The sequence below is a fragment of the Medicago truncatula genome, chromosome 1 (assembly GCF_003473485.1).
Source record: "Medicago truncatula cultivar Jemalong A17 chromosome 1, MtrunA17r5.0-ANR, whole genome shotgun sequence".
In the NCBI taxonomy this organism is placed as follows: domain Eukaryota; kingdom Viridiplantae; phylum Streptophyta; class Magnoliopsida; order Fabales; family Fabaceae; genus Medicago; species Medicago truncatula.
The window spans coordinates 43,136,021-43,251,281 of NC_053042.1; the positions used below are offsets into that span (position 1 = coordinate 43,136,021).

At 33.2% G+C, this 115,261-nt stretch overlaps 13 protein-coding genes and 3 long non-coding RNA genes across 18 annotated transcripts; 8 read left to right on the plus strand and 8 right to left on the minus strand.

The window, feature by feature from the left end:
• Nucleotides 1–7,753: 7,753 nt before the first annotated feature.
• LOC11408780 (kinesin-like protein KIN-14I) lies at nucleotides 7,754–14,086 on the plus strand. The gene is made up of 20 exons (XM_024783654.2): nucleotides 7,754–7,947; nucleotides 8,196–8,313; nucleotides 8,418–8,584; nucleotides 8,670–8,813; nucleotides 8,987–9,223; nucleotides 9,325–9,396; nucleotides 9,827–9,895; nucleotides 10,046–10,120; nucleotides 10,207–10,338; nucleotides 10,429–10,510; nucleotides 10,622–10,717; nucleotides 10,821–10,994; nucleotides 11,078–11,184; nucleotides 11,347–11,525; nucleotides 11,660–11,821; nucleotides 11,921–12,174; nucleotides 12,291–12,454; nucleotides 12,550–12,738; nucleotides 12,883–13,370; nucleotides 13,629–14,086. Exons 2-20 carry the CDS (start codon nucleotides 8,205–8,207, stop codon nucleotides 13,756–13,758), a joined length of 3,030 nt encoding a protein of 1,009 aa, XP_024639422.1. The 5' UTR covers nucleotides 7,754–7,947; nucleotides 8,196–8,204; the 3' UTR covers nucleotides 13,759–14,086.
• A 1,660-nt stretch (nucleotides 14,087–15,746) lies between these two features.
• On the minus strand, nucleotides 15,747–16,268 carry LOC120577905 (uncharacterized). Its single transcript, XR_005643839.1, has 2 exons — nucleotides 16,052–16,268; nucleotides 15,747–15,959 (listed from the first exon to the last, which is right to left on the minus strand). It is a non-coding gene; the product is annotated as an uncharacterized lncRNA (long non-coding RNA).
• A 578-nt stretch (nucleotides 16,269–16,846) lies between these two features.
• Nucleotides 16,847–23,550, plus strand: LOC11428376 (fumarate hydratase 1, mitochondrial). Its single transcript, XM_003591424.4, has 16 exons — nucleotides 16,847–17,212; nucleotides 17,283–17,432; nucleotides 18,620–18,730; nucleotides 18,858–18,941; nucleotides 19,828–19,926; nucleotides 20,053–20,103; nucleotides 20,190–20,239; nucleotides 20,642–20,723; nucleotides 20,872–20,966; nucleotides 21,073–21,139; nucleotides 21,269–21,319; nucleotides 21,882–21,977; nucleotides 22,599–22,697; nucleotides 22,800–22,829; nucleotides 22,909–22,974; nucleotides 23,245–23,550. Exons 1-16 carry the CDS (start codon nucleotides 16,955–16,957, stop codon nucleotides 23,329–23,331), a joined length of 1,476 nt encoding a protein of 491 aa, XP_003591472.1. The 5' UTR covers nucleotides 16,847–16,954; the 3' UTR covers nucleotides 23,332–23,550.
• A 1,881-nt stretch (nucleotides 23,551–25,431) lies between these two features.
• Nucleotides 25,432–27,651, minus strand: LOC11420015 (60S ribosomal protein L19-3). The gene is made up of 5 exons (XM_003591425.4): nucleotides 27,493–27,651; nucleotides 26,658–26,780; nucleotides 25,904–26,217; nucleotides 25,717–25,784; nucleotides 25,432–25,638 (listed from the first exon to the last, which is right to left on the minus strand). Exons 1-5 carry the CDS (start codon nucleotides 27,602–27,604, stop codon nucleotides 25,614–25,616), a joined length of 642 nt encoding a protein of 213 aa, XP_003591473.1. The 5' UTR covers nucleotides 27,605–27,651; the 3' UTR covers nucleotides 25,432–25,613.
• Nucleotides 27,652–29,411: 1,760 nt separating this feature from the next.
• LOC11420016 (ethylene-responsive transcription factor RAP2-12) lies at nucleotides 29,412–30,919 on the plus strand. Its single transcript, XM_003591426.4, has 2 exons — nucleotides 29,412–29,794; nucleotides 29,930–30,919. Exons 1-2 carry the CDS (start codon nucleotides 29,614–29,616, stop codon nucleotides 30,664–30,666), a joined length of 918 nt encoding a protein of 305 aa, XP_003591474.1. The 5' UTR covers nucleotides 29,412–29,613; the 3' UTR covers nucleotides 30,667–30,919.
• A 4,813-nt stretch (nucleotides 30,920–35,732) lies between these two features.
• On the minus strand, nucleotides 35,733–36,658 carry LOC120577906 (uncharacterized). Of its 2 annotated transcripts, none has more exons than XR_005643841.1 (2): nucleotides 36,344–36,658; nucleotides 35,733–36,208 (listed from the first exon to the last, which is right to left on the minus strand). It is a non-coding gene; the product is annotated as an uncharacterized lncRNA (long non-coding RNA). The 2 variants fall into 2 exon arrangements; XR_005643840.1 differs by having other exon boundaries at nucleotides 36,305–36,658.
• Nucleotides 36,659–39,069: 2,411 nt separating this feature from the next.
• Nucleotides 39,070–41,553, minus strand: LOC112417104 (uncharacterized). The gene is made up of 2 exons (XR_003007615.1): nucleotides 41,468–41,553; nucleotides 39,070–39,840 (listed from the first exon to the last, which is right to left on the minus strand). It is a non-coding gene; the product is annotated as an uncharacterized lncRNA (long non-coding RNA).
• On the plus strand, nucleotides 39,850–41,727 carry LOC25484750 (proline-rich protein 3). Of its 2 annotated transcripts, none has more exons than XM_039829819.1 (2): nucleotides 39,850–41,117; nucleotides 41,286–41,727. In XM_039829819.1, exons 1-2 carry the CDS (start codon nucleotides 40,124–40,126, stop codon nucleotides 41,651–41,653), a joined length of 1,362 nt encoding a protein of 453 aa, XP_039685753.1. In that variant the 5' UTR covers nucleotides 39,850–40,123; the 3' UTR covers nucleotides 41,654–41,727. The 2 variants fall into 2 exon arrangements, with proteins under 2 accessions (XP_039685753.1, XP_039685754.1); XM_039829820.1 differs by having other exon boundaries at nucleotides 39,851–41,117; nucleotides 41,304–41,727.
• Nucleotides 41,728–44,205: 2,478 nt separating this feature from the next.
• LOC11413892 (extensin-2) lies at nucleotides 44,206–46,416 on the plus strand. Its single transcript, XM_003591438.4, has 2 exons — nucleotides 44,206–45,698; nucleotides 45,890–46,416. The coding sequence occupies exons 1-2, from the start codon at nucleotides 44,282–44,284 to the stop codon at nucleotides 46,219–46,221; spliced, it is 1,749 nt and encodes a 582-aa protein (XP_003591486.3). The 5' UTR covers nucleotides 44,206–44,281; the 3' UTR covers nucleotides 46,222–46,416.
• On the minus strand, nucleotides 46,309–49,751 carry LOC11414454 (F-box/kelch-repeat protein At3g23880). Its single transcript, XM_003591439.4, has 2 exons — nucleotides 48,444–49,751; nucleotides 46,309–46,898 (listed from the first exon to the last, which is right to left on the minus strand). The coding sequence occupies exon 1, from the start codon at nucleotides 49,689–49,691 to the stop codon at nucleotides 48,453–48,455; it is 1,239 nt and encodes a 412-aa protein (XP_003591487.2). The 5' UTR covers nucleotides 49,692–49,751; the 3' UTR covers nucleotides 46,309–46,898; nucleotides 48,444–48,452.
• Nucleotides 49,752–52,214: 2,463 nt separating this feature from the next.
• On the plus strand, nucleotides 52,215–53,710 carry LOC11414455 (protein SEED AND ROOT HAIR PROTECTIVE PROTEIN). The gene is made up of 2 exons (XM_024783671.2): nucleotides 52,215–52,435; nucleotides 53,172–53,710. Exons 1-2 carry the CDS (start codon nucleotides 52,231–52,233, stop codon nucleotides 53,507–53,509), a joined length of 543 nt encoding a protein of 180 aa, XP_024639439.1. The 5' UTR covers nucleotides 52,215–52,230; the 3' UTR covers nucleotides 53,510–53,710.
• Nucleotides 53,711–58,270: 4,560 nt separating this feature from the next.
• Nucleotides 58,271–59,804, plus strand: LOC11420018 (uncharacterized). The gene is made up of 3 exons (XM_003591442.4): nucleotides 58,271–58,715; nucleotides 58,932–58,977; nucleotides 59,084–59,804. Exons 1-3 carry the CDS (start codon nucleotides 58,360–58,362, stop codon nucleotides 59,585–59,587), a joined length of 906 nt encoding a protein of 301 aa, XP_003591490.1. The 5' UTR covers nucleotides 58,271–58,359; the 3' UTR covers nucleotides 59,588–59,804.
• A 317-nt stretch (nucleotides 59,805–60,121) lies between these two features.
• On the minus strand, nucleotides 60,122–61,931 carry LOC11422040 (exopolygalacturonase clone GBGE184). The gene is made up of 4 exons (XM_039829894.1): nucleotides 61,634–61,931; nucleotides 61,226–61,546; nucleotides 60,553–61,059; nucleotides 60,122–60,450 (listed from the first exon to the last, which is right to left on the minus strand). Exons 1-4 carry the CDS (start codon nucleotides 61,787–61,789, stop codon nucleotides 60,211–60,213), a joined length of 1,224 nt encoding a protein of 407 aa, XP_039685828.1. The 5' UTR covers nucleotides 61,790–61,931; the 3' UTR covers nucleotides 60,122–60,210.
• Nucleotides 61,932–65,146: 3,215 nt separating this feature from the next.
• LOC11414896 (sucrose synthase 2) lies at nucleotides 65,147–72,029 on the plus strand. The gene is made up of 16 exons (XM_039829821.1): nucleotides 65,147–65,427; nucleotides 66,637–66,769; nucleotides 67,164–67,315; nucleotides 67,430–67,622; nucleotides 67,760–67,878; nucleotides 67,997–68,213; nucleotides 68,381–68,476; nucleotides 68,586–68,759; nucleotides 68,928–69,044; nucleotides 69,149–69,315; nucleotides 69,766–69,990; nucleotides 70,304–70,625; nucleotides 70,704–70,948; nucleotides 71,018–71,156; nucleotides 71,464–71,614; nucleotides 71,744–72,029. Exons 1-15 carry the CDS (start codon nucleotides 65,327–65,329, stop codon nucleotides 71,500–71,502), a joined length of 2,439 nt encoding a protein of 812 aa, XP_039685755.1. The 5' UTR covers nucleotides 65,147–65,326; the 3' UTR covers nucleotides 71,503–71,614; nucleotides 71,744–72,029.
• Nucleotides 72,030–72,126: 97 nt separating this feature from the next.
• On the minus strand, nucleotides 72,127–79,354 carry LOC11413893 (serine/arginine-rich-splicing factor SR34). The gene is made up of 6 exons (XM_024783678.2): nucleotides 79,214–79,354; nucleotides 77,630–79,080; nucleotides 77,186–77,270; nucleotides 76,591–76,674; nucleotides 73,571–73,850; nucleotides 72,127–72,513 (listed from the first exon to the last, which is right to left on the minus strand). The coding sequence occupies exons 2-6, from the start codon at nucleotides 78,508–78,510 to the stop codon at nucleotides 72,497–72,499; spliced, it is 1,347 nt and encodes a 448-aa protein (XP_024639446.1). The 5' UTR covers nucleotides 78,511–79,080; nucleotides 79,214–79,354; the 3' UTR covers nucleotides 72,127–72,496.
• A 7,850-nt stretch (nucleotides 79,355–87,204) lies between these two features.
• Nucleotides 87,205–89,720, minus strand: LOC11410209 (endoglucanase 17). Its single transcript, XM_024783688.2, has 8 exons — nucleotides 89,376–89,720; nucleotides 89,080–89,286; nucleotides 88,784–88,984; nucleotides 88,603–88,695; nucleotides 88,334–88,495; nucleotides 88,134–88,245; nucleotides 87,878–88,041; nucleotides 87,205–87,801 (listed from the first exon to the last, which is right to left on the minus strand). Exons 1-8 carry the CDS (start codon nucleotides 89,613–89,615, stop codon nucleotides 87,469–87,471), a joined length of 1,512 nt encoding a protein of 503 aa, XP_024639456.2. The 5' UTR covers nucleotides 89,616–89,720; the 3' UTR covers nucleotides 87,205–87,468.
• Nucleotides 89,721–115,261: the final 25,541 nt, after the last annotated feature.

The following is a 115,261-nucleotide window of genomic DNA, read 5'->3' on the forward strand; positions in this document are numbered from 1 at the left end:
AAAAGATCAATTTTTAACTTGATATAAAAACACTAAATATGTACTTGACAAAAAAAAAAAAACTACTTATGCTTACACTTTAGGCCTGCCAAATGTATTGTCTCATAACGCATTATGCCCCGATGAGTTCAAAGTACATTGAAGATGTTGCTACTTGACTGACTCGAAGCCAACCAGGTTCGCCTGAGGGCTGTTCATGGGTTGGATCAATCCAAAAAACCCGTCAAACCCACCCAAAAAAATGGGTTGGGTGATTGGGTGGACATGGTTTTAAAAAATGATAAACCCATAAAAAATAACTGGTTTTGGGTAAAACCAGACCCAAACACATTAAACCCACTTACCCAATAATTTTCATATTTTTATTTTCATTTTCATTTTCATAGGGAGGAAGGAGAATAACAAAGGTTTTGGTTATAATTTTTCTTTTAAAAAAAAAATGGTTGTAAATCAAGTCTAATTTTAAAAATTGACGCAACAAATCCTTTACATTGAAAATCAAAGTTTAATTTCTAAAATTGACACAACACATCCTCTATATTGAAAATCAAAACATGTTACAGCTACAAATTATGTTGTTGCACTTTTTAGTTATTTTGATGTTAATGAAATTTTTCGTCATCCAACTTTAGTTTGTTGCAAGTATTTTATGATGAAATTTGTTATTTAATATTATAACTTATTATTTTATAACGCTAAAATATAGCAAAATAAGATACACAATTTTTTTTTTAAGAAAATTAAAAGTTTGAGTAATTTTTATGAGAAAAAAATACGAGGACGCGTCATTTAATATTAACAAAAATAAAATAAAATTTGGGTAACCCATAACCCAACCCAAACCAAACCGAAAACTAGTGGGTTTGTCCAAACCCAACCATTAATATAACGGATGGACGTTTTACCTCACCCAAACCAGAGTATCATATATAGTTCAGATCTTGGGTTTGACAAAACCCAGTCCAAACCCACCCACGAACACCCCTACGCCTGATCTACAAAGTTTCTATTTAGACTAATGGGATTGGGGCAATAAGATCTACTAGAAAACCAAATGTGCATAGAGATTATTTCTTGCACAAGGTAAAAAAAGGGTGAGTACTCAGGGTTCAACACACTCTACTGTAAAATTTCTTGCTAAACATGGTCACCCAACTGTTCCTAAAGGAACACATCCATCTATCCCTCACGATGTTACATCACCCACAACCAATCATTGCATAGACTTGACATTGCAGGGAGCTACTTTCACTCATTTTGTGCAACCAAGTTCCAAGAGGAAAAATGTTTCAGTTTCATTCAATATGCCAGAACTGAATAGTGACTTGAATTGTGTTAGTAACCATCAAGTTAAAGATAAAGCTGTTCTGCATTCTACCAATTTGGTTCACACTGAAGTCATAGCTAATATGCTAAAACACAGCTTTGTCACTCAAACCCGGAAGGTGGATGTTGGCATCCATTCTGAGGTTGCTCCTTCATCACAAGCTCAAATCACATCTCATTGTGATACCATTAGAGTTAATCAATCCAATGAAGACATTGCAGCTATTGCACAGGATTGCAGAGAAAATTTGAGCCTACAAAATTCATTTGCTTCTTTGGATGTTGTGAACCTTATGGATTTGGGGGAGGCTTTGTCTGAGGGACCGGAGAACATAGATGCTTCATCTGACATGCAAAAGGCAGTCCATGATGCACCTATTGTCACTCCTCTTGAGAATGTTGGTTTTGCCCCCGTTCCTATGTCGCAACCTATAACCACCAGATTTGCTAGCTTATCTAGTGACAAGCTCCCTTCAAGCCAAACCTTGATCCCTGCTTCCAAACCCCTTTCTGCTGCAGCCTTAAAGAGTGTGCAGATTCTTTCCAAATTTTGTGGGGATGAGGTAGAATATGGTGATGTAGAAGAGGACAACGAGGAAGCCGTGATTTCAGACTTTGAGCAGCACTATCCAAGCCTATCGAAGAGCACTAGATCAGAAGAAAGAAAAAAAAAAGAATCAATTGCGCAAAGTGAAGCCTGCTTGCTTTAACTCAGCCGAAATGAGGACCCGTGCCCAAAAGGGTACCTTCAAAAATGACTTGGCAGCTACAGAATAATTGGTTTTATTGCAATAGAATAGCTAGAAATGTCATTTATTTGGTATATTTTTTCATAGGAGGGTAGTCTTGTAGCAGTTGGTATGGTAATATGGTCATAAACTGCCTAGTTTTTTAGGATCTTTCCTATCTAGAGATAGATCTGGATTTTCTTTTCATAAGTTATCCACTATATGACTCTGTTGTATTGATTCAGGCATCTCCTGTCTTTTATATTTTAGTGCTTTGCTAAAAAAAAAGTGCGTAGAGATTATTTGTATTTAATATACCTCGTCAATTGGAGGAGAGTCTAGTAATTTACTTATAGTTACTTAATTACAAGGTGATTTGATCATTTATACATACAAATTTTTTGTAAACCAAATGTATTATTTGCCCATAGTTATAGAGATTAATCTATTTGAAATAACTAAAATATATTTAAGAGATTGAACTATCTCAACAAAAATTGTTTCATACACATCGATTAAATATTAAACCTTAAATCAAATGGTTAAAGGATCCAAATATTTAATATCACTAGACTATCGACCCGTGCTCCGCACGGGTCCTACCACGTAAAAGTTAATCGAATCAATCGCAATAATGTACAATAGATTTAGTTGATAGAAGTTTTATAGCAATTTAAAAATATGTTCCCTTCTAAGACAACAATAGCAGCAAAATGAAATGGTAGCATACATAACAAAAGTTATTTCGATTAGCAAAAGGTTGTAATTCCCCTTGTTGAATCCTACCAGGATATTCTCAAGCTTTTATGTTCCTCCTTCTTCAACCATATTTTGCATCGTTGGCACCAAGAATTTACGAACAGTAGCATGGATCCGTCCTCGTTAAACAAAAATAACATGTCATTAACATAAATCAGAATAAACCTAATCGCAGTGGCACTCTAAATTATTGTTTGTGGTAAGACATTAGGTTTATATAAAATACTTTCTCATCAACCAATATCATGTTCATGAAGATGATGTCATCTGGATTTTCGTTATCACGGATGAGCCAGATATGGGCCACACGCACAAGAAACTTCAAATCCTTCTTCCCACCTGTCACGACTGAAATGGGGATGAAAATGTTGGCCATCTTTGCAGTCGAAAAAAACAGTTATTTTCGCTTAAAGAACAGAATAGATGTATTCTCACAACTAAGTGGTATTTAAATAGGTAATTGACAAGTTGAATTTGAAAGTTTTAAATGTCGATGACCATAGTCTTCTATTGGTACTAATTATTATTCATTGCAGCCATAAAATCAATTATTGCAAATTAATTTGTAATGCTCTGCGACCTGAAATTTCGATTAGCAATAATGAGCAATGAATTTCGATTTTTATAATGATAGAATAATGCATAATGATTGACACATGTATGTCTTTATGAGGTAACTGTGATGAAAACATGCTAGCTAATCAAAACAGGCTCATCAATTCCCTCTATGTCATTTAAGTTTGTGCGCATGGCATGCCTTAAAATGGACTGCCAATAATGATCGAGTGAACATATAAAAGGCAAGTCAACCTGTATGCATTTAAGGAAAACTAACCAATAATGCACTTTAATTATCCTTTGTCTGCAATTGATAGTGTTTAATCATATGATCGATTATTAGTTAGGATTCAACTGATATGCGAATAGTACGAATATGGTAATATAATCATTGTAGTCATGAATGCTTTCAATATAATCATTAATTGCTAATCGTATTTTTCTAATAAAGTTTTTTGTTAATATAATCATTGTAGTCATGAATGCTTTCAATAGGTAGTAATTCAAAAGGAGAGCACATTAAACTGGAAAGACAATAACATAAATTTTATTAAAAAGAAAAGATAATTTGAAAACATCAAAATGGATCCAACTACATAAACCCTAAAAACTGAACTCCATCAAATCAAAATGGATCCAACTACATAAACCGTAAAAATTGAACTCCATCAATTGGCCTGCAGACATCAAACTCACAGTAGTTGGGCGCTTGACTTGAATGTATATGGTGTCATTCATGCCAGCATGTGAAAACCCAACTTTAACCATGACACCTTCATCAAGTCTGCGCGCCTGTACCATTCTTTTCCATCCTCCACCAAGTTTGATGTGGTGATGTGGACTGGATCCAAATATAGTGATACAATTCCACTTGTTTCCACAGTCATCAATCATTGTCAATGAAGTGGTCTTTTTCCCGATAGTTAAATCACACAGGCCCTTGTAAATAAGCATCTGCATAAAAATTACAATCTGTATAACTAAATTTTTAAATGAGGTGATAGAAATGTTCCTAAAAAAGCAATGTAATGCAAAATCAAAATACCATAAATCCAGAAGTGACATCAAAACCAGTTAAATTCTTCTCCCACGAGATTTGAAAATTTCTCTCATCATGATGGAATGTGAGGATTTCACATGTGACCGGAACACCTTCATATGCAAAGGCTGGCACGATAGTTTTCTCAATCTCAAATTTCATAGAAGGAATAAAAAGAGGAGGATCCACAACACACCCTGATCGATCAATCACATTAATCCCAAACTGTCCAGCACTGGTAAACACCATCATAATAGTTCCACCCAAACGAACATCATAAAAGTCGCGTATGGCATTGAACCCAGTAGTTAAAAACACACTACCACATATCCTTTCAACCATAACCTCAAACTGGTTGTTGTTAGGGTCGATAAAAGTGACGTAATCACCTAGTGATGCACCAAAATCAGAGACAAAGGGTTTTGGCAACATAAGTGCACCTTGTTAAACATATACAACCGAAATTAGTAAGTGAAAATGCTAATCAAATGAACTTTTTATTTGAATTGTCGCATCTATAAAAAGACAATATTAGTAATCCTGCACTCACATCTGTTACACGTAACTCAAGTCGAAGAGTTCTATATTGAACTCGCAATCTGTTAACAAACTTGTCCAAATCAGTTATAGGATTTGGATCTAATGGAGCTGAAAAAGATCAAAGATTCAAATAAATTAGTGCAAGTTGAAAAATATAAACGAAACAAAAAATAAGAGATCAAGAAAGAAGATGAAACATGGTTAGATTTTTTTGTTTATTTGTACCCTTCAAGCAGTGCAATGCTAAGAGAGTTAATGACTCACTTTCCATCGGTAAGTCTAAACTGTCTTGATCTAAAAATGATGTTAGGAGAGGATAATGAGAATACAATCGTTAAAAGTTTTTGTACATAAAAATGATGGTAGGAGATGATAATGGTAGGATATGGTAATCGTTAAGAGTTATGGTGATTTGATTAGCATTAACTACGTTTTCAATGACCATTATGATGTATCTATATGAGAGAGGAAATGAGTAGTTTGAAAATAGAGTTTGAATCAACGACTGAGATTAGATACATGCTTAGGAGGGAAAAAAGCTAGTGATTAGGGCAAACATGCTAGCTAATCAACTCTAGCTTTTATAATAAAGGATGTTACGTTTTTTTTTTTAGTGAAGGGTCATGTTACGTTGGTATTCATATATACAGATGGTTACAAGGTACAATATCATTGATTTCTATTAGACTCCACTCAAAATATTTGATAGAAGCTTGCTTGGGTATCTTTCAACACAGATGGACTTCAAGCCTCCCTAGGTTAGGTTAGGTCCTACACTAGGGGGCAAAATCTGCAATGAAAACTTATATGTCTTGGATGAGAAGGCCACGGTTGATTAATTAGTTGCATTCCATAATGCATATTGCACTGCAATAGCATTTGATTTTAATTTAATTTATGATCATTTAAACTAGCTAGAAGCCCCACACATTTACCATTTGTGAAGCAGTGGCAACTGTTTTCCATCAACCACTTCACTAACCGACAGAGACATTCTGTCTACCTTATGTTTTGGTGCCATACCCCAATTCATTTTGAAGTTACTATCACAATGATTTGTTATTTATTTATTAAAGACATTGTAAAATTGTGAATGCTATCTTTGACGTTTTCAACCTTTTTAACTAAGATAGCTTAAGCCAACATTAATTGAATATGTTGCTATTTATCTGAAAGTCTATTCGTAACCAACTTTCGTGACTTCAAAACTTGTTAACCACCTTCCGTCCATGATACATGCAGATTTCTTATGTACATCATGGCTTAATTAATAACTTCTTAGGGAAAGAATGTCACATGCTTTGCATCTAAATTGACGTGACACATTCTTAGTATAAACACTATGGTTAAGTGAGTAACAAAAACACTATGGTTAATTGGCTTTGCTTAATTATTCTACTAAAAGTCAATTAGCCTAAACAATGACGGGCATTTTGTCGTATTAGTCTTTGTCATAAAACCAAAATTAGGATAATGAAAGTGTTATAAAACTCATCATACTCTTATTCTTAAAAGTCTAGTAGAACCATGATTAATTTGAAATTCCATCCATAAAAGAGGGTCCCACTAAATTCTTACAATTTGAATTAATGAACAAACTAAAATAATGTTTTTTTTTAATACAAAGTTGATTGGCCAAACGTGGTGTTTTGTGGATGAGCATTAACGTGTAGACAAACCCAACCACCTCCAACCTTCTCAATAAGATTTTTTAAAGTAGTAAAATATTTAAATGTTAATTTGAATTCTGAAGGAGGGATTTTATTCTAAGTTAAGTTAGGAAGGACGTTGTACTTAACTTTTCCTAGGCTTCCATTATGTTATTATTTTTTCCTGAGTAGCAGCATATTATATTTTATTTATTTATTTCTGTAATACAATATAATATAACAATAAGGAGGGTCGTCTCAGTGGTGTTAAGTGACTGTAATCATTTCATGACTCCTAAACTATACACTTATTAGGTGTGCAATTTTCATGAAATATATGGGTGAATAATGATATGTTTGAGTTTCATGATATAGTAAAAAGTAAAAACAGGTCCATACATAATTTGGCTGCTTAACAATGACAAAGGCAGAAAGTATCAACATATAAATATATTTAAATTTGTTACATACATGGCATGCTGCGTAAAGTAATTTAAATTTAATTTTATAAAATTAAAGTTACTATAATTGATCAAACAAAATCATTGTGATCTACATCAATCAAGTTCATATTAAATAATTATTCAGTTTCCTTCTCAGATTTGTCCATGGTTTAATATTTTTCTTCCGAGTTCCATCACAAGTAGTACTAGTTTGGACAAAATAACCTGAAAAAAAAACGTGGCAATCATTCATTGCAGGTTAAAAGGTTAATCAGGAGTATAATAAAAAAAATAAAATAAGATAGATCAAACTTCAAAGTAGCTTATAGAAAAGGATAGATGAAAGTATTAGCTCACATAAAAAATTCCAATTTGAAAAAAATAATATCCAACGTAAGTTGGGAGGGTGAAGTGCACGCGCCTTGAAGCAAGGTGAAAGAGGACATTATACTAGACTAGACACATGTTCAAATCCTCTTGACGAAAATGTGGAAATTGTTAAGTCGGATATCGTGACTAAGATTTAAACAAAATAAATAATTTGTAACCAATTGTTGTCTACAATAATAAGTAAGTAGCTCGTGTTATTTGAATCTTGAGAGATGTCTAACTACTATTCGGGTTTGAATTTGCAATTCTCCACTATACTTAACATGAGTTTTGTCTTCGTAGTGTAGAAGAAGAAAAAACATAAGAATTTATTATTATTATTTTTGTTGAAATTAATTAATATTAAAAATCTATGAAAGAGGATGATATTTGGAACATAGTGGGGTTCGGAACCGAAGCATGTGGGAAGGAGTTAGAGATAACCGAAGCAACAAAGAGAGGAGTATAGTATAAAGCAGATACAAAAAGAAAAAGGAAGAGGTATTTGTGTGTTGTGTACAGAGCAAAAGCCAAAGGTAACATAACATAACATAACAACATAGAATAGAATCTATTATGCTTCTATGTTTGTATTGATAACACATCACCAACTATAAGATCATAGAGAGAGAAGAGAGACTTGATCAGCTTTATGTTCTGTGATTATTTCTCTTTATTTCTTCTTCTTTGGTGATGACAACGTTGATCACTTAAACTTTGTCTTTAGTTGAAGGATTAAGAAGAATTTAAGAGGTTACATTGTTGTTTTGTTTTGTTTTGTTAGTTTTTTGTTATGGCAGCATTGTCATTTTCAGTGGCATCTGTTGTTGAGGATGTTCTTCAACAGCATGGCACTCGTCTTAAAGATCTTGATTTGGAATCTAGAAAATCAGAAGAAGCTGGTAATTATTATCATTTTCTCTCTGATATTGGTTTTGATGAATTTTCATGTGAAATGAAAAAGGTGTGTGAATTTTGAAAGAAAAAATAATGTTTGAAATTTCAGCATTAAGAAGATATGAAGCAGCAGGGTGGTTGAGAAAAATGGTTGGAGTTGTTGCAGCTAAAGATTTACCAGCAGAGCCTTCTGAGGAAGAGTTTAGGCTTGGTTTGAGAAGTGGGATCATTCTTTGTAATGTTCTTAACAAGGTTCATCCTGGTTCTGTATCCAAGGTGACCATAGTCCTGATTTGATTTACTATCAATGATTTTTTCGTTATTGTTTGTTTACTAATGTAAATTCTGTATTTTCTTTAAGGTTGTGGAGAGTCCTGTTGATTCTGCACTAATCCCCGATGGAGCGCCGTTATCAGCTTTTCAGTATTTTGAAAATGTTAGGAACTTTCTGGTGGCTATCCAGGAAATTGGAATTCCTACCTTTGAGGCATCTGATCTAGAACAAGTATGTAAAGGATCAAATTTTTATTATTGTTTCAAAATATTTGAGTAAAAAATGGTATCATGGTGAATTGAATTGTCAATAATACAACATCAGATAATTGGGCGTTGTTTACTATGAAAGTTCAATAAAATTTGACTTTGGTTTTCTGCTATGTAATTGATTTATGTTTTTAGGGAGGAAAATCATCAAGGATTGTGAGTAGTGTATTAGCACTTAAATCCTATAGTGAATGGAAACAAACTGGGGCTAATGGTGTATGGAAATTTGGTGGAACTATCAAACCAGCAATCACTGCAAAATCTTTTGTGAGAAAAAACTCTGAGCCATTTACCAATTCCTTATCAAGGACCTCTTCCATCAATGAAAAATCTATGACTTCTTTTACCTCTGATGTCGAGTCTAATAAAATGGTTGGTAAGCTATATTTTTTACATTTTATATGTGCTATGATTTTGTCTAGGTGAGAAGGCAGAATAACTGAATGAAACTTTCTTTTTTTTTATGCTTGCAGTCTAGTTCTCATTCTTTAGGTATGCTTGTTCGTGCAATACTATTCGATAAGAAGCCAGAAGAAGTTCCGATGGTAAGGACTAAAGGGATACGTTCTTTTGTGTCTCACATAGGAATTATTTATACAAATACAAAGGAAGTACAAGGCCCTATTTGGATAAACCTTTTAATTAAACTTTTAACCATAAGTGCTTATGTATAAGCTATTTCTATAACATTACAAGTGTTTTGGATCTACTACATTATTGTGCATCTAAAAATTGGACAGGTATCTAAAACAGTCATTAAGGGGTCTCTTCCTTTTTGTTTCTGTGGCCATTTCATTTTCTTGAAACGCTGAAAAATGCGCCCTAAATGCAGAATTGGTTATTGACAGTCCCATCTAGTAGTACTGCACTAGTCTCTTGCTGCTGCATTTCAATCTTGTCACTGAATAATCATGATACTCAGAGCGCATTTGAGATTACTTTCTTAAAGTAATATTGTTCTTCTGCATGGAACAGTTGGTTGAATCTGTTTTGGCAAAAGTCGTAGAGGAGTTTGAGCATCGCATTACAAGCCAAGATGAACAGGTATGATACTTTTCACCTTTAAGTAGTGCCATTAGCTATTAAGTGTCATTTTATGCCATTGTTTTACTCAATTCTTAGGAAAATAATTATTGTAGAAGTTGATTTTTATGACAAGTTATGTTCTTTGTTATTTATTATCGCATAACACAGACAAAAACAACTTCAAGAAGTGAAATGTCGCAAAGAGATGGAGCTGTAGCAAAGTTTTCTATGGCACGTAAAAAGGTAATAGTACTTGCTTCACACTCAACTTATTCATATCATCATATGTAAAATGCTTGATTCTTATACTGTGGTTTCCGATTGATTAGGTGGATAACAAGATTCCTATGGTAACAAAGAAAGAGGAATTCATCTATAAAAACCATGTTGCTGACGAGGAGTCGCAGAGGCAACTTCAGAAGCAGCAAATGCTCTTTGATCAACGGCAGAGAGATATTCAAGTAGGGAGCTGCAAAGATATTGTTAATCATTTTAAATTTGCAATTTTTCAATTTATTAGTAAAATATTGCCATCTTTGTGTTTTTTGTAGGAATTAAAGCATACAGTTCAAACTACCAAAGCTGGTATGCAGTTCATGCAAATGAAATTTCACGAGGAGTTCTCTAATTTAGGTAATACTTCGCTAATATATGTGATTAATATTGTTCAATTCTTTTTTATTTTGTCTTATAATTGTTGAACTAGACGCCTCATCATAGTTTAGTTTTCACCTCTCTTTATAGGCATGCACATTCACGGCTTAGCTCATGCTGCTTCTGGATATCATAGAGTTCTCGAAGAAAATCGCAAACTATACAATGAAGTCCAGGATCTTAAGGGTAATTAGATTACTGGTTGGCTGGCTGCTTTAAATTTCTATTCGTGATTTTTTACGGATTTTATGCCAATATAATATTAAGGTGGTTAACTTTGTTTTATCAGGAAGTATTAGGGTGTACTGTCGAGTAAGACCTTTCTTACCTGGACAACCAAATCATTCGAGTACTGTGGAGAACATAGAAGATGGAGTTATCACAATTAATGTTCCCTCAAAGAATGGGAAAGGGCGTAGATCCTTCAACTTCAACAAAGTCTTTGGACCATCTGCAGCCCAAGGTTGGTTTCCTTTTCAGTTATCTATTATCTGCAAGATTACTATATTTTAGTATATGATAGAATTTTTTCTCTATTGTGTTCAGGGGAGGTCTTCGCTGATATGCAGCCACTTGTTAGGTCTGTGCTCGATGGTTTTAATGTTTGCATATTTGCTTATGGCCAAACAGGATCAGGAAAAACTTTCACCATGGTAAGATACAGTTGAGGTTATCATCTGAATCTTTTTGAAAATTTCCCTGTTAATTTTGTTGAAATGCAGAATGGACTTAAAAAATAATCGTAATATACAGTTGAAATTGTGACCTTGAATATTTTGATGATGTTTTTCGTATTTTTTGTATTTGAAATGTAGACTGGACCAAAAGAGATCACAGAAAAAAGCCAAGGTGTAAATTACAGGGCTCTAAGTGATCTGTTTTATACAGCGAATCAAAGAAAGGACACTTTTCGCTATGATGTTTCTGTTCAGATGATTGAAATATATAATGAGCAAGTCAGAGATCTATTGGTTACTGATGGAACAAACAAAAGATATCCTTTTAGTTGTTACATTAAAATTGTAGAATATATAACCAATTTCTTCTTTGATTTTTGTTTTTAAATACCAGTTATTCTAACAATGAAATAAGCCTTTATTGGTGGTGCTTTCCCTTAACCATTCATACATTAGAAATTCGTAGTAACTCTCAAAGAGGGCTAAGTGTACCAGATGCAAGCCTTGTTCAAGTATCATCAACAAATGATGTTATTGAACTGATGAACCTGGGTCATAAGAACCGCGCAGTCGGAGCAACAGCCCTTAATGACCGTAGCAGCCGATCTCACAGGTGTATATCCTATTTATTGTCTTGTTTTCCACAACTGTTTTTGTGACATTTTTGTTATACATTACTTGACTATTGACTTCTTTAATATATATTTGGCAGTTGCTTGACTGTACATGTTCAAGGAAGAGACTTGACATCTGGAGCTGTCTTACGCGGATGCATGCATCTGGTTGACTTGGCAGGAAGTGAGAGGGTCGACAAATCTGAGGCGACGGGTGATAGATTGAAAGAGGCACAGCATATTAACAAATCTCTTTCAGCTTTGGGTGATGTCATTGCTTCTCTTGCTCAGAAAAACCAACATGTCCCTTACAGAAATAGCAAACTCACACAATTACTCCAAGATTCACTTGGTAAGTTTTAAGAAGTTGGTTTGCTACATTTTCGACTGCTGTATTCTTTTCTAGTCCTCAGTTATACAATTCTATTAAGTTTGTGTTTTTCATTATGTTGTTTGGGCAAACTTCAGGAGGACAGGCCAAGACACTAATGTTTGTTCACATTAGTCCCGAGGCCAATGCTGTTGGAGAAACAATTAGCACATTAAAATTTGCAGAAAGAGTTGCTACAGTTGAACTTGGTGCTGCCCGAGTCAACAAGGATGGGGCAGATGTCAAAGAGCTCAAAGAACAGGTTTTTTTTCCGAAATTTGACCTCCTAGTTCTTCATAATAGTCTTATGAAGCCTTACCTCGTCAGTTAAGTTAAAAAAATTCAATCCTGTTTCAGATTGCCAGCCTTAAGGCGGCATTGGCAAGAAAGGAAGGAAATTTAGAACATTCTATATCTGGAAGCTCTGGAAAATGTAGGACAGCAGCTAGTGAACGGTCACCTTATCATGCAAGCCAGCGGGCTGCAGATATCATGGATGATCCCTTTGGATGCCGGCAACCAGTGATTGATGTTGGCAACTTAGAGGTATGTATATTTTTTGTTGTTGATAAAAAAATTATTTCCCTGATTTTACAAAATGATATCTTATGGAAATTTATTTGGGTGATCCCTTTGGATGCCGGCTATTCCTTATTGATATCTTATGGATATTTTAAACTGGTTATGCAGCTTCTGAGCAATACCATATCGAGACAAAGAACTCAAAGCTTTGATTTTGATGAGACATTAACAAATTCACCACCCTGGCCCCCAGTGAATAGTCTTGTTCAAAATTGTGTGGAAGACGATAAAGAAACCGGTACAGGAGAGTGGGTTGATAAGGTTATGGTAAACAAGTTAGATGTGAACAAGACCGGCAACATGTTAGGGTGTTGGGAAGCAGATAATGGGAACTTATCTGAGGAATTTTATCAGAAATATCTTCAAGATTCTTCCAAAGTATACTCGGAACGATCCTATAATATGTTCATGAGAGGCAACCAGTTTAACATTGCTGGTTCGGATGACACTGATGATGTCGATGCTGCAACCAGTGATTCCTCAGAACATGACTTGCTTTGGCAATTTAATCATTCGAAAGTTACAAGCGTAGCCAACGGAAATGAATCAAAGGGTAGGAGATTTGTCACAAAGTCAGCTAAAAGCACAGAATTGAGGTAATGCAATATGCTCCTCTTTAATAATGCTCATAGGGTTCACTTAGATATGTTACTATGAGTTTAATATTTATACACCGTCAGTGTTTACATATGTCAACTAATTTAATGAGTTTAAAAACACATAGTTTTTCATTCTCGAGAAATAATGTATAAACTTATCATTGAACACATGTAAAATATTAGCAGTGTTGCCTGTGCATACAATTTTGAACATGTTATTATTCATATTAATGATTTTTTTTGCAATTTTTGCAGCAAGAATAGCATTCATTCTTCTACTGCTCCTTCACCTTCAAGGAAACAAACAAATGGTGTCGCACATCGAACACCAACAAGGCAACCAGCTCCAGTTGACATGAAACGTAAAACTGGGACTAGAAAGTGAACATGTCATTTCTTGTTAAGCATTTTAAAAGGGTGATTTTTTTTTTTTTCCTTTTATTATTTGTTTGTTCCTTCACAATTTTTTAGTTCGAGGGGAGAGCTTTCACACAAAAGAAAAAAAAATCATATATATTTTTTTTGCTGGGTTTATGCTTGTAATAGTTTTGTAATTTGTTGTATTTACACAGATAATGGAGCAATAATGCCCGTTGCTTGTACATGGCATGACATTCTTTTATTTAACATTAGAGCTTTCAGGTTTTGTAAAAATTGCAACAATTGTCTGATTTGATTTGCTACTTCCAGTCAAATTTATCTCTTATCTCCTCTTGGTTTTCCCCCTTTCTCTTAAATTGCTGTACTTTATATTAAATTTTCTCACTTTTATTACGTTGATATTCTCGTTTGAATTTTGGCTACGCGGTGAGTGTCAAACAAGCAACAACAAATGGCATATGAATTAATTTGTAAGATATTCTCAAAATTAACCTAGTATTATGTATGATTCTATAATGCCTACACAATGCTAAACGGCGGCTTGACTATGGTTTTCCCTAGTAGACGGTGTTTGACGAGTAAATCAGTTGTCCTTCCACGTAATCTGTAAAGCTTACGCTGCGAATGCTTCACTTTCCTCAATAGCTCGTGAAGAGCAGTAGATATCAGAGTTCCCTTGGATAGTTGGATCTGAATGCATCCCCTTGGAACCTCATGGTTGTTTATTGTTAAATTTGTTTCGTGCTCAATATCTTACTGACCTGATGTGCTACTGTATCCACAGTCCAGACGACAGTGGTATAGGCATACGAACCTTGACCATATATCTCGTATCATAGCCTAGAAACCCAACCATATCATATCATGCTACTTAGTATGTCATTCATATCATGTTCAAATCAGTGTTTGATCATATTCGACATCACAAGTCTAAACTCTCCTTCAAGTCAACAAGGGATTGAGCACTTGCTAAACCACCAAACCAATGTTCATCACTTTCACCCCAAACCCATATGGATGTGATTAACTAGTATTTCCACCCGTGCAACGCACGGGCAAACAATCATTTTTCGTGGCTTTAACATATTATTACTCTAAACATACCACCTAAATACAAATTTATAAGGGGGCGTTTGTTTCCCTTCTGAAAAAAATATTCCCAGGATTCTTACGTTGGAACTAAACATGTCTTTGTTTGGTAGATAAGAACAAAAAAATAAGCCCAGGAATAAATAATTCCTAGGAACAAAAAAACGCCCATGTTTACCCACGTTCTCCTCAATTTTATTCCCATGAGATGGGGTTGGGAAAACTTTATTCCCGGTAACCATAAACCCATGAGATGAAATGAAAATCCATTATTACCCTTTTATTTCACCATCGTAACAAACTGAAATGATGAGGATCCCTTATATTGTTGAATTAATGTTAGTTAATGAGTCAATAAAGTGATTGAAAACTCTCTAATACTAAATGCAATTGCATCACCAGTGTATAAATAATAGAGTACGTATAAGTTCTTGACCCAAAAAAAAAAAAAATTACGTATAAGTTGCTTTATTGTCTACATGGACTAGACTCCATTTTCGTAAAGCATATGCATAAAAATAACAATGCAGAAAGGATCGGATTGACATCATTTACATGTGGTTACTTGCTGATTGATTTCCTTGAATGCTTCTTTGTAGAATTTTCTTTTTCCAGTTCATGTTTAATTAGTTGGTTTTCTATTTCTTATTAAACGGGTAAAATTGGAATTACATCATTCATTTTCAGGAACAAATTTTGCAATACAAACACATTTCAATTATTCTCAGTTTCTTTTTTAATAAAATTCCCAGGAACAAAACTATTTAACCAAACACTTTTTTCATATTTTCCTAGGAATAAAAATCACACCTTTATATTCCAGAAAAAGATAATTCCTGGGAATAAATTGTGTATCCATGAAACAAACGCACCCTAATGTGTGGTTAGAGAAAACAGATTATGTTGTCATCATAAAATTCAATATGTCATTGATTAAAATTTACTTTGATGCTATTAAAAGCAATTACATATCCTTGATAAATAACAATGAATACTCGTTTTGCCCTCTAAATAACAAAAAAAAAAGTAGTCAATACTTTCAATAGCAATTAATCCAAAAAAAAAAAAAATCTTGTGGAAGATAGATGCATCATCTCTATTTAGCTCCAAAGTTATCTACAACAATAACCAAAGGTTTTTGCACCATATAAATCTAAATTCAATAATTCAAATTGACAATTGAGCTTAGAATATAGACAAATTCATACCTGATAAGATAATTTCTACAACCAATACCCTTTGTGCAACCAATACCTTCTTTGTGCAACCAATACCCTTTTATTTGATTGTCAGATAGCTTCTCGAGATGATCCTTGACCATTACTCAATCCTTTATATTAAGGAGCTTTGATAACACCCCGACAATATTTTCTAAGAAAATGAAAGAGAAAAACATGATCTCAATGTGAAAATGAGAGAAATGAACACCGTATTTATAGATCAACCTCACGCTACAAGAAATGTCTTTTTTTTTTAGAGAACAAGAAATGTTGTATGTGGCGCAAAGGATCTCACATCTTTTCGTGCTCCGCAAGTAACTCTCGTGACACGAAATTATTCTTTATTATATTTTTTAATATTTATAAATTTGTTAAAATGACATATAATTTGAGACGGAGAGAATGAATTTTACATATTTTTACGAAACTTATACTAAGGAGATAAAAAAAACTATATTCTAAATTATTATATATACATTTTTTTTTTGGGTGAAAATTTATTATATTTTTTTTTTGTCAAATAGCCTAGTGGCTAGAACTCACACAATTTAATTGTGGAGAAGTGGAGTGTCCGGGGTTCGAACCCCGGCTCCTGCATATAAAATGCAATATACTACCAACTAAGCTAAGCTCACGGGGATAATTTATTATATTTTTTAAAAGACCAAAATATTATGTTTTAATTTTCTTAATGGTGGCAATTTAGATAAACTTGTTTAGTTTTTTTTTTAAAAAATTAATAATTTGAGATGGAGAAAGCATTAAATAAAGTGCAAGTTGGAAGAAGGCTGCGGCGTCGCGTACCCTGATTGGTGATTTACCCATCATTTTCACTGTTGCACTAATCAGACTATTCCATTTCTCTCCATCACCACCATCCAAACTCTTTCAATGGCGCTCTACGTTCTATCACGCCGTTTATCAACCAAATCAACCTCACCAACACTCTTCACCTTTCGTTACTTCTCATCAACCACTACCTTCAGAGAAGAACGCGACACATTCGGACCCATTCAAGTTCCCTCCGATAAACTATGGGGAGCACAGACTCAACGATCTTTGCAGAATTTCGATATCGGTGGTCCCCGTGAACGTATGCCTGAACCTATCATTCGCTCTTTCGGCATCTTGAAAAAATGCGCTGCTAAGGTTATTTTTCGTTTTTTATTTTTTGAAAATTGTGTTATTGTATGGATTTGATTGATGAAATGTGATTTAGGTTAATATGGAGTATGGTCTTGATCCTACTATTGGAAAAGCGATTATGAAGGCCGCGCAAGAAGTTGCTGATGGAAAGCATAATGATCATTTTCCTCTTGTTGTTTGGCAAACTGGAAGTGGTACTCAAAGTAACATGAATGCTAACGAGGTTTGTATCATCCTACGTTTGGATTTATTTATGAAAATTTGATTTTGGCTTATTTGTTGACAATGACCACTTGTTTTGGAGAGATTATGAAAATAGCTTTTGGTTATGTTTGGTTGGCTTACTTGAGCTTATATGGCATAAACAGACTAAGTGATTGGACTCAAGAGCTTATATAGAAACAGCCAATGGCATGTCCATAAGTTGTTTTCAGCTTATTTCCATAAGCTTTGCAGGATAGTTTATGAAAACAACTTATAGCTTGTATGAGAATGGTTGGACTTTATTTTATCTTTTGTTGCAGAATTAGTTTATACATAAGAACTTATATAATAACTGTTCTTAGAAATCGTGGTTGGGTCTAACACAACCCCACAGAACCGGCTGGTAAGTTGAGGATTGCCTCCACTTATAAACACATTGTCAGGCTATCTCCTATCCGATGTGGGACTCTTCACACCCCGTCACGACCAGCACTATTGGGCTTGGTTCGTGGACATAAATGGTGGGTGGTCCGATAGTGGAAACCTGATAGCAGGTGGCCCAATGGACCTTGGAGGAGGCTCTGATACCATCTTAGAAATCGTGTTGGGCCTAACACAACCCCACAAAACCGGTTTGTGAGGTGAGGATTGCCCCCACTTATAAACACGTTGTCAAGCCATCTCCTATCTGATGTGTTACTCTTTAACAACTGTCTACTATAAGCGTTTAATTAAGTTGCTTATCCAAACAGGACCCATGTCATGTTTATGTGCTGTCTTTGTTGATTTTAATAAGCTCTTCACGATAGCGTGTGAAAACAGTCTGCAACTTATATGAAAACAATTTAACTAATTTTTCTTCTTCTTTAGTTATGAACTTATATGATAAGTGTTTAATTAAACTATTTATCCAGATGTACTCTCATGACTATTGTGTGGCTGTGCCGAACTTGAAGGTCTTGTTATTGAAATTATTATACCCCATGTTTAAGGATCTTAGATTACTGAACTTATGACAGTAAAATAAATATTAATCTGTATTGTATATCATAGATGGTTGTGCTAAAGACTTGAGAATCTATTTAGTTTTTCCCAGTTTCTGTTTATTTTGGACAGTGAGGATAATTTGACTTACATAACCTTTCCATTTGATCACTGCAGTGGCCTATTATGAAATAAGAAAGTTTGTGGTTGAATCCTTTTCAGGTTATTGCAAACAGAGCCTCAGAGATTCTTGGCCATAAGCGCGGTGAGAAGTTTGTGCACCCAAATGACCATGTCAATATGTCACAATCTTCTAATGATACATTTCCAACTGTAAGTCGTTTGTACATCTTATGCAATTTCATCTTCAAAAATTTCTTGTTAATCACTTTTTGTGGAGTGCAATTCCTTGTAAACTGTTTCTTATTTCTTTAATATATGTATGTTTCTCTCTTTCCAGGTGATGCACATTGCCGCTGGAACTGAAATAAACTCAAGACTAATCCCCAGCTTGAAGACATTACATGCTACACTTGACGCAAAGGTTTGAATTGTATATGTTTAGACAAGTTATAATACATTTAGAAAACTGAAACAAATTTTTGCTAATCTTTCATTGCCTGTGATCCTTTGTATGGAAATTACAATTTAGCAATTTTGTGTGGTTGCCTGAGGGTATAAGACTTCTGACATGGCAGGGAGGGGCTCTATGAATGTCTAATGTCTATATCTGGTTTAAAAACTGCAGTTAGCTGAACTGTTTCTGTACCGCGATTGACCAAACCATTTCAAACTAAGAAAACCGGATTAAATATAAGCGGAATTTAGTGGTCAGGTTTACTTCAGTGTATTTAAATTCAGTTTATTAGTTTAGCACAGTTCTGTTTTTTTTTTTGCCCACCTCTACTGTTAACTCATGTGCCATCCTGGTAAGGCGGGAACTTTGAGTTGTTTACATTAGACCTGACATGCTTCCTTCATGCTATGTACTATGTAAAACTCTATCATATAAATGTGAAAATCATGCCAGGTTAACATGTTATTCACCTAACCTGTTCTTATGGCTCTGGTCATTTTACAGATCCAATTCTGATATTATCAGTACATGTCTCCCTTTGTTGAATCCTTGCAACTTGCATGATTAATTATTTTCTGGTCTTGTGGTTTTGGCTGGCTCTTTCTTGCAATGTTCCTTTTGGTCTATCATATATGCAATTTTCATTTGCAAACAATATATTGTGACAGGAAACATTTTAGTAACCTCGTAACTTTCATAAAAATTTTCTTTATCTTAGTCTCTAAGATGGAATTTTATAAACTAGAGACACTTGTGTTGCAATTGTTTCTCCTTAGATCCCATTTATCAGTGTGTTGACTATATCAGTATTAACTTACTTTGTGCTTTTATTTAAAAAATTTTTTTTTACCAGTCGATTGAATTTAAAGATATAGTCAAGATTGGGCGCACTCATACTCAAGATGCTACACCTTTGACTCTCGGACAGGAGTTTAGTGGGTATACTACACAAGTAAGCTTACTTTCATTTGGTTTTTGATGTTGTGTATTTTGTTTATCATTGCCTCATTAGTATGCTTTGTAAAATCATGACAGTTTGTGGGGAGGGGTTTCTCACAACTTTTTCCTTTATTGACAGCTGAAGTATAGTCTTGATCGTGTGATTACCATTTTGCCGCGTATGTATCAGGTTTGAAACTCAAGCACAAACTTTAAATTCTTGTTCTTCACCTGTATGATTCTGGAGTTCTGACTTAGTAGTTGTTACTTGAGCAGCTTGCCCAGGGTGGTACCGCTGTAGGGACTGGATTGAATACAAAGAAGGGGTATGCATGCTTCCTGATCGCTAAGCACTTGTTTTTCTCATATTTGACAGCTACCAAAATGAAAGTTATAGCGTCTTTCTTTTCACTCCTTTTGGCATATTTTATTTGATATGAGCTTTTTGTCCGGCAATTGTTTCCTACTATCATCAAATACCTAAAAGTATGGACTCTACCGGAATAGTAGTGCATGTGCATTTTTCATGTTTGGCTTTAAATTATAATGGATGTAATTGTTGAAAATTAGACAACATTTTCTCTGAAGATCTTATGGATATGATATGGGTTCGTTTTATCATAAAAATTGATGTGCTAGGGCAGCCTGTTTAAGCTGAAAAAAACATGTGGTTTAACTTAAAGGAAGTAAATTTGGTTAAACAGTGATAATTTGCTGGATGATTTCAGGTTTGATGTTAAGGTGTCACTAGCAGTAGCTACGGAAACAAATCTGCCCTTTGTAACAGCAGAAAATAAGTTTGAGGCTTTGGTTTGTCGCTAAAACTTTTTATTTTCCTTGTCTTTAATCTGTCTGGTGCTCTTTTTCATCACGCTAGTTTTTTCCGCATATCTTGGTATCTTGCATCATATGCAGAAAAATATTGACTTGCAGTGCGTTCTTATTCCTCCATTTTCAGGCTGCCCACGATTCTTTTGTTGAAACTAGTGGAGCCCTCAACACAATTTCGGCTTCTTTAATGAAGATAGCTAATGATATACGGTTATTAGGAAGGTAGAATGCTAGAAATCTAACTGACAAATTGCTTTTATATGACTGTGCATGTGTTTGTGTAGAAAACAATTCTTTAATGGGTGTTATGGATTCTATCTTATTGTAGTGGTCCCCGTTGCGGTCTTGGTGAACTCATTCTTCCTGAAAACGAACCGGGAAGCAGTATTATGCCTGTAAGAACCTCATGCTTAGTTAATATACATTTGTGGCAAGAGTTTTTTTAATTGTTACTACTATAGCTTATTATTTTGTTAGCCTTAGAATTGGGATTTGATTCATGCCACAACCTTATTCTGTTTCAGGGGAAGGTTAACCCTACCCAGTGTGAGGCTTTGACTATGGTCTGTGCACAGGTAATTATCAATTCACTCTTCATTTTATTTAAAATACTCGTGTTGTGAATTTTGACTTGCAAAAAGCTTGTACGACTTGTAATACAGTTACGCAATTTGAATTATATGGTTGCTAATAGGGTCCATGGTAGGGGGTAGGGGTGATACATAAAATATTGACAGTTTACAGTTACACTAACAAAGAGAAACAGAACAAGATGGCAAGCTGGTGTGAGGGAGGGAGCTAGTTATGTTAGTGAGGTGGTTGAAGTTTGTTAGAGGAAAGAGTGTGTCCGTTGGTAGTATTAGGAGGAAAGTGCTGAGCTGAAGAGAAGGACAAGATTAAGAGAAGGACAAGATTTTTTAGCATAAGGCTGGGTATGCAAGGGGAATAGTCTCTCTGTTGGAGCTTTGAGCTCGGGGAATCACTGTTGAATTTCCTTGAATATTGAATAATACAGTTATTCGTGCTCTTTTTTATAAATTTCCTTGCAATTATATCCTTCATTTTAGTTTTGGTTGGCTATTTAGTTCCTTAACAGTGACTAAATTTCTGAATAGATGTTATGATCATGTGCTTCAGGTCATGGGAAACCATGTTGCAATCACTGTGGGAGGATCAAATGGTCATTTTGAGCTCAATGTATTCAAGCCAGTGATTGCCAGTAATCTCCTGCAAGTATGTTTCATATCCTTTATTTTGTTATGTATGTTATTTCTAACTTATAAATCATGCAAACGAGGAACTTCTACCTAGGTTTTAACTTGGTTCAAATATGTTACCTTACCTGATTCTAGGTTGATGTAAACTTGATAATGTGTATATATATTAGTATAATATTATCTAAAAGCAGCTGAATCATTTTCTATTTAGTTGTACTTGAACTTTTTGAACTGGTCTAAGCTTGGTGCATAAAAAGAAGTTCTGTGCATTGGAGCAAAGATTAAATTAAATACTATATTTCCTTTCTGTCAGTTTGGCAACGTATATTTCTCTGATGAAAGTCAGATGGACTTGGCTAGAATGTTGCACAAACTCTTTGCTATGTTGGCAAAGTAGAAAATGGGAAGGAAAGATACTTCAGATATGTTGTGTTTATTTAGGCTGCTTGTATGTTTTTGTGATGACATGGTAATAGTATATATATATATATATGGTAGTGTCCAAAAAAAGAAGATAAATCCAGGCCGTGTGAATGAACGGGCACCTGTTGGCTTTTGTTTTGATTCCAAATTTATGCAATATGGAATACCTTAAAGATGTACTTAAATGCTCACGATATTTATTTTGATTCTGTAGTCGGTGAGACTGCTTGGAGATTCATGTGCTTCCTTTGAAAAGAATTGTGTAAGAGGTATTCAAGCTAATAGAGAAAGAATTTCAAAGCTATTGCATGAGGTGAGTTGACTACTTGTTTGCATTTTGAAACAAAATGTGTATCAAATCTCCAAACCCTTATCTAATGCATGTTGTTGTTTCACTTTTCATTCACCCTTCCAGTCACTCATGCTGGTCACATCCTTGAACCCGGTAAGTTTCCTCCTGTCTTCTCCTGTAGCTCACTAAATTTCACATGCGTTTGAAACTGAGTTTAATTTGTCTGTTCCAGAAAATTGGTTATGACAAGGCAGCTGCAGTTGCCAAGAAAGCCCACAAAGAGGGGTCTACACTTAAGGTGATGATGTTGCCTAGTTATTCTTGTTTTTTCTGTTTCTCTTCAGCAATTTGACCCCTCTCTATGAATATTTAAAAGAAAATGACATTAATTCTTAACAAATTCTATGTTAGAAGCATATACCTCTAAAAGTACCATTTCGACTCTTATATTGGTTTGAGTATCATTGACACTAGTATAGTTTGTATGGATGAATTTATTCCTATTACATGATTTCTACATACTGGTTCAACAAATTTTCTGAAGTATTGAAATTGAAATGATGATCAGGAAGCTGCATTAAAGCTTGGAGTGCTGACTTCTGAAGAGTTTGACAGTCTTGTGGTTCCCGAGAAAATGCTTGGCCCAAGTGATTGATTAGCATATGATGATGTATTGTTTTAATAATTATTGGCTCCTCATCAGCTACGTTGGATTAATATTTTTGAAGCGTACCCATTGAATGAATTGGGAAATAGAAATCCAAATAACCAATGATTTTGACTTTCTTAGCAGACATTCTTGAGGAAAAAGATTCTCCAAATTTGTAACGAGGCAACAAATAAAGGAAAAGTTTTGCTCACTGTCTTTGATTTATATTTTCGTTTTGATTTTCTAGTCCCTCGATTTAAGCATGAGAAGTATTAATAAATCACTCTTTAAGATACTTCTCTTTGATTGTTTAAATTTCACACGAGTCTCACCAAATCTTGTTAGTTGTGGTAAGAGTGAAATCCGAGAGTAAGGATCCTAACTTGAAATCCGTGGCATGAAAAGGGCATGTAATTAAGAGTGGAGAACATAATTTCTAATGTTTGAGTCTGATGTCAACAAAACATCTAAAATCGAAAACTGAAAGTTTTTGGATAATCTTATATTTTTGGCAGAAAACAATGATAGTGTAAATTGGGCTGATAAAGCTATTAGATATTCCTTTCAGAAAAAGAAAAGGAAAAAAAACTACTCCCTCCGTCCCTTAATAAATGACCTAGTTGACAGTATGCATTATTGACTTGATATATTTTGACCATACTTTTCTACTAATTCACAAAGATAAATAATATCATGTAAGATGTTGTTGGATTCGTCTCGATGAGTATTTTTAAAATATTAAATTTTTATAATTTTTTTTAGTAGAGAATTGAAGATATCAAAGATAAAACATATGCATTGGTATGTGTGTCAGAGTCAACTAGGTCATTTATTTAGGGACGTAGGGAGTATTAGATATTATTATTAAAGAAAGCTATTAGACATTGAGACGTTCTGATTTGGATTTCTTGTGAATGTGGAAAGTCGCGAATTCTCAAAACGAATGCACATGGTATTTTTATTTGAGCAATATAATGATAGAACTTTCTTTATTTCTTTAACATGATGATTAATTTGGCATGGAGTATCATGTAAATAATTAGATGACGGATTGAAAAAGGGTAATTTATGTCGTGCGGGAAAATTAAATTTCTTTTCTTCAAGTGAAGCAATTTTGTCTGATTTTACTTAGTTACATTTTCGGTTGAATCCCTGATTAACAAGACCTTCCCCACACCAACAAAACAAAATGAAAGAAAAAGGCACGATGTGATTTCAACATGGTAAATTACATGTTGATTCGAGAAAACCACCTGAAGGGCACTGTTAAGTATGAACAAAACAAATGTTCTTCCAAATTTTAAAAAATTTCTTTTGCGAGCGTGTAGTATAGCATTCTGACCATAGTAACCAAGTCTTTACTGCGTGCATTGTTTGCATATGGCTGCTTTGAGAGGAGTATGTGATGCTGCAGTAAGGTTCAACTTTGGAACTTTATTGAACAATAGCGTATTCCTTTCGCAACCGGTTTGAACTTTATTCAATACATGATCAACAAGAATGAAAAGTAGAAATCAAATGGTTTGAAATGCAGCTAATTTTTGCTTTGACAATGTCATACTTGAATGAAAAGATTGTTTAGTGTTTGTCATGAGATTAATATTTCTGGGTATAAAGATTCGTATACATGAAATAACTTTGACATTATCAAGAAAAATGACGATTCCCATGATAAGGAAATGAACTAGTATGTATTTTCAAGCTTCATTAATACACTTGGTGATACAAAATATTGACAAACGTTTTCCACAAGTGCACAAACAGAATTTCTAAAATTATCTTATTGACGAAAGCAGAGTTTCTATAAACATTTTTGAGAAGTTATTCATAAAAACAATTAACAACATAAAACAAAAGCGTCTCTAAGACGTAGTTTCATAGATTCAATCAACACTTCGTATAGTGGAGACTGAATTGATTAATAGAGAGAAACATGGCTTCATCAATTATATCCTGTAAATATGCAAGAGCAAAAGTGTGGGCACACGCATGTGTTTGGTTTAGTGGTGGCAACTGCAGCAGAGTTTAGGCCTTATGCACAGCCATGATTTTGGTGTTTTTCAAACACTCAAGTAAAGATCTGGATATGTAGTATGTCTAGCTTAATTTAGAAGCAAGGAATTTCATAATTGGAATATAAAATAACAATAGTATTTCTCAACAAAGTGCATTTCCATACCAAAATGGCAGCAAAATATAAACCCAATACAAAATTGTACTTGTACAGCTGAAATTTAGGATAAAACTTATGCTATAAAATTAAAATACTCGACCTCTGGATACTTGATTTACTTCTTGGATTTCTTTGATGGTCTGCACCAAAAACACACATTTAGACCACAAAATAACACAAAAAACTAAACCAAGTAACAAAAGTGTTTAGATGCTTACTGGGCCTGGGTTGCTGTTGCAGCTGATGCGGCTGGTGCTGCAGCTGCAGGAACCTTCTCTCCTGGACCCTACACATTTTAAAAGGCAGGGTGATATGGTCAATTTTAGAGTGACAAATTTAGTCTAAATGCAGTGATAAAATAATACCAATTCACTTCATATATTATCAAGACATTATGGAACTCACTTGAGCAAAGCGCTCTTCTCTCCGGGCATGCTTCCTTTCCCTGCTAGCCTTATTCTTCGCCCTCTTGGCCTCAAACTGATCAGATAATGTCTTCTCCCTAGCCTTCTCAGCCTTGGATTTGTGAATACTCTCCATAAGGACTCTCTTGTTCTTGAAGACATTTCCCTTCACCTTCATGTACATATCATGATACATATGTTTGTCAATCTTCTTTGCCTCTCGGTACTTGCGAAGCAAACGCCTGAGGACACGCATTCTCCTCATCCAAAGGATTTTGGTGGGGAGCCTAGCCTCTCTTGTACCCTTTCTCTTTCCTGGTCATCATCAATAAGCGGAAATTATAATCAGAGAATAACAATGATGCCTATCCTGCTAATGCGGGTACTATAGAAATACTTGTGTGATGGTACAAACAGTAATAGATCACATGCATATGCAGAATGTATATAACTTGCTTAACATTCTGCACAACTGATTAACTAATCTTGCAAACTATATAGTGCTAGTAACCATAGTAATACTCGTGTGATGGTGCAAACTGCAAACAGCAATATGTTACATACATTTTCAGAATGCATATAACTTTCATATCCTAGAATACTCTGCACAACTAATTAACTAATTCTATTCTATAATGTTTAAATGACGATGACTTCACAAGCAGACAAGCACTACCTAACAAACTAACAGAGATTTGTCAACATCTTTATCCTTCAATTCATTAAAACTATCAAGGTTTAAAATAGTTAACTACCATATCCAGAATGACGTCCCTTCCTCTTGGCCTCCTTCATGCGCCTAGCACGGGAGCGGGAGTGAATCTTAGTTGGCTTCCTGATAATGAAGCCATCCTTAACCAACTTCCTGATGTTTTGGCCTGCAAAGAGAAACCAGTCAGACCATTTAAATAAATTGAACAAATAACATACAGTATCACAGACTCCCACCACATATGATAAAAAAAATATACATCAGATGCATACCAATCAGCAATTAACACAATAAAAATCTCAACAATGAAAATTTCATTACAAAAATGAGTTAAGGGAATAGTTTTCACCGACAACAAAAATGAGAACCCACAAGTAAATTGGGCATTTTGATCTCCACTAAGTTCATATTAGGATACAATAAAAAACAACAATGAAATCCAATAAAAGCCCCAATTTTTTCATTTAAAAAGCTGAATTGAGCATCCCAAATCATAAAGGCAGATAAATAAGAGAATGAAACACAAACTATATATCTATATCCTTAAAAACTAGCTTCTGAAATTAAATATTTTATAAGTTAAAATCCAAAGCAACTAAATCCATATCCACTCTTAAATCTTAAAGAAGTCACAATATTTCAATGTTTTTTTGAGGGATTTTTTCTACCCTAGTTTTTCTTTTTCCTACAAGTTCTGCTATTGAACACCGCAACACAAGACACCTTACATTTCCGAACAAAAAAACATAGTACAAAAATAAAATAAAAATAAAACATTTCATGACCAACACAAACAGTTCAAAACATGTTCAAAACTGATTAACATAAATCAAATCAAAACCCAGAAACATTAGAGAGAGAGAGAGAGAGAGAGTTACGTGAATTAGCCATGGAGATTTCATTGCACTCATTAGGGTCAAGCCAGACCTTGCCACGACCACACTTGAGTACGCTGGCGGCGAGCCGCTTCTGAAGTTTGAGCGACACCATCTCTCTCTCTCCCTCAAACTCTCTCTGGTTTGATAACCTGGCGGTGGAAGGAGGCTATATATATCTCCTATCTCTCACTAACCCTAGGTTTTGCACCAGTTTTTTTTTTTTTTTTTGTGCGTATTGGGCAAGTAAATTTGACTTTCTCTGAGCCTGTTTTGGGTCAAATTACTCATGGGCCTTTTTTGTCAACAAACTCTTGGGCCTCATTCTGTCAGATTTGTTTCGTTTATTTTGAAAATTACTCTTCTCACTTCCAAAATGTCTTTCGGAAACATAAGAGAAACAGACTGAACCATAAGAGAAACGTTAATTACACAAATATCACTTAGTCCAATACTCATAGAAATTCGATGAACGTTTGTAGAATGACATCATTTTTCTCTTTGTTAAGTTTCTTTTTTGCTTTTTATTTAACATAGATTCTACCACCGTAAAATTCCTCCTATTTTGGTCCTTCAACAACTCGCTCATACTGCCGTGGTAGAGAATCTTGTCATGTTGATCTTTTTATAACGTGAGAATTTTTTTTGTTAACTTTAATTAAAGAGCTGAAGTAGATAAAAAATATGGTTTTTTCATGTAGTCATAAAGTCAAGAAAAATGATCTAGAAGTTAAATTTCTTTTTTATAATTTTTTGCAAACATAATTAGAACTTTCCAACCATGGACGTGGTAATTATGAATTTTTAAAGTGTCAAAAATCAAAACAAAAAAATAATGAGCTGATTTTTTTTTTAAGAGAATTCTTCAAAAACACATAAAAATGATTTGTAAAGTTTTATAACATTACTAATACGCCTCAATTTATTTTAATTTTTCAACCAACATGTGAAAAATCACAATTTTGTTTCGAGTTAGCATAAAATCACGGGTCAAATCTGGTTCCCCTATTTTGTAGGCATGTTCACTAGAACCCCCACCACAAAATTTTGAACTTTATTTTAAACATACCTGCAAAATTGGGGAACTAAATATCCGGTGAGTATATACTTACTTTTAACAAAATTGTAAAAAATCAAAATATATTGAGGTGTCTCGAAAAGGCTATAAAACTATGTAGAACATTTCTACGTACTTTTATTGTGGGACACTTTTTTTTAATGTCTTAAATTTTTTTTGCAACAAAATCATTAAAAAATTCAATCTCTAATCATTTTTCTTAACTCTATGTCTATTACGAAAAAAGTTTCACTTTTTTATTTCATTCTTAATTAATGTTAGTAAAAAAAATAAAGCAAAACAACTCTGATGTCATAAAAAAAGAAGTAAGATTTCCTAACACATTAGTGTGTGTTATTTTTTACAAGAATCATTTTCATGAAGAATGTTTGAACCACACATTTTCAACACACTTTATTTAATTGATTAAAATTCATTTGATCCCACCAAATAACGTGGATCTCATGTATATTTGAACAAATAAAAAAAGTGTATTGAAAAATACATGTTGAAATGTTTGTTGTCCGTCTTTCTCTTATTATTTTCATACTTTGTGCATATTACGGACACTATTTCAAGTTTCAACAATTAGCTTAAAAATGTGTTCTAATGTGTATTGGTTGGGGTAAATTACCCACAATTATTCCATAGATATCCTGATTGTGAAGCATTATTATTTGCTAACCAACAACGCAAGCTAAGACTTCTAGAGTTTAGTCAGCAAAGCAAAAGTAAAAGGCAATGCAAACTATATTTTTGGCGGCGTAGGGGTAAATCCAGGAAGGTTCATGTCACTGCTGTCACGCATTCTCCTTTAAACCCTCCCATTTTTTTACAACTACAAATACCCTCCAAATCTATCCACATCTTTGTGTCATTCTCACTCAAACACAAGAAAAACAAAATTCACAACACAACAATTTTTCTTCCTCAATAATAACCCACTCAACCTCTCATATCAATCATAATACTCTATTCTTTCATTGCCTTTTCATAACACCATTTCACCCTCCAAAACCTCTCCTTGGCTAGCTGATACATCAAGCAATACTCATCATCATCAAAGAATGTGTGGTGGTGCTATCATCGCTGACTTCATTCCTCGCCGTGACGGCCGCCGTCTCACCGCCTCGGAGCTCTGGCCTAACTCATTTGGCCAACAGATTGACTCCTCAAACTTCGGTTTTTCTCATACTGCTGCTGATCAACAACCACCCAGCACTCTCAAAAGATCACAGCCTCCCAAAGGTGAGTTACTATTTTCTTTTTCTAGTCCTAATACCCTTTTCATTTTTCTTAACTCATATCTAGTTCAAGCACCGACTAGTAAGTTGTTTTGTATTTGTTAGAGATTTTTCTTATTTGGGTTTTTCATTTGAACAGTTAATGAACGAGTTGAGAAGCCACTGAAAAAACAGAGGAAGAATCTCTATAGAGGAATTCGACAGCGTCCATGGGGAAAATGGGCTGCAGAGATTCGTGATCCAAGAAAAGGAGTTCGTGTTTGGCTTGGTACATTCAACACTGCTGAAGAAGCTGCTAGAGCTTACGACAAAGAAGCTCGAAAAATCCGTGGCAAAAAAGCTAAGGTTAATTTTCCTAACGAAGATGATGAATATACCATTCATGCTACTCGTCGCTACAATAATAATCCTCCACCGATTCGACCACAGAAGCTTCCTCTATATCATCAACAACACTATCAGAAGAATCTGAACTTGGAATTTGGTTATGATCTGAACCAAACTGACACAATTCATGCTATCAATACTGGTTCTGGTGGTGATGAGAATTCTTTATTTGGGTCTGGTTCAGTTTCAGAGGTTGGTTTTTCTGTGATGGAGTTCAATGGTGGTTCCAATCAGAATGAATTCGGTTATTTTGGTGGTGTTGTGAATGAACATGAAAAAGAGAAAGAGAAAGTGGTAGAACAAGAAACACATGTTGTTGAACAAGCTGAAGCTGAATTAGCAAAAAATGAGGTACAAGAATTGTCTGATGAATTGTTGGCATACGAGGATTACATGAAGTTTTATCAGATTTACTATGATGGACAATCAGTGATGCCACCTAATAATGTTCAGGAACATGTGGTTGGAGATTTATGGAGCTTTGATTGATGGTAACAATAACTGTTTTTCATGCTTCGGTTTCTTCTGTGAAGCTTCTGTGAAGACAGAATTTTTCCCATTCTTATTATTCGGTTATCTCTATTTTGCATTTAGTATGGATGGAATTGTAAATTTGGCTACTTTGAATTTCGATTCTCTAGTTTATCTATTTTTGAGTTAATTAGTAGGGTTATGTCAAGTTTTGTTCAATTGTAATTTTTTGGTGTTTAACCAAATGAAATTAACAATGTTTCAATTCCAATACAAATTTTGTTGATTATGTTTTCGTTTCAACATCGGATTATGGCTGCGTTTAACATCGGATTTTAACTCATCAACTGAGAATACTTTTTTAATTTTAATTTTTTTTTTTTTTTTTATCAATTACTTTTAAACTAAATTAAAGTGTAATCAAACTGCGTTCTATCTTCCTTTTTTTTGAAGACAGAGACTGTGTTGGTGTTTTTTATTTTATGCGTGTTGGTATTTCAATTTTCAACCATTTAGCATAAGGAACTAGCCTCTCACATTTAGCAACTGATACTCCTCAAATAGGAGTTTAGCATAAGAGATTAGTCTCACATATTAGGTACCTGCAGACAATATTTACGTAGGATTGCCTTCAAACTTCAAAATATGAACTATAAAACCAAATTATGCTTAGCAAGAACCCCTTGTTGCATATCTTGAAAAATGAATGAAATTTGTGTTTTTTATTATTTATCAAGTCAAATTCTTTTTTCTTTTTTTCATAAATCGTTTTGCATAGTGTTCTTGTCAAATAAGTTTTTCTTAAGTTTGTCTAAAACAAATTCTTAGGTGTGATGAAACAGGGTAAGGGCATAATTTTTTTCTTATTAAATTGTCTAATAATTAAAAATTCACTTGTTAAGTGAAAAATTTTAGAGTTCAAAGCCAACCCCGATATAGTACAATGTTTCTGATAATTGAGTTATGAATTCTATTATTTTTTCATATTACACTTGCGCGACATGATATCATATGACATTAGACAATTTAAGTGTAACACGTTACAATACCATTATTTTAAACATAAAAATATGTGAAATAAGGAGAAAGAAAATAATTAAATTGATTTATGTGTTAATGTTAATGACATTCTCGTGAAGCATTTTCTTCTATGTATTAGTTAAAAAGAAGGTTTTTCCCTGAAAATAATAATTATTATCATTGGCTATAAAGTGGTTAACGTAACTGCCATTGAATGGGGAAATGATAGATAGGGATGTGATGCAAAATGGGAATATGGTTAAAAAAGAAGTAATAATAATTGAAAAAGGCAAAGGAAGAATCCAATCCAGTGGCGCACGCAGCTGGTTTTGTGTTATAAAGTTGGCGGATTTGAAGTTTCTCTTTCTTAGGAAAACAACCGACGCCGTACTCAGTGGGCGCCTACGGGTTCAAAATACTTGTTCTAACTCACGGACCAGATGATAGTTAGGCACTGTCTCATCCTACCACCAACTCACGGACCACGTGACACATTCAACAAAATTAATTAATTAAATAAGTTCATGCAAAAACAAATTTGAGAAAATAACCTTTCAAAAACATAAATTTAGAATATTTAGGACACATATTAAGGGTTACATTAAGAGTAAATATTTATCAAACCAAATTAATCTTTAATCTTTTTTAAAATAATTGACACATTTTCAATGTCTAATTTCTATTTTTAGCACTATAACATATGTTTAAAGATAGATGTTAATATTTCTCTTTTTTATTAATTAAAGGGATATTAGTGACGCTTGTAATTGTCTCCTAATGAATTTGAATTTAAAGGGTCATTATTTTAAACAAAGAACTACATTTTTTATTTATTCAATTAATGATGTATATGATCTTTATTATAGACCACATACTTCATTTAATAAATGAATCTAAAATATTGATTTTTGTTTATACTCCCTCCGTCCCTAATTATAAGACCCTTTTGCTAAAATCACGGGAATTAAGAAAGCGGATATTTGTATTAAAGTTGTTTGTAATCACTATTGTTTTTACAATTTTATCCTTAAGAGAGAGAGTTAGTTTATGTTTTTCATATGTTACTTATTGCTGATTGAAGAAAAAGATGTATAATAAATAGGGGCGTGTATGTAAAGAAATAATTAATGTAGTTGGAAATAACAAAGGGATCTTATAAAAAGGGACAAAAAAAATTCTCAAAAGGGTCTTATAATTAGGGACGGAGGGAGTAATAGTGATCAGATGGTGTACATATTTTGAACAGATATAATGTAGTTAATGTCTTAAATTCGTGTCTAAATTTTACTAAATTGTTGTTCTTTATTTATATGTGTATTTAATTTGGTTTTCTATATTCTAATATAAATTAATAGTATTAATTAGAGATACATATATACGGAAAAAATAATAAATGCAAATAATAATTTATATACGGATTTATATTTAAAGACTGTACTTTTTTTTAAATGAGATTTATAATTAAGGACGGAGTGGATACGACTTACCATACTTGGCCATTCTTCCTAAACCAACAAAAATAATAAAATCTTTCTAGAGTTTAGAATAAGTAAAATAAGTAGTGTGATCCTTTAATTATTTTTTTTTTAGGAAATGTGATTCTTTAAATTATTGTTTTGTAATAAATTATTCCTTTAATTTTATTATGCAACAAATTAACTTTTTCGTATAATCACTTTTTAAGTGACTTAGATGGAAAGAGGGTCAAGGTGACAATATTTTATGAATAAACATCAATTTGCAGAAGGAAAAAAACTATCTTGTTACAAAAACACTTGTTTTTTTAATACCGTTTTTAAAATAGTGTCTAAAATGAGAAAATTACACTTTTAGTCATTTAATTTAATTTCAGATAACAATTTAATCCTTTATATTTTAGGTCCATTTTCATATAAATTTTTAAGCCTCAAATCTAATATTCTTATGCAAACATAGATGAAAACCATAGATTAGAATATTGAAAAGCCATAAAAAAATGAACCCAGTAATTTGAAGTATGAAAATTCATATGTAAATGGTCCAAAAAGACAAAATTAAAATAAAAAAGATAAAAGATCAAATCGTTAATTAAAATTAAATTAAATTATTAAAAATTCAATTTTACCAATCTAGAATTGAAGGAAATTAATGTAGAGACTAACGAACTTAATAAGTCATAATTTTATAAAAACTCAACATATTTAATTATTAAAAAAACAACTTGTTATTTTTGTAATAACTTAGTCAATATTGACATGTCACGATTAATTGGTGTGTCACCAACAGTAAAACTCAAGAATAATATATATATTTTTGTTGAGAAATCTCAAGAAAAATATGTAATTTGTTAATTAGGCAAGTTGATGGGTTGACCCAAAAAAATTAATATATAAATTAGAAAGAAAAAAACTAATAATATTAAGGGTTAAATAATGTTTATACTCGGTTATTTGAACGATTTTTTGTTTATCCTCTTGTAAAATCTTATTTTTAGATTCTCCCTTATCATATAAAAATTCTTTAATTTTAGCCCCTCGTGGCATCTAACTAGGCAAAAACGCAAAACTAACACGTTTGACTATGTAATTGATTTTAGTTTTTAAAATTTATTTTTGGTTAAGTTTTTTTTAATAATTAAATAAAATGTCATTATTTTTAAAAGAAATTTAAAGATTAAAAATAATCTTCATCTTCATAACTTAAAAGTATCTTCATCATCAAATTCAACCAACCCCAAAACAAATCATCATCTACACTCTCATCATCCACTCTCTCTATAAAAAAAAATAAAAAAAATCAACAAACAAGGCTTCAACCAACATCATGTATTCATATTAGAGTAAATAGTCGATTATCCTCCTGAAATTGTAAGTTTCATCAATTACCCCTCAGAAATTAACAAAACTTCAATTACCCCCCTGAAATTGCACAACGTTGACCAATTTACCCCCTCCGTCAAATTTTTATGTTAGTTAACATGACGTTTTGCAAATACCCCCCTGAAGTTTTGTACTTATGTGCAAAATGCCTCATGAACTTGAAAATTTATATATTTTTTTTCTTATCCTTAAAAGTGACTGCATTATCACTGAATTGTGGAGCATATTAGCTAAGTTTTGACGGTATACAACCATATATGTTCCTTTAAACGATCAAACATTAACCATGTATTAGAGTCCAACGATATGAAAGTCAGCATAGTAAAGTACAACCACACTTGTCAGATGGAAAACTAATACATGTCATACATAATGAAGCACATAAATAATACATGATTGACATAATTAAGAATTACCAAGATGTCATAGTATATGGCTTTGCTATTACTAATTTTAACCACACCAAAAATTTCCACTTCCTTTATAATGAAATTTCAACACACTTCTCTCACTTTCAAGAAAAAATATATAAACTTCTTACTTCTCTCACTTGATTCTGATTTCAACAAGTTATACCTCAAAAAACATAAAAAGAAAGACCGTTTGGAGAAATAAATTCTTCAACTAATTCCAAATGGAGACTTCATGCTAGTACCTTAGGGAGAAGACATTGTGAAGAACGTCAAAACAGAAACTAGCATGCCTGATTTGGTGAAGGTACAACTAGTCACATGTTTGCATGGACTACAATAAACTTCACTAGAATCGACCTTTCTGCAAAAGTTGTAGGAAGAAATTTCTCAAGAAAGTGGAGGCTTTAGAAAAAAAACTGTAAAATCCCTTGGTTTTAATTTTTAATAGGACAAGGAATCAAAGAAAATTCGGACAAGCGCAAAGCATTCATGGAAAGCCCAACACCATACTCTAATAAATCAATTTAAACCCTTAATTAATGTGATGTTGACAACGCTCTAGCGATTTGTCTCATATTAGCTCAACACGCTTTGCCCTTATTTAAGTTACTAATTAAGAAAATAGGTTAAATTAGAATGGAAAGATGAATGTGAAGTTGCACTCACTCATCTCAAGAAAGCATTGTTCCAACCACCAACATTTTCTCAACCAGAGGAAGGGGAGATTTCATATTTGTATTTGTCTGTAGCTTTTGAATTCGTAAGTGTTGCTCTCATAAGAGAAACAAAAGAGGACAAAAAAACTAGTGTGTACTTCATGAGAAAAGCATTACAAAAGCTTGAAATACATTACCAGATTATTGAAAAGGTCGCCTCGTATTGGAGGCTAGGAGACTTCGAAGTAACTTCCTAGCACATACAATCATAGTGTGAATAGACCAACTGATAAGGAAAATCCTTTTTCGATGAGATGTGATAAGCCAAATGATGAAATAGTTCTTGAAGTTATTTGAGCTTTACATCAAGTTTGAAGCTAAGAAGGCACTAACAATGCATATGCTTATAGATTTCGTAGCACAAATGAACACTTCTCCCGAAGAGAAGACATACAAATTGATCATCTTAATCGATGGATCATACAACTCCAAAGGAAATGGCGTAGGGATAATTATAGAAAATGAGTAAAGACTCATCGTTGAAGTATTCTTAGGGTTGTTCTTTACCACGACCAATAATCAAGCTGATTAACACGAAGCTTTCATGGACAATCTAAATGAAGACAAGAAAGCAAAGGAAATAAAAATATGCATAAATTCCCAAGTCTAAAGAGAGTTTCAGGTAAGAGATAAACACCTATTAGAATACCTTGATGTAGTTAATGAAAAAATGAAAAAATTTGACTACCTCTAAGTGCAACATGTTCCCCACGAACACAATACACGAGCAAACATCCTTTCAAAGTTGCAAGTACCAAGACGAAAAGAGGAATCATATTTGTGAAAGCAAAGTTAATTAAAAATTCAAATGAGAAAAAAAAAATATTCACATTAAAAATGTCCTCTTTTACAACAATTTGAAACTGGAAACATAAAAAAACATAAGACAGAAAAAATATAAGCCCTCGAAAAAGAATAAAACTCATATTGAACACATAAATGAGAAAGAATGAGAGAAGTAAAAAATGTCAATAAAAATGGTAAGAACTAAGAAAATAAATAAATAAAAAACAAAAGGAAGTAGAAAAGAGAAGATATAAGTAAACCTTTATAATATCAGAGTTAGATGGTCAAACATGCCAATTGCCAACTATGTGGAAAAGACATATGGTAGGGGGTTAATGGTAAGGTGGCTCGCAATGAGTTTGTTTTTTGAGTTATTAATGTGTAGGAAGTCTTATGAGTGAGTGTTGTTATTGTTGAAAAAATGTTTAACATGATTCTTGTGTTGTCCTGTTCATCTCTACAAAGGTGTTTGATTTGATCATGCTTTTCCTTTTTGATTGGTTTCTATATTTGTTCACTATTTGAGTAGCTTGTATGTTATGTTGTGTGGTAATTGTGAATCTATATGATTTTTTTTTTTTGCTTAGGATATGGTAGGATTGATTTTATTCTCAGGGAATATAACAATATAAGAGGATGTCCTTCCTTTAATTCCTCTGTTCAGAAAGTAGCAACACTTAAATCAATAGGATTTTGTTGGCTGCTTCATCTTTAGTAAAGGAAAATTCTGCTCCATCTTATATCTCATTATTTCAGTGATTGTTGGATTTGGTACAATTATTTATACCTCAAATTTACTTTTATTTTGTTTTTGTTCTCACATTCCTTCTAAATACTTGTAGCTAGAAGACTTTTGTTGTTTCCAAGGAAGCTATGAAAAATGGTGTTGCAAGCCAAGCAGATTTTTGTTGCATTAGCTTTGCTTAGATCCCTCATGGCTAATGTTTTTTTTTATTTTATTTTAATTTTTGGTGGAAAAAGTGATTGTTACTAGGTTTAGTTAGGATATCTTATTTCATTGATCTAAATTTTGATCAAAATGTAGTATTTTGATTTGCTTGGATCATGTAAAAACACTTATGTAATCTCTAGATTCAATGTGGTGGATTGAGTAAAAAAACTCCTATAGATAATCCACTTTTTTCTAATCTATTTCAATTAGTAACATTTTTTTGATAGATTCACAATTTTTTAGTCTGGACAATTTTGCGACACTTTTTTACAACTTCTCAAAAATTAGGGTTAAATATGTTTTTGGTCCCTATAAATATACCAACTTTTCGTTTAGTCCTTCTAAAATTTTCCTTCAACTTTTAGTCCCTATAAAATTTTCAATCACTACTTTTGGTCCCTAATTTTAAGTTAATTTTTGTATTTTTTTAATGAAAATGTGTAGAATATTATAAAATAAATTGCCAAAAAAATAATTTTTTTAATAAAACACAAATTAAATATGAATTTTTAACTGTCAAAAATATAAAAATCCATATTAAATTCATGTTTTGTCAAAAAAAATCTAATTTTTTTTGGGTGAGATTCTTATAATATTTTGAATTTTTATGCAAAATTTTATTCAAAAATATGAATTATATATATGAGTTTACTTTAAAGGATGAACCAAAAGTGAAGATGAAATTTTTTTGAGGGACTAAAAGTTGAAGAAATTTTTTAAAGGGACTAAAACGAAAAGTTGACATATTTATAAGGATAAAAAACATATTTAACCCCAAAAATTATAAATGTAACATTTTTTTTAGTGTTACCGGTGATACAAAAAGTGTTACAATAATGTAACATTTTGCGACACTTTTTAAATGTTACTGATAATACTATAAAAATGTAACTGAAGCTCTTTAGTAGCATGTGCTTTGCCTAACAATTGTATAAATGTGACTAATTTTAATTAGTAACATTTTTCTTGATTTAGTAACATTTTTCATGGGTTACTAGATGTCAATTATGTTGCAGTGCATGTTCCATATTCTGAGCTAACAATGGATGGACGGAGTAAGTTTTAAGGGACCAACAGATAACGATTTTTAAGCTGAGAGATTCAAATTAAAATACCTCAATAGACATAATTCAAATCATAACACAAGGGTTGTCATATATATCTACTTATCCGTAACAATTGGAAAAATTATCTACTCATAATGTTTGACTAAACATAAAAAGAGAGTTATAAGAATTACTCCTAAAATCTCTTCAAAGGAAGTCAATTCGGAGAACGGCGAGTGCATGGTATATATTAGTGTCTCAAATGCGAGTTAAATGTGCATTTATATCATTTATTTGTTTTAAGACTATAGTAATGGACACCTCCATTTCTTTTGAGAAATGGAGAGGATCGTAACTCATCAAATGCACTATAGTGCCCGGCCTTGGCGCGTTGCAACATTCTTTCCTTCGTACGCCAATTTTGAACACAAATGTTGTGCTATAAATTCACATGAGTGCATGCTGCGTTGCACTTTGATCTTTCTACTATGCGAGTTCCTTTTATTCATAGATTTTTTTAGGCTTCAAAAGTCATCTAGTTCTTGTATTGTATCAATCCTCTTTAACTTCTATAGTGTAAGGCTAAGTCTTAAAATCAAAATGAAAATCTGAAAATCGAGAATAGAACAATGAAAACTACTTAAAATTCACTCTAAAAATATTGACTGATGAAGAATTATCAATATGTGATAAGGTGAGTATGGGAAAGATAATAGAACAATGTAAGAGAATTGAGAAACCTCTAACTTTACATACAGATGGGGATTGTTGCCTTGACTTTTATCCTAAATTGTCAAATTTTTATGTAGTGTGTTGAAGAAACTTATGACATAAGGATAACCATGAATGAAGATTGGGAAGAAAGTAAAAAACTTTTTTTAAAGTTTTTTGTTTGGGATCATGCAAATAAAATGCTGCTTAATATGACGTGCCAATATATGCTTTGGTGATTGACACCCATCAAAACTAGTCTTACAACAATATTGAAGGTGTATTGTATAATCTTAAGATGAGAGAAGAGTGAGAGAGAGGTGCCTTTGTAACTTTACATTTGTGCATTAATTGTTTCCTTGACTTTATTCCTGAATTAGTAAGTTTTATGTCGTACGTGTATTGAAGAAGCTTGTGAGGAACCTTTGTAACTTCCCTTGACTTTTTAAAAATGTTTTTGATTGTTGAAGTTGTTTTGTTTTGGGAGAGATATATGTTTAATTGATTGACACCTATTGAAACCCTTCTTAAAATAGTAATGAAGGTGTACAATATTAAGATGAGAAAAGATTGTGAGAGAAACCTTTGTAACTTTATAGTTAAGCATTGTTGGCTTATCTTTCTTTTCTTTCTTTCTCAATTGACAAATTTCCATGTAGTGTGTTGAAGAAGCTTGCGAGGTAGCATAAACTTGCATGAAGGAAAAGATTGTTGAGTGTAGGCAATTGCAACAGATAGATAGATAGATAGATCTAGAGGAAAAAAGTACAACACTTATGCTTGAAGAAAATCGTACATAAGCCACAACATGCAACCATTTAACATCGTCCATCATCCAAATACATTATGTATTTACGTTATACAAACATTATGCTCTATAAATAGTCATGGTATTCTTGGACTTTGTACCTCAACACTACTTATAAGCACTTGTTCACTACCCATTTCCTAAAACAAACAAAGAAACTATTTTATGATGGCTTATCTTAGATCCATCTTCACCACCTTTATTCTTCTTCTTTTTTCATTACTAGTTATTGCCAATGCAGCTGATTATGGTCCAACACCAAACGTTGAGAAGCCTAAATTTGAAGTAGATAACAAACCATATTCTACAAAACCAAACTATGATGTTTCCAAACCTAAAATAGGTTATGAGTATAATCCAACTCTAGAGATTGAGAAACCCAAAGCCGATATAGATTATAAAGTAAATTTCACGGAACCAAACTATAAAGTTCGCAAACCTAAAATAAATGATAAATATGGTATGGTTCCAAAAATAGAGAATTTTGAACTTGAAACAGATTCCAATCAACATCTCGAAAAATCGAACGATGAAAATCCCAAACCTGAAACAAATTATGGGTATGGTCCATTACCAAAGATCGAGAAACCTATATCAGAAGCGGTCTACAAACTAAACCACACAAAATCAAACAATGAAGTTCCCAAACCCAAAACTCATTTTGCTTATACTCCAACCCCAAAGAACGGGAAACCCAAATCCGATGCAGTTTACACATCAAACACCACAAACTCATATTATGAAGTTCCAAAACCCAAATTTTTTTATGGATATGTTCCAACCCCAGAAAAAATTGAGAAACCTAAGTCCGAAGTAGTTTACACACCAAATACCACAAACCCAGACTATGATGTTCCCAAACCTAAAACATATTATGGATGTGGTCCAACCCTAAAGATTGAGAAACCCAAGTCCGAAGCAGTTTACAAATCAAATCACACAAAATCAGAATATAAATTACCAAAACCTAAACAAAATTATGGCTATATTCCAGCGATTGAGAAATCCAAACTTGAACCAGATTATAATTTAAACCCCACAAAACCATATTATGAAGTTCTCAAAACAAAAGAAAGCTACAAAGTGCAACTTCCCACATCCATCGGTGTCCAAGGAATAGTTTTCTGTAAATCAGGCTCAAATTATTACCCAATTCAAGGTAAATTTTCATTGATCTAATAAAAAAAAGTGAAATGCAAAACAAAAACCTATCTCGCTAATTTTTTTTTGCTACATTTTCTATGTCTTGCATGTATGAAATTAAAACCAATTAATTTATATTAGTTTGAACTTTAAATTGATGATATATTATTAGTTATATATTTAGCATGTGTGAGGGGTGCAGGGGCTGTGGCACGAGTTACATGTAGATGTGTGAATGAGCTTGGAAATGAGACAAACCCTATATCAGTATTCAGTCATGCAACAAATGGTAAAGGTTATTATTTTGCTACATTGTCACATGCAAAGCTTGGATCAAAATTGAAGATTAATGAGTGCAAAGCATACCTAGAGAGTTCTCCATTAAATATTTGTAAAGTTCCCACCAATGTGAACCATGGGATTAGTGGTGCTCCTCTTTCTTCTTATCGTCTTCTTGAAAATAATTTTAGATTGTACTCTTTGCCACCTTTCTTCTACACCTCTCAAGCTAAACCAATCCTTAATGTGCATGACCATTGGTTTGTCAAATAGAGTGGAATAAAATTCTATGTATGGCTACAAATATAAAGAAGAATGGATTCTTGACTATATTTTTTATTTGTTAATTTGTGGACTTAATTCGTATGTAATTGATAATTTGATATATAAATAAAATCAAGGTTTGTCATGAGTCAAAAACTTTATTTATTTCTTCATATTTCTGTATATACACTTGCCTATTTTTGTTTTTTTTTTTTGGGTGAGCTGAGAACATTCACTTTTAATTAATTGTTGATTTAACCCTGATTTAAACATAAAATTATTCAAACAACAACGTTGAGGACTTTGATCTTAGAATTATTAAATTCAAAACTCTACACTTTATTGGTACATCTCAATATTTATGACATGTATTATTATAGTAATATTTATCGATATCAGTCACATATATCGATAAATATTATGGTAATACATGTCATTAATATAATGTAACTGACTTGTGAATAATACAAGTGTAGGATCTAGTTTTATAAAGAATGCATAGTAATGGCAGTTTTTTTATTTAAAAAAGAATCATATGAGAAACTTCCAAATGCTTCAACATCTCAACTTGCTACTAGTACAAAAACTGATTTTTAACATGTTTTTAAGGTCATAAGTCTATTTCTTAACCGGTGTAAGATCTTCCGTTTTAATATATGAAATTTTTTAGGACGATTTTTCAACTGGATTAAAATAATATGGTTCAATCCGGTTGAGAATTGAGATAAACATTCATCTTAACATTTTTATCATCAACGCAATATTGTGTTACATTTTAAGTTGGTTGTGAGAAACAAATATAAACTTCGTGTTACATTATTTTATGTCGCCTTTTGCCAAAAACCAGAGAGAATTGAGATATAATACCAAGGCTAAAGTATACTTTTTATTCTCTCTATAATTTACAAAATGTTTGTTATGATCTTTTATCGTCTTTTTTATTCATTTTAGTCCTTTATCTTTCTTTTACCGAATTGACTGGCATCAATTAATATCATTGGTTTAATTAAGACAATAGGTTTGAGATTTAGGGAGGTTTCTTTGGCACGACTCCCTTGGACTGACCATGAATTGCAAAGTAGTGAATTTTTATTGAATGTTATTGTAAAACTAATTCACATTGATAGTGCATACCTTTTTAACTCGTATAATTTCTGTCTTTAAAAAAAAGTTTAATGATAACCGAGTACTCTAAATATTATGAAGGTTATCTCACACGAAATGCAAGAAAGCAATACATCTCAATTTTGAAAAAGGGATGTGTGATTAGTTTTTTTTTTTGTTTTGTTTTGTTTTGTTTAGTAGCTTAGTGGTTGGAGCACATAATTAAATGCAGAGAAGTGGGGTGTCCGAGGTTCGAACCCCGGTCCACTACATAAATTATGCAATGTCTCTACCAACTAAACTCACAGAGATTGATTAGTTTTGTTTTTGACGAAAATCATAGTGCGATATACATTTAAAGTATTCGCCTTGTATCTTCTTATATTGTCGCGTTCTAAGTTATCTTAAAAAAAATTGGAGAAGAGAAAATTATTATTAATAGCAGTGCTAACCATTTTACAATAGTCCCAAATAAGATTTAAAATATATCTCTTGAGATTATATAGTCAAGTTTTGATAATAAATTGACACTTCTTATGAGTCTTCTCAATTTGAATCTTGAAACTTTAACTTCTTTAATCTCTTTTCCCAATCCGAGGGAGATATCAATCTCAAGAAGGTTAATGATTTGTATTCCAATTTCATCAAATATAATTTTAATTATGATTTTTTACCATGTAAAAATTTGCAATCGCATTTTTTTCACAAAAGAATAAAATGTGTATCGGGCTTAAAATGAGTTAAATTTAAATTAGGTGTTGTGAGATGAATAACTCGGAATTAATTATTCTTAATTTATGGTGTCAAATTACAAAAGTGAATTCAAGTTGCTTATATTTCTATTACGCTAAATAGTCATAGTAATTTGGAGTTTTATTTAAGGAATTGTTTTGCTCAATAATCAAACTCAAATTCTTCTAAACGATTGTTTTTTTTGATAGAGTCATTAACCGCTTGTTTACTATACGTTGAATGGTTGAAAATATATGTTAGCTAGCTGGCCATGTAGTAGAGATATGATCCAATATTCATAGAAAAAAGAAGATTTAATCCAATAATTATTTAGGACATGCAATTCAGGGTTTTATCGTGCATCCATGTCATATCCTACATCTTATAATTATTATTATTATTATTGTAGGGACGTGTGCATTGATGAAAAATTCAAAGTTAGTAATTTAATAAGTGACCAAATATGCTCTAAGTGTGTGTTTTTAGATAGCAATACATGTTCTCCACTCACTAGGTAGGTGAATGATCTCTAGTCATGTATTTTCTTGCAAGGAAACAACACTCTACAAATGAAAGACTCCCCTCCTTATATTTACCTAGAGCTTTATTATTCATAAGCCACGACGTGCAACCAATTATCTTGGTCCATCCAATTATTCATATACTCCATAATGCAGTATGTATTTATGTTACACAAACACTATGCTCTATAAATAGCCTTGATATTCAGGGTATTCTACCTTACCACTGCTTTGAAGCATTTACCACCCTTTTTCTGAAACATTACAAAGAAACTAACTTATGATGGCTTCTCATAGATCCATTTTCGCTATCTCTATCCTTCTTTTTGCGTTGCTAGCCATAGCCTCCGCAACTGATTATGTGTATGGTCCAGCACCAAACACTGAGAAGTCTGAACCCGAAATCGAAGTAGATAAGAAGTCATACTCTACAAAATCAGACTATGAAGTTTCCAAATCCAAAACAAATTATGAGTATAGTCCAACTCCAAAGGTTGAGAAATCCAAACTCGATATAGATTACGAAGTACATTTAATAAAACCAAACTATAAAGTTCCCAAACCCAAAGTAAATTATAGATATGATCCCGTTCCAGAGATAGAGAGACCTGAACCAGAAACATATTACAAACACCTCACCAAACCAAACTACGAAGTTCCCAAACCTGAAATAGATTATGGGTATAGTCCAACTCCAAAGGTTGAGAAGCCTAAGTCCGAAGAAGTTTACACATCAAACCCCACAAAACCGGACTATGAAGTTCCCAAAACCAAAATAGATTATGGCTATGCACCGGCTCCCAAGATTGAGAAACCCAAGTCCGAAGCTGTTTACACACCAAACCCCACAAAACCGGACTATGGAGTTCCCAAACCTAAAACAACCTATGAATATGCCCCTGCCCCCAAGATTGAGAAACCAAAGTCCGAAGCAATTTACACACCAAACCCAACAAAACCAAACTATGAAGTTCCCAAACCCAAAACAAATTATGAGTATGCCCCAGCTCCCAAGATTGAGAAACCAAAGTCTGAAGTAGTTCACACACCAAACCCCACAAAACCTGACTATGAAGTTCCCAAATCCAAAATTGATTATGGGTATGCCTCGACCCCCAAAATCGAGAAATCCAAGTCTGAAGCAGTCTACACACCAAACCCCACAAAATCAGACTATGAAGTTCCCAAAACCAAAACAGATTATGAGTATGCCCCAGCCCCCAAGATTGAGAAACCAAAGTCTGAAGTAGTTTACACACGAAACCCCACAAAACCTGACTATGAAGTTCCCAAATCCAAAACTGATTATGGGTATGCCCCGACCCCCAAAATCGAGAAATCCAAGTCTGAAGCAGTCTACACACCAAACCCCACAAAATCAGACTATGAAGTTCCCAAAACCAAAATAGATTATGAGTATGCCCCAGCCCCCAAGATCGAGAAACCAAAGTCTGAAGCAGTTTACACACCAAAATCCACAAAACCAGACTATGAAGTTCCCAAAACAAATTATAACTATGCCCCAGCACCAAAAATTGAGAAACCCAGACTTGATACAAATTATAAACTACTCCCCACAAAACCAGATTATGAAGTTCCAAAACCAAAAGAAAACTACGAAGTGCAACTGCCCACAATCATTAGTGTTCAAGGAGTGGTTTTGTGTAAATCTGGCTCTAATTATTATCCAATTCAAGGTAAATTTTCGCTTATATGATAAAAAGGAAAAGAAAATTAAAAACATAACTCACCTAGCTATAATACTTTTTTACAACATTTCTTATGTTTTTCATGTTTGACATTGAAACCAATTAGTTTATGTTAGTCAGGACTTTAAAATTTGATGATATATCATTGATTATATATTTATCATGTGTGAGAAATGCAGGGGCTGTAGCACGAGTTACATGTGAATGTGTGAATGAGCTTGGATATGAGACAGGTCCTATAACAGTATTGAGTCATGTAACAGATAGTAAAGGTTATTACTATGTTACATTGTCACTTGCAGAGTTGGGATCAAAGTTGAAGATTAACGAATGCAAAGCATACCTAGAGAGTTCTCCATTAGAGACATGTAAAGTTCCCACCGATGTGAACCATGGCATCAGTGGTGCTCCTCTTTCTTCTTACCGTCTTCTTGAAAACAATTCCAGATTGTACTCTGTTGCACCTTTCTTCTGCACCTCACAAGCTAAACCAGTTCCTAATGGTTATTAAACATGTGCATTGGTTTTCCAAAGAAAGTGAGATAAACTGGCTGCAAAGTTCTACAATGATGATTTCATGTCTGTATTTTTTTATTTGTTAGTTTGTGGTTTTTCTATTCTTCTAATGTTTTGTTAATCGTTCAATTTTCACAATTCGTTATATATGAAAATAATGGTTCACCATGAGCCAAACTTTATCTCTTCATATTTGCGCATATACACTTTCCTCTGGATTTCGAATGTTTTGTGGGTGGGTTGAGAACAATTGTTTCTAATTAATCAGTGCCCTAACTTTGCTTTATAACAAAAATTAGTGAAATTAGAACTTTGTTTTGAGGTGATAGTGAAATGAAACAGAACTTGTTGATGTGTCAAGTCACTTAATTGTGCCTCTAAAAAAACACTTAATTGTGAGTAAGAGTATTATTGGTTCTTTGGAGACCATAATTGATTTTGTGCCAACATCTTATTGATGGCAAGAGGATCAATCCTTTGTTCCAAACATGTAATTAAAAACAAAAGAATTCATCTTGATTATGGATTTTTCCTTCATTTTCTAGTTCTATCCTATGTAATTTCCCCAACATCTTATTGTTTCCCTCCGCCTTCCAGAATAACCTTTGTTCAGAAACCGACATCACCGTGAAGCATCTGAAGTACCTCCGGATAATTTCTTCCCGCAGCAACTTAGGAAGATAATAAAATAGCTAAGAATTATGCCAGATTGAACATATAGAAACAAATTAAAAAGTGATAATGGAAATCGAGTCATGATCCTAAAGCAGTTGCAAAACAACAACAATCAACAACTTGTATGCCAGTCTTCGACGTAAAGGTCGGTGAAACACGTGCAAGTAGGAAAAAAAAAACTGTGGCTTCTAAGGTGAGGACTCTATTAAGTCCCTCATTGGTGTACCACTTAATTTGACCGATGGATTAATAGCCTACAGGATCTCTTTAGTCCTTACCACACATGATTCATGCTCTTTCTCTCTCCCCTGACAAACCTCTCTTGCTGCTGCACTTTTTTTCTCCCACAAGTGTAAGCTCAAGTCAACCAGACAAATGCACTCGTTTTTTTATTTTTTTTTAACGAAAAATGTTAGTGTGTTGGTTGTTATGTTAGTTTTCTTCTTAACAGAATATGAACCTTTGACCTTTAACTCCTCAACTCTTATAATCCTTTAACTCAAACCTATCCAAAAGTTTGAGGCAAGTGAAATTCATGTATGTTTCAAATAAAATAATACTAGTTTTTCCTTTTCTCATCTATTTATAGATCTGTAGATAAAACAAATTTGTCCAAGTCTACAGAGGTGTGTATATGTGTTTTATAGTGCATTTCTGTAAAAGAAAATTTTATTAACAGGAGCACAAGTTGTGCAAGTACATTACACCTCTTACACAACTAAGCTGAGTATAACATCACGGAATTCCAAACAATTTTCTGTTACTCTTCTCTGCACAAAGCTATTTGCTATTATAACACATACTTGCTAATATCTACCCTCATTGATACATTCAATCATACAGCATATCCACCCCATAAATTCAAACAAATACATATTAGACCTCTATCTAATTGAGACAGTTATGCACTGATGCAAAACTACATGTACTAAAAAAATCGAATTGCTGCAAACACCCGGCAGGATATCTCAACCAATGCGGTGCAGCACATTTCTTTGACAGGACATCAAAATTCTTACTCCCCTGCCACATGCCAGTTCCAGAAACACAAAAATATTCTCCTAATTGATATGATAACATAATTCAAATAATGTACTGTCCCCCCAAATCAAGGATTATTTCACACTTCAGTTTTGTTTAAAAAATACTAAAGACAAACGAAATAAACAATGCCCTTCAAGGAGAATCAAGTTCAAGTTCATATAATTAAGGCCAGCAAGAGGCATCGACAAACCTTTTTGGTTATAATAATAATATTAATATAAAAACAAAAACAAATTCATTGAGTCCATGAGAATTGTCGAATCACTAATGATAGCCAATAGATAGTCATTTAAAAACACAATCAACCAAAAATGCAGTCATTGGAACGAATACTTACACAGTGTATGAACAAGTAAACTTGAAAGTAAGACCGTCTTCCATGATTTACTTGTTTGAATTTATGTAACTAGTTACACAATCTATTGATGTGAAAACAACATATATGAATTTACTTATTTACATAAATTCAAACAAGTAAATAATGGAAGACGGTCTTACTTTCAAGTTTCAAGAAATCGAAATTAAGCTTTCAACAAAACCCTTGGCAAAGCTCCACCATACACGACCTTTATTTCCATCATCAATACTAGTTTTATGCACGGTAACTCCTGTTCGCTCCACTCTATGATCCCTCCAATTATAGATAATTGATTCCCTTTCTTCAAAACTACGCGACAATGTATCACCATCATTCGAAAGAAACAATGGCTCAAGAATTTTCTGCAGCGTACCGAACCCAGAGTCATAGTTCAATTGAAGATCATGATAACTGATTTTAAGAAATTGAGTCCAAGACTCTTCAACCCCAAATTCCTTCATCTGCCATATAATAAAATCAGTTTTTCTGTAACAATAAGAAAAACAAAGACAGTCACCCAACACACCAAAACTTGGCTCTGCAGACGGAACCTCATCAAAACCCCAAGGCAACCGATACTGGTTGTATGTTTCAGTCCCCAAATCAAGTGAAACAATAACAATCTGCTCGACCTTAATATTGTTCCACTCTAGATCACAATAATGAGTGATCGGGTCTTCATCTTGAATAGCCAACCAATTAAGAGTGCCATTAAGAAACACACCAGTATGATGAAATTGTTCAACATCACAATAAAGAGGAACAACCGGGAAACTTTCAATATTTCTCCAAACATTATCACCCAAACTGAAAACTCTCACATCGGTTGTCAATTCTTCGCCGACGCCAAGGTAACGTGACGCAACCACTTTAAAAGTTTCAGTGGAATTATCACAACCAAAATCGAAGACAAAAATGCCAGAATCACAAAAACAACCAATTTTTTGAGATGTTTTCCTAGTGGCTGGGTTCCATAAACGGAACCAGTACTCATAACATGAGGCTAAACCGGAACCATAAGCGTAACGATCACCAACTAAACAGACCAATCCATTACAGGAACCGACTAAACGAGAACAATCTTTCTGGCTCAATAGAAAGTGAGGATCAGCAACAAGGGTAAACGAAGGGTTATCGAGTATACGAGGTATAGGGTATGGAATGATACTGTAATCATTATCAGGGTATTCAGTTATGAGTGTGAAGTGTTGTGGATTTCGTGATTTTAATTTCTTGAAGTGAAATTTGACAAAATTGGGATCGGAAATGAGAGTTTTCCAAGGATTGCTTACACATTTGAATCGAAGTAGAGATTTTACAGGAAGTAACGAAAGGATCTCGGTGAGAAGATCGTCGGAGAAAAACAGCGGCGACGGAGTTGTAGTCATCGCTGATTGTTAACGATTTCCAATGCCAATGCACCTTCGCCGGAGTGATATATTGAACTGTTGAAAGTGTGAAATGAGTTTAAAACGTGTTCTTTTTCGGTAGATAGAAAAATGGCAAAGTCATCGTAAACTCACACACATAAACGCTCACACACATAAACGGAGGTATCGGGTTCGAACTCCGGTCATCCGATCTAACAACTTCGACATTTTATCAGTTGAGCTAGGACTTCTAAATTAAAAAAAAATAAAAATAAACGTGTTTTCTTATTCATTGTTGATGTATCAACCAATCAACAATGATCGAATATATTACGTTAATCTTGCTAACCAGCGCCGTTGCCATAACCACATTTGAATATATGAATTTTCATAAAAATTTATTATCTAAAATCTTTAAAAAGTGCTAATATTCGTTAGCATTTACTTATTAATTAAACTACAACAAACTAATAATATTTCACATGGTCATGTCACACATATTCATCATTTTATTATAATGAGTGAGAGACTAAGTATATAAAATATCAGAAGCTATTTTGAATTTCATTTTAATCGAAGACCAAACTGTGAAGGAATCAAATGTCTCATCCTTAAAAATGGATGAAGGCGAGAAAAGTTAAAGTAGCATACCAAACATTTATTTATACGATTACTAACTTATTCAATTGTAAGTAATATTTTAGACCAATTTAAAAATTTTAAAATATAAGGGATTAACTTGAAATCGAAAATATACATGAAGGACCAAATATGCAATTAATTCTTGATTTTATTGTCAATTTGCTTAAAGTGAAGAGATAGTTGTAAAAAAGTTGTCATAAAATGGTTGTATAAATATCATTTATCTTTGTCATTTTAGAGTAAATGATCAATTAAACCCTCAATTGAAACTTCAAAAAAACCCCAATTTTGCAAAACTTTTAAAAACCTCCATGAATTTGTCAAGCGTCTGTCAAATACTCCTTCCGTTTTACGGTTAAACTATATGATGTAGTTGTTAGCTGTACATGTGTCATCTCCATGTGGATAGAAGGTTATGTCACTTTACATGGGGTAATCGACTAATTTTTATTAATTACCCCTGCGACGTGGCATAACATTTGGTCAAATTGTACGGTTAACAACCACATCATAGGATCAAACGGCAAAAATAAATGGAAGGGGATATTTGACAGACGTTTGACAAAATCATGAAAGTTTGGAAGTTTTGCAAAATTCAGGGGATTTTTTATTACGAAAGTTGCAATTTCGAGGGAGGGGGTAATTGATCATTTATTCGTCATTTTATTGTGTCAGTTAAGCCATAAAATACATATCTAAATTTTTCACACACGTTTTTCCCAACCAATGCCCTACGAGAATCAAGGTGTTAGTAGTGTTTTCTACTAGTTTGAACAACCCAGGAGTGGAAAACAATTTCTCGAACACATTGTGTTGAGCTAGGTCCAGTGAAACCAATTTTTTTACTAAACAAAGTATGTTATTTCAAGAGAGTTTTTCCCACCCTTCTCATCTGGTTCAAATTACGAAATTTAAAATGTTGCAAGGTGTTAGTGGGTTTTTTAATGTGTTTTTACATTGTTCAAACTCTATGATCCGAAATGTTGTAGAGTACGCGAGAAGTCAGAATAGTGGGAGAATAATTTCTCTTATTTTAAAGAAGTCGCATAAAATATGGGTTCAGTGTAGCCTAACGATCCAACCAAACCGCACCACATTTATTTTGTTACGTTATTTGAGTATTTCTCATTGTATCCCCTATGCTTCTCGTACGTCATCTGTTTAAATTATATAATTCGAAACTTAAAAACACACTTCGAATTATATAATCAAAATCATGTCAATATAAAGACTTGGCCAACCTTTTTCTCCCATTTCTTCAGTTACATATTTTTCCCTAAAGTACTCCTAAGCCCCTCAAAATCTGAATCTTGCTACATAGTGTAATTTTTTAAGTCAAATTGCTCGAATCCATCCCTTTTGAGACATGTTCCATTACTACACAAAATGTTGGTTCACATTTGCTCAAACATTTGGTGGTTTATTTGTTTTTTTCTTCTCGGTACTGCTTCTTTTCGGATTTATAAACCAAAATGTATTGTTCAACATTTCAGCTTCTAAAATCCAAAATATGCTCAGGGAGGCTCAATTTTGATTTCTCTCGTAATTTTCTTCATCGTATTGATTTTTTCATGTTTTGTTCAACATTTCAGATATGGAGGCACACATTGATCGTGTTATAGAGGCACACTATTTTATTTAATGAATGATTGAAAATAATATATGTTAAGGTTAGCTGCCCATGTAGTAGAAGACATAATCCAATAATTGGTTAGGACATGCAATTCAAGTCGTTATCGTGCATCCATGTCATATCCTACTACTTCCTACAATTAATAATTATTGTGAGGGACGTACATGCACCGTTGAAGAAAATTCCCTAGATATTTATTAATTATTCATGCATATTCACGTTACATGTATATAAATAAGTCTCTCTTCCTTGATATACTTATAATTACCTTAAGATTAGAGAATGGCTTTTACAAATATCCGATTTCTGACTTTCATGCTTCTGATCACATCCATGTTGGTCCCATGTAGTTTTGCTAATGCCAATGGCACCAAAAAACAAGATGTCACCCAGAAACCGAATTTAAATGATATACTTTTTTCCAACAATATTGGTGTTCAAGGCCTTGTTTACTGTAAATCTGGCTCTAAACTCATCCCACTTGAAGGTATACTCTCTCAATATCATTAATCGTGTGTTTAAAGTATTTTTTCAGTCCTTTTTTTATTAAAGGGATAAGTTTTTTTTTTTCTTTTTTTCTAAAACCCGTAATAATGTTTTAGTAAGATTATAACTATTTTTTTTGTAAGTTTTAAAATTAAAACCATTTAAACTAATAGAGGGCCCACTTTTAACATTTTCATAATGTTTACTTAAGATATTTTAGAAAATCCTTTTATTAAAAAAACAATTAGCTTTAAAAAATGAAAAGGGTTCCACAAAAACTTTAACATGAAAAGCTAATTCTAGTTTTTTCAAAATCTATTTTTTCTAGAAATGTAATAACCATAAAAATCATTTCTTTTGAAAAAGTGATTTCGATGATAGTAAAAAACAGAAATTAGCTTCAATTTTTTTTTTAAATCTCTAAAAGAATCTATGTTATGTTTAAACTTTAAAACATTATTTTTTATTTTTTTAAAATTCAAGACAAACACACTAATAATCGACTTTGTTCATTATTTCTTTTTCAATTGATAATATGACTCGTACGTTTAGTCTTTCCTGAGATAATATATAGGGTCGGATATGAGTCTCTTGAAGATACCAACTAAGTTGCGATGTCTAAGTTTTCCTTGATGTTTAACCACACTCGTTCATTAAAATAAATTTAATTTATATATTGATAAAAATAATATTCTCTTTCACAAATTTATTGATCAAAAAAACATATTCGTGTATAGGGGCCGTTACAAGGATAGAATGCGAAGCTGCCGATGAATATGGCTTTGAAACAAAACCATTCTCTTTCTTAAATGATGCAACCAATGCAAAGGGCTATTTCCTTGCAACATTGTTTCAACAAGAACTGGTTGCAGAAAAACGGGTGCTGAAGGAGTGTAGGGTATTCCTTGAAGCTTCTCCTTTGAACAACTGCAACTATCCCACTGATTTTAACAAAGGAATTAGTGGTGCTGAACTTCATTCCTATCACTTCCTCCATGACAATAAGATGAATTTGTATACCGTGGGACCTTTTGTTTTCACCTCAACACCCAAATCAATCTCTAATGGGTATTAGATGATTCGAAACTCTTAGCCCCATGATGATTTTTTTCCTTTTCTAGTTCTAAATGTCTTTGATTTGATGATTGTTTTCCATTTTGTATCATCCAGATTCTAGTATATAGGAAAAAGTTATGTAACTTCTATCTACAAAGTGAGAACAAATGTTCATTATGAAGAATAAAAGTCTTGAAAACGCTCTTTTGATTTGATTTGATGATTGTTTTCCATTTTGCATCATCTAAATATATAGGAAAAAGTTCTGTAACTTCTATCTTATAAGTGAGAGAGAAAAAATATCATTATGAAGAATAAAAATGTTAAAACACTCTTTTTGAACATAGACTCTAACATTCATACTTTCTTATTTAATGAAACTATAGTGTAAATCTTAGGCTTAATAGCAATTTTGGCTCCCTAAGTATCAGGAAGTTGCGAGTTTGACCCATAACAAAATAAAATACAATCAAGCCCCCTAAGTACCGCCCCTTTTACAGTTTTGGCCCCCCGGACTAATTTTGACCAAGTCAATGCTGACGTGGACGCCACCTGTGTAACTTTTTTATTTTTATTTTTTAATTATTAAAAATATATTATTTTTTAGTTTAAAAAAATAAAAGTATATTAAAAAAAAAACCACACACGTGGCGTCTACGTCAGCATTGACTTGGTCAAAATTGGTCTGGGGCCAAAACTGCAAAAAGGGCAGTACTTAGGGGGCTGGATTGTATTTTATTTTATTAGGAGGCCAAATTCGCAACTTCCTGATACTTAGGGGACCAAAACTACTGTTAAGCCTAAATCTTTACAATTTAAGTGGAATATATAGATTATCGGATAAAACATTATAATTTTTCATATTAGCTTTACTTAATAAAAGAATGGGTTTTATAATGAACTTTGAAAATAAAATGTTTCCATTGAACTCATTTCTCTCAACAAAAAAAAAAACATTGAAATCATCCGTGACAAAACGATGAATTCATATAAGGGGGACATTTGAAATTTTATTGGATAAAATCAATGTAAATCTCATTATTTTACGTGGGTTTGTTATTCATGGAATTTCTTCGTATTTGAGTATGAATAACAAACCCAAAAAAGAGTAGGAAAACAAATTAAAAAAGAAAAAAAATTATGGATAACCAATTAGAATAATTATCAATAAAGAAAAGCTTTCCTTAGACGAGATATGCAACTTGGAGGAAAAAAAAAATCTAGTATACTATACTCCCATTGGTCTCAAATATATACAACAAAACAAAAAAATTAAAAGTTTTAAATATTATAAGCAAAAGTCTACTTCAATTGGTTTCCTTAATAAGTGCTTTAAAAATGCTCTTAAAACACTTGTTAGCAAGACCCTTATATTTAATATCTTTATTTCAATTTTACCTCTAAATTAAATATCCATACATTTTTTAAATTCACTAATAAATGTAGTATTCTACACTTCTCAAGAAGGGTATAATTAGAAATTATGTTTTTTTTCTTCTAATCAATTAATATACTTAACTCATTTTCTTCGACGATGTTTGTTTCCTCCTTACATACCAAGACCAAGTACTCCAAACTTATCTATAATAAGGTTTGGTTTTGTGAAACAAGCCTTAGTTTGATTTGGCTATTTGAAATTATATTTTTTTAAACAATGTTATCAACTAGTCTCTTTATCACATTTAGTCTTATTGATTAAAAATTAAATGGATCTCACTATTTTGAAAATATGCCCAACTATAATATATAGATTTCTACGGTTGTCACTGTTGGGTTCAAGTGACTAAGGGTCGCGTTGATTATGAATGAGGTTTAATGTTAAATATATAAAATGTGACCTATATTTTAAACAGCTTAAGGTTTTGGATAGAGATATGAAGTCTCTCTTGTGGTATTGAAACATTAATTGACTTGTTGTCTACGACGCTCATCAATATTTCTTCAACAGATAGTATCGGAGTCAGATTCAAGTTGATGGGAGAGAAGGAGTGGGATTCTTGTCTTTGGATCAAGTATGGAAATGTAGTATCCTCAATCCCTTGCTCTGTTTGCTGGCCTCTTAGGCGTTATTCTACTCGACGTTGTTTGGTGTTCATCCAGTTTTGTCCTTTTGGTTGTCATTCGACATGTTTCTTTTTGTATTTTTATACTCGATTTCTCTCCTTATTTGATTCATCTTGTATCATCTCAAATACTTCTTGCACTTTGGTCTTTCTATTAGCTAATATATATACGTTTCCATTAAAAAAAATACTTAAAAGGAGAGAGTGTGGGATGCAAATATGAGTAATTAATCTATCCAAGTTTTGCCGAAGGAACAACCCCATTTTTTACCTTGAATTGGTCAAAATACGTGGACTTTCTTACTTTTCATGGAGGATTAGATCCACTAACTCGGGGTCTATGGCTGATTGATATTGCACATCATCATTTAGCTATTGTAATTCTTTTTCGCATTGCCGGTCATTGACTATGAAATTATAAGATATGAGACTTCCTAAAAAAAAAACAAACTCGTATTGAAAATGTCTTAGGAGCCGTTTGATGGCATGATAAGTTAAAAGTAGGCTTAAATGCAGTTTTCCCATCTTATGTTTCAAAACGTTGCGATTTTGACCCTCTAATAAAAAATATATATTTTTGCCTTATATATTTAGGGAAATATGCTCTTTTGACCCTCTAACTTTACAGAAATATGATATTTTGACCCTCCATCTTTAGACAAATAAGCTCTTCTGTCTATATCACGTGCATGTCAAACACATGCTATCTTCGTTCCTTTTTAAGTGTCTTTTTAGGATGAGTTTTTCTTTCCTATTTAAGTGTCTTTTTAGTATTTTAAGGGTATGATTTTTCAATTATACCCTTTGTCAATTACTCTTATCTTTTTCAATAACTAATTAATACAATCTATTTGGAAAAATAAAGTTTATTTTTTTTAAACAAAGTTTGTTTCTTGTTATCTTCAAATTTAAACAAAATTTTGTTACAAACACTGATTCTAAGAGAGTTAAAATTCTATAAATAAGATGAATAACAATTGTTGAATATTTCAAATGCAAAGTAAAAGAACAGAAGAAAAATAAAAGACTTCATGAATGTTCAAAATGAAGAAAAATGGAAGACTCATTAGAGCGGAGGGAGATTGTTGGTTACAAGAGAAAGATAACATATAAAATTTATTCGAAAGATAAAGTGTGTGCAAAAAAGTAGGAATTTATTCGTGGATTAAAATGAGAATATAATAGGAAGAAAATTTGCAAAAGTACACATCGCTATTTTGATAGTAATTTTCTAAAAATACACTTAAAAATGAACGGATAGAGTATATGATACGTCTGTTTTGTCTATATCATATCATTGTCTTGTTTTATATCTTATCATATCTTCATCATATTTTGCGCACAAACAAACGCTTGTAGTTTTGGAGACCTCTCTTGTGGTCCTTAAGAATTTGCTTGTTGTTGCGCCCAACACTCGCTATGTTCCTCAACAGTCGTCACCCGTTCAATATATTTTATATGAAAAAATTCCAATTTAAAGACACAATTATTATGTATAGTTAATGGTATTTCATTCAATTTAAAGAAATGTTGCATTCATAAATCTCAAAATTACTATTATAAACTCCCTACGTCCCAACTCATACGTCGCTTTCACAAAAAATTTGTCCCAATTTATATGACGCTTTGCAATACCAATAAAATATTAATGTTACTTTTTCTATTATATTCTTAATGATGATTTATTACTTATTTTCTTTCAATTATTTAATTTTATCTATTTCATATCATTTACTAAGGACAATTTTCTAAAACAACCCATAATATATATTTTTCACACGATATTGATTAGATTTCTTAATACATGTGAAATGCCTAAATCATCATATAATTTTTGACAGAGGGAGTATGATTAAAGTAAAGTTCTTTTTTTTTTTTTGTGGTCGGAGTTCGAACCCCAAACCTTGCATATTTTATGCATTATCCATACCAACTTAGCTAAGCTCACGAGAACAAAGCATAGTTATTTATTTGACAATAAACTTCATACAATAATAACATTTGTATATGTTTATAAATATATTTAAAAGGTATGATATGGGAATATTATTTTAACTAAAAATCATTTGAATGATAACAAATAATTATTTAATATTTTCTGTAAAAAAATTAATATTCAAAAATTTTATGGGAATATATCAATTTGTTCAAACAATAATTTTAATTTTTATCAAATATTTCAACTTTAATATGGTAGTTTTTTACCACAAAAAAAAATGGTAGTTTGTTTGCCAATAACTATTTTCTATAATAATAACTCTAATTTTGTCGCCCTTAAAAAGTTTTATTTTATATGTTATGAGCAAGGATATGGACCGCAATGATTGCAAGGATATGGATCATAAATAGTTACTTTAGTCCCCGATTCTGCATCTCGCTATCACAAAGGTCCATGTTCCTTGACCTTTATGACAACAAGATGCATAGTTAGGCACCAAAGTGACCATTTATCCAATGACCAATATTAATATGTTAAATATTATGTTAGTATTTTATTTTATTTTTCTAGGAATTTAATATCTTTAATTCTTTAATCCCTTAACTCAAAACCGTCGAGTTACTCAACCGAAGTAAATAATTTTGATACTAAACAATAAATTTAAGTGTCTAATAGGTTTTCCAAAAGCATTTTACACGTTATTAATTAACTTTATACCGGATGGAGTATCGTTGAAACAATACCTCACATTGAAAATGAAAATGATTTTATTAATATTTATTATGACTCATTGACTAGCTTTGTTTCCTATCTCTTCGTTAATATTCATTCATTCATGCACATGACCCTTCATCTTTGTCAAGCATCATGAGTCAAGGAATGAAGTGGCATCGTAACATGGAAGATGAAAGAATTAGAATGGGAACCAACCACAAAAAGAAGAACAAAAACCGCAACAAAAGTGATGGCGGCGGCGGTGGAGGAAATATCGTCGGACTTGCCCTTGCAGTTGTAGGTTTTATAGCTGTTGTCTCTTTGTCATTAATCAACAAGAACAGGAAAAAGGGTTCTGAGTCAAATCCCAAACCAAAACCTCAAAAAGCATCATTGGACAAAAAATGTAAGAGCCATGAAGATCATGAAATTGAAACCAAACAAGGTCTTGATGCTCTTGTTCAACCTTCATGTTCAATAACAACAACCAAAGGAGATTCTGCACCATGGTAACATTAACCTAACTGTTTGTTTTATATATGCTGTCCTGTTTTTTCTTGATAGATTTTTCCTCGGTTTATTAATACTTATTTTACCGACAAATGTTAGTATATCAGTTGTTATTTTATTATTTTCTCATTAGTTAAGATTTCACTAAAATTTGAACCAGTCTTTCACTCACTTTCCTCAATATATTAGTAGTTAACATTGTGTACTTGCAACAGTAATGTGACAACCGATACGAAAAGCATTAATCACACTCTTATTCAGGTGATTTACAGTAATAAGTTATTCCTATTTTGATGACCATTTTACAACTTTGACTATGTTAGTTAGAAATAAGTTGGATAAATTGTTCCAATTTGATTTATTTCAGGAGGAGAAAATTGGTATTGTCCCTAATATTAACACCATCACAGAAGTGGTTTCCACAATCTCTTTTCAAGAGGAAATTGTGCTATCCGATGATTCCAATTCGGAAAGTGCTGCGTCATCACATGATAGCAGAATTGATGAAGAATGTTTGGCATCATTAGGAGCAGAAAAAGTTGAAGATAATGTGGTTTCAGATATTGTTGAAGAAAAATATTGTTCATCCGAAACAATACTAAATGGAGCGGAAATTGGTATTCGGAATGAAGAACATGTAGAAGCCGAAACAGAAACTGAAGTCACCAATGATGGTGTGAATGTTAAACCTGAAATAACTTCTGATGAAAAAGGAAAATCATCCATGGAGGTGAATGATCAACATCAACCGATATCGGTATCAGACTCATTTCAGTTGACAACTTTGCTTATGTTGTTACCAGGGTTGATCTTGCTTCTAGTTCTACTTTTGCTTATGTATCTTACACAAAAAGTTTCTTTTCTGCAATAGTCCTTTAATATATTTTCTTTTCTGCATTGCTTCTTGTTCTACTTTTGCTTATGTATCTTACACAAAAAGTTGCTTATGATTTTCAAACCAACTTGTCAATAATTTTCTTTTGCTTTTGGCTTCCATTTGACTTGAATCATTTTGTTGAATGAGGTTATTGAGTAGTATTATCATTTATAAACTTGTATGCTTCTATGAATACAAAACTACAAATTCAAGAAATAGTTACGCTTCAATTACATTACTCATGTTTAGGTGTTTTAGCTTTTATTGTTGAGTCACTTTCCTTTGTAGAGACATTAACAATAACAACAAAATTCAATATAAGAGGAATAATAATGAATTGATCCATATCTATGATTTGAAGAGATTAGAAGGCAATAACAAGCTATTATAATGAGGATGACATCAACAACACCTCTCTGAAGATACAAAAGCTATAATACAGTTGCAATTCAGCAGAGTGTGGAATGTACATACTTACATCAAATAGCTAGCCTCATACACATATTTATACTATTATACATGTATATAAGCTGGGAATCAAGTGGTAATTAATAATAACCACCAATCAATTAATTATATGTCAATAAGTAGTTACAATTAAAATGTCAAAATGTTTTTTATGATACACAAGCTGCTGGGTTGAGTTTCCCTCCAAAAATAGCTTTTGCATTGATACAAGAGTTTGCAAAAGGTATACTTTTTTGAGGACCTACATAAGTCAATTCAACATCTGCTACCTCAATATTTTCACATGGATTCTTTGAGCTGCATTGCAATGACACCGGAATGTTTGAGACTGTTGTTCCTTTTATCCTACGGAAATGAGCATCACTGATCTTCCACACCGAAGTTGAAGGCTACTCACAAACAAGTACACACATTAATAAGAATTTTTGGAAACTTGTTAAATGCTAGCAAAATGATAAACTATAGGAGGTTTCAATTGTTAATTTGCTTACCACTCTCTCTTTTTTGCCATAACTCTGGTCAATAACAATGGGATTCTGGACATCCTTCATGATCAAGTCTTCATAAACAATGTTTTTTGCCTCAGCCGGTGCTGTTCCAATCCAGGTTTTAATTCTAGCACCATTGGTTGAGCCTATGAACGTGCAATTTTTGACTGAAACACCATTCACAGTTTTTTCCTCTGGCCTCTTACCAAGACTTCCAACACTAATACCGTGACCAGGACCACATGTAATGCCACTAATAGTGATGTTGGATGTGCTATGTCCAACAGAAATACAATCATCACCTGTTGCGATGACGCTGTTAGTGACAGTAATGAAGTCGCTGGAGCTAATGTGCATGCCATCGGTGTTTGGACTGTTTCCTGGAGCTGTTATGTGGAGGTTAGTAAATGAAATGTTGCTGCAACCATGTAGATGGAAGTGGAACTGCATGCTGTTCAATGATGTCACGTCTTGCACGATTGCATTTTTAATCTTATCGAATTTCAAAGACTGCACACATAGGTATAAAATTGTCACATGTAAATAAAACGCAACAAATTGTATTTGTGACTTATAAAAAATGTTACAGTTAAACATATTTTAAATTGACATTACATATCAATTAACACTTAATTCAATATTATTTATGTAATGATTGATGAAATGAAATCCTTACAGAAGGGAGGGAAGCACAATTTCCCTTGTTCTGCTTGCAATCATTCAACGGCCAACTAATGCTTCCTTGGCCATCAAAAACTCCACTGCCTTTCAACACCAAGCCATCAATGTTTTCAAATTGGAACCATTCTGGACTATAATACTCAGATAAATCTGTTGTGGCTTGAGCTTTTCCTACAATTTCAACAGTTATGGGCTTTGGACTTGTGCATGGCCCTGCAAAAAGAGTTTGCCCAGTGACGAACGTTCCCGCTGGAATCAAAACTGTTGCTGGTACGGTACTGGTTTTGCATGCTGCCTGCCATGCAGCCCTAATTTTCTGCATAATATAATACCATAGTTAATTATTATATATTCATACCCAAAGTTTAGGAAGACAATTAAATTTAAAATAAAATTAACTCACTTCAACATTGTCGGTTTTTCCATCAGCAACAGCACCGAATTTTGTGACATCATAAATTCCTCCTGCACTACCATTATCAAGGAGGCTACGACCCGATGCACCTATCACGCTAATGAAAAGAATGCCTAAGATAAAAAAGTTTGTTGTCGTAGCCATATTGGTGGTGATATTTATTAATTCCCAGCTTGAAACCTTGATTAAACAAAATGTTTAAGATTTTAAAATGCAGTTTTTTTTATGATGTTGTGGTTGCTCATATGGCAACCTATAACTGCAATTTAGAAACCCTTCACCAATTTGGATGACTCAATTACATGTGACTTGAAGAATGGTATTTATACAAGAGAATTATAGATCATACTCTCCCTATGAAGTCTATTTTTGGTCATCATTTTCCTATTAATTAATCTGGATATTAATGGAAGTTTTTTGATTTTAGATTGTCTAAATTTAGTATTATTTTCCTCTACATTTGGCTTATACAATTATAGCTTATGTTCTTAACCCTTAATTTGTAACCGAATTTTGAAAAGTGTTGGGTGAAATATTGCAATTTGCAAGCATTGGTTTCTTCTCATCATTTGAATTCATTGGCTGAAATGATGCATGTGAACTTAAAAATTGGTGCAGAATCATGCAGTCAGCAAGCTCTAGGCCACACAATTTTATAAAAAATATCAAGTCCAATCTTGATTTTATGATAGGAAAAGAGATAGAGATATATCATTATTGTTTTTGAATTAGCTTTCATTCTTATTTAGGACCTATCTCCTTGAAGACAAACATTCTCAAGAAAATCGTTAACACGTTGTAGAATGAGGATGGAAGACCTTTAGTTTGCTGCTAAACATTCTCAAGCATTTTTCATCTTCGATTAGTAAAACTACTCCACCCCCTCCGGTCAGTGTTATAAACAAAATCATCATGAGCTTAACTCAGTTGGTAAAAACAATACAAAATAATATGTAAGGTTCGGGGTTCAAACCCCGGCCACCACAAAAAAATAAACATAAATTCACTTTTAAGGTTCATTTAATAAATGATGTATGTGGTATATATATGGACCATATATATTATTTATTGAATGAATCTAAAAAATAATTAGTTGCTTATAATAGTGACCAAATGATGTATTTGCTACTGCGATGATAAGATTTTTCTGTTCTGGCCCCATTTTTTTGTTTGGGTCTAGGTTATGTCATTAATTTTGTATGGTGGTAGTCTAGAATGCTTTTACATTTTTTTTAAGGAATTTTATTAACTATTATTTTAAAGAAAAACAATTGGATAAAACTATGTCAGCTGACCAATTTTGGATTCTAAAATTTAAAAAATAAAGTTTATGAAGGGTTTTCTTAACGGATTTACAACTTTTAGAATGTTTATAATTTAAAGGAAAATTCTACGGTGAAGTTATGAGAATGACTTTTCTAATGAAGTTAACACTATAGCATCAAAAGTGTTGTGAGTAATACTTCATTGTTTGTACAGTGGCATCAAAAGTTTAATCCCCATAGTATCATAAATTCATCAGATTAACAAGAATACACTTCATCTAATTTTTATCCTACCTTGTTTTAAGTGTAACATCCTACAAAGTGTAACACTTAAGACTATCATATGATATTAGCAACTCTGTTTCCATGTTAAAGATGCCAATGATAAAATAGTACCGGTAAATCCAAGATGTTGCAAACATTACTAGATGAATTACTATTGATCATTAATCAGTAATCAACAATTTAAAAATGAATAAAACATTAAAATTAAAATTAACTTTTTTAAAAAAGTCAATTTCATGACTGCCGCGTAGAAGCTCCTTAATTTAAAATGTTGTAGGATGTATTGGATAGAAAATAAAACTCTCAAGATGGAAACAACTCAAGATTAAAATCCCAGCTCAGCCCATGCACACATGACCAAACATAATTGTTGCTTAAAATGTGGTATAGTCATGTTTGACCAAGAAATAAAGGATAAATTTTCATATACACATATTGAAGTTTAATCGGGTATCGGTCGGTATCCCGTACGTAAAATTTATTTAAAAATTAATTTTACTTTAACATAATTAGCACAAAAGTATGATATGTAAGTGAATAATTGATACATATTCTACCAAACTTCATGATGAGTAACCATAATAATATGTCTTAGGATAAATTTTTATGAGTTAACATAATTTTTATCTTTAGTATATTAAATGTTAAATAGTGTTGCAAACTCTAATTCCACCCTTTTTTACCGGCCTAGTTAATGTTTATAAAAAAAAAATGTGTAAGGAAACAAACCGAATAACACATGACAATATTTCACAACTTTTATCACCGCCACTCATGTTTTTGTTGAAATAATATTGCTTCTAAAATATACAATACTAAAGTCTTTTTTTTTTTAAGGCATTGACGCCCTAGCAGTTCCTTTTCTGTTAGCAATTCATTTTTATTATTTTTTTTTTGACGGAATTCATTTTTATTATTAACATGTTCCTTTTTTTTATAACAAATCTTTCAAATTATTTATTTTTTTCTTTTAGTTATCACATAAAAGTTCCTTTTCATTTTTTTCTTTCGGTTATCACACAGAAGTTCTTTTTCATTATTCTGTTTTCTTTCGGTTATCATATACCAGTTCCTTTTCCTTTTTTATAGATTTAGCGGACCTTGCGCTTAGGACCAATTTCTTGGTGCAAGCTTTTGTATATTTGTTTCTTTTGACATCGGTGTTCTTTATGATTTGTCATTTTTATTGTGTTGATTTCCATCTTTCATTACTTTCATTGAATTTAATTTACATTTTTGTTGATGAAAATTGAATGTTGTTGATATGCTTTTTTGAGATTATACATGTCAATCACTCTTGATCAACATTTAATTTGATTATTTCAATGAGTTTGAATGTAACTCTACATAATATAACCAATTTGATACTTACATATTAAACTCTACAAAACTCTTGCATCACACTGGTTAGAGTCTAGTTTTATAGGGTAATTAAAACTTTTCAATGTATGTTTTTTTTTTAATAGTTGATTTGATTTCAATGGTAAAATTAATATCATTTTCTAAAATGCCTTTATCAATCATAGTTAGTGAAATACTTCTTTTATCTCTTATTAGGTGTCTCATTTGAGTTTTACACATGTATTAAGAAAATAATAGTACTGATTTCAATGATCAAATATGTTTTATTTACTAAAACATTATTATTAATTTTTAATTAGTGAAATAGTAGTTATAGTTGATTGAAATGCAATAAGTAAGAGTATATTAGTGAAAAAGAATAATAAATGTTGTATTGAAATCGTAAAATGGATAAATAATTTGAGAAAAAGGAAATTATAAAAGAGGACGTCTAATTTATGACGGAATGAGGAGTAATTAGAGTGGTATTTAATAAATGAGGATATACCATGTTATTAGAAAAAATAATATGCATTTGATAGTTTAAAGTGAGAATTAAAAAGGATTGGTAAAAGTAAAATAACAAATTTTTGAGATCAATCCACATGAACTCTAATAAGGTCGAAAATGGTGGGTAGCCGTAGAATGATGAAAACGTGGTGTGACAATAGTTGTGTGAGATGCGAAGTTTGTAATGAATGGAATGAAACAAGCCATGTATCAAATTCTCACTCTTTCATAGCATTTTGAAACTTGAAAAGAAGAAGAAGAAGATCATAGTATATGAATCATGTCTCAACCTCCTAAGCTTGTTAGACTTCCCAGTATCAGAGACAGAGTGGAAGGTACCCTCTCCGCTCACCGTAACGAACTTGTTTCCCTTCTCTCCAGGTTGGTTTTATTTCCTTCTTTGTCAACCGCGCTATTCATTCGTATAATCATGTATCTTCTTCATCAAGTTAACCTGAGATTCAAAATGTTGGTTGCTTTAGAGAAGAATTGAATCTAATTTGAATCTAAAAATTGGAGTTTTTTATTCTAGAATTAATTTTTACACTCAAATTTATTGTTCGACTCATTTTTACATGGAATGAATATATCCAAATATAAATTACTTTACCTTCAACTCCCTTATATTTTCATTTAGATAATCAATTCACTCGAAATCAATTTTTACCACTAACACACACTAAGTTTGATGAAATCATGGTGGATTCTGGGATTCTTTTGAAGCTCGAAGTGTAATTTTTGCTAAATTTGCGGCGACACATTGCACTAAGTTTGACGAAATCAATGTGGTAATTGAGATTTTGTTGAAGTTTCAAAGTGCAGTTTTTTGCTAAAATCACGGTGGCACAACTTAAATATTCCAAACACACTACTCCAATGTTTGGTATTCCTTTCTCACGTCCCTATGCGCTTCCACTGGGAAATTAAAGAAGCTAGGAATTGTGGAGTTTGTTGAAAGCGCGTCTTCATCATGAAAATCCAACTTTACAAACACACACGCTACCAATCCAAACAAGCATGTAATCTTTTGTCCCCATCATGGTTTTTAAACAGTGTTATAAACTTGTAAATCGAGTGAATATTCATTGCTATTGTCTTCTTTGGGTCGGATAGTGGGCAAGTTTGCTTGATAGTGGCAATGTTTGAGGTTCTGAGAATTGCAAAATATTTGTTGGGTTAACATTGGCCCTTGAGAATGATATTTTAAAATGCAACAGTGATTTTTTTGAAGAGTTAACGAATGTAGTAAATCAGTTTGATATTGACATCCAATGAAAATATATTATTTTGCCACATCGCCGCGCTTTTGTAACTGCATCTTGAGATCAAGGTGATGTTAACAAGATAATGTTCTTTTTTGGTAATGAACATTTGGTTCTCTGTTGGATGGGAGGTAGAGATGAGAAATGAGTGTTAAACATTTTTTTTATATTTTGCGGTTAGATGATGAATTTGGTGTTTAAATGCGTATGCCTGTGTGTGTGTGTGTGTGTGGATCTTTAAGATGACAATAAAGTACTGATTCGTTGACTATGGCTTTTAGTGTACTGATACTTGCCTAATTGCCGATGTTGTGTTTGAACTTTGAAGGTATGTAGATCAGGGAAAAGGTATTCTGCAACCCCATAATTTGATTGATGAGTTGGAAAGCATCCATGGTGAGGGTCAGGCCACCGAGGATCTAAAAAATGGCCCCTTCGGTGAAATCATCAAGTCCGCACAGGTGAACTTACCATGGACCTTCTAATAATTTTTGGTGGCTCTTAGTAGTATGTCCTATTCTTCAGCCTTAATTTAGTCACTCTATAAGTATATGCATTTTTTGTCGAAACGAAATGGTTCACAAACACATTTTTTGCAAAGCTTGATATCTTAGGAATATAACAACATATATCATTTAGTTTGAATTAAATCTAGTTGTAATTTGATAGTGTGCCTACAATTGGTTTATCATTTTATCTACTAAATAGTATAATGGTCAGGATACTCTGCAGTTAACACCTTCACAACTCTAACTTTCAGTTATAAGATTTAAAACTTGCATACTTGGACCAGCACTTCATCTGTAAAATTAAATTAAATATGGTAATAAAAGTGTAACATGATTTTTGTGGCAGGAAGCCATAGTTTCGCCTCCTTTTGTGGCAATTGCAGTTCGTCCACGGCCTGGTATTTGGGAATATGTCCGTGTGCATGTTTTCGAACTTAGTGTGGAGCAATTAAGTGTTTCTGAATATCTCCGCTTCAAAGAAGAACTTGTAGATGGAACGTGAGAAACCCTTTTCTTAGTTTATGCAATAGACAATAAACTCTCTGACCATGTGGAGTAAGAGTAACTTCATGGCTGTTTTCATGACTGGTTTGATTTTATTTTACACAACAGGGATAATGATCATTATGTATTAGAGCTTGATTTTGAGCCATTTAATGCCTCATTTCCTCGACCAACCCGCTCATCGTCCATTGGCAATGGTGTTCAGTTTCTCAATCGTCACCTCTCTTCGATTATGTTTCGGAAAAAAGATTCATTGGAGCCTTTGCTTAATTTCCTCCGAGCTCACAAATATAAAGGCCAAGTAAGTTCACTGTGCTAGCTATGCACCTTTTCTTGTAATGAAGTGATGGTATTAGATGACATCAGCTATAGTTTCAAGGAATGCAACTTGAGGCTGCAGTTTTTCTGTCCCAATTCCCACTTATGATTATGGTGCAGGGACTGATGTTAAATGATCGTATACACAGCATTTCCAAACTTCAGTCTTCTTTGGCCAAGGCTGAGGATCATCTTTCTAGGCTTGCACCCGATACACCCTATTCCGAGTTAGAATATGTGTAAGATTATCTTTGATAAAAACCGGTTAACATGTCTTCCTCCTTGCAGAGTCGTCTGCAGTTTTTGTTGTACAACATAGTCAAATGTTTTTATTTTTTGACTCTTGTCCAAGTGTAGATTACAAGGAATGGGTTTTGAGAGAGGTTGGGGTGATATAGCCGAGCGGGTTCTAGAGACGATGCATCTGCTCTTGGACCTTCTTCAGGCTCCTGATCCTTCTACACTAGAAACTTTTCTCGGGAGAGTGCCAATGGTGTTCAATGTGGTTATATTATCTCCTCATGGTTATTTTGGGCAAGCCAATGTCCTGGGTTTGCCTGACACTGGTGGGCAGGTATTCTTATTTATCATATATTGCATTATAATTTTTAATCTGGACGTGTGAATATCGTTCGTTGTCCTTGGCCTTCTTTATCAGTGTGTTCAAATCTTTTGCATTGGTTGCGAAAATATTGTGTACAAGCATAAGCATGATCCTACATGAGATATTTTTGTCTGCAGGTTGTATACATACTGGATCAGGTGCGTGCCCTTGAGAACGAGATGCTCCTTAGGATCAAGAAACAAGGACTTGATCTCACACCTAGAATTCTAATTGTGAGTGTGTAACTACTTACACCATTTCTTCAACTTTGACTTGGATTTTCGGTAGATGATTTTTTTTCTTCGGTTGAAATCAAATTTTAGTTTAATTTTTGTTGTGAAGGTTACCAGGTTAATACCTGATGCAAAGGGGACAACATGCAACCAGCGACTAGAAAAAGTCTGTGGTACCGAACATACTCATATTTTGCGAGTTCCTTTCAGATCAGAGAAAGGAATTCTTCGTAAATGGATCTCAAGGTTTGATGTGTGGCCTTTTCTTGAGACTTTCGCACAGGTAAATCTCATTCTATATGTTGAACTATTGCCTTGTTATGAACTTTTATGTTGGAATCAATGACTTCTTATCTTAGTTTGGGCGTGAGAAAGATCTTTAATAATGAAAATTTATCTCAAATGTGCTATCATTTTAAATTTAAATATCGGTAGTTGTATGTGTCAACAGGACGCTGCTAGTGAAATTGCTGCCGAGTTACAAGGTTATCCTGATTTCATCATTGGAAATTATAGCGACGGGAATCTTGTTGCATCTTTACTGGCTTGTAAATTGGGAATCACACAGGTTGTGTTCTTTCTCCATTTCCCTCTTGCTTTGCCATGGAAATGTGAATCTAATGTTATCTTCTGATATTGAAACTTACTGGATTTAAACGTCCATATTTATAGTGCACAATTGCTCATGCACTGGAGAAAACAAAATATCCAGATTCAGGTACTTATTGGAGGAAGTTCGATGATAAATACCATTTTTCATGTCAGTTCACTGCTGATCTAATAGCCATGAATAGCGCTGATTTTATCATCACCAGTACATACCAAGAAATTGCAGGAACGTAAGTTTTCATGATATATAAACAACGTTTCTTTTCTTTTTGCAGGCTCATCAGTTCCCTTGTTTATATAAACATTTATTTTCTTTTGCAAGCTTGTGCTTGAGATTGCAAGTTTGTTTTAGCAACATAAGCAACCAAACAGCACACTTCCATGTTATCTTAAACATGATTTGCTCCTACCAGTGGAAAACTCTCAATATCCATGTGGCATCCTATAAGATAATTAGTTGTGTCAATATCCCTTTGATCATACATATATCTCATTATGGAACACGAGCTAGTCACCATTTTTCTACATAACACTCTTTGATTTTTTATTTTTTTTTACTGAACAATCCCTGGTGCTAGTTTTCATTTCTTTTTTCACCCTCTTTCTAATGATTTTGCTAAATTTTTCATTGTGCTAATGCTCGTTACTTCATTTACTTATCATTATCGTCGTTCTTTCAGAAGGAATACCGTTGGCCAGTATGAGAGTCACGCTGCTTTTACTCTTCCTGGGCTCTATAGGGTTGTTCACGGCATTGATGTTTTTGATCCTAAGTTCAATATTGTCTCTCCCGGAGCAGACATGTGCATATATTTCCCCTACTCAGAAAAACAGAAAAGACTTACAGCTCTGCACGGTGCAATTGAAAAGTTATTATATGACCCCGAGCAGACTGATGAATACACGTGAGTCTTTTTCTATTGAACAAATTCTGAATTTGGTTAGTATACTTGGGGAAGGATTCATATCTTTTGAAGTAATAGGTCTAATTTAATGATTATAGGTTGCTATCAGTTGTCTAGAAGATCAATATGAATGAAAGTCTGTTTTGTTCTCTTGTGAATGTGATGTATCATAAGGGATAGTAATATTTAAAGCAGTTGTAAGAAATGTTATGCAACACCTCACTTTTTTCATATGTGAAGTTGTCAATATGACAAGGTAAAAATGGTGAGAGTATTTAGCTGATGTGTTGATTTTTGTTGATATGGTTGCAAGTGGTACGCTGAAAGATCGGTCAAAGCCCATAATATTCTCCATGGCAAGGCTAGACCGAGTGAAAAACATTACCGGGTTGGTAGAAATCTATGGTAAGAACAGCAAACTAAGAGAACTGGTCAACCTTGTTGTAGTAGCTGGTTACATTGATGTAAGTAAGTCCAGGGACAGAGAAGAAATAGCTGAAATTGAAAAGATGTATGATCTCATAAAAACATATAAATTAGATGGTGATTTTCGATGGATTGCTGCCCAAACAAATAGAGCATGTAATGGTGAGTTGTATCGTTACATAGCAGATACTAAAGGTGCTTTTGTACAGGTATCTACTGTCTCCTTACTATTTTGGTGATCCTGCAGACATCATTTGTAAATTGTAACAATAACTACCTTGCTGCAGCCTGCCTTCTACGAAGCTTTTGGTCTTACAGTTGTGGAGGCCATGACTTGTGGCCTTCCGACATTTGCAACTTGCCATGGTGGCCCAGCTGAGATTATCCAGCACGGTAAATCAGGATTTAATATTGATCCTTATCACCCTGATAAAGCTTCTGACCTGTTGGTTGAATTCTTTCAACGATGCAAGGAGGATCCAGGTCATTGGAATAAAATTTCTGATGATGGTCTTCAACGAATTTATGAAAGGTATATATGATCTTGGTAAAAATTGTTTTTTTTTATAAGGATGCTTCGTAATAAGTAAACAATATTCAGGTACACATGGAGGATTTATTCTGAAAGGCTCATGACCTTGGCGGGAGTTTATAGTTTCTGGAAGTATGTCTCCAAACTAGAGAGGCGTGAAACTCGGCGATATCTTGAAATGTTCTATATCCTTAAATACCGTGATTTGGTGAGTGATATAGTATTTTTTAACTTGGAATATTATATTGTTTGAGTTAGATTAGTCTTGATCATAGTTTTTTCCCTTTGTCAGCGTTAATGTATATTGGTTGTAGCACCATTTATACTCATCTAACTATATGTCCAACTTTTCTTTTTGAACAGACAAAAAAAGTTTTAGGAAATTATAGGGTTGATATAATGAAGGGTTATTACTTTGCCATCTATATGTTCTATTCCTAATAACAAGTGTGACAGAAACTAAAGAAATCTAATACTAACATTATTTTCAATTTTTGTGATCCACTTCAATCCAGGCCAAGTCTGTTCCACTGGCAGAGGATGATGCAAATTAACCGAGCGGCATCTGCCGCAACCAATGGTGGGAACTATCAACTATGAAAAAAATATAGTCTAATAATGTAGATACCAAATTTCTGCTTCCAGACAGTAAGTAGTCTTATATATTACTCCCTCCGGTCCTATTTATAAGAGAATTTTGGGTCAACAAAAGTTGATGTATCTAGTTAAAAATTCAGTCCAAATACATTCACTTTTGTTGACCTAAATTTCTCTTATAAATAGGACCGGAGGTAGTAGTATAGATGAAATTTTGTTTCCAAATTATCCCATGTCTTATGCTGACTGACTTTTACCTGGAAATCTTGTTCTGCTGGAATAAGAGTTTCAGGCAATCTAGTTAATCTTTGTTCAATGTGATTGTGATTATCTCTGAATTGAACTTATGCTTTGCTTAGCAGTATTAATTTTGTTAGCAGTATTAATCTTTGTTGCATGTGAAATACACCTGCCACCTGTGAAGATTATTGCTCCAAGATTGATTTGAATTTATTTACTCAATAAAGTCATGTGTACCACTTGATTCATGTTCTTTAAACCTTATACAAGGTTGATTCTGGTCATTAAAACCAAACAAACAAGTATTTTTATTTTTTTAATAGGTTTTCTCCAACGAATAATGAATTCAAAGTTTGAGTTTTACTCAAATCTATAAATGAAACGGCACTTTGTTCCAACATGAAAATACCTCTAATAAAGCCTTGTTTTAACTTAAAAGGCTTTTTAGTTGCAAGGGTCAACTAAAAAATCTGTATGCTTTCTAAACATCTGCTTTCTATGAAATGTATACCGGAAGAGCGCTAATGGAAACAACCGCTCTCAAGAAATTACAACGAAATATTCAAACAGTTTTCCTTTCTACAAGGACATTTCAAGGTGAAGTTCTTCATAAATAAAGTAAGATATAGAAAATAATGCCAGTAAATGATAAATGTCTATTTGGTTGTCTATCCAACTAGAAGCCGTGGATCACGCTCCTGATGTCTTCAATCAAAAGCAGGGATCACCTACAAATTAAAAAATGAAAAAGAAAAAGAAAATAAAATGCCACATCTAATTGATAGAAATACCAAATAATCACTAAGACGCCAAATAGAATGTCTCTGCAACCAAACCACATTTTTAATGATTTTAGATGATCGGTTTTGAGATGTGCAGGCAAGGAGGTTTTATGGAAAAACAAATAAAATAAAATTGGCAATCCCAAATCATATCATATGTATGAGAGAGAGAGAGAGAGAGAGAGAGAGAGTGTGTGTGTGTGTGTGTGTCGGGGATGTATAAAATGAGAAGACTAACTTGTGGTGAGAGATGAGAGCAATAAATTACAACCGTTGGATTAAAATTAAGGGTCGAAATATCTTTTCCAATTAAATCTGTACAGAACTGCCGAAGCACACAAACAAAACAAAAAAAAAGGTCCCCCTTCCTTCAATTGGAACCCAGAAATATCAAGGGAATATTATCCAAAAACCGTTATGGGTTCCTCTCTTCCTCCATTCACGATCAGATTCTTAATAAACAATATTTCTTTGCTCCTCTGTATGTAACTTCTTTCAATCTTCAAAATATTCTTCGAACCATATTTGACCTCATAATTTCATTAAGATGAGGAGAAAGCCCATAAAATTCCCAAATCAATAATACCCTTGATGCTATGTTATTTGCCATGCTATTTAATCATGGGGCGATGGGTATGCGAAAATTAAGAGATGAATTAATGGGAATCAGAAAATTAATTGAATAAATAACATAGAAGAAGACAGACATGTAAGGGAGAAACACTATGCAGAATGATTGAAGGAATGCAGAGCGATTTTTTTGTTTTGTTTGTGTGCTTCAGTAGTTCCGTCCAGATTTAATCGGAAAAAATATCTCAATCCTTGATTTTAATCCAGCGGCTGTAATTTGTTGCTCTCGTCTCTCATGTATTAAGTTATAACTTAAATGTAGTAACCAAAAAAAAAAAAAACACTTAAATGTATTAATATAACTTGAATATCTACGTGCCCTATTGATGTATTAAGCTGTAGTATTACAAAGGAAGGAAAAGCCAAGATTTACCATCTTTGGGGTTGTTTCTCCCCTTCAGTCTTTCCCCTGCAGCTTCTACATAAGCTTCTGCAGCTTCCTCTATGAGGGCTTCCACTTCAGCAAATGTGGCTGCCTCTTGTGCAGACACGGACATTATCATTGCTAATTGAAAGTCTAACTCAGACTGTGTGGGGCTATAGCTCAAATCCCTGTCACAGTTCATAGAGGCATTCTGCCTCCCTTCCAACGCGGGTGATTGTCTTCCTCTTTCTGGATATGCTGAGGTAGGTGCAATCCTGTATTTTTTCACCTGAAATATAAAACTCAACCCATGAGTATGATCTGTAATTGAAACCAGTAAATATGACATATAAAAATGAGAATAGCATCCAAAATGGCTCACAATAAATGTATAACACTAAATCAAGAAAAAATATTGATTCCTAAAATATAAAGAACAAAAACTATTTTTTATTCACATCAGAAAATACTAATTTTTTCTAAGTCTACACTAAAAAATGTAGAGTTGTATACTATATACTAGAATCTCAGCCCAAACTCACAACCAGCAGCTGTATCAAAGTAACAGAATACAGATAATAGAGTAAAACAAGTAGCATGCTTATTTCAAATAGATATATGCACAATACTACAAGGATTATTTCTCATCATTTCAACACAACAAGTCACTATTTTCATTTTAACTTGACATCTTTCATTTTTCCTTTCAGTCTCTCTCCAAATCCTTGCCCTTAGATTTTTTTTTAGGGTTAATAGTGTTTTTGGCCCCTGTAATATGGTGCACTTTTGGTTTTAGCCCTTGTAATTTTATTTTTTTTAGATTCCACTCTTGAAAAATGAAGATTCTTCAGGATTGGCCCCTCACCCCAATGTGTCAGCAGAATCTCCTATGTGGCAGTGACGTGTCAAAAAAAAAAAAAAATCATGCCACGTGTGTAAATTAATGTCCACGTCATTTATAATTTAAAAAAAAAAACTTAAAATTTTAAAAAACTTAAAATTGTTTTTTCTTGTAATTAACTATTTTAAAAAACATAATATTTATTTTAAAAATCAAATTATTCTCTATTCATCTTCTCTGTTCCTCATCTTCTTCTCCCCCATCAATCTTCATCCCTAACCTACACCTTCATCCAGATCATCAACACCAAACATTAATTTAACCCAATTTTTTTTTAATTTCAATTAATATACAACAAAACCCAAAATAAAATTCCAGCAATAACAACAAAAACCCATTAAACCAGTACATAAATCAAAATTTCATATTCAACATTATCCTCCCCCTTCTCTTCTCTCTCTCCGTTCTCTACTCCCTTTTCCCTTCTTTCCTTTTTCATTACCCTCTTTTTCTTCTTGTTCTCTCTTTAATTTTCTCATAAAATCCTTATCTCTCTTCAATGAATCTAAACTCATTTTCGGTAATATTGGGTTTACACAACTAGGTTATCTCTTTTCTCTATTTTCACCCATAACATTCAATTCATCATTACTAACCATGAAATCCTTATCTCTATTCAATGATTCTGGATTTCGTGAAGTTTATGGGTTTCACCATTATTGGGTTTCTGAACTCGTTATTGAGGTAGAGAGGGGGCTTTAGTGTTGAATCAAATCGAATTAAATACTACCCATTTTCGGCGACGAATCGAACCAAGGAAAAATTCATTTTCGGCTTATGTTGTTCTATATTTGTTGTGATTTTATGATTGTTTTTTTTAGAAAAGAGAAGGATGAGGAAGAGAGAGATTGGAACCGAGAGAGAGAAAGGACAATCTCCAGCACCCGAAAACAGAAAAAACCACAACAAATAACTACAATCTTCAGCACCTAAACACTGAGGGGGCATGGAGAAAATAAGTGTTAATGACGTTGAGATTAGTGATTGTGATGATGTTGATGTTTATGTTGAAGCTGTTGTTTTGATGCATTGTGTTGATCTTAAGAACAAGTTGAGGTTTATTCTTTTCCTGAAGAAATAGATCTGGATCAAGAGAAGAGAATAATTTGATTTTTAAAATAAATGTTATGTTTTTTAAAATAGTTAATTACAATAAAAAACAATTTTAAGCTTTTTTTTTAATTATAAATGACATGGCATGAAGAAAAAAAAATTGACACGTCACTGCCACGTAGGAGATTCTGCTGACACATTGGGGTGAGGGGCCAATCCTGAAGAATCTTCATTTTTCAAGGGTGGAATCAAAAAAAAAAAAAAAAATTACAGGGGTTAAAACCAAAAGTGCACCATATTACAGGGGCCAAAAACACTATTAACCCTTTTTTTTTATTCAGCTATTACTCCATATCTGACCCAATTTCCACTCCGCAAACTCAGACATACAGTCATATAAGGTAATACCAGGGTTTGACTAATATGTAGGTTTGGAGCCAACCAGACCCCACAAAGTGACTTGAAAGGTGAAGATTGCCTGGACATTATAATTTCTATTCAAGCCTTATCTCACACCAATGTGAGCGTTGAGTTTTTTGTAATACACCTGCTCACGCCCAACACTACCAAACTTGGTTCATGGCTAATTTGGTGCCCCAATAATGTGTCTAGGATAGACAGTAATACCATCTTGTGTTTTTGGGCCTGATTCAACTCCACCAAACCAACTTCTAAGATGAGGATTGCCAAGGATATATAAGCTCTACTTAGGCCTTATTTCTAGCCAATGTAAGACTTTGATTTTTCCCAATACTAATTCACTACATCTTAGAGTAAATGTTTGATTTTGCATTTGTCCATAAAAAACAGTATTGTAGAGGAGAACCCACTCCCAAAAGATATGGGATGTAAAAATAGGTAAACCTCTACTATAAATAGGATATCCATGTTTCAATCTCATTGAATATTTGTTTTCCTACATTAACCCATAGGATAGTGAGTTGTGACGTGCACCCACACTAGTGATTGGACAAAAATACAAACAAATGTATTGCTGAAAACAAATGCATTTATGACAATTTTTATTGTATGTTTGCATTAGATGGAATAGTTATGACATAATGAAACATGTTACCTTGATCAGTTTTCCACTAGATGTGAGAGACTTCAGTCTTGCTGACAGCGACTCTTTGAAGTTTGAGGGTGACCCGTGGTGGTCCTACAGAATACAAAGTGGTGAAATTCAACTTATGTTTAACACAAACAAAATTGTATAAAATAGAGAAGTATCCAACCAAATGGAATGCTATAACACTTTAGTTAGTATTCTAATAATCAATATAATTTCATTTCCTAACCACATAAGATTTAGTCAATTCAAAGTTGAAATATCATCATAGATCACATTCTACCAAAAGCGGCATTTGAAGCACCTAAGGCTCAAGATGCACTAAGCTATCAAGGCTCGCTCTCAGACAAAGTACTAACCAGTATTTGTACTAATATCAACTCCTAATCATAATTAAAAAAATAACATCATTGAATATGGACGAGAGATTTTCAAAGATATTCTAAAATACTGTTCAGGTAGAACAATGATTTTATGTGGATATTTATTCCGTGTTGTAACATCTACAATCATAAAGTTAGAATTACAGCATGCCAACAACCGAATTAAATGAATTAAAAGCAGAAAAGATAAAAGAAGGGCTTAGAAACCAGAATAATACCTCTATGAAATTAGCAATCCTTGTTTCATTAGAACCACCCACCTCATTCAAGCTAGATATAGCCTCCATTATAAGGTTATCCATTCTGTTTAACGTAAACACGGTTAAGCATACACCGTCGAAATAAACACAAACCATTACAATTTACAGCAAAAGGAGGAACAATTTTTTTTGTCACAACATTTTTATTTATAATAATGTAATAAAGCCACTACCAATTACCAAATAAACCCAAACAAGGAACCAAATACTAAGTTTTGAAATTAACAGTCTACTACCATACAAAATTCAGGTCCATCAAATTCCTCAAGGCCTAAGATGCCCAGAGGCAGAAGTCTCAACCCAAATAAGTGTTTCTCAGCCAACGTCAAATATTACTAGAAAAAACTTTGTAGCCAACACTAACCATCATCCACATCTTTACTAGTAACAATCAGAGCTTACCTGGACAAACTCTTGCTACGGGTCCTGCTCCTACTTGGACTCCTGCTAGCACTGTGCTTTTTGGGGCTTTTATTACGCAGAGGTAATGGAGACCTAGGCCTTGATCGTGGTCCTGATAAAGAACAGGATCTAGATCTGGAGCGAGAACGAGAAACTAATCTTGCTGGTGAACGTTGTGAGGATTTACCCTTAGGAAATTTGCTTTGGCTATGTCCTGGACTGTAGCTACGGCTGCGGCTGCACCTGCGACTGTGGCTATATCTTCTTCCCCTAGATTGAGAAGGGCCACGACCAGGACTTCTAGAGTCCCGACTCGAATCATATTCCCTCACATGAACGTAAGACCTGGAAAAAGCGTTCTGGAACTCAGAGCCGTCAAGGTTTTTGATAGCATATTTCATATCATCGCAGTTCGTGTAATCCACAATCCCAGTAGTAACCCTTCCATCATGAACAACCTGGGAAAAGCAAACAGCCCCGGCTTTTCGCATGTGATCCTTAAGATCCTGGCAGGATGCAGAAGAGGGCAGTCGATTGACTAGAACACGATATTCAGAGTGACTGGATACTCCTCGACCACCCTGGCCATTGCTGTGAATACTGTATCGATCTCTTGAAGATGAATTACAATAACCAACATGTGCAGCTTCGACCCGTAATCGGCACCCATCAAAATCATAGCCATCACACTCGCAAATTGCATCGTCAGCATTTAGAGCATCTTTAAACACTACAAATGCATAGCAAGGGGGTCTTGGCGGAACCTTTAGATCAATGCGAGTTATGTGACCATACTTCATAAACAAATGTTTAACTTCTCTTTCACGGATATCGCCAGGTAGATTCCCAACATAGACAGTTCTGCTCAAATGTCTACTCATTCTTTTCTTCTTTGATTGAAGGGAGAAATGGGGATCGGTGGCGTGGCCGCAAGAGCTTGGAAGAATTAGGGTTTTAATTTTCGGGGGTGAGAGGGTATTCAACAAAAAGGGGAATATATATTAAAAAAAATATGTAAATAAATGAATCCTCTACAGTTGATAGATGCGGCGGATGCTGCTACTGAGTTTCTCCCTTGCCTTTTTGCAAAAAGACGCCCCAGGGTAGTAAAGTCTCGTTTTGTGTGTTGGCCGAAGTGAATAATTTGAAAAATTATCTTCCACTGCGGGGTTAATTCGCAAAATTCCGTTTCCAATTCCATCGAGAATTGAATGGAGTTTCCCCGTATTTCGACTAGAGAATCTAACATAGATATTACTGTCGATATTTTGTATTAAGTATCAAGAATTGAATGGAGTTTTCCCGTATTGATGGTCCAACATTTATTCAACGTTTATTAAGTATCGAGAATTGAATGGAGTTTTCGACTAGAGGCACTTGCCACGGACACTTGTTAAGGAATCAAATATCGTAGTATTGCATTGAAAGTTGTGTAGTCAATTCTCAAAAACCTGAAAAGTGTCAATTTTAACATAAAACTTCCTTAGTTGGCTTCCTTAACAAGTGCCCTGGGGCCCCTAGGGCACTTGTTAGCATTTTCCAAAAATAAACAAATAAGCACAAGAACCAACAACATTAGCAAACCTTGAGATTGACATTTGAGCAAATATATAAGACACGGTTAAACTCTGGATTCTTGAGTACTGTACACCATTTACCCACCCCATGCTTGACAACTCCAGCTTTACTCGCCGCTTCCTCTTCTGATGTCCAATTCTGCTTAGGAGCACCCATCTAGAGTAACACAAAAATTCACTTTCGGCTGCAACCAACATCATAAATTATACAAATATCAAATTCATCTCCAAACATATAATCACAAGTTTTAGAGATTCATAAGACATGAGAAACTAATAGGCTTTGTTCCGAAGTTTGGAGTGAAATAAAAGAGGAAGCAATAATAGTCCCACCCGGGCGAATTATTTTTCTTCGCAAAACTAAAACTTTTCTATTCGGGTAGCCAAAAAATGAATTGGATCAAGATTTCAAAGGGCTTTATCAGATTGTCCTAATCACTTTACTCTTTTTCATAATAAAATTCAAAAAAATTAAATCAATTGCAAGAATTCTTCGACCTTTAAACTATTTACCTAAACAAATCGAGAACTTCCCCCAAATAACCCTTCCCTCCCTTTCTCTCCTAACTCCCAAACAAAACCTATACAAATTCTTAACTCAAGATAAAATTCTAAGTTGTCAATCGCACAACTTAATGAAGCTCAGCGCAATTCTGTGATGCGATGCCTTTTGCAGGAAGACTATCGCAGTGGACTTGCATCCTCGTGCAAGCTACCGGAGAGGGGAAGGGAAATCGTAAAAAGAAAAAAAGGAAGAAAAAATCAGTTGAGTTTCTCACCCTAGCTTCCAACAACGACAAACTCCGTCTACGCTGAGATCAGTGGGACTAAAAAAAGTCGAAGCTATAAGTGTCCCATCTCGCCCGATCGTAATATTTTTCTCCGCAAAACTAAAACTTTCCTAAGTGGGTAGCCAAAAAATGTACAAGATCAATGTTTTCAAAGGGCTTTATAAAATTTTCCAAATCATTTTACTCTTTCTCATAAATAATTCAAAAACGATAGATCAATTATAAGAATGGTTCTCCCTATCAATAAAGCACGAACGCAATAGGGTCCAAGGACGTCGAACACCGACACGTTGACACCGATAAAATTTTGGGATAACAACATAATTCAATGTAACTACATGTGTTGGTGTCGGACATTGACATGTGTCAGACACTGGGACATGCCTTCCATCATGCCTTCCATCAGAAGTGTCGGTGTTGCAGAGCTCCCTATTCCCTTTAAATTTTTTGCCTAAACAAGTTAATAAATTCCCCTTCCCTCCCCCATAAAGCCCTTCCCTCCATTTCTTTCCTAACTCCTAAACAAAACCTATATAAATAAAATTACTGAAGATAAAATTCTAAAGTTGTCAAGTGCCCTGCTTAATGAAGCTCTGCTGCAAGCAATTCTGTGGCATGATGCCTTTATCAAGGCGGATATCGCACCGGAACCGCTTCCTCACAAGAGCTACCGAAGAAGGGAACTAAATAAATAAACGAGTAAAGATCCAATTTAAGCCTTCACAATTTTCTCGCAACCCAATTTAGTCTCTTACAAAGACTACTACCTAAGTTAGTTCTAATGTTTCTATAAGGACGACAAATTAGTCTCCGACCCATTATAACAAAAGAACTAATTTGTCCCCAATTTGAACATGTAAGCGATAATTTAAAGAAAAAATGATTCAATATGAATGATTCAAATAAAAAAATCATGCTACAGGTTTGGAAACACAAGTGTAACTGGAACAACAACACCGGAAGCATGCAAAAGAGTTTAAACATATGATGAAAAATTCATTCATACCTGGTTGGCTTGAATCCACAATTCATTGAAATGTCTTTTGATAAATGTGATTAGTTCATTGAGAATGGACTCGCATGGGTGAAATTGAGTTCTTAACTTACTTTTAAAATCATTGTGCGTATTTTTTTTTGGTTCGGAAAGGGGTCAAGGTTATTTTACTGGATTCGCTTTCCATAACGCACTCAAGGTAACTTTTCAACTTCATTTTGCTCTCTTTCAAATTTTTTCTTTTAACAAAACAGTTTTGGCCCTTAAGTATTAGGAAATTAGGATTTTGGCCCCTAACAAAATAAAATACAATTCAGCCTTCTAAGTATTGTCTCTTTGCAGTTTTGGTCCGAGACCAATTTTGAGCAATTCAATGCTGACGTGGACGCCACGTGTGTAATTTTTTTTATTATTATTTTTAATTATTAAAAAGTAAAAAAAAATATTTTTTTAATTCAAAAAAATATTTAAAAATATAATTACACAAGTGGCGTCCACATCAGCATTGTCTTGGTCAAAATTGGCCTAGGGGCAATACTTAGGAGGTTGGATTGTATTTTATTTTGTTAGGGGTCAAAATCGCAACTTTCTTATACTTAGGGGTCAAAACTGCAATTAAGTCTTCTTTCTTTTATCATTGCTTGCTTGAAAATGATGGAAGTTTAAAACCGAACCTACCAGTTAAAAAACCTTAAATCAAATAAAATTAAACTGAAGACCGCAAAAACTATGTTTAATTTAGATATATTTAACCATTTTTTTTATTCAATTGTTCGGTTTGGTTTAGGGTTTTTTTGTCGGTCAAACCAAATTGAAAACTTATACAACACTCACTTAATTGATTTGTTGATTTAATATCTAGTTCGAACTTTTATAACATGGCCAAAGAAGAAGAAAAAGTTGTCTAATACCTTTGAGGTTGTTAACTAGTGAATTATGGATACTAAATCATAATTGTATCGGCCTGGAGTGCTTAGGTTAAGTTTGTCATTGGTAATCACTTATTAAAGATGAGAAATTGGCTAATATGCATTAAAAATTTCTCATAGAATATGAAACGTTTTTAGTCAAAATTGTTGCTAAATTTTAAAGGGTAATGTTAACTTGTGCTCTTAGGGCACATGTTAAGAAACTCAAAAGAAGAAATATTACACTCGTTCCTTTTTAATTGTCACTTTTTAACATTTTATACAAACCAAAACAATCAATAATTGTTTCTACTTTTGATGCAATAAGTTATATTTTTACTATAATGACCTTATTAATTTAACATCTCATTTCATATATTTCTCTCTCTGCAATAAATAACAAAAGATAATATTGGTAAAACAAGATCTATCTAGATTAGAAACTCAAAGGCGGGGAGATTGTCTCGCTCAGGTCTGCATAGGGGCCCCGATCGAGGGACAACTTTTTAAGTTTGTAATATGTTTGTAATTGTTTCTCTTGTCTTCTTTGCTGACTCTGAGGTCTGTAGCACCCTTGTGGTTATATATGATGTATTTGTCTGGGAACTTTTCTGAATGAAATTTGCATTTATGATATCTATGACATGTTTGTTTTAGTTTGTTCTAGCTTGACTTCGTCGAAATGATTATATTGAACGTATTTCCTTTGTTGTTGGGATGGATACATCGTACTCCATTTATTTAATAATTATGTTCACCATTGTAAAGAAGATTTAGCAGTATTGTTATGCTTTAAAATGAGCTTGTATTTATGAGAAACCTCTTGGGGCAACCTAGTGGATGTCATCGGACTGTCGAGGTTGTCATTATTGGACATCATTATGAACCACATTAGGCCAAAGTTTAGCTTCCCTTCCATACCTCAATTTGAGACTTGTTTCAGGGGTAGACCCTTATTAGCATGACATGGCTCCACTATCTGGCGTCTAGCTGTATAGGTGGGTCGGCTATCTGTGTTCCTCTATTCCCTTTTCGCCTAACCTTTCTCTTGTATGGCAAAGGTTGCTTTATGCTAGAAATTCGTTGTTTCTTATCTTTGTCTGGGTATATTGCACCGATCATGGAATCTTGGTTCCTCCAGTTAGTTAGGGTGTGTGTACTGATTAGAAGTCTCTAATCTTTATGCCCCCCATTCAGCTAGTGGCAATGGTCTAGGATCTTTGGCTTCTTTAGTAGGTTGGGGCACATAGTGCTAGCTAGGGGTGTTTGACTTTCCCATTTTCACTCGAGCATGCGAGACATGTTATTGTTAAGAATTTTTAATTTCTCGGTTTTGTTGGACCATGTACCGTCGGACATGAGTCTTTGATTCTTCTATTTGGGCTCAAGGGCGTGGCATCGGTTGAGAGTTTTTAGGTATCCTTTTATCATACATAAACAACAAAGTGTCTGTTCTTCGGGAGAAAGTGCCCTGTTTAATTAATACGTGTGGTGAAGTATTTATGTCAAGCTAAAGCTAAATTGGGCCGCAAAATATGGAGTCTGATTGTAGACCTTTTCCGAAGATGAAACATTGAAGCTTGTCATTGACCCCTCTCCCATCGACAGACACCATGGTCAATCCCTCGACATATCCTCATAAGGTTTCCTTTTTCTGTCTATGATTGACGACCACGATAGTCTTGGGTTCTCACCTCCTAGTTGTGAAATGTGAGGTAAATTCGTCGCATATCATTTTCTACGAATCAATATAACCGTCTTGAAGGTCTTTAAACCATGTCATGGAAGCACCTTTGAGAGTAAGAACGAAAAATTTTCACTTTACATGTCATTTTGCTTGGTGATAATCCAACACGGTATCTATATGTCCGACATATTTGTTTGGGTCCCCATAATTGTTGTATGACTCCAACTTGGGAGGTTTCTTGAGGAGATTCAAAATGAGGTAGTTGGTAATTTTCTTATTGAAAGGTCTCTCGGTGTTAGCGACGAGTCCTATCCAGAGAGACGTTCATATGCTTCATGCAAGAGTGACGAGGAGAGTATGGTTTCTTTCCATAAATGTGGGTCGGAGAGGAGTTATTACTCCCCCTTCATTTGTACCGTCAAAAGAAGGATCTCTTTGGGGACGACGTGGAGGCACCTTGTCCTCGGGTCTTTGCGCTTATGTCTTTCTAGAAGTGAAATTGTATGTTATGTCCCCTACAACGACAATTTATTGGCTTCTTTGAGTGACATCAATCTATGTTGGTATCTTTGTAGGAATTTTTCCTTTATTACACTAACAATGTAACAAATATAATATAAATTCTTTTTTTTTTCTTCCAATGACACCAATAATATAAATTCTTATGGCAAAATTTGTTTAATCATACAATTGAAATAATAAAAACTTCAACATTTTTTTTGACAAACAATGAAAAATTCAACCTAAAATTCTATATCTCCTTTATTTTATTGTTAGTGATTTAAAAATTATAAAAAAAAAGAATAAAAATAAACGTATTTCTGTAGAAAAATTGACAATAATTATAAACCAAAAATTTGACATTATAAATATTTTCACAAGTCACACAAGTGAAGCATATGTATGTATCCCATGAATAAAATTAAAAATATACATGGCATTCACGTTGGGAGAGTAATTTTATCCAGAAGGTTATTCATGTAAACACGGATTGGGTTTGGAGGAATGTCTTTGGGTCCAATGGAGGCTTTGGACATAACTTAGGGCAAGTACCTTCCCTGTCAACAAGGGGTTGTTGTCCCACATCTGACATCTCTTACATTTATATCAGTTCTTTTGGTTCTTTTTCACATGTCTCTGTACAATACTATACTCTCTCTCCATCACCCTATTTTTCAACGGTCAAATATATGGTTTCTTTTTTCATGCAGAGCTGGTACTGGCTAGTGGTTACATAAACATAATGCTAGTATCTTTTCTTACGAAAATACTGGCTACATAACTAAAAAGAGAAACTCTTATCTTATACGTCTTTTATTTACATTTAAGATTGGAGATAAAATGGATAGTGAGAAAAAGACGTGAGAGATACATAATACCATATTGTTAAAAAACAAAAAAAAAAATCCATAATATTACAATTAACTAGGTATTTTTATATTGTTTTTTACAATAGGTTAATTTTTTTTCAAGTAAGGTTATTTTTCATGATTGAGTAAAAATCATAAGAGTTTTGATATATTGACATCATTTTTGTTAAATCTTTTTCAACAATTTAAAAATATTAGTTGTCAAAATAGCCGTATGACATACTGTAGTCTGTAGTGTTTTAAAAAAAAATTCTTTTGTTTTTACGAAAATACCCACGTATACATAGGATTGTCGAAATAATTATTGTGAAATATATGTTCAAAAGAATGATATTTGTACACTTTTTTTTGAACAAGTCAAAATGAGATATATTAACAAACAGTCCTACTCCCTAGCACATGTGCCTTAAGAAGCAGAACAAAATTACAACATCCGATCCTTAAAAAACAAAAAGTGGTAAACAACGGTCAGCCAATACCCAAACAAATAAGGGATTACTGCCACCACATATGGTAACCAAAGGGAAAGCAAACATTTTTAGCTTTCAACCATTCAAGTGTAGTGATTTTTACCTTTTCCATCAGTTGCATAACTGATTTAACGTTGTTTGAAAACAACTGATGGTTCCTTTCATTCCACAAAATCCAAATGCAACAAAGTCAAATCATATGAGGAATGAACGACGAGAACTATGCCCTCCTGAAGAATATATGAATTGATGAAAATGATCCATAACATGTTGAGGATCCACTGAATACACACCTAACCAAGACTTCACTAGTTGCCAAAGTGAACCAAAAGTAGGACAATATACACTTTTTAGTTTTAAACATTCATCAAACCCGTCATTTTTTTTTAACTTTCTCTACTTATTTTATAACAAATTTATCACATCATTCTCTTTATCTCTATTTCTCTTATAGTGTATACATCTTAAAGATGTCGACCAATGTGAATTTGTTTTGCCCCATGGAAAACAATAAATTATACATTATTTTTATCAATTGATTAAAATTTACATAAATTACACCAAATTTATATGGAATCTATGTAATTTGGTGTGACTCAGCTGAATTTTAACCTATCAAAGAGAGTAGATTTTATTTGACACATAATTTGGTGCTATTAGTATTCCTCCTATGCATGTAAAGACATTGTAGAATCAGTCATTTTGGTTTTAAGAGATGACAATGAGATGTGAATTTGCTTATATATGAACTTGCCAATTGCCATATCGCCAATTAACGTCATTGTCATCTTCTAAGTCCTAACGATACAAATTTGCGCGTAATTCTAATTCAAAAACTGCTTTGTTTATTGGCAAGTTTTATAAGACAAAATTATGGCAATGGACCCGTATGATTTCAAGAGACACTTTCCCGACTTATTACCGTAATGGTTGAAAGTATTGACTAGTGATCTTGGAATATTGGTTAAAAAAAAAGAAAAAAAAAGCTTTATATTAAAAACAACATTTTCTACACTTTAAAATATGGAAAATGTTAACAAATGCATAAAATGTATATTCATTAACAAAACCCTTTAAAATACGTGTTTCCTCAACTATTTTACGTGTTTCCTCAACTATTGCCTCGAAATCATCGGTTAATATTTTCATTCAGACCATTGTTTAATTAAGGGTTATGTTAACTTGTTCCCTAAGGGCACAAATTAAGGAACTTAAAATAGAATTAAATAATAAATTTTTTTGTTGAAAAAATATCTTTTGAAACTTTCAAGAAATTGAATGCTCAATTTTCAAGAAAAAACTTCAACTTTTGATTCCTTAACTTATGCCTTAAAAGCACACGTTAATATTTCTCTTTAATTAAATAAGAGGACATTAATGAAACCCCTCAAGAGGAGTAATATAAGATCTTCATTCTAAGAAAAGGATCGAAAGAGTTGGATTGATGAGGGTTAAAGGATGCGGCCATGGGCTCACTATGATGAACAGACAATATTTCCCCATATCCATCCAACCACTTGCATTTCAACTAGTTTTCCATGTTCTAGGAGAATCTTCTGTCATTCGGCGCTGGAGAAAACTTCTCCGGAATTTCTTCGGCTAACAAAATTTGGTCAAAGATAGTGTATTGTTACAATGGATAATATCCAAGTTCCTAGGAAAAGTTACTTGTAAAACCTTTTTTTAATTCAACCATGCCTTTATCTCAAACTTTATTTTATCCTTTTGGTCTCACCAATGTCTTGAACGTAGATAGCAACACAAATAACAAGCAAAACTAAATTAAACACTTTTGCATTGAACTTTTAACTTCTCGATAATTTTAACATCACTTGATAATTTCCCCAATCATACATAGTTTAACATTTAACATAAATATAGAAGCATTGCCACAATGAAAACTACTCAATGTGACAAGTTTTTAAAAGCTTCTAAGAAATGTAGTAACCAATTAAAAGTACTAGTACTAACCAAATTAGAGAAAATATAAAAACTAAAACATCATAATCAGATTCATCCAAACAAGTTGGAGATGCTGGTTTCTAAAGTTGACCAAATGAGTGTGCAAGATAAGCAAGTGTCCCTACAAGTGGTGCATTAACATAAGTTGCTGGCTCTGATTGCTCATAATCTGACCGTTTATCTGGAAACCTATCATGCTGATCTGGTCCTCCGACAACAGCACCCACTAGAATGTTGGGATTAGGAGATTGTGAACTCATCACACTGAAACCTGCTGAACACTGGATCTTTCCTGGGTGTACAGCCATTGAAGGAAGAGATGATCCTCTGTGGTGTATCCTTTGTGGATACCTTGGTCCATACCCCACCATGTATGACATCTTCAATGGGTTGTCCCCTAGCAAATAATCCACCTAACAAAAAATACCAACAAAAGTTAATCAAAATGATATACTTAAATCAAATAAATTTCATTAGGTATTTTTGTACCTGTTTCTTGGCTAAGGTTCTGAGTCTCTTTGGTGTTACTATGGTACCACCACAACGCACAACAGAATGTGATTTGGTCAAGTATTTGGCATAAGCTACCAGTAAGAAGCTAGTGGATGTGACATACTGCATGTTACTATCACTCATCTTGAACAAAAGCCCACCTGTAAAGTTTCACAAGCTCAAAAACAGTTACATCTTGGACCACATGAAACCAATAGAGTTAATACTGAAAGAGAAGAAAGAGGGACCTTACCAGGGGTATATTGTGCAGAAGAGGATCCAGCTCCAGGAATTAAAGAGCAAACAAAATTGTCTGAATGACCCTTGTAGTCATGGAGGGATCTTACCCTTTGAACTAGAAATTCCTAAAATCACAAAAAAAAAAAAAAAAAACATGTTAGTTTTAAAACATTATTGATAATTTGTTTGATACTATGTTGTGAAATTTAGGACCTTTGAAAGAAGTATCCTTGCTCCAACATGTTTGTTATCCCAACCAAATGTGTTGTCAAACTCTGCTGCTCCTAGGATTTGACCATTAACTTGAATGTAATTTAGGTACATTGGATTCTTTGTGGCTTTGTGTAACCAAGCAGCACCCCACAACAACTCATCCTAACAAGTCATTACAAACCCATCAGTCAAAAGTACTATAATTTTGAGTATGACTCAAAAATAAAAATAAATAAAAATTGGCACAATGGAAAAAACCAAAACTTTACCTGATAACCAGAGTAATCACAGTAAAAGGGACACACAAAGGGTTTTAAGACATTGCTGTAAGGTCCTCTGTGTTGATCAGCAAACTGAAAAACCTAAACCCCAAAAACAAACAATCTCAGATTTATGCAAAAAAAAAAAAAAAAAACATTTTTTATTTTTTTCATCATGAATCAAGCTTACCCTAATAGCCCTTCTCACTAAAATTTTGGAGTATGTTGGATCAGTTCTTCTGAAAACAAGAGAAGCAGCTGCTAATGCTGCAGCAGTTTCTGCAGCAACTTCAGAACCAGGTGCGTTTGCATCAATCTTAAAAACACTTCTTGGTGTGTCCATGTCTTCTGGTCTCTCCCAACAAGCATGGTCCTTTTTAGCATCACCAACCTGCAAAATGAAAAACCCAACAAATCAACCTCATTTTCACTGTGTTTTCTCCTTAACAAAACCTCAAAACCATGAACAAAAGAAGAAAAACTAACCTGAACATAAATGGTGTTTGGATGTGCAGTAGCTTTAAGAAGATAATCAGTAGCCCAACGAATAGCTTCTCTAGCATTAGGCAACTCACCTTTCATCAACCCACCAAACTCAATAACACTCCATGAAAGCATAGTGGTAGTAAAAGCCATAGGAAAACCAAACTTGACATTGTCACCAGCATCATAATACCCTCCAACCAAATCAACCTACATTGTACATTTAAGCCAAAAATAAGCAACAAAAACTATAGAAATATATAATAATGTGAGATTTATGATATGATTTGTTTACATACATGCATTGCTGAGCCATCAGAGAGACCAGAGTCTTTTCTCCAAGACATTCTCTGGTTAGAAGGGAGCTTCCCTGATCTTTGGCCTTCAAAGAAGAGAATGGATTTGGTGAGAGCATCTCTGTAGTTGTGAGTGGCGAAGTGAGGGTGGTGGCGATGGAGTGGGAAGGCATGGGTATGGAGAAGAAAAGAAGAGAAGAGAGAAAGAAGGAAGAGGAAGGAGAAGGAAAGGGAAAGGGTCATTTTGAAGAGTGTGAAAGGGAAAATGAAGAAAACCAACTAACCAAAGAGCAAAGTGGTACCTGCAATGCAAGACAGAGTGTGCTCTGTTTAATGCTTGGAACGAACTCTGCTATATATAAAAGAAAAAGCTGCCTTTGTGATGTCCTGCTTTGTTATAAGACAACAATAATTATGTCCACATCCTATTAGTCCTACTACTACAGTAAGCAGGCTCATGGCTTTGGCTTTGGGAAAATTAATCTAGTTAACCGTGCAAAAGCTAAACAAAATTAACGGGTTTATGATAGTTTTGGGACATTTGTTAAGGGAAAAAAGTGTTTCAAGACATATGTTAAAAGAACTACACTTCTCATCACTCACTATTATAAGCAAAAATTAACATTTTAAATTGATTCATTAAATGATGTATATATATAGTCTTTATTATAGACCACATACATCATCTAAAATGTTGATTTTTGCTTATAATAATAACCGGATGGTATAGATGCTAATGAGTGTTTTACGATACTACTTTCTCTGTCTATAATAACCGAGTCATTTATAAAAAAAATATTGTAAAAAAAAAAAAGACTTATTTCACTTTTCAATACAAAATAATTATTTTTTTTCAATTATAAATCTAATTAATACTACTTTCATAATTCTCAATTCAACATGTTTTACTTTGCATTTATAATAAAAAAAAACAATGCACCAATACTTGACAAGACACTCAAAATTATTTTTCTCTCTCTTTCATTTATACACTTTTTTCTTAATATGCGTGAAATGAACAAAAGACTCGGTGTCTTGGGACGGAGAGAGTATTATTTAAGAAATTTTAATTAGAAAGATGTTTATTCAAAAAGTTAAATAGTTCAATTTTCAATGCATTGAAATCATAAATTTATATATCTATTTAAGGATGTTAAAGAGTACATTTATGACCATTGTTAACATTTCCCTTAATAGTTTAGGGTCTTGCTAATCAGTACCTTTAGAGCAATGGTTAAAGAAACTAAAAGTAGTAGTTTTGCATTGAAAATTACCATTTTTTTTAGAGAGAAACTTTGTGACTTTTAGAAAGTTGAATTCAACACTTTTCAGTTTCCACCGTTTTTCAACAAATTATTTCTATTTATGTTCTCTTAACCAATGTCCCAAGGACACTGTTTAACATTTTTCAATAATTTATAGTAAAAGTTGTGTTTTAAAAGCCTTGAATTTAATTTTTTGTGAGACAAAATTTTGTTTTTTTTAAACGTAAAATGGTTAAATTTTGATCTTATTTTTTTTGTCAAGTGACTTGGTAACTAAAATTCACCTTTTAAAATGAATATTTGCGATGTCTGAGGTTCGAAATCTGACCCTTACACATAACAATTTATTATTTTGAATTCTTTAACATGTGTCTTTCATAACATGTGAAAATATTTGGGACCTAATAAATAAAAAATTGATAGTGTAATAAGTTTAACATGTGTCTTTCACAAGATGTAAAAATATTTGCGACCTAATAAATAAAAAAGTTGATGGTGTAATTAATATGAATAATTTGTGTATCACTCTTACTAAACTACATTGTTCTATTCCACCTTTATGTTACACTGTGGTGTGAGGTACTCTGCTTTGGATGTAAGCCTTTCACGATTTTATCCTTTTGTTGGGTTGAGAAGTGTGAATGTCGTACATAAATATCCTTATCCCAAATTACAAAGCAATGTGGGATTTTAAGGTGTATCGAAGCAGTTACCCCCTATCGATGCTAATGGGGAGATACTTCATGGGTTTGCTCCCAGTGAAAGTCGACAATGTTCCGTTTCACCCTCAAGTAAGTCACACCGTGTTCATAGGTATTGTTCATTTTGGGTGGAAACTCTTCACGATTTTGTTCTATATAAAAGGTGTCTTGTTGGGTTCAGGAGTGTTAGTGCCGTATATAAGCCACTTTTAATCTCGATTCCTAAACAACGTGGGGCTTTGCGGTATATGAACATACACTTTATGTATAATGTGTACGACGACAACCAAGCCTTATCCCACTAACCATGTCTCTGTTTCTCTTTTCAACTCATTTATCTCTAGATCTTTCTTATTAGTTTCTCTTATACTCCATCCGTTTCAAATTATAAGCAAAATTTACTTTTTAGGTTCGTTCAATTAATGATGTATGTGGTCCATATTATGGACAAGTAAAATTTGCTTATAATTAAAAACTGAGGGAGTAGTTTTCTAGATCTAGCCCTACCTCTGGTGATTTGACTCCCCTCCATATGATCTATTCTCCTAACTACATAATCTACATGTCTTCTCTCTACATGTCCAAGCACCTAAGTCTAGTTTCTACTATCTTTTCTACTATATGTGTTACTCCAACTCTCTTCTAATATTGTCATTTCTAATTCTATCTCATATAATCCTACCACACATCTAACACAACATTCTCATTTCAGCTACGCTTACTTAAAGTTCGTGTTGTTTCTTCACCGTTCAACACTTTATCTCATACAACATCATCGGTCTTATCTTCTAATATAATGTATACAATTCTGATCTTTATATTCTAATATAAATTGGTAGCATCAGTAAAAAAAAATTAAAAAAAGAATAACAAATATATCCAGTAGTTTACTATTTGTCTTATGCTTATGTTTAGGGACACAATTTTTCCTTCGGAAAGAGTTTTATAGTTAACAAAGGGAGTATGTTTAGCTTTAGATAGATATGAACCTCACCTAGACACTGTACACCTTAATACACATTATCACGCTCCACACTTTCATTCTTATCACTTATTCCTTCATCGACAATGTTCAGCTAGGCCTTACAAACACATGTTCTTAATCAAAGATCTTTGTAAGAACAATCCTGGTATTAAAACCTTGTACTACAAGTTTCACTTATCTTTAACCGAATGACACATTATAATTTCAAAAATGTATTTAACTATCCACAACATTTAAAGACTATTTTAACTTCTTTTTTTTTTTCCTTCCCAATTTTGAGATTGATTTACTCGGTTATAATCCGTCCAACCAAACTTTTGTTGAATGGGCATATGAAGAAGGCCCATACACACTGATGGAACATCATCCATGGATGTATAGGGAAAGCAACTTCAGCATTTAGTTCGGGTTGCATGTTAGCCAAACCCTACATATCCTCCCATTAGGGTGCTATTACATTATTACAGTATGTATTTCAAGCGCATTTCTCGTTCTTATGTTGTTTTCAATACCTTTCAATTTCAATTAAATGAAGGAAAATGTCCCGGTTGAATGGATCATATTTCTGTTAAAAAAGGGTAGTATCGTAACTTATGGAATTTGCGATTATTTTCCCCTATGTATAAAGTGGTAAAGGCAAGTTGTGAGCTTGAAACAGATTGTAAGTTGATTGTGGATGCCAAGGGATGCACTTCGGCTCTAAGTGATTTTGGAGTGAAAATAATTAATTTTGATAAAGTTGGTATTGAATTTCAACATAAATTGATTTATATTTATGAGAAGACGAAATCAATCGTATAGAGTTTCGTGTTGTTATTATATGGTAGCAACATTTTTTTTTTGTTTTTTGTAATATAGAACGGTATTTGGATCAAGACTTCAATTTATGATAAAATTATGAGTTGTGCTCAATTTTTGAATCATGCTCACACCAGTTGCCATTTTTTTCTTTCTTTCTGACTTTACATAGATGTGTCTCCCATAATCTTTTCTTTTCTTTATAAAAAAAAAAACAAATCTAAATTTACTTTTATAGTAAAGAAAGAGAAATATAAAGTTTATTTTATTTACAAAATGTGGATTTTGTTTATCTTGTGCCTTTGACTTAGATATTGACTGCACAAACTTCTAATGTAATAGTACCTATAATTAAAAGTACGTATTTTCTCTTGTATTTTGACTTGTAAGTATAACTTGTAAGCTAAAGCGTGGGTTCAATTTATAATTTCTCCCTTTCGAGCATTTAGTATGTGACTTTTGTCGTTAGACTCTTTTAAAAAGATAAAATAATTAAAAGCATTTTCAGCCAAATAAAAATATAATGCCCCTCAAAAACATATAATTAAAAGCATTGTGTTAGCATAAAGACTTGATCAGCAACATGTGGAGAAGAATAACTTTACACCATGATTTTCTTATAAATGATTGGAGTGATATGTGTATGGCATATGCCATTATTTATAGTCGGACTGTTCAACTATATATATATATATATATATATATATATATATATATATATATATATATGGATATGGATTTGCTAGAACACACCCACTAGTTTTTATGTGGAGTGTTTTAGCAAGATATAATTAAAAAGTTAATAAATACACTTTAAGGTGTATGTTGCTATAACACACCTTCTAAAAAAATAAGTGGGTGTGTTCTAGCAAATCCTATAGGCATTTGCTAGAATACACCAACTTATTTTTTAGAAGGAGTATTTTAGCAAGTGAATAACTAAAAAGTGGTTAAATACACCTTAAGGTGTAGCTTTGCTAAAGTACTTCCACATAAAAACTAGTGGGTGTATTCTGGCAAATCCTATAGGAAAATAAAGAAAAAATTTGTATATAAAAGCAGAAAAATTAGCTGAGAAACTAAACTTAATATTTTTTTTTTTGGTTTTCTATTTGTTTATTAGACTTGCAACAAGATAAAATACCAAATGTGTTATCCCCTTAGTCTGGAAACGAATTGACGGATTTGACAAAGTGGTACACCGCCATGTGCTCCTGTTGTCCTTCCACATGCAATATTAGGCATTTCATGCTCATTGTCATCGTATCTCTTTTTCTTTGCAGCAAAAGATGGAAGACACATGTTACTACAACTACAAGTCGGATTTTATCATATAACTCAATGAAAAAGCTGACAGCATCTCTAAAAACTTAAATTCATATATGACTTGAGATGAACTATTATATGTTGACTATTTGGATCTATATGATTGCCTCCTCCTCTTGATCCATGGATAAGGTAATTATAGTTAGTTTAATAAATTTTTTTTAGAATTAATCCTACGAGTTTAGCTCGGTTGATATAGACTTTGTATAATATATGTAGGAGTTGGTGGTTCGAACTTCAAACATTTAACTTATTCATCAAAAAAGGTGGATTTATAGCCACTAAATAACTTAAAAAAAAATAAAATCTTTAGAAATAGCTTAGATGACGGCATGATGATTTGCAAATTGGATCTATGTGATCAACTTTATACGATGCATTTTTTTTTATAATACACCATAAATTAAATCATGTACAATTAAGATTTAATTGATAACATTTTTCATTTAAGAAGTATGATGCCCATCTCTAAATTTAGGCTTTCAACACATAATTGGACATCATTTGTAAAAAAAAAAAAAAAACACATAATCGGACACCAGCATGCCTCAGATCTCTAATATTATAGAAACTAAAGATGAAAATTAACATATTCATAAGATTAAAAAATAAGCAAAATTATGTTCAAATCATTACATATAAAAAAACATGATTTAAAGGTTATTGAATGTTTTGTTTACAAAAAAACATTAAACTAATTTGCACACATAACAAAAATAAAATTGATAGTTGAAATAATGGAGCTGAGGCGTAAACTTCCTTTTACTACCTCCGTCATTAAATATAGGATCTTTTTGCAAAAATAACGCAGATTAAGAAAGTTGGTTGTAGTATTAAATTTGTATATAATTACTATTGTTTTTACAATTTTATCCTTAAGAGAGAGAGTTAATTTATGTTTTCAACATAATATTTATTGTTGATTGAATATAGGATCTTTTTGCAAAAATAACGCAGATTAAGAAAGTTGGTTGTAGTATTAAATTTGTATATAATTACTATTGTTTTTACAATTTTATCCTTAAGAGAGAGAGTTAATTTATGTTTTCAACATAATATTTATTGTTGATTGAAGAAAATGATGCAAAATAAATAAGGGTATGTTGGTAATGAAATAATTTATGTACTTGGAAATACCAAAGGGGTCTTATAAAAAGGAACAATTTTTTTTTCTCAAAATGGTCTTATAATTAGGGACAAAGGTAGTATAAAAGAGACATGCTTAGGTGGAAATTACTAATGGTGAGTCTCTAAGAGATAAGATCATCTTCATTTATGTCCTCTTTCATTTATTTCATTTGGAGAAATAAAAAGAAAAAAAAAATTAATGATAGCGAGACCCACTCAATGGTAGGACCCGCAACCTTTTTATGTGTGCATCTTTTTCTAAATGACATTCTCTATTTATTTTTATAAATGGAGAAGATCTTAACTCATTCAAGAGATAGTGTTTAGGTGCAAAATACAAAGTCAAGATCTTCTCCATTTTGTATCCTCTCCATTTCTCCATTTGGAGAGATATAGACTCAAATTTTCTTAGAAAAAGTAAAAAATAATTAATGATAGTGGGACCCAATTAGTGGTAGGACCCACTATCTATTTTATGTGTCTATCTCTCTCCAAATTGTGTACTTCCATTTATTTTATCAAATGGAGATGATACTAACCCCAAAATACATGGGTGACTTTAAGATTTGACGACTTTGATGTATTTTAGATAAAAGAAAATTATTGATTAGAAGAGACATATAAACAAGATCATCAAAATCACCAAACACAAAGTCATTGAAGTATAACCCTGTTTTAATTGACAGTGTGAATAAGATTTACCCAATTAATTTGTGCTTGACCATGTCAAATCACACAACTCACATTACCTTGAATACCTTCACATATTCAACCTCTCTTTTTCACAAAGAAGAAATAAAAGAAAGAAACCGAGAATGAAGAGAGAAAAGAAGAGAGAAGAACTTGAAGAGAGGTAAAAGAAGGGGAAATCTTCATTACTCTTCTCCATTCACAATTTTAGGTGGGTTTTGGGTGAAATTATGTTCTCCTATTTCCATAAAGTGATTATGTTTTAAGAAATTACATAATAAAAATAAATGGGTTATGTTGCATGCATTGAAATTGTTTTGCTCTTGTGTAGAAATTCATGAGTGCCATGTTAAATTTCCAAATTACATTCTCCTTGGTTCCAAAATTTGTCATTTTGAACTATTTTATGATGTCCAATGTTGTGCTACATTCTCCTTGGTTCCAAGTTACTTTGAATCCATAATATCATCATAATAACTTATTCACAATTTTGTTTTATGTGGTTGAATTAGATCCAACCACAATTTTTAAGAGTTTTTAATTTTGAGAACTCAATGAGATATTTCATATTTGTTGAATTTTTTTACGGGTAATAAGCCAAGTGACTAATGGAATTAGATGAACTTAGAATCAGGCTGTTAAACTTTTTTTTTTCTTTTTTATTTATTTATTTATTTATTTGTAATTAAAGACTTAGAGTTAGAGTTGCAAATCTTATGAGCATCGAAGCCCGTTCCATATCATCCTTAAGAGTTGTACCTTTTTATCTCTAATTACTTTGTCATGACTTTCAGTCAAGACATATAAGTGAGAGTGACCACCTCTAAAGTATCATTATGAATACTATTATATCTCTATTCTAGATAAAATTTATAAAAATAAAATTCCAACATTTAAATATTTAATCTTTTTCCAATTCGAGTTAAAAAAAAGGCTTAATTGCACTTTTGGACCCCTATCTTTTCAAAAGTTGCGGTTATGGATCCCTAACTAATTTAAATACAAAACAACCCCCTATGTTTTGATTCTTTGGCAGTTTTGGACCCCCAGTCCATTGTTGACTCGATCAACGCTGACGTGGCACCCTAAGTGAGGTGCCACGTGTCATTTTTTTTTTTATTTTTTTTGCCTTGGGGGTCCAAAACTACCAAAGAATCAAAACATAGGGGGCTGTTTTGTATTTAAATTAGTTAGGGGTCCATAACCGCAACTTTTGGAAAGATAGGGGTCCAAAAATGCAATTAAGCCTAAAAAAAACCTTTATATTTGTTGCAATATTTTGGTTCTAAAGAGTTTAACAACAAAATTAAAAAATATGAGTGATGTTAAGTGGAGAATTTGTTGATGACTTAATTTGACAATTGCATCAAATCGTGTAAAGTAATAAAGTGGTAAGTTCCTCGTTTCTACATGAATTGTCGTTCAATTCGATATTTAGTGGAATCTATTTGATAAAGCAAACAAAAGATGAGATTTGAAGGTTGCAGGGTTTTGTCTGTCCTGCTCAATATGAGATTAAGTTTCTGCGATTCATAAATATAACGGCGATTAGGAAATCCTTGAATCCCCCTTGGTCTTTGTTGAAAATTAAATTGAATAATCATTAGTTTATAACTTGACTTATGTTTGAATTTAAGAAAATAGAACATAACTCCATGATGAATCAGTGAAAGTTTATTTTAATATCCCTGCAATTCAACCATTACAATTGCAGGGATCCCTTAAGATGAATTATAGCCATCAATTCATAATTAAATCCAACTAATGAGTTTCGATTATCAATTAATAATGAATCTTTTAGAAGAATTCGAGTTCGAATCGTGACTGCCACTTCTTGATTAGACTTTATATAGCTTACGTTCAAATTATAGATTGCTAGGTCATTTTCTAAGAAGTGACATGTTAAGAGAAAAAAATTGATTTAAATAATGTTTACTCTCCTGTCGAAGAGAACTTTCAAATGGAAGATGAAATCAAACCCTAAATGTTTATAAAAAGAACTTTTCTACATCAAAATAAAAGAGAAGAGAATTTTGAGAATTGAAGGAAGATCATGCTGATAATCGCAATGCTTAATATATTTGATTAACCATAGAATGGCGTACAGTTTATCATCATAATTAATTTTATTCTTCAATCGACATAAATTTCAAAGAGTATAACCAAGTTGCCTCCCTCCTGGAACCACATCTGGATTCCAATGAAAGCATTCTACAGCCCCTCCAGCTTTAAGCTTACATGGTCCTGATTCTTTAATTTGCCAATGACATTCGGGGTCACATTCATTCTCGTCTCGCTTCTGAACATAAATGTCAAATTTGTGATTTCCATTAATCCATGAAAAACTACAAAAATATAAGCTGTTCTTTATAAGGAAAGAAGGTACAAATCTAAAGATGTAACTTTCTGCAAATTTTAGGGTTTGGAACCCAAAATCATAATTTTTATCTTTACAATCCACACCAAGCTGGAGGTCGGTCAAGTTATTGGTAACGTACACAGTTACTTTTTGACCGATCCTGGTTTTCGTATCATTGAATTGCAAAGCAACGATAATTGTTGGTAACATAGAAACTAATATCAGAAATTTAGAGATTGTAATCATCTTGTTTGCTTAATAGATTATTGATATAATGATATTGAACTTTGTGGTTAATTTCTTGTTATATATACTGTTAATCGGATGATGGGGACAATTTTTTTTTTTGGAAATTACTAATAAGTGCCTAAAGATAATGTTAACCAAGTCTAAAGAAATAATTTTTTATGGAAAATGTTTTTTTAAGAAATAATTTTTTTTCCGGAAATTGTGTATTTTAAAGAAATAATTTTTTATGGATTTTTTTTTAAGGATATGGAAAGTGTTTTTATTACTTTGAAAAAGATTCAATTGACCTTTGAAAATAATTGCAGAATAAAGAATTTTTTTATAAGAAGTTTGTGTGAAATAAAATTTGTAGAATATATGATTTTTTTCATGAAATATTTGGTGAGTTTTTTTTTTTTTGACCAAAGTTCTCTTGGTAAGAATTTTAATGTTTAGTAAACAATAAAAATTAAAAGTCATCTAGAATATATATTTTAAAATTTTGTTGTTTTGTATCCATAATTAATGGTTGTTTATTAGAAATTTTATTTTAAAGGACGTTGGTAGGTTTTTTTTTTGTTCAGAGAAGGATGTTGGTGAGTCAGTGAGTTGTAAAGTGTATTTATTTTAAGTGTAATTAGACCATCTATAATATATATTATATTGTTCTTTTTTTTTAACAAGTCAAAATGAAATTATATTACCAACAACAATAGCAATCTCTTAGCACAAGGTGTGCATAAAAGACTACTACCAATATACAATGGACTAAAACAAGAGGAAAAACCCACCGGTGATTATCCAATGCCCAAACAAGCTAAAGGACATGGCCACCACATATGAGTTCCAAAAACAAAAGTGGCATTTTTAGCTTTAAGCCACACTAACGATAACAATTTGATTTTAACAAGCAATCTAGGAGCCTCGGTTACAACATTTTTAAACAAACGATTATTACGCTCACTCTAAATCACCCAAGTAGTCAAAAACCAGATTAACTGAAGAAACGATCGCCTAGCTTTGGCAAAACCTGATAGACAGGTGAACTGCACGAAGTGATTAGAAATAATGTTGGAGTCGACCCCCACACAGCCTATCCAGAGCCGTAATTGCTCCCATAACTCCGCAAAAAACGGGCATGATAGAAATAAATGATCTGATGTTTCAATCGAACCACACCCCATGACACAAAGAGCAGTGTCTAACTGTAAGATGCCTCTTCATGCCAAATTTGATCTCGTCGATAACCGGTCCCTCATAAGACGCCAAGCAAATATCGACACCTTCAAAGGAACCTGATGATGCCAAATCAAATCCACAGCACTATCCGTGATGGAGTTGCCAGTCGCTGTTAACACCTCATAAGCACCTCTAACAGAATAACCTCCTATAGGGTCCGGAAGCCAAATCCAAGAATCTGAAATATCAGTAAACAGAGAAATATCAAGTAGTAAAGTCCTACACTCCTCTAAGACAATCTCCTCCCACACCCACAACCTCCGCCTCCAACTCCACCCCTCACCACCCCGCGACAACCTCAAGGGCAACATGTTAGCTACAGTAGTATATTTGTCTACAGCTAAATCAAACAACCTGGGAAACTGCTCTCTAAGGGGCGCCCCTCCACACCACCAGTGGAACCAAACAACGTATCAGAACCATCACCCACCTTCCTACGCACACTATCACCAAACCAACTACCCCCTACACCACCATCACCATCTCTAATCCTCCCCACCTCCCTCCACCAATAAGAACAACTCCGGCCCCCAACCTCCAACCTCCCACCAACCTCGCCATAACGGGCGACTAGAACACTATACCACAACCCTACTCTATCTACCAACATCCTCCAACACCACTTACCTAACAAAGCACAATTAAACTCCCTCAACCTCCTAACCCCTAACCCTCCAGACTCCTTTGGAGAACACAAAGTATTCCAATCTATCCAAGTAATTTTCCGACGGTCCTCACTCCCCCCCCCCCCCCCCTAAAAAAAAATTATTCAACAAAGATTCAATGGAAGAGATTATACCTGATGGAGCTTTAAATAAGGAAAGAGCATAGACAGGCAACGAATTCAGGACTGCTTTCAAAAGGACCAAGCGACCACCGAACGAGAGAAACCGACTATTCCAACCTGACAATCTAGATTTAATTCTATTCACAACAGGGTCCCAAAACGAAAGACGACGCGGATTACCCCCTATAGGTAAACCAAGATACATGAAAGGAATCTTGCCCACTTTACAACTTAACACCGAAGCCGCCTCATTCAACCACGACTCAGAAATATTAACACCCACTAACAAGCTTTTATTAAAATTAACCTTCAACCCCGACAAGGACTCAAAAATGACAAGAGTGGCACGGAGAGCTCGAACATTAGCCCAACTTTTCTTCCCTAACAACAGAGTATCATCAGCAAATTGTAAATGGGAAATATCCAACGAATTAGCTGACCCAACAGAATAACCTGAAAACAAGCGATTGTCTACCATAGCTTTCATCAAAACATTCAGACCCTCAGCTGCCAGAAGAAACAGAAAAGGGGACAGAGGGTCCCCCTGACGGAGTCCCCTTTTAAGTGGAAATTCATCGATAGGACTACCGTTCACTAGCACAGAAGCTGTGGCTGTGCCAACACATTCTCTAATCCATTTGCTCCACAGAACAGGAAAGGCCATGCACTTCATAACCTCATCAAGGTAACCCCAATCAACAGAGTCATAAGCCTTTTCAAAATCCACTTTAAACAACATGAGATCCTTCTTTAACTTAAAAGCTTCATCAACAACTTCATTAGCTATCAGAATACCATCAAGGATTTGGCGTTTCTTCACAAAAGCCGACTGCGTCTCGGACACAACACTCCCAATCACTACTCTCAGTCTATTAGCTAATAATTTCGCAATAATTTTGTACATACTCCCCACCAAAGAAATCAGACGAAAATCATTCAAACGCTGAGGATTATCCACTTTCGGAATGAGAACAATGAAAGTAGTATTGATACCTTTTGCCAACTTACCATTGCGATGAAACTCAGACACAAACCGCATGATGTCATCCCTTAACACACTCCAAAACTCCTTAATAAAACCAAAATTGACCCCGTCAGGACCCGGAATTTTAAAGCTATCACAGTCCCAAATCGCCTCCTTCACTTCGTCAACCGAAAAAGGTTTTATCAAACCCCCACCCTCAGCCACAGACAGTACCTGAAACCGAAGGTTAGACACACTAGGCCTCACCACGTTAAGGGCCATAAAATGTTGAGCAAAATGAGAGAAAATAGCATCCCGAACAGGCCCAACTCCTTCGATCCGCTCATCCTCAACCAACACAGAGCAAATAGTGTTAAAACGACGACGGGAAGACATAAGAGAATGAAAAAATTTAGAATTCGCATCCCCTTCTCGCAGCCAATGGTTTCGCGACTGCTGCCAACAAATACTGGTGTTAAGCTTGGAAAGGGAATGAATCTTCGCCGAGATACTATATAACTCATCACATTCACCATCAGACAGGTCCTCCACTTCCCCTCTCCAATCCAACTCCGCCATGCGGTCTTTAAGATTGACTACCGATGCAGGTAAATTACGAGTATGAGACTCATGCCAGTCCTTCAGGGCCAGTTTAATTTGTTTGAACTTTTCTTTTATAACAAAACCACCCCATCCATCAACCTGCAAGGATTTCCACTTATCGGACACGAATTGATTGTACCCTGGTATCTCCGTCCAACATTTCAGGAATCTAGACGGCCGAGGTCCCCAATTTTCCTCATCCACAGACAGCACCAACGGACAATGATCCGACAAACCTCTTAACTGAGCCACCTGAATGCAATTAGGCCACTTCAAACCCTATTCCTCAGAGATCAAAAACCGGTCCAAACGACTCATCGATCTACCATCCCCTTTGAACCACGTAAAAAGACGACCAAATAAAGGTAAATCTATCAAAGCATTATCCTCAATAAAAGTATTAAACGGCACATACTCTGCCGCTCCCCCATAGTCCGACATCGATCTTCTTTCCTCCCTACCCCGCACCGCGTTAAAATCACCGCAAACACAAACCTTCGCCCCTCTCAGTGCCCGAAGCCGAATAGACAACTCATCCCACAGAAGTTTCCGATCACTACCACTACAAGGGGCATACACATTAAAAAGATGAAAATCCTCATTCGAAGCTAAAAAACGCCCATGAATACTCAACACATGTCTATTGTTCTTTGAAAAGAAAAGACACTCTATTGCGGCAATAAAAAAAGATGATTGTGTCCCATGAGCATAGTTCAGTTGGTATGAAAATGCATTATTATATGCAGGGGCCGATGTTCGAACCTCGGACACCCCACTTATTCACCTTATAAGGTGAATTCTAGCCACTAGGCTGCCTGACAAAAAAAAAAAAAGATGACTGTATATATAAATTAGTGCTTTTACCGTCACTCACTCCTATTATTTATGGGGTCATACAAACATTAACTTTACAAAAATAATTATATTCCTTCAATTATTATATTATTTAAATATTAAAAATAAAATGAGAACTCTACCATAAACATCCACATTCGGCCTTCAACCTCGAACACCGCTTATCTAATAAAGTCAAATTAAACTCCCTTAACCGTCGAACCTCCTACCCGCCATTATCATTTTTCAAACATATAGTTTTCCAAATTATCCAATATATTTTTCTAAAATCCCCACTCCTCCCCTCATAAAAAAAACAATTAAAAATAGAATCGATAGAATAAATGATACACGCGGGAGCCTCAAAGAAGGAAATAAAGTAAACCGAAATAGTGAATAGGACAAACTTTCGGAAGAGCCAAACAACCACCCAAAGAAAGGTTTCTACTCTTCCAACCTTATAATATTTTTTTTATTAGATCAAGCAAGGGATGCATAAGTTAAACTTATGGGGACAACTATTTTTTTTTGGAAATTACTAATGAGTGCCTAAAGATAATGTTAATCAAGTCTAAGGAAATAATTTTTTATGGAAAATGTTTTTTTTTAAGAAATAATTTTTTTCCTGAAATTGTGTTTTTTTAAGAAATAATTTTTTATGAATTTTTATTAAGGATATGGAAAGTGTTTTTATTACTTTGAAAAAGATTCAATTGACCTTTGAAAATAATTGCAGAATAAAGAATTTTTTTTATAAAAAGTTAGTGTGAAATAAAGTTTGTAGAATATATGATTTTTTTTCATGAAATGTTTGGCGAGTTTTTTTTTTACCAAAGTTCTCTTGGTAAGAATTTTAATGTTTAGCAAACAATAAAAATTAAAAATCGTCTAGAATATATATTTTTAAATTTTGTTGTTTTGTATCCATAATTAATGGTTGATTATTAGAAATTTTATTCTAAAGGACGTCGGTAAGTTTTTTTTGTTCAGAGATGGATGTTGGTGAGTCAGTGAGTTGTAAAGTGTATTTATTTTAAGTGTAATTAGACCATCTACAATATATATTCTATTGTTCTTTGAAAAGAATAGACACTCTATTGCGGCAATAAAAAAAGATGATTGTGTCCCATGAGCATAGTTCAGTTGGTATGACAATGCATTGTTATATGTAGGAGCCGATGTTCGAACCTCGGACACCCCACTTATTCACCTTATAAGGTGAATTCTTGCCACTAGGCTGCTTGACAAAAAAAAAAGATGATTGTATATATAGATAAGTGCTTTTACCGGCACTCACTCCTATTATTTATGGGGTCATACAAACATTAACTTTACAAAAATAATTATATTCCTTCAATTATTATATTATTTAAATATTAAAAATAAAATGAGAACTCTACCATGAACATTCACATTCGGCCTTCAACCTTGAACACCGCTTACCTAATAAAGTCAAATTAAACTCCCTTAACCGTCGAACCTCCTACCTGCCATTATCATTTTTCAAACATATAGTTTCCCAAATTATCCAATATATTTTCCTAAAATCCCCACTCCCCTCATAAAAAAAAAACAATTAAAAATAGAATCGATTGAATAAATGATACACGCGGGAACCTCAAAGAAGGAAATAAAGTAAACCGAAATAGTGAATAGGATAAACTTCAGAAGAGCCAAACAACCACCCAAAGAAAGGTTTCTACTCTTCCAACCTTATAATATTTTTTTTATTAGATCAAGCAAGGGATGCATAAGTTAAACTTATGGGAGTTGCCTCTTTTAAGGAGACCAAGATAAAGGAAAGGTAAATAATCAATTTTACAATTCGACATCAAAGCGGTCTCTGTCAGCCAAGAATCAACCACATAGACACCAACCCACATACTCATGAAAATTTACAACCTTTAGACACGATATCACCACAAGTAATATAAGCACTTCTTTTAGTGCCCTCACATTTGCCCAACTTTTGACACCCATTAGCAAAGTGTCATCCACAAATTGTAAATGAGAGATCGATTCATTATTTGAGCGGCCAACTGAATAAACCGTGAAGATTAAGGCCTTCAATAACTATCAAAAAGATAAAAGCCAAATGTGGGTCTCCTTATCTTAACCCTCTTTCAAATTTAAACTCGTTAGTTGGGCTCCTATTCACAAGAATTGATACTGAAGTAGTACTAATGCATTCCATAATCCATTTTCGCCACAAAGTTGGAAATTTCATTTTAACCATTACGACATCAAGATACCTCTAATCTATTGAATCATATGCCTTTTCAAAATTAACTTTAAATAATAACAACTCTTTTTTTGAGTTGATGATGATCATCAAACAATTAATTTTCTATAAGAATTCCATCAAGAATCTGTTTCCCCTAAATAAAAGCTGAATGAGATTTCGAGATTACACTTCCCATCATACTTTTCAATCTGTTTGCTAACACATTAGCCAACACTTTATATAAACTCCCCACTAAAGATACCGATCTAAAATATGTTACACGTTGAGGGCTTTCCGCTTTTGAATTAAGTGCATTAAAAGTACTATTAATTCTTTTCAACAACTTCTCATTCCGATGAAATTCGGATAGAAAACGCATAAAATAATAATTCAATTTCCTCACATAAATCCTTGAGAAAACCAAAGTTAATTCCATTCAACCCTGAATTCTTAAAACTATCAGAGTCCCACCCCATCTGTTTCACCTCCTCAAGACTAAACAGTTTAATTAAACCAGCACACTGCGACCTATTCAAATAATTAAAATTAAGATTTTCTACTCCTGATCGATCATTGTTACCTTCCTGAAAGTGAGTTGTGAAATGATTGTAAACCAAACCCCTAACACCATCCACTTGTAACCCATTAACATAAATTGAAATAATAGCATTAGATCGCAACCTACTAGATATAAACCCATGGAAAATTTTCAGCCAAGCCATTCTCTATTGCTGCCATTGTTTACTAGTAATAACATTTGCTGATAATAAATGTAATTCCTCCAAATTTACATTAGCATTAGCATCGAGGAAAGAAATATGACGCATTACATTACTAATTCTACCCTCCAAATTTTCAAATTTCCCATAATTATTTTGAGTTTTTCCTTTAGCATATAACCTCCCCAACCAACCACCTGAAAAGAATGCCACTGATCACGAAAGAACTACTGATAACCCGGAAGATACACCCAATATTTCAACATATGTTGAGGGTGAGGGACCCAATTTTCTTCATCTATTGTATCAGATAGGCCACATATTAAAGCCCTCTAAACACTATTAGGCCATTGAGCACACCAATCCTTTGATAATAAAAATCTATCTAGACATTCATTGTCAATGAACTGGTTAAAGTGAGAAAATCATCATGCCTTGGGTCTGTCAGTGTCACCCCATTCACACGCTCATCATGTGATCTAATAACATTGAAATCGCAACAAATACTTAACCTATTAATCCCGTTATTATTATTAATCTGAGCGTCCAAACGTAACCACAAATATTGTCTTCCACTCAAGTCATACAATGCATAAAAATTAGAAACATGTTGTTACAAAACATGCTTCAATTATCAGAACATTTGCAAAACTCATACTTACCCACAACGTCAAAATACCTCAAAAGGCCCCCCACTAACTACCTATAGGAGGAATCGAACCCGTTTCAACCCCCAAATAGTGGCACAAACAAAATCATCAATAATGTCCAATTTCGTCTCTTGAATACACAACCATATATCCAGGGGCGAATGCTTGTGGAAGGGTGGGGTATTTTTGGCTACCCAAATTTTTTTATTTATATTGAATGATTAAGTGTATTATTATAGTTAGCTACCTCAAATAAATTTATTTTTAAAATATTAGTACAAATAAAAAGATTAACAAACTAGTATTTGATTAATAAACATATTTGTCTTATTTTGACATTCGGTCTCTACAAAAATTATAAAGAAAACATTTTTAACAATAAAAAAATATCAATAGTCAAACAACAAAGAAATTGTCCGTGTACTATTTAGCAAATATCCAATTATGAATATATATTTGACTCCGTGAAACCTAATTTTATAGAGATCGAACATATTTAACCCTTAAATTTAATATATAACGTTTAACAAAAGTTAATTTTTCTTTACCTCCAAAAAATTCTTTGTACTTGGCCCCTTGTAAAAATAACTCTAGCGCACGTTGCATATATCTTTGTTGTTTAACCATCTTCAAAACATCCTTTCTCTTCTCCCAACAGTCTAACCCTAAAGCATTATAAGTAATAAAATTCATTTATACTTCATTCACCCAACACAACTAACCTACCCATACTAACAACCATCCAAACCACCAAGTACCCTTCCATTCTCACCCTCAACATCCTTCAAAATAGTATAAACATATTAGCCTTGTCTCCCTTAAATTTCGCCCCATTTGACTTCTCGATTTCCACAACATCCTTCACCTTCCCCTCCTTTTTATCATGGAGAATCAACTAGTTTTTTCCAATCACCGTTTGTATCCGACGAAGATCAGTTTATGGCATCCAAAGAAACTCCTTTTCCATTTGCAAATGTATTGTTAGCTGAGATAGCTGGCCTCTTCTTTTTTGTATGATGCTTAAGCCACCATAACATAGCTTGTCGGTCCTTGAACGACATTCTCGTCACCCGCTGCAAACTAACCAGAGACAGAGCTTTAAGATTTGTATGTGACTTAAGTGAAGATCGACCCTTCTCAGTCATAGAACAAGCAACTTTTTTGGACTTCCTCTTAAGTGAGAGAATTAATTCGATATCATTAAGATTATGATCTTGAATCCACTCGTAACTCCATGGACCCGAGACCACCGATCGTCATGGTGAAGGAGGACAAGACTGAGGTCGATGACTCTTAATCTTTGTCAAAATCGGCTCACTTTGATTTTTGACCGAGAAATTGCCCACCAAAGATGAGCTAACAACTTGTGAATCAATACTTCCTTTCAAACAAACTATCATGAACCGTTTCTTCCAAATTTGCTTCAGACCTTTTCCTTCCAAAACCGAGTACAAATGTTGATTTATAGAAACTTATGTGCTCATTGCAACTTATGTGCTCTCCACAGTTACCCTCATCATTAATTTTACCCACCGTTTGATCCCAATTATCCCTTGAGTTATTTAACAAGCATGTCGATGATGGGCTCATGTTCTTCCGCTAGTCCTAACTCTACCTCCTCCACAAATTTGATTTTAACTAATTTTGTCTATACCATCTTCTACGTGAATTCTTCACCATTCAACCTCAACCCAAAAAAGTATCCAAACAAGTGACTTAATCAAAGACATAAAATTTCTGACAAAGGAGCAATTCTTACCTAGTCATGCAACCCCAAATCAAGCAATATTTTCTCATGAGAAAGACTCCTTTTGCCTGCACCATATTTTGAATAAGGAGCTTATAGATACTATGGATAAATTCAAGTATTCAACATCCTCTTAATCTCATAAAACACTTGTAATATTCTTGGCTATTATGGTGTGTATCATTTGTTGACGGCGGTGAAGCATAATAATCAAGATGTATATTATGATGTTGTTTGGAATAAAACTATCCCAATAAAGGTGTCAAATTTTTCTTGGAGATTATTGAAGAATCGTTCTCCCACAAAAAACTCTTGTTTTGAGGAAAGCTTGAATCATTTTGTTTTTGGAATGCGAGGTTTTTGGTGAGACTTGGGATTTAATCCGACATTGTTTTGGTATTCGTTTTGTTACTCCATCTCTTTTGACTAATCATTTGTTACAATTTACGTCATTAAGCGGCTATTCTAGAAAGAAAAAAATAAGCTCACGTATGCACATTATATGGCTTGCTTTTGTTTTAGTGATTTGGAAAGAAAGGAATCAATGTTGTTTTACACAAAAGGTTGAAACGACGGCTAATTTCTTTTAATAAGGTTAAATCTTTGTCATTTTCTTTGATTAAATCTTATAATCCTTGTTTAGTGTTTGATATTTAATCATTGGTGGACTAATCATTTAATGTTCATCGGATTAACCATTTAGCGGTTGTTTTTTTTCTTCTTCCTATTTTTATCATGGTTGGTTTGGTGTAAGTAGCTTTTGTTTGGGTTGTCTTCTTGTGTACTTCTTGTGTTAGGGAGATGATTTGGTGTAATATATTCCATTTTGTCTTGTTAAAAAAAGACAAAGTTAGAGATATAGAAAAATTAGATGGGAACCATATTTGATTTTCTTTTTAGCTGGTGTCTCCCAAAACACTATGAGTATTTTAAGGTGGAAATGTTGAGTGCAAGTATACACTGTCCAAGTTATAGTATAAAAAAATATTGATTTCACGTGGACTGGGGAGCTATAACTTTCGAGTAGAAAACTTGTTTGCAAGAAAATAAAATAAATCATGTCACATTAATTAAAAAGACTTAGAAGTTCTCAAAGTTAAAAGTGTGGTTTAAATAAAGATTAAGTTATGACAGTGAGTTGCTACAATCTACAGAGATATAGCTTTCTGGAAACCTGGTGGCCACTACGAGTATATCACAACTCAACCTTCATGTTAAGCACGTGAAGACGTTCAATCAGAGTGTAGTCACATAATATTAACATGCTACGTTGCTAGGTTAGATCATCAACATTTTCCACCGAATTTTTATTCTGTCGAGCCTTTGGCCTATAACAAGAGTCCTAGTTAGATCTCAGCGTTTAAGAGGCTCCTCTACGATTTTGTACCCGTGCAAATCAGTCTCTCTTGTTTCCTTCACCTTTCAATGCATAATGACTAACTTATATCAAACAAACATTTTCCATTCCCTTACCCAATCGGTATAAGGGAACTATAATGTCAAAAGTAAAAGAGATAAAGTTTTACTTTTGAAGATTTTGAGTTAAAATATAGTTTGTTTGAAAGAAGCGCGAAGCTATAGCTTTATAAATCTTAAGCAAAGAATATCATAACCTCATCTTGTCTAAACCACAAGAAGGGGTTTAACTCACGAGGAGCTGAAACTTAGAGATGAAGATGAAATGAAACATAAATAAAAACATGAAAAACTAAATTGATATATAAAATAAAGCTAGTACAAGATTACAATCCTTGTAGGAGAGAGGTGAGCTAAAAACATCACCACGTAATCCTAACTCTAATTTACTAAGAAATAACACTCATGCTCATCTATGGAGAAGATGATATGAAGTGAAAACTCTAGTGCTCCTAACCCTAACTGGAACTTGGTCTCTCAATTCGTTGTGTAAAATATCGGACCCTTGACACTAACATGTGGTTGTCCTTTTATAGTATAAGACCAACCACTACAAGTTGTACCCTTTTATCATTCCCCTATGAACTGTCATTATCTTATCCTACCTACTCTAAGCATATTCCTTTTATTCCTCATACTACCAATCATTGGCATCAACACATAGAACTTAACCATTAAGCAATGATAAGAAGGTGTCCCATGGGTTCGTACTATTGTACAATCCAACTGACGATCCAGGGGTGCTACATCTTTCCATATCCTCAGCGAAGCATCCTAATCCTAACTTGTGATAAAGCTTTAAAGTAAGGAAGAAGAAGAAGAAGTTTTGTCACTTTATGAGAGAGAAGAAAAAAAATCGAAAAAAGTAATGGAGGGAGTGGATGGAATAGAAAATGGAGAAAATTAAAAGAAATAAATGATGCAATATGTACTATCTTGAGCCAATGTGTGTGAGAGACAAACTAGGTTAGTGAGTAGTGTATTGTTACAATGATTTATTCCAAATTAATTTAATTTATATTTATATTTCTGTATGGTATCTATTTTTTTTTTAATTTATACATGCGTTCATATTTTTACTTATATATCAATACGATACGCTTGTCAAAAAAAAAATAAAATCAATACGATACGGGTATTTATTTTTGATTTAAATATCCACCTTTAAGCAAGTTAGTGGTTTACAAGAAAAACCAGAGTGCATAAAAAGGAACTTTTTTACATCGGAAGTAATGAGAACTTTTATTTTTGAGAAAGAAATAAAGATCATTGTCATGGTGAATATATGATGATTAGCTATAGAAAAATGTTGGTGAAAATTAATTGAAGCAAACGTATAATATATTATTTCATTATTTTTATTCTTTAATAAACATAGTTTCCAAAGAGATAAATATATTGGTCCTATTACACATTAAGAGTATGACCAAGTTGCCTATCTTCTACAACATTAGGATTCCAAGGGAAGCATTCTGTACTCCCATCGTTAATCTTACAAGGTCCTGACTCCTTTATTTGCCAGTGACATTCATGTTCGCATTTAGTCTGATCTCGTTTTTGAACATAAATGTCAAAACGATGAAATTCGTTATTAAATGAAAAACCACAAAAGTATAAGGATCTATATGACATGTATGCCGGCCTAAAAGTGAAGGTGTAACTTTCTGCAAAATGTAGTGATTGAAACCCAATATCATTATTTTTGTCTTTGCAATGGACGCCGAGCTGAACATAATTGGTTAAGTTGTTTGTAACATACACGGTTACTTTGGGGACGACGAAGAAGATACTTTCACCATCCTTAAAATGAAAAGCAAAGAGAATTGTTAGTAACATAGAAACAAATAACACAGTTTTGGAGATCGAAGCCATCTTGTTTGCTCAATAAATTAATTTATATCGTGGTATTAAAACTTATGATCAGTGGTATATATACTCTAAAACCGGATGAATGAAGACACTTTTTTGTAAAGTCAACATGAGATCAAATATTTTTTTGGTCAATGATATTAAATGTTTTAAATTATTAATGTATAAATCTGGCAAACATCTTGACCAAAAAAATAAATAAATCTGGTAAACATTAGCAAGTCAATGATTTTAATTTTCGTGAAAAAAGTAAATGATTAACGACTTGCTAATGTTTACACATATTGTGTTTTTAAAATAAAAATTATTTGAACCTACACTATTGTGTTTTTAAATGTGTTTACACATAAAAACAAGCATTAAACAAGTTTTTGGTCCATATAATTATATTATATTTTGATTGTAGTCTCTCTAATAAATTTCAACAAGTTTTGGTCTTCAAATATTTTTAGTCATGATTTTTGGTTAATATTTTTAAGTCGACTCATGTGTACCCTTCACTTTTTGGAATAAATTTTTACAGAGATGTTTAGAACATTTTATAGAGATGCTTAGAATATTAAAACAATCTCTTCCACAAATTTTTTGAATTGTTTTAAAGAAACATGAATTAAATATAAATTTTTAAGTGTTAAAAATCTTCCTTAAAAAAAGGTGCTAAAAACATAAAAATTTATATTTAATTCATTCGTTATTAAAAAAAAATTAAACTTTCGCAATAGAGATTTTTATTATGTCGTGAACATGAGTGCAATAAGTATTTGAAAATTTCAAAGGATACACATGATTTTACTAAAAAGCAAAACCAAAAGTCGTGGCATAAAATATTTGGGAGACCAAAACTTAATGAAATTTTTTTAGAAGGACTAAAAACAATGATTGAGATATATTTATAAAGACCAAAAACTTATTTAATCTTAAAAATAATTATCCTATTATAGTCAAAACTGACAGGTGGACAATTGCAAAAATAAGTTAATTTCCCTCGGTAATTGGTAGGTTACACGAGTGCCATTACAACCGAACAAGAGTTGAGCAATTCTTTCTCGAGTGTCTGCTGGAGAATATGAAGATCCTGAAGACATCAAGCTTAGTCAAAGCTCAGAAAAATTGGACAATTAGGCATCCAACTCGTGCTCTATGTTTGTAGCGCCACTAATCGAAAGTAGTGATGGACATGAAAGCACGTTCTAAGGGGAGGTTGCACACATTGTACTTAGTCAATTGATCACACTGCAAAGTTGAAAGTTGATAGCCGAACAAGGGGTGACATGTACCCCCTCAACAAGGGAAAATTTACATACAGTGGCGTTGCCAGAACCTTGAGTTAGGAGGTTCAAACTTTTAAACTTTAATATATATATATATATATATATATATATAAGCAAAATAATTAGCATTGTATTCAATTCACTTTACATTAAAAAATTACTTGCATACTCTACAATACTTTGTAAAAAATTAGTCAAGCGATTTATGAATTTATTGTTTATTTTCTTAATTGTGTCTACAAGAATAAGTGTTTTCTTTCATTTGCAGGGTCTATTAAAAAAAAAAACAAGTTAACTTTTTTACAAATAAAATCTCTAGATCATTGGATAAACAAACAAGTTCAATTTGAAATAATATAAGTATGTGCCTATGTGGAGATAAAGATACACTTTAATTACTCCAAAAAAAAAAAGATACACTTTTAATATATATTTAATAAAAAGGAAATGATATTGGAAATGCCATACATTTTATTTATTGAGACAACTCTCTCATACTGTCATTTTGTTTTTACTTTCTCTTTATTGTTTTGATTTATCGTGTTAATATCTACATTTTTTTGGTCAAATGGACTAATGACTAAAAATTTACCCCTAAGGTGAATAAGTGGAGAATCCAGGTTTTAAACTCTAGCCTCTAAATGTATTATACGATGTCCGTTTCAACTGAACTATCACGGAAACTATTTCTTTGTATGTTTTAGTTATCTCACCAAAATATTCTTCAAATAGCATACCTCATTTCATAAGTGCGCACATATGTCCAATTTATCATGTACTGATGCTGCCATCGATCGTCTTATAAACTATACTAGAAGCAGAACCAAACATCACTCCTCCATCCTAAGCCTTCATATTATCAGCATCTGTTACCATCATCAGTTAAAAAATATCTTAAACTTTCCCTCGAAAGAGTTAACGAATAATCAAACTTCCGCTAAAATAGATTTGTTTGGTATTGTTTTCTTTTGCATAAGCTTATAGTCTTTTAATACTACTACCTTAAAAGCGTTTTTTGTAAGCTACATCAAGTGAATCATGGAAGATTGTGTGTTTGGACTACATCAAGTGAATCTTCTCTTATCTTTGCTGTATGAGCAATTCTAGGAATATTTTTATTTAGTCCACTCTTAAAATGGATTTAGCAAGTTGTATATTTTAACAAGCGATGATGTCTTCCACTTCACATTTCCATTATACTTTGCATAGTGCAAATTCAAACTAGAGAAGACAATTATTTTTTCCTTTTTCAAATTAGCTGCTATGTTTACTATTTAAACTTCTGATTTACGTGGGATTTTTCTTTTAAACTCAGCGCACACAATTCGCAGCACAAAGAAGCATAGCTTAGAGAAGATTATGAGGAAAACGAGTTATTATAAACTCGCACAACTGTTGATGCATCTTGAAAGTCCTCCTACCAATAGTATATTGAATTTTGCATCTTGAAACTTGCTCATATATAATCTTTTGATTTGATGCACAATTCAGGATCGGATGTTCAGGTTTTTTCTCTCTCATTACTTTAGATCTGGTCTTCTTCCTAAAAGGAAAGGCTCTTTCTATATTCATAGAGATTTTATCATGAATTTCCCCAGGGCCATGTTGAATTAACAAACCAGGGCCATCTAATTCAATGTGTGATAGTGAACGGGATAAACGTAATTGGAGGTGTAAGTTAGGGAACAGAAAAATCATAATTGCACATGTAGCCTTTTAATCATGTTTTGAAGATGAATAGGGAAATTGATTTTGGCGGATTAGGGCTTCTTATAACAATACTTTTTTTATTTTGAAATTTTGTTAGCAGTGGCATTACATCCATTGTTGTTGCCGCAAAGAGTGATGAAACCAAATACAGCACCTAAAGAAAAATTTCAAGAAAATTATATTATCAACATTTTTGTTGTGAATCCGGTTCTACAAACGAACCTTCACACCAATGAAATAAACCAATGATGTGTGGAGCAAGTGATAGTGATAATCAATGTGAACAAATGGCTTCCAAGCAAACAACAACAAACAGCCCTAAGCTAGTGTATAGCAAAACCACACAAAGAGCTAACAAGCATAAACAAGATAAACG

What these genes read in the sequence shown, in the direction of transcription:
- LOC11414455 (XM_024783671.2), top strand. Translation starts at nt 52,231, where the DNA reads ATGGCTTTTACAAATATCCGATTTCTGACTTTCATGCTTCTGATCACA. An exon ending in TAAACTCATCCCACTTGAAG is followed by an intron (nt 52,436 to 53,171) that starts GTATACTCTCTC and finishes ATTCGTGTATAG; the next exon opens with GGGCCGTTACAAGGATAGAA.
- LOC11408780 (XM_024783654.2), top strand. Translation starts at nt 8,205, where the DNA reads ATGGCAGCATTGTCATTTTCAGTGGCATCTGTTGTTGAGGATGTTCTT. An exon ending in ATTACTCCAAGATTCACTTG is followed by an intron (nt 12,175 to 12,290) that starts GTAAGTTTTAAG and finishes GGCAAACTTCAG; the next exon opens with GAGGACAGGCCAAGACACTA. An exon ending in GCTAAAAGCACAGAATTGAG is followed by an intron (nt 13,371 to 13,628) that starts GTAATGCAATAT and finishes CAATTTTTGCAG; the next exon opens with CAAGAATAGCATTCATTCTT.
- LOC25484750 (XM_039829819.1), top strand. Translation starts at nt 40,124, where the DNA reads ATGATGGCTTATCTTAGATCCATCTTCACCACCTTTATTCTTCTTCTT. An exon ending in AAATTATTACCCAATTCAAG is followed by an intron (nt 41,118 to 41,285) that starts GTAAATTTTCAT and finishes TTATATATTTAG; the next exon opens with CATGTGTGAGGGGTGCAGGG.
- LOC11414454 (XM_003591439.4), bottom strand. Translation starts at nt 49,691, where the DNA reads ATGACTACAACTCCGTCGCCGCTGTTTTTCTCCGACGATCTTCTCACC.
- LOC11414896 (XM_039829821.1), top strand. Translation starts at nt 65,327, where the DNA reads ATGTCTCAACCTCCTAAGCTTGTTAGACTTCCCAGTATCAGAGACAGA. An exon ending in AAATCATCAAGTCCGCACAG is followed by an intron (nt 66,770 to 67,163) that starts GTGAACTTACCA and finishes TTTTTGTGGCAG; the next exon opens with GAAGCCATAGTTTCGCCTCC. An exon ending in TGCCTGACACTGGTGGGCAG is followed by an intron (nt 68,214 to 68,380) that starts GTATTCTTATTT and finishes TTTTGTCTGCAG; the next exon opens with GTTGTATACATACTGGATCA.
- LOC11410209 (XM_024783688.2), bottom strand. Translation starts at nt 89,615, where the DNA reads ATGACCCTTTCCCTTTCCTTCTCCTTCCTCTTCCTTCTTTCTCTCTTC. An exon ending in CAAGGATACTTCTTTCAAAG is followed by an intron (nt 88,246 to 88,333) that starts GTCCTAAATTTC and finishes TTGTGATTTTAG; the next exon opens with GAATTTCTAGTTCAAAGGGT. An exon ending in GAACCTTAGCCAAGAAACAG is followed by an intron (nt 87,802 to 87,877) that starts GTACAAAAATAC and finishes ATTTTTTGTTAG; the next exon opens with GTGGATTATTTGCTAGGGGA.
- LOC11420016 (XM_003591426.4), top strand. Translation starts at nt 29,614, where the DNA reads ATGTGTGGTGGTGCTATCATCGCTGACTTCATTCCTCGCCGTGACGGC. An exon ending in AAGATCACAGCCTCCCAAAG is followed by an intron (nt 29,795 to 29,929) that starts GTGAGTTACTAT and finishes TCATTTGAACAG; the next exon opens with TTAATGAACGAGTTGAGAAG.
- LOC11428376 (XM_003591424.4), top strand. Translation starts at nt 16,955, where the DNA reads ATGGCGCTCTACGTTCTATCACGCCGTTTATCAACCAAATCAACCTCA. An exon ending in GTAACATGAATGCTAACGAG is followed by an intron (nt 17,433 to 18,619) that starts GTTTGTATCATC and finishes AATCCTTTTCAG; the next exon opens with GTTATTGCAAACAGAGCCTC. An exon ending in AAGAGGGGTCTACACTTAAG is followed by an intron (nt 22,975 to 23,244) that starts GTGATGATGTTG and finishes AATGATGATCAG; the next exon opens with GAAGCTGCATTAAAGCTTGG.
- LOC11413893 (XM_024783678.2), bottom strand. Translation starts at nt 78,510, where the DNA reads ATGAGTAGACATTTGAGCAGAACTGTCTATGTTGGGAATCTACCTGGC. An exon ending in GGATTGCTAATTTCATAGAG is followed by an intron (nt 76,675 to 77,185) that starts GTATTATTCTGG and finishes TGTATTCTGTAG; the next exon opens with GACCACCACGGGTCACCCTC. An exon ending in CTAGTGGAAAACTGATCAAG is followed by an intron (nt 73,851 to 76,590) that starts GTAACATGTTTC and finishes TTTATATTTCAG; the next exon opens with GTGAAAAAATACAGGATTGC.
- LOC11413892 (XM_003591438.4), top strand. Translation starts at nt 44,282, where the DNA reads ATGATGGCTTCTCATAGATCCATTTTCGCTATCTCTATCCTTCTTTTT. An exon ending in TAATTATTATCCAATTCAAG is followed by an intron (nt 45,699 to 45,889) that starts GTAAATTTTCGC and finishes TGAGAAATGCAG; the next exon opens with GGGCTGTAGCACGAGTTACA.
- LOC11422040 (XM_039829894.1), bottom strand. Translation starts at nt 61,789, where the DNA reads ATGGCTACGACAACAAACTTTTTTATCTTAGGCATTCTTTTCATTAGC. An exon ending in GAAAAACCGACAATGTTGAA is followed by an intron (nt 61,547 to 61,633) that starts GTGAGTTAATTT and finishes TATATTATGCAG; the next exon opens with AAAATTAGGGCTGCATGGCA. An exon ending in ATTGTGCTTCCCTCCCTTCT is followed by an intron (nt 61,060 to 61,225) that starts GTAAGGATTTCA and finishes CTATGTGTGCAG; the next exon opens with TCTTTGAAATTCGATAAGAT.
- LOC11420018 (XM_003591442.4), top strand. Translation starts at nt 58,360, where the DNA reads ATGAGTCAAGGAATGAAGTGGCATCGTAACATGGAAGATGAAAGAATT. An exon ending in AAAGGAGATTCTGCACCATG is followed by an intron (nt 58,716 to 58,931) that starts GTAACATTAACC and finishes TACTTGCAACAG; the next exon opens with TAATGTGACAACCGATACGA. An exon ending in TTAATCACACTCTTATTCAG is followed by an intron (nt 58,978 to 59,083) that starts GTGATTTACAGT and finishes GATTTATTTCAG; the next exon opens with GAGGAGAAAATTGGTATTGT.
- LOC11420015 (XM_003591425.4), bottom strand. Translation starts at nt 27,604, where the DNA reads ATGGTGTCGCTCAAACTTCAGAAGCGGCTCGCCGCCAGCGTACTCAAG. An exon ending in GGGACGTCATTCTGGATATG is followed by an intron (nt 26,218 to 26,657) that starts GTAGTTAACTAT and finishes GATGATGACCAG; the next exon opens with GAAAGAGAAAGGGTACAAGA. An exon ending in GAGAAGAGCGCTTTGCTCAA is followed by an intron (nt 25,785 to 25,903) that starts GTGAGTTCCATA and finishes TAAAATGTGTAG; the next exon opens with GGTCCAGGAGAGAAGGTTCC.